Source organism: Hemicordylus capensis, chromosome 5 (assembly GCF_027244095.1).
Source record: "Hemicordylus capensis ecotype Gifberg chromosome 5, rHemCap1.1.pri, whole genome shotgun sequence".
NCBI lineage: Eukaryota > Metazoa > Chordata > Lepidosauria > Squamata > Cordylidae > Hemicordylus > Hemicordylus capensis.
The window spans coordinates 224,560,231-224,675,422 of NC_069661.1; the positions used below are offsets into that span (position 1 = coordinate 224,560,231).

The 115,192-nt window shown below is 43.1% G+C and overlaps 1 protein-coding gene across 2 annotated transcripts; it reads right to left on the bottom strand.

Moving 5' to 3' along the window:
• Positions 1-537: 537 nt before the first annotated feature.
• On the bottom strand, positions 538-108,117 carry POLR3B (RNA polymerase III subunit B). Of its 2 annotated transcripts, none has more exons than XM_053256143.1 (28): positions 107,790-108,117; positions 103,498-103,530; positions 100,209-100,265; positions 100,026-100,090; positions 98,755-98,830; positions 96,787-96,887; positions 93,225-93,316; positions 92,588-92,705; positions 90,550-90,658; positions 78,407-78,529; positions 76,953-77,069; positions 76,189-76,323; positions 69,887-70,048; positions 67,725-67,925; positions 66,302-66,464; positions 59,256-59,409; positions 56,621-56,695; positions 43,074-43,172; positions 41,966-42,093; positions 36,350-36,559; positions 31,948-32,106; positions 30,477-30,594; positions 29,052-29,194; positions 17,591-17,694; positions 16,284-16,450; positions 14,589-14,702; positions 11,352-11,525; positions 538-1,190 (listed from the first exon to the last, which is right to left on the bottom strand). In XM_053256143.1, exons 1-28 carry the CDS (start codon positions 107,859-107,861, stop codon positions 1,061-1,063), a joined length of 3,399 nt encoding a protein of 1,132 aa, XP_053112118.1. In that variant the 5' UTR covers positions 107,862-108,117; the 3' UTR covers positions 538-1,060. The 2 variants fall into 2 exon arrangements, with proteins under 2 accessions (XP_053112118.1, XP_053112119.1); XM_053256144.1 differs by lacking the exon at positions 107,790-108,117 and adding an exon at positions 107,546-107,595.
• Positions 108,118-115,192: the final 7,075 nt, after the last annotated feature.

Sequence of the window (115,192 nt, forward strand, 5' to 3'; positions counted from 1 at the left end):
ATGACTATATGGTAATAACATTTTAATGCTTCAAGAGCCCCAAACACTTATTATGAAAGTTGTTAGCAGATCTTGATTAAGCTTCCAGTAAAGTATAAAGTGATTTTAGCAAAATCCAAGTTGATGGTGACAAATATTAAAGCTGATATAAAAACTACAGTCTGTAACCTTTGCTTTCTGGAAAACTTTGCTGTTTTACACAGAAACCACCAAGCACTTCAGAAAATCTAGAGCACTGCCCTAGACGAAATACTTCCTGACTGAACAAAATGGCTACTATTAAAATGAACACCTATCCTGGATGTAATTGAGTGTTTTAGTTTATTAAAATACCATTTCAGATGAAATCTTAGTTATTTAAGATATATGGCAACAGCTATGTTTAAACTTTAATTTGAATGGTAAGAAACCTAGTATTGCCTTTTCATCCCTCTGTCTAGTCAGAGGGATTCAAATATTTTAAATTCAGAGATTTAAAAATGTTTAGGACTATATTGCTACACCACAGAGTCCTATATTAAAGACAAACTCTAGAAATGTGCTTGAAAAAATTATTTATTTTTCCATCCCTGTTCAATAACATTTAAAAACTGGAAGAACTGTGAGCAGAAACACTGTCATTTAGCTAAAAAGAGGTTCTTGTCAAACACATTAGTTAAGATCTCACAGTACTCTTCCTTGAAACCTCACTGATTTCAATATTCTTTACCAGTCCGAATATATGCACATATTAAAGTGCCTTGTTGATAAAGGAAGCAATCCTCCGAGCGTAGTTGATCTGCAGCGCTTCCCATGCATTTCAAGGAGAGATTGAGGCTACACAGTAGCAGTGCCTTGGCTGATAAGACGTCTGGCTTACTATCATAAACAAACACAGATCAAGTCTTCACATTTCACACTATCAATGTACTCTTGAAGACTGCCACCTCATCAAAGAGGGAAGGGGAAACCCAGAAGAAATTAGAGGTCTATTTGTCTTTAGTATTGCTGGTGCCTAAGTGAACATGATCCTTGCGATTATGCTCCTGCTTGTCATTTTGCCCCTTTCCTTCTCACTCGACTACTCGTTATACTTGGACAATTTCAATCTGGGTATAATGTTCATAGATTGAAGTTCCTGGAATAAAAGTTTACAGGCATATGGTATACGCAGGGATGATACATGACATGAAGACTTGCAGTAGTGGCACCTACAAGAAGAGAAAAGACAGAAGGTGAGAGTGTATGCTTCCACTGGAGAGGGGGGGAACTGCATCTGAGCTCATTACCATAAGAAACACAAAATAAATATCGATATGCATGTCTCAATGTTTGGATTTTTAAAAGTTTCAAAATGTGCATGTTTCACAAATGCATGTTTGGCCCCAAACTATTATCCTAAAACAATTCTAGACACCTTATGCAGCGATTGAAAGAAAGTAAAAAACAAAGCAAAACAAAACACAGGCCCTGTCTACAGATGGAAGGATTGCTGGTCTTGTAGTAGCAAGCATGAATTGTTCCCTTTGCTAAGCAAGGCCTGGCCTGGTTTGATTTTGAATAGGAGACTACATGAGAGCACTGGAAGAGAGTCCCCTCAGGGGATGGGGCCACTCTGGGAAGAGCAACTGCTTTTGCAGGCAGAAGGTTCCAAGTTCCCTCCCTGGCATCTCCAAGATAGGGCAGAGAGAGATTCCTGCCTGTAACCTTGGAGAAGCCGCTAACAGTCTGTGTAGACAATACTGAACTAGATGGACTAAGGGTCTGATTCAGTATAAGGCAGCTTCCTATGTACTTATGATTTAACAGATACAATACAAAAGGGAAGCGGAATGGGAAGGAATGGGGTCATTTTAACATAATGATCTGGAGCAGCGTTTCTCAACATTTTTGGAATCATGGACTGGTACATTCTTTGAGCGTAGTTTCCTGGACCAGCAGTTAGTAAAGGTGTCACCCCCCTCACCCCCACTCTCACTCCCAGGCATTCCCCAAAGCAATTTTGAGCCGGTCACTTCCTCGAAATGAATGTAATCCCAACTGAGGGCTGCCTGCCTAGAAATGAGCTCCAGGGAGCTCGCTTGGGCTCCGTGGATCTTGGTCCCTGCCCTCTTTGTGTGACATCACGGGTTAATTCCTCATGGACCAGCATGGACCGGCACTCAACTCCTCATGGACCGGCACCTGTTTGTGGCCCAGAAGTTGAGAAACACCGATCTGGAGGACTAGCGAATGAGATGACAGTTCTGGAATAGGTGGCTGGTCCCAATGGAGCCATCTTAGCTCTCCCTCTACTTCAGCCAAGTGGAATAGCTGCTGGTGGTAGGGGTGTGCACGGAACCGGTTCTGTGTACACCCAGGAGGCAGGCCGAGGCTTCTTTAAGGCATGGGGAGGGTGCTCTTGCCTCCACCGCCATGCTTCCCCCTCTGGCGCTGCTGTAAAAACTGTGGGCATGGGGTGGCTGTATTCCCTCTTTCCGCCCCAGTCACTGTAATACTGGAAGTGGCGGGCATGTGCCCGCCACTTCCAGTATTACACTGACTGGGGTGGTTACAGCAGCACTGGAGGGGGAAGTGTGGCAGGACTTCCCTGTCTTAAAGGAGCCCCCGCACCTGTGTTCGAACCGGTTCCAACGCGGGGGTTACAAACCTGTTTGGTGTTCTAGGAATAGAACAGTTAACAGGTTTGTGCAAACCCCTAGCTGGAGGAATTCTTATGTGTTCCCTAAATTTCATAGGAATCTGCCTTATTGAGTCAGTCCATCTAGTTCAGGATTGTCTGCAATGACTGGAAGTAGCTCTCCAGGTTTTTAGAGAGGAGTTATTCCTAGCCCTACTGTCATGACCTGGCCTGTCTCCATCACTATTCTCAGTTGTGACCAAACCCACCACAGAGCTGGCCTTTCTCACATGAGCATGACCCCAGCCCCCAATATCAACATGCCAACACTACCAACAAGCCCAGGGAGAACATGTAGAATGGTGAAAGAGTACCAGACTCTGAGATGCACTCCCTTTACTCCAGGCATGGAGGTGGAGCTCAGGAGAAGTAGTCTGGGCTGCAGAGTACTTAAGGGCTTGGTCTGCCTTCAGAGAGCGGTGGCTCAACTTGTTCCCTATGACCTCAAGGCTCCTGCAGCTTCAGTCATACGTGCAGATAGGACAAGACGCCAACTTGGAGATGCCAAGGACTGGACATGGGACACCTCACATGCAAAGCAGATGTTCTACCACTGAGTTACGGCCCCTTCCCCATCTTTACTATTTAGCCTCCCAAGAAAAGTCAACCAAGCAACCAAATGTATTTACACACCCAGCTTTTAACAGCCTTAAACCAATAAGAATACACCAAAGTGTTCCCACCTACTTAAGTAGAATGGAACAGGCAGACACCCAGTAGCTAAAAGTGGCCATATTGGGGATTTGGGACCCAATTGGGTCATCAATGAGGCAGCTTGTGGTTTTGAGGAAGTAGCTCTTTCGGTCTAAAAGCTCACCCTGATCTTTGCAGGATTTATTTCTTTATCCGGGCTAAGTCTACAAGGATTGTTTTGTACGATGCACCCCCTTTTCCCCCACCCCACTTTTACTGCTGACCAGCCTGCTGTAAATACTTAATGCAACTGATCTTCCAACAAACTAGCGGCTGCCCTAAGCACCACCCAAGTCTCGAATGCAACCCTGTATTACCAAGGAAACCCTCAGTCAGTGGCACAGAAATGTTAATTGTGGCACTCCAATTTAGGGGTGAAGAATAAGATGCCCCCTCAATCTAATTTGTGAGCTGAATGAATGGCCAGACCTGTACTTGCTGGAGCTGAGAGAAAAGACAATAAGTTAAAACACACACACACACACACACACACACACACACACACACACACACACACACCAATCCTACAATTAATAGGTTTTCCTGTGAACGCCTGTCCAAAAGCAAGGAAGAAGAGTCCGCAAATTCAGCTGCTCATTGTTCCATTATGCCTGTGTCCGTTCTTCAGAACTTTTTTGTGTTAAATGTTAAATCAACTTATGTGAATTTAAAGTGTCTGATGCTTAGAGGTGGCAGAATGGATTGTGCAACTTCAGGTTGTAGGTTGAGGATGCCATTTACAATGTCCCCATATGTTTTTTTCTTTTTTTTTTTAAACCCTCCTGGAAATACAAAAAACACAAGCATATCAGGGAGAAAGGTTCTAGCCCAGTGCTGCTTGCTTGCTATGCTGCTCTCTATCTGCTCTCTTTCTTCTTTTAAAAACGTGGTTTCCCTCCCTGGCAATCATGGTTGGCATTCTGACCTACACAGTGTGCGTGTAAGTAGCACCTCCAAGTGGGACTGTCCCTGCAGCTCCGTGGGTTCCTTTACGTGCGCGTTTTGGCTCTAGTGATGTGTTTCTGCTGTGACAGGGCTTTGGGGGCACAGAACACTCCCCAAAGAAGTGCCCGCTGGCTCCAGTGTGCAAACGCACAAACATAAGGGAAACAAGGGCCCCACCACATGATCTGAGGCGCTGCTTATGCACACGCACATTATTAGTCAGGATGTCAGCCACTGATACCTTAGATAGCTACACTTCATTTGCTGCATGTGTAAACCAGGCCTCAGTCAGCCACTTACAAGTCAGAAAGCAAGCAGGCTAGGGGGCTGTTTGGACATTACTCCCCATCCTGTATGGTGAGATTGGGACGCTCCGATCTCAGTCCTCTGGCATAGTTGCAGGATCTCCACATTCTGCTGTCTACTTCTATGCAAAGCGGTAGACGCAGTTGAGGTGCACATGAGAGGAAGCACATGAGCTGAAGGCCTGTACCAATCTCACTGCAGGGATGAAAGTGTGGGATGCCTGCTTGAGAGGAGAATATGCGGTTTCCATCTCAGGCATCCAACTGTGCCTGCATCTATCCCGTCACATTTCCCAGGCACATACTGGTTATTCCTGGCAAGAGAAGCAGCAAGGGAGGAGGAAGCTAAGCATGATGGGCTGGACCCAGTGTTCAATCTACAGCTAAGATCATTTGACACTTCAGTTGTGAAGATGGGCTTGCAGCACTGCTGAAGAATGGAGTTCAGCCTTATAGGCTGCTATCACTGTGCTTTGGTAATAGGATTTAGTAATATGGTTTATATCACCTTAACTAACCTGGGATTAGTAGTAAACATACAAAACACTTCCTAGACAGTAGTTTTCTTAAATCTCCTGTTGCCCTAATCTGAGATCCGGACAGAAATATAGTTAAGCACAGCATTAAACCGGGCACGGTGCTACTGTTGAGATGCAAAGAAACAGCTTCCTGAGGCTAGCCAAATAAATAAAATCTTAGCGTCAGACTCAAAGACGGTCTGGCTGTAAGAACCTAGCGGAAGGCTTTGTATATGGATGGCAGAGTCAGGATGAGGAGGGCTGGCTTTGTGGTAGCAAGTGTGAATTGTCCCCTTTGCTAAGCAGGATCCACCCTGGTTTGCATTTGAATGGGAGAGTACATGTGTGAGAACTGTAAGATATTCCCCGCAGGGGATGGGGCCGCTCTGGGAAGAACACCTGCATGCTTGCATGCAGAAGGTCCCATGTTCCCTCCCTGACATCCCCAAGATAGGGCTGATAGAGACTCCTGCCTGCAACCTTGGAGAAGCCACTGCCAGTCTGTGTAGGCAATGCTGAGCTAGATGGACCAATGGTCTGACTCAGTATAAGGCAGCTTCCTATGTTGCTATGAAGATGCCTTTGGTTAACTGCGAAGAAACAAGGGTGGGTGGGGGTGCTCTCTCAGGCACCCACATTGTTTATCTGTATCTTACTCCATTATTATTTCTATATTGCCCTCTACATGCATTACATTTTACAAAGAATGAGGGGCAGATCGCTGCTCAGAGGTGCTTACAATCTGTAATTCAACGGAGGAGAGACAAAGAGAGGAAGGGAAGGAAAATAGAAGCACAGGTAATGTGTGTTTATTTCAGTTACGTATGCTTAGTTGCAATAGGGCAGGGGGACGAGGGTGCTGTGCTAAAGATACTTCCGGATCTGTGAAACAACAAGCTTACTTAATACACTTGAACACATTTGACTTTATTATTTAGTGCCATGAGATCTATATCCTCTTTTGACAGACAGGCTCTCTCCAGAGCTGACAATCTGAAGATTTCAGTGTGAGGTTCCAAAGGGCTACTGCATTTAGAATCTTTTGTTTAAAGACCTGTCTGTGGGTTACTCTAGTGTCCCAAAGTATTCCTTGGGAAAGGAGAATAACATGACAAGGAGAAAAGGTCCAGCCACTGGTGACAATTTTCCCAGAATGCTTGATATTTGGGAATAAGGCAACTCCTGACTGATGATCACAGGATGTCCAGGATGGCTTTTTCCTGCTGCTGCCCCTTTCCTGAAAAGGATCCCAATCCTACTGCCACCAAAGCCATCACTCGCTGTCAACTTGCACTGGAAATGCTATCTGGCACATGGTTCTTGACCATTTGTCCAACAAAGATGAACACCTTTCACATAGGCTTTAGAGCCATGTGCTGCAACAAGCTTGTCTATACAGCAGTTCTTCACTAAGCCTGGAATTACTGGCAAAGACCATTTCAGAGATTTGGAGCCGCTGTAATTGCCTAGTTTCTATTGTGTTACTCATTACAGGGCTGCTTGGCTCTCACTATTGACAGACAGAGCACATAATCGGCGAATAACGGGATAAGAAACCCAATTATGGGTTATGGTCCCCCATCAGGCACAGTAAGATCAGTATTAGATGGTTTAAAATGCCTTTTCATGTTTAATATAGGACAATTCATAAAGTTCTGTGAAAGTTTTACAAATTTAATTACAAGGTATCATTTTTAATAGCATTTCCCCCCTCTTGGAACAGCAATCTTTTCCTCTAGCAAATGATCATAGCTATAACTGGTATTATTCTGTATGTCTAGCATAAGGGATTTCTCACGGAACCTGATAATTGACAGTAAGGAGAATAAAAGTATTTTATTAAAAGAAATCAAGTTTCTAGGCCTTAAGGACTACATGCGTGCTTAAAACAGAGTGCCTAAAAACATGCAAGTAGTGCCTATACAAAGCTGTGGACTCAGATGTTCAGGGAATAGAGCTTGAGCACTCCTACATAACTACATGCATCTTCCTTAGAGTCTTCTATTACTGTTGTCTAACCCCAAATGCTTCTGTTACTATACTGCATGTGGCAAAAACAAAATAAAAATATGGTATACTCATGTGTGTAGGCAGGCAAATTAAGAACCTTACACCAATAAGCATGTATCAAATTGAATTTATTTTGGAATCAGAATTTTCTCTGCTTCGTTGCCATACCTGTGGTCTGTGTCCTCTGATAATAAATTTATAATGTACATAATGCCCCTCTTTATGGTCTTTATATCCATGTACAATTATTTACTTCAAATCTCAAGCAAAAATGAAATTCAAATGTTTTATATATTATTAACTATAAAACTGAAAAAGAGTCAAAGAATTTCAAAATGTTCACTGCTTGAAAAATGGCATGACATTTGCATGACTTAATCTTAATTTGCTTATATGGCACATTAGCATAATTTTTCTTGGTATGACGTGGGTTTCTCAGGGCTGGAGAGTGTGTGTGTTTTGAGGAGGGGGGTTGGTACAAGATGCCTGAAACTCTCAGCAATAGTTTCTTTGCCCCGTACAATTGCCCAAAGGCAGTTCCAGCCCTGGAAAATGCAAAGAGTGGCCAAAAATAATTGATTGGTTTCTTCAAAAACTGAAAAGGAATAGCCTAATACTAGCCACTTTACTGTTCGGCTCTATCCCAAAACTAATACTTTTGCTTCCGTCACCCAAGAGAATGTCTTGGGGACACATCTTTTCCCTCCATCCACCTTAAGTCCATCTCTGTAAGTCCATCTCAGTTACTTTGCAGATAACTATGAAGATATGGGCATTTCATAAGCAATATAAAGACATGTTTGTGGATGCAGCAGAAGTAAGAGGGGAGTTAAATAAACACTGTGCAGCAGGCAGACGTTAATCAGATGCATCTCTAGCAACTAACTGGATAAGCTGCACCAGCTAAATTCTGGACACATTCCTACCCAGCCCAATGTCAATCTGAAAGATCAAGGCAAAATGTGAGCAAATGGAGCCTAATTTGTAAAGCCAGTATAATACATAGGACTGTACAAAGCCTTTATTGCTAACAGGGCACAGAAGTTGGTAGCTGCCTTAAGTTGCAAAAATGGTAAGCACTTTAACTCTCTTCCTAAACTAAAAGGTTTGGGGGGGATGATTTTAATATGACATAAAACTGTAGCCAAAGAGCAGGCTGCTTATTTCAAGCCAATGTGAACTTCACGTTTCCTCATCTATGCACTCCATCTAGTCCAGCATCCTGCATCCCACAATGGTCAACATAAACATTCCCTGCTTCTGAGCTTCTTGGAAGTAAGCCATAGCCCTCCGCCACTGTTGCTCCCCACCAACTGGTATTCAGTGGCTACTGCCTCTGTCTGAACCTGTAGACTGCCATCATGATGATTAGTAGCTATTCATAGATATTTCCTTCATTAATCTGCCCAATTCCTTTTTAAAGTCATCTAAGCGAAAGGCCATCACCAAATCTAGTGGCAATGAATTCTATAAATTAATTAAGCATCATGTGAAGATGTCCTCCCTTGACAGTCATTTTTAAGCTATGTTACACAAGAGGTGTGGAACTGGATGGATTTTTTAGGGTTGTGAGAATTAGGGATGTGCAAAACGTTTTGACGATGAAACATTTTGAGTGTTTTGAGCTTGAAAAAGAACATTCTCTTGAAAAAGGGCCTGTTTCAAGCTCGGAGCAGAATAACTTCGTTTCAATCAAAATGTTTCAATGTGTCGGGTGCCATTTTGGAGGCCTGTTTTCCCCTTGCTTGTTGTTTTCCTAGCACTGGCTTTTGATTGGCTTGCAATCTCCTTGCTTCTTAGAATACAAAGCAAGTGTTGTCATGGGCAACTGTGCCCCCATTGGCTGGAAGAAGTGGGAGGGAGGAGAGAGGGGGGAACACAAAAGGAGGGAGTTTCAAAGGGACTGGGAGGCAGAAAGAGTCCTTATGCCTCTCTTGAAGAGGATACATCAGGAGAGGATGAAGGTAGGTTTGATTTTGTGGTTTTCTTTTCTAAGCACTGAGTATAATATGCTGTGCTATTGCTGCTATAACTGTTTGGATTTGCTGGATCTCAGAGTGACAAAGGCAGAACTTGGGTGTCTGCCTTCCTTGAGTTGTGGTATGTTTTGTTTGTGAGATAGTGCTTTGGTCAGTGTGTGTGTGTGTGTGTGTGTAAAATATTGATGTTATAAGCTCCATGTCTGGCCTTGAGACTAACTTGTGCTTCATTCACTGCTCTGCTCTGCAATCTGCATTGCAAGATGTACTCAGTCAAAATGTTTCTGAAGTTGCTCTAGTTGAGCTTATGGCTCTGCTTGCTGCGAAGGGTGCTGCTGTGGCAGCTGTTGCAATGCCAGGAAGTAAGGAGTCATATTTGTGTTTGAGAGAGCAACTTGTGCCAATGATGTTATCGCAGTTCAGGCACTGTGGCTGGCAGTGGATTCTAGGTCAGTGATTCTTTTTTAGCCATTTGGACTGTGTTTGAAATGTATGTTCTGTGTTGGGCGGGACAGATTCCCTTTTACTGTGTGCTTCTGCAGTGTTTTTTTCAAGGCAGGATTTCAAAATGCATTGCACTCTGTGTGCAACTTGTTCCAGCCATAGGGAACAATGGGGAAATGTGAAAAACTCCACTGTTCCTCATGGGTAGTTCCTAGGGATACCAAAGTGGGCTGTGTGGTAGCATGATGGTTGCTACCTACTACCCAACACAAAAGAAATAGGCAAGCAAACGATTCTAATTTTTTTAACCTTTTCCAAAAACCCATAAGATCCTATGTGGTTTTTGGGGAAAGGTTAAAATTTTGTTTAATATCACCCACTTGCCCATTACTTTTGTGGACTGGGTGGTAGGTAGCACCCATCATGCCCTACCACACAACTCACTTTGGTATCCCTAGGAGCTACCCACGGGGAACAATGGAGTTTTTCAAGTTTTCCCATTGTTCCCAATGGCTGAAACATTCGAACATTTCAAGTTTGTTCTGTCGAAACAGTTGGGGTGGCCACTGTTTTGATGAAACCTTTTGGCCATCTGCATTTCATTTCGAGCTTAAAACAGTGTGCAAAATCCGTTCTGAGCACATTCCTAGTGAAAACCTATATAGGCTAGGCCCTTCTACTGCACAAAGAATAGAACATGAGCCTTTTTTGAGTCTGTGTCCTAGGAAAGCAGAAGGGATGTAAGAATTCTGCAGCTCAGAAGGGAAAGCAACGCAAGCCAGTAAAGATGACTCGATTCCACAACCGCAAATTTGGAAAGAAAAGACTTCTTTGCTTTTTGAGCTGCAAGAGTCTGAGCAACTGAACAAAAGGTACAGTTCCATGAGGTTTTTTTGCCAGCTTTTTCAGTGTGGTCCAATTTGGATCTCAGATGAGAAAAGGACATTGACACAACTGTTCTCTTTTGAAAATGCTGTGGTAAGTCAGCCATTTGTAACACAGGTGAAACACGCCATCATATCTTTGTCTCAATTCCTACACTCAGCTGATGAACCCTTTTTGTTTGGCTTAATATAGATGGTGGATTTTACCCACCCTGCTACACTAAGGTTTGGAAGATCTCCAGAAAAGTAGATAATCTTCTGCCAAGCACACAGGGGAGAGTCCAGTTCCCTTTTAAATGATGTTTGTCCTGAAAAGACATAATCCAGCAGCTCTACAGGCACCACAAACACTTCACTAAAACACTGACTAGAAAGACTTTAATAATCTTTGAGCATTTGGTTTGTAACAAGAACACATACATCACATCAGTACTGAGAAGAAACTATTTTTTAAAAGACACAGTAATGAGTTCCCCTTCTTTCCACTCAGCATTAGAACATCTTCCAAAATGCAGATCAAAATTCAAGAACAAAATGCATGCCAAACAGTGGCCTGGTTCACACAACCATAATGACATTAGTTTGATTGTGTGAACTCATGCCAAAATGGGCATCTCAGATTCATCTTGGGCCATAAGCCATCTTGGTGTGGGTTCACACAAGCACGCTAATATTGGTAGCCCACATTAAACCTTGATTTGAACAACTGTGTCAACCAGGCCATTGTGTAATGGATGGCGATATATATTCAAAATCACAAAGACACCTACCCACCCCTTATAAAACTATATAATTTTGTTTGTCAACAGACATGTTTCTACTTACTTTGTTACCTACTTGCATAAAAGCAGGCTACAACCACACAAGATTGGGCATAAATCATAAAGAATATTAGAACTAAGCTGTCTGCTTACCAGCCAGAATAGCCTAGCAATCCACACTGGCCACACACGTCCACTTCAAAGGCATCGCTTGAAATCATAAGTCTCTCCAGCAAGAGCATACTGGCTCCATAACCTATCAAGCAATCCCGTTCCATTTCTCCCAGACGTAAGCCACCATCGCGGGATCGGCCTTCAGTGGGTTGCCTTTGAAACAAGACAACAGATAAAGTTGCTCAGGAATGCTGTTGCATTGAAACAGAGGATGGTTTCCCCTATGGAGCCGCATCAATAGGGTGCTGTGGTTCCCATTACTATGTGGGATGAATGAAACAACAGGGTAGCACCCTAATTTTTGCAAAGCTTTATCCTTATAGCACAGCACAGACTCCCAAGGATTTCCTTTTTCCATTTCAATTTGGCCCGCCTGGTCCTGGGGCCTGCACTAGAAGGAGGACTGACAACTGTGTAGCCTTTGTTTTGGCTAATATAGGCCTGATGTCAGTATGTGGCACCAGTGTTGTCTGTAACAGGGATTCCCAGATGTTGTTGGCTGCAACTCTCATAAGCCCAAGCACACTGCATGAGTGGGATGAAGGGATCCCATGCAGTCAACAACATCTGGGAATCCCTGTTACAGGGAAAGCTGCATGGCATCCTTAGGTAAATGCTGAAGGCCCACTGGCCCTGAAGACCACCCCTTTAAATTCACCGTGTGCCAGAAGGCAGGGGTGCTGGGAGCTGGTCTTGTAGTAGCAAGCATGACTTGTCCCTTTAGCTAAGCAGGGTCTGCCCTGGTTACATGTGAATGGGAGACTAGAAGTGTGAGCACTGTAAGATGGAGCCACTCTGGGAAGAGCAGAAGGTTCCAGGTTCTCTCCCTGGCATCTCCTCCAAGATAGGGCTGAGAGAGATTCCTGCCTGCAACCTTGGAAAAGCCTCTCTAACAGTCTGTGTACACAATACTGAGATAGATGGACCTATGGTCTGACTCAGTATATGGCAGCTTCCTATGTTCCTATGAGGTCAGAAGAGTGCCTGTGCCATTTTAGTTCCCCCAAAGCTTGACGTCACTTCAAAGTGATGATGTGTTGGGGCTACATGCTGGAGGAATTAAGAGGGCACAGGTACATGAATTAAGAAAGAGAAAGGAAGGAAGGGCACATGTACTCTGGCCTCCCAGTGTCACTGCCAATGTTGTCCTTGCCACCAATTTCCACCCTCCTCCTCCCCCGTTTCCTTCTCTTCTTGCTGTCACGGGTTTCATCCTGGACAACAAGGAGGAGGAGGAAAGGAAGCAACAAATATGCCAGGAGACTGGGATGTAGATCTCAGTGTTGCTGCCCCTCCCCTTCCTCTAAGTACCAGAGCAGGCAGTGAGAGGAGAAGAGGGGGACAGCAAAAGCACCGGGAAGCTGGAGTGAACATTCCATTTTATTTCCCCAGTGTCTGGTACTGATGTCTGTGCTAAACACTGGAGGAATTAAAACGGGGGGCATGCTACAGTCTCCTTGTGATTCGGCTGCTACTCCCGTCTCCTCTTGCTGTGTGCTGTGGAGGCTAGAAGAAGGAAAGATGACTGCAGCCTGGGAGCCTGGAGCAGGCCCCACATTTTAATTCCTCCCAAATCCAAGCTCAGATATAAGGGCCAGTCATCAGGGGAATTAAAATGGAGTCTGTACTCCAGCTTCCTGGTGCTTTTGCCACTGCTGCTGCTTTTGCTGCTCCCCTTGCCTTCTGATGCTGTTTGTCAGTAATCTGGCCACCCGGAAGGGAAGTTCAGGAAGATAGTCCACAATACAAACTGGGCTGCAGAAACGAAACACGGCTCAGAATAGTTCTCTATATCAGGCTTGGGCTGAAAGCTGTCGACACGAGGGTTGACAAATGTTGTCTTCCAGCGGCTAACAGAAAGCTGTTGACATGCTTTATAGTCCAAGCTGATAACTCTCAGCTGGCAGGGATTCAAGGCTTATCAGCCCTCTGCAAGAGGCGTTTACTCCTCCTGAAGTTTCCAGCTGTGCTCTTCGCCTTGTGACACGCCTTTGCTGTGGAGTCAGTGGGGGTTGCCTGCACAGCTCATCATCTAGTCTGTCCGTTGCTGTCTCTGCTGCCTCAGACTGCTGTGCCTGCTCTGAAACATCAGCCGGATCTTCCTCAGCCATCTCTTGGGAACCGACAGCCAGGCTCTGCCCCCAAGGCACCCCTGCATCGGCTGAAAGGTTGTCAGCTTCCCCTTCCTCCTCGCTATCTGAGATCGAGGGCGTGACACTGTTACTGTTTTGCTGCTTGCCCCTCCTAGTCATAAACCTTCCACTGCTGTAGTGCTGGTCTTGTGGTAGCAAGCATGAATTGCTCCCTTTGCTAAGCAGGGTCTGCCCTGGTTTGCATTTGAATGGGAGACCACATGTGTGAGCACTGTAAGACATTCCCCAGGGGGTGGGGCTGATCTGGGAGGAGCACCTGCATGCATAAAATATATTTCCCTCATAGCTCAATGGAACAACATCTACTTTGCATGCAAAAGTTCATGAGTTCACTCCCTAGCAGCATCTCCAGGTAGGGCTGAGAGAGACTCCTGCCTGAAACTTCGGAGAAGCCAGTGCCAGAGCTAATACTGAGCTAGATGGACCAATGGTCTGACTCTGCATAAGGCAGCTTCCTATGTTCCTTTACTATAGCTGCTGCTCTTGTTGCAACCCAGTAAGCTGGGGGGGGGGGGGAGATCCTACCTTACCCATTCTTTGATAGCATTATTGAAAAAATATACACTAGGGTTGCACTCATTAATCTGGAGGCAGCCCTGGATGAAGTCACATCTGGAGAGGCCCACAGCATTTTCTCTTTCACAGAGGAAGGCCCACTACAACAACTTCTGAGAAACTCCTCAGTAACCAGATGGAGCTCCATTTACATACTGGAGATTTCAAAAGTGGATGCAAAATCTCCACTATGTAGTAATCAGTTCTGTGAAAAGCTTTAGGAAACCTGAGAGGGACACCAAAAGTGGCCTCAAAATAATTGACTCCTCCTTTCAAGCCACAGTTAAATTGGAGCCTCTTAAGAATCAAGTGCTGTGCAAAATTTTGCAAAGGTACAACTGCTGAAAAGTGAAACAGCTTTAGTCATACGAGATGAAGGCCAACTTTAACTGGACTTCTAACCAACTCAGAGATTTTATATGGCGATACATAAATGCAAAACAAAACAAACAAACACCACAGCTGCCATTTTACATATTGTGCGTTTGTGTTCCTGTTCCTGCCATACCTGGTCAGGACTGCTCTAGGCCCCCGAGCTCTTGCGTGCATCTTATCCAAAACCATGTGCTTCAGCTTCTGATAGTACACAGGCCCAAAATAGATATAGGCTTCCAAGGGTTCCCTAAGAAGGAAGAGAGTCAGAGTGTTCTTTCAGGGGGAAAATCAGACATAAATGGTTGTGGGGTGTGAAGCAAGTGTCCCCTCCCCCATTTACTCTATAATCACAGACCCTTCCTCTTTTTTCATACAAACCAATGGAACAGTATGTGCTTCATTGATCTGGCTGGAGAAAGTGGATGTGCCTCCAACTGATGGAGGCAGAGAGAGACTGCAAACCCACACCCACCACTAAAGACCAGTTCCAGAACCAATGATCTGCACTAAATGCAGAAACTTCAAGAGAACAACTTCTGCGATTACAATTCCCAGTCAAATGGGAGTGTTCTGGCAAGTCCTCTCCACCACTAAGTAAAATCAATTTGTGAATTGGCATGCTGAGCTGCTCCTGAATTCTTGATGGACATAAATCCAATTCACATGTTATGTTCAAAACCTGTATAATGAGTTGTAGTACAGATCTGTACACAGGTACAGTTATTCATATGTTATGCTGAACATGGGCACAGAAGTATACTTCCTATCTGTACCATGCATTTGAAGGGCCTGGTCCCAGGTTCCGTTTTAAAATGAATGCAGGTACAGTCATTTACACAAAAACATATACAAATGTACAGACATCTGTACACTTGTACAATGATGTCTGAATAGGGCTATACCGATAAAGTCATTCTCATGTTACAGTTTCCATACAGGACTTAAATGAGCATTTCTGTAACTGAAAACTAAGTTTCAGGGGATGGGGAGAAATCTTTAGACTCCTTGGCAGATGGAGAAAATGATTTCTAAAATATGATGGTAGGCAAGGGAAAAAAATTCACATCCTGAAAGGTTTTCCCAGATAAGTCACACTGCCAAAGCTTTTCAGATAGCGCTTCCCTTCCCACCCCCCTCTAGCCTTAATCTGGATAGCAAACCAGATTTAGGTTTATAAGAACAAAAAAGCTTATGAAAGGCGATAAATCAACAGATGGAACAATTTAATGGACCAGAATATGTTGGTTTTTTGGGGTGGGGGGGAAGAATGGGTATGGTGGCTATGGTGAAAAGTAGAAAGGTAGGATTAAGACACATTTTTAAAATGCAGACATGTTGGGCCATATGGCTTGTCCTGTTCCTAAACGGTCTCATATTCCTTTGAACTCCACGTCTCTGAAGACAGTCCGATCAACACAGCAGGAAGTTAACAGATCAGCCAACTATACCAGACTGGCTCCACAATCGGCAAACGCTGTGCACAAAAACTCCCAATGGATGAGCACCTGCCTCCAATACTATATTTTACTGTATTCAATTTAAGGCCACTAATCTCAGTCCAAGAGCACATGAATGTCTGCCAAACCCCCTTAGAACATTAAAAAACATAAAAAAGCCCATCTCACTAAAAACACAAGTCAGTTTTTTCATTCTGGTTTGGTGGTTTAGGGGCAGATTTTTAAAAATCATGTATAGTAAATACACATTAAACAGACATTGCTTAACATGTAACAGACATGGCTTATTAGGTATTTAAGTCAAAACAAGAAGAAGCATTAAACACAAGATAATATACACTCCACTCCAATCATCTGCAGGAGGTTCTTACCCTGTGATGCCAGATGTTACATAGTCCTTCCCCAAGTAGTTATAGCCATGGCGAATGAGATCTTCACAGACATCCTTAACTTTACTGCCTCCAAATGCTGTTCCGTAGTGAAATCTGCCATCTAGGACACCAGCTTTTCCTGCCAGGAGTTCAATTAGTTTCCCCACCTGTGCAACAAAAAGACAGAAGAAGAATGAAGAGGGAGAGAATATACATATCTCACATCTGACAGACCTCTGTAAATACTTCTGTAACTCTGTAAATATTCCGTAAAGTCTTCTGAAGACTACTATTCTCTATGTCTATCCAAGATGCAAACAGAAGGAACAGGGAGAAAAACTGATGAAGATAAATAAAACTAGGTGGGCAAAAGCTGGGGTCCAAAGAACTAATCAACTAATTAGCTTCACATCTTCAAGGGAACTTAGTCCAAGCCCTTGAGTGCACCCTAAAGTAACTTTTGGATCCCCAGACAGAAATTCCAAGTTAACCCTGTATTCTGCCATTGCAGCTGCTGTATGTGGGTCAAGTTGGTCTATCCTTTAACTTGCTATTCTCATGCATCTTTACTGTCTGTCCCAAGTGAAATGGACAATCACATTTTCCAGGCAACCTCCTTTCCCAGCTGGTCCATGGTATTTGGGAGGATTTCTTTAGTTGTTCAGTTGTACCTGCTTGCAGCACAGGTTTCTGCAACTGCACTGATTCAGTATAATGGAAATGTGCAATTAGGCATAGATCTCCATGAGGATTTAACACACAAATGGACCAAAGCAAAACCATGAACAAGAGATTATCTAGAAAATGCAGAAAACTAGAACCCTGGGAATAGTGATTTTGATATAGGATAGCCTACTACTTTATAAACACAGGGCTTACTTCTCATCCACAGCAGGTAAAAGTGTCAACAGATACAAAGGCTATGCAAATCAGCCCCTAGTAAGTTCATCTGTGATCATGTTGACAGCCCCTATGGGAGGCACTCATTTACTGTCACCAGCTCTCTACTTCAGAAGAGTCATCTGTTGCATTAAGATGATGTGCATTACAGACCACTGTAAATGTCTAGGTCCCAAAGAAATGAGGCATAAAATAGGTTTAAGGTATATTATTGGATCATATTCTGTTGGCACAGGAGAGCACTTTTCCAGGTACAAAACTCTTCCTGTTCTATCTTATGTAGAATAATGCATAATGTGAAAAGGTTGCATTATTACTAAAACTGTATTTCTACAAAAAAAGAGAAGAATGTGGCCCTTTATTTTGCAAATGCATTAAATCTGAGGTGCTGTTATAATATTACGAACCGTCATACGCGATGGGAAGCCATGGGGATTCATAATAATATCGGGACAGATTCCAGAATCACAAAATGGCATGTCTTCTTGTGGCACAATCAGACCACAAACTCCTAGAATACAGAATATATTTCAAACAACAAGTAAACAATTCATATTGTGGCACTATTGTCAATTATTATACTCTTGTACAACTCCCCTCTCTAATGGAGCACTTCTGGGCAAGAGCCAAGTTCAAAGACTAACCTAATCAAATTGCTTCCCTCAAAACAGAACTGTATTACTACATGTGTACATGGAAACACTAGACTTGAAGAAAATGTTGGTATTCTACAGTCACCAATTTAATATCTCTTGCAACATCCTACCATTCTGGTTACTCTGTGCTAGGTAAGAGTCAAGTTATTTTGTAGGGTAGAGCTTGCTGGAGGCACTGCCCCAAGAAGCTTTGAATAAAACCTTTGAGGAAATCTAAAAAAATCCTCCAAAATTCCCCATCAACTAATTCTTCCAGTATTTACAAGCAATGTTAGATGACATGGGGATGCATACAGTCCAGAAGTCTAGCACCTGTTCTTTCCTTCCATGTCTATGCAAAATAATTTTCCCCCATTCCTTACAGTAGTTAATTATGGGTGGGCTAAGCAAGTGATGGTGTTCTTAAAGGGGCATAATTAAATGATGTAAAATGCTTTACAATTCCTGGAATAAATATATACCGCTTTTCAACAAAAGTTCCCAGATATAGAAATAAATAAGATATAAAAATACATAAATATCTAAATAAAATGGCTCCCTGTCCCCAAAAGGGTCACAATCTAAAAAAGAAGCATAAGATAGACATTAGCAACAGCCACTGGAGGATAGGAATGTGCACGAGCTGTTTGTGCACCTGCTGGCAGGGCGGGGAGCAGTCTCCTTAAAAAGCAGCTAAGGAGCTTTTATTTGGGCCCTCCCAGAAGATGCGCCAAACTGGGTCGTGCACAACCTTACTGGAGGGATGCTGTGCTGGGGATGGATAGGGCCAGTTGCTCTCCCCCTGCTAAACAAAGAGAATGATAAAAAGGTGCCTCTCTGCTCAGTTAGCAGGGGACTAATGGATATTTCGTTCAGCTGGAGTTTACAGCACACGGAATTAGAAATTGGGTTTGGCAGATCTTACTGTACTTTGAATTTTTATTGTAATTGTTTTAAATCAAATTTTATTGTAATTATTTAAAATAATTCAAATTATTTACAATATTTACTGTAATTATTTATTCTATATTTGTTTAATTAAATGACTGTGTTGCTTTACTGTGGATTTATTAAACTGGTCATTGAACGCTGAAAGGTGCTTCTAGCACTCTCTAAATAAGTATCTGCCCAACCAGCCAAGTTCTTGGTGCAGGGGGAGAGAAGAGATGAGGATTACCGATACCTACTTGCCCAGAAGAGAACAATTTATTAACCACCCAATCAAAAGACAAGGACTATGTACATGAGATAGTGGTTAATGAGAAAGGGGAGGGGAGCCATAGTGAATGAAGAAACAAAATGTAAGAACAGCCTTGCTGGATGAGACCAACGGCTGACCAAGTCCAGCATCCTGTTTCCCATTATGGTCACCCAGAAGGCAATAGTGGTCCCTTGTCTCTGGAATGCCCTCCCCGAAGGACTTCATCAGTCTCCCTCTGACTAGTGTAAAAAGAACCCTCCCCTTTAACAAGCTTTTAAACACTGGGTGTAATTGGGTCTCTGGTGTGTCTTAATCCTGCTTTACCTTGTGTATGGCTTATATGATCTGCTTCTGGTTTTTTTAAATTGTGTTTTACAATGTCTTTTATTGTGGACTTTATGCTTTTATTCTTTTATTGTAAGCTGCCTCGAGCAGCAGTGTGCTGGAGGGGTAGGACAGAAATATTTCAAATAAATAAACGGATAGATAGCTCTCCCTTGCCAGTCCAAAACTGGCCTGCACTTGAGGCAGGGGGTCTAGTGCCACTCCCCCTTGGTGGCACTCTGCTGTGCAAGTGCTGTCCCCTCTAACCCAGAGCTGTTGCCATGGCTGCACCTTCTCCTATGCTCTTTAGATGTAAACAGGGAGGAATGGCACAGAGAGCAAGTGACACTCTAGAGCGGGCTAGAGACATTCTAGCCCACACACTCCCCATACTTCCTCTTCTTCTCTGTTCTCCTCTTCCTTTTTAAATCCAGGGAGTGTGGTAGGAGGAGGAGCAATAACAGTGGAACACAGGAAGCTGCCATATACTGTGTCAGACCATTGGTCCATATAGCTCATTACTGTTTACACCAACTACAGTGGCTTCTCCACGGTTACAGGCAAGAGTCTCTCTCAGCCCTATCTTGGGGATGCCAGGGAGGGAACTTGGTACCTTCTGCATGCAAGCAGGCAGGTGCTCTTCCCAGAGTGGCCCCATCCCCTAAGGGGAATGTCTTACAGTGTCCATGTAGAGTCTCCCATTCAAATGCAAACCAGGGCAGACCCAGCTTAGCAAAGGGGGCAACTCATGCTTGCTACTACAAGACCAGCTCTTCTCCAGTGCTGGTGGAGGCAGGCAGCAGGCCTCACTAATACACCGCCTGGCTCAGTTTGCCTCCTGGATGGGCCAGCCCTGTCCCCTGTTGTTGCCACTTATGCAATTTGTATTCAGAGGTATACTGCCTCTGAATATGGAGGTTCCACATGCCATGCCTAATAGCTAAAGAGATACTTCTCCACTGTTTTGCAGAGTTCACTTTAATTTTAAAACACTGATTTTACCAGTACTACTAAATCAGTCCTTCTGTGATAACAGGTTTTCATACAAAAATGTATGAATTTCCTCATGTATTTATTGCATTTTTATACCACATATAAAAGAGATTCCCCATTACATCTACATTTAGGCACGCACATTGTGAGTTTGGTCAAATTTACGTTCTTCCCCCAGCATAAAAGTGTTTAGTTGTCTAAGGACGAAAGGGCACCTGTAAGCCAAAAATTAAATCTTTGCTAACTTAAAATTACTTTAGGCGCTGAAACCCTTTTATATGCCAGGACGGTTCCCATAGCAGACAGCCACTGTGTTGTTTGTTTTGTGTGAAACGGAATGATAAAAGATCCATGAAATCGACACAGAAAGGCAGAACAGCAGAAAGAACCGAGGCCTCTCCATCATAACAGCTTCTACCCTCTGCTGACTTGTATAACAATGGAATCGAGACGTCCAACTGCAGATCTAACACAGCTGTGCATTTCATTAGATGAAGAGCACTAGTGGCACAAGTAAATAATTAACTTATTCTGGTCCGCTGACTGTGCTTATGAGACCAGTCATAGCTGACAGATTTTAATACAAATTAAACACAAAGGGAGCATAATGAGATTAGACGTTAAAACAAAATATTTAGACAGAATCGGGGAAAAGCAGCCCCTCACCAGGCAATTTTAAAAGTTTCAAAATATGTTAAAATCCTTAATTCCAAGAAAAATCCTCAAAAAGGCTTAACTCTCAGTTTAAGAACTTAGACTGTGAGCCCTCTGGGGACAGGGATCCATCTTATTTATTTATTATTACTCTGTGTAAACCGCCCTGAGCCATTTTTGGAAGGGCGGTATAGAAATCGAATTAATAAATAATAAAAAGAAGTAGCAAGATCCCATACAGAACTGACAAAATATAGTTGTATGTTTGCGACATTCTTATCCATCAGGATGCTAAGATGATAAATTAGCTTCAGCCCATGTACTTAACCTGCAATAACTGATTTAGATTTTCTTTTTTAGTCTATATATTAACTTACATTTAATGCTAATGGATGTTTTTAAACAAACTTTCTTTTTCAAGTGCTTGAAAGAAAAACAGAAACTGTGGATATATTGAACAGGTTATTTTGCAGAGCTAAGTCTTAAAACTCATTCCATGAGCCAAAATATTAGGTAAAATAGTCTCTAGAGGTTAAGGAGCAAACATGATAAAGTGAGGTTTTGTCCATTTAAATTTACTTCCCATGTAATTTTGCAAAGCTCTAGGCAGTATAAATACGTCCGCTCCATATAGATATTACATTTCAACATACAAATGAATCCAAAATAAAAATCCAAAGAAGTTTCATAGCAACACAGCTAGACTGAACTTACTTATAAAAGATCACCAGATATAGATCTTAATAAAAATACGTTGCATTACTTTCTAAATCTTTTTAGATTTTGGGCTCAGGTATACTTTCCCTGCATAGCCACCTAATGGCACAGTGGGGAAGCAACCTGCCTAGAGAACAGGAGGCTGTTGGTTTGAATCCCCACTGGTGTGTTTCCCAGAATATGGGAAACTCCTATATCCAGCAGCGATATAGGAAGGTGCTGAAAGGCATCATTTCATACTGCGTGGGAGAAGGCAACGGTAAAGCACTCCTGTATTCTACCAAGAAAATCACACGGCTCTCTGGTCGCCAGGAGTCAACACTGACTCGACAGCATAATCTTTCCTTTATACTTTTCCCTAGGTAAACAATTCTGCAGGACAAAGTTGAGAAGACCCTGCTCTGAGGTCCCCTGGAGTTTTCCCAGAAAGCAGACTTTACCACAAGTTTACTGCGAGGCTTCACTGCAACTTCGAAGTTGCCAGGAAAAAACCAACAACATGCAAAAAGTGGATCCCCCTCCCTCCGGATATAAATGGGGCTATACTCTAACCTGCACTGAAAACACCAAATTGTGTGTGAAGTGCCCCCCAATAGCTTTCAGGACTTTGGGGTAAATTTGGCCGACAAGTGAACATGCACCCTCCATTCCGGAGGAGATGCGAGCTAAAAGCCAGGTGTGAAAAACTTCCTGCAGGGGGAGACAGCTTTCTGTGGTGCAACCCCCTTGTGGCGACAAGATGCATGTGCATGATGTTGTCATATCGGTGAGGCCAATCACATGGGTCTTCCCCACACAAATGGCACTCTGCCTCCTGTGTGGTACCTGCACTATAGGACAGTGGCTCCCGTGCCACTACAGTTACATGTGAAGGACAGCAGGGAGAAAAACACCCGAAGCAGGACATCTCTAGAATATCTGAAAGGATGGGTGAGTTTATTATGAAGGTGGAAAGAGCACTACGAGGCACAACCCCAAGAGGATGTCCTCCTGGGCAAGCCTTATTGAAACCTTAGTGAGAGATGAGCAAGAGCACAAATTAAAAATTTCCACGAGACACAGATGGAGGAGAGGCTGCCAACTCAAGGTGTCCAATGGCAGCCCCCAACATAGCTTTTTCAAAAAAAGAAATTCAGCTCCAAATCAAAGCTCAACAGGGCCAATTCATACATTAGCCCAGCAGCACAGCAAGAAGTCAAATCAGATGGATGCACAGATATATGCTTAGCTGTTCATATGGAAGTCTACCCAGCATTAGAACCCCTCATAACACTACATGTACCCCAAAGGATAAAAAGCCCCCCTCCAACCTGCACATTGCTGCTTTGTGCATCTTTCTACAGTAAGGGATTCAACTGTGCCATTTGCCCCCTTAAGGATGCCATTAAAAGGACAGTTGATCATTTAGATCACAATTAAAACGAATGAGAAGAAAATCCTGCCTATTAAAAGTACGTTTAGTTTGTTTTACAATGATCCTAAAAGCAGTCAACATTGCCACTATAATAGTAGTGTTGAGCTGATACAGCAATTAAGATTAGGATCACTTTACCTATTGGTATTATTTTTGCTTACGCCTCAAAAACATTCAAAGTCTACACAAGCAAAGTATCTCTAGGGCTTATGCTTTAAATTTACAATCATTGTGGGCCACAGATACCTTATCCTTTTTTTTTTTTAAGTTGTGACTGTGTATTTATATCATGCTCCCAATTTCTGATGGATGTAACCGTCCTGTTTTGCAACAAATCTTTTGGTAGGAGCACACAGTTGGGATTGTTTTCTACAAAAGCAACCTTTTAAAAGATATTGGACATTATCTGCTCATAATGATTTTGACCTATTCAAAATATTTTAGAAGTGGAGAATTGGTTGGGATACAGAGCATATGAGATACCAGCAAAATATCTAAAAGGTTTTTACCATATTTACCCAAATAGATGACCCTGAATTTAAGACAACCCCCTTAAAAATATAGGTTAAATACAGATTCCTGCATTTACCCAAAAGGAACAGCACTCTGAATTTAGGATAACCCCCCAATTTCTAGCATCAAAGAACTTGGGGGAAAAACTCTAGTCAGATTCAGGTAAATACAGTATTTCAGAATATATTGCCAGATATAACATTATGAATAGTGCTCCAGCTGAAGCCCTTTGTAGGTCAGAGATGTAGTGGCTTTGTATATTTATATGATTAGGTCTGGATCTATGCAGCACTTTAAATGTTACCCAAGACTTCTAGGGGCTGGCTGCTTTTCTTAAGTGGCTTCTGCATAGCTGGGAAAACATTTAATGATCCACTCATGTGGGGAGGGCCTATTACATGGTCCTGGACCACTGAAGTGGCACCTTACCATACCCAGAAGAGTAACTTCCATGTGGCTAAGGTAAGAGATAAAGGGCTTTATAAAGACATGCTCATTCAGAGTCCAATTACAGTATAAGGGATCATTATCCTTAATAATTATATTTATACTCTGCTTTTCTACAAAAGTTCACAGAGCAGTTTACATAGTAGGAGTGGGGGGAGATAAATAAATGAAAAAATGGGATGGTGGGCAGGAATAAGAAAAATTGGTATTAAGAGACCTGAGGCCACACTGGTATTAAGAGACCTGAATCATCTCTCCCGCCCACCCGCAATCCAAGTAGCAGAAAAGTATATGGAGGATCCAGTTTTTCACTTCAGCTGCATACATTATTTTTCCAAAGTATTGCAAATGCCATAAGCTATGAGGACTTCAAGTTATCAGACTTTAATTCTTTACTCCAAACATGCAAAGTAACAAAGAGGTTCACAATTTAAAAAGAAACACAAGGGAGAGAGCAAAAAAGGTCACTGTAGGGATGTATCTACATTCATTATTAGGGACATTTGCTACCACTTTTATAGCCAAATGTGTTGCATTTATCAAAAGCCACAGCATCAGCCAAAGGAGAAAAATCATATCCATAAGATGCTTTTCATAACTAGAAAATGCCTCAGATTCAGTTGAGACAAATAATTCTACTATGCTTAAATCCTGGTTAAGCTCTCTAGTGTGTACAGCACAAGCCAGTCCACAGCTAAAGAATCAGAAGAAGGATGAATCAGAAGCTGCAGTGCTACCAGTAACACAGTTTCTGTTGAAGGGATTAAAAATTGAACCTACCATTGTGGGAGAGAATCTTGTTCAGCACATTAACCATGTGATAAAAATGTGGCTTATCCAATCACCACCAGTTAGGACTTTCCCGTATGCAGAATATGCCCTATATCTTTCACTATTATGTTACTATGTCCTTATGTTTCCTCAAGTGCTTTTGATCTACATTAAAGGTCCACCTATTAGTCACAATTAGACCTTCCCGGCACTTGATTCATGCCACACTGATATTAAGGGACCTGAATCATCTCCCCCACACCCAATTCAAACAGCAAAAAAGTATTTGGAGGATCCTGTTTTTCACCACAGCTGCATACATTATTTTTTTGAAAGTACTGCAAACACCACAAGCTATGTGGACCAAGTTAGCAGACTTTAATTTTTTACCCCAAACAGGCAAAGTACCACCAATTCATTTTAGTTTTGTTCCATGACCGAATCATTTGCAGATCTCTCCAAACACTGCTACATTCCATTTGACTTAACAACAAACAGAACTAACATTAAATAATACATAAGCAAACTTGATTAGCTTCCTTATTAAAACCATTCTAAATTAGAGGAGGCGCCAGAAGACAATACGGCTTGTACACTGGTTTCCCATGAGCTGCTGAATGCTCTGATGTGATAAATTTGCATAGTCTGAAGCACACAAAGAGCTGATTAACTGAGACCCTTTACAATGCTCCTGGAAGCAGTTATTGTAAAACAACCACCATAGGAACTTTACAAAATACACATTTCTGGATGAGTAAAGAACTTCAGAAAAAATGTGTCTAGTATACATACTATTTGGAAACAGAATTAGGAGATTTTTATTCCATGCCATAAAATGCTAAACCACCGTAATTTGGGAGAAGGATGTGGGGGATGAGTTGGGAGAAGGATTTACTGAAAAGGGTCAGAAGGTTACCTGTTTGCTGTTTGAGTTAAAATGCTTACTTGACTCTTCTATAGCAAGTTAAGTAGCAGTTTAGTTTTAAAAAATAAGTTAGAAAGTTGGAGGCTTCAACTTTTTATTTGGCTTGCTTCAAGAGGCAAGAAATATACTCAGAGGGATAACAAATTTTATATTTCATTTTAACACAACATGGGTCTTTATGCTTTTCAGTTTTGAGATCTGACCCAAGTCCTTGAGATGGGATGGGCTAGAGATCCAACAAGTGAACTGAAAGGAACCCAGGCTTGCACTCTTACAGTAAAATTTTGCTATCTTGTCTCCCATCTTCCAGTGCTACTAAATATTGCTATTAAATATTAATCTTGTTCTCTTGAAATGATTTCTACTATTCCAAATAATTTTGAATTAAATTCAACTGCCATTTTCGCAAGAAAGCTTAAAATTTCTAAGCTACCGACAAGGTTAAAAGGCTACACGCATTAACAAATTTACATTAAGAGGAGTGGTGGGGGTTGCCACTTTATGCAGGGTCTTCTCAACAGTGGCACTCTCTCCCTGAAACTCCCTTCTGACAAAGAAATGCCTGACCAGCACAAGTTTTTATGGACTATTCACTTTAGAGCCTAATTTATGGTTTCAACCACCACTTACAATTTTAATTGCTTCAAATGCAATTATTTGTATTTGTCTTTTGTTTGATTGCCTTGACTGAAGTATTTAATGGTATTTTAATTGTGATTTTAATTGTATTTTAATTGATTATTTTATGTAAGCTGCTTTGGGAGGCTGTTGGCCCAAAGTGAGATAAAAACAGAAAAAAATATAAACAGATCATTAATAGGATCTTCAGATATAGCCAAACACAAGATGTGAAGGTCACCATATATTTTTTTAAAATGTTCCTACCACCCTGTGTTCCAAAATCAGTTTGTAAGAATTGTGGTTTTGTTGAGCACCCTTTTTAGTAAGCATTAATCAAGTCTAGTCTTTAACAGCTAATAGATATCACAAATAAAGTACAGTATCTTCTGTATCAAGCAATGCAGTGAACACTCTGTCCCAATACTAAAGACCATAGAACATTGTTTTCCTAATGATAGTGTTCATGAATGTAAAGTCATTTCCTTGCCTTTAGAGCCATTTTTAGTGTAGATACTTCAAGAAAGGTTTAAGCCCCTATCTGGGATCTTTAGCTATTAAAACAGCTTCTGTTTGCCATTTCAATCCTTCTTGCTTAAATACAGTTCTTCCACTTCAGGAATACTGTTCAGCATTGCTGCTTTAGTTCTGTGATCTGTAGGACCTTTGTTGGAGGTGTTAATCCTTTTTCACATGAGAGACTGAGAAACGTTCTTTCAGAGAAGTGATATATTGCTTTTTTCACATCAAAGGAGTCTAACTTTCCCCCTTCACTGGGACTTGTGGAGGAACAAGAGGAAATCTGGAAATATAATGATCTGGCATGGATAGAAGTCAGAACTTATTTAGTTTGGTGCTCTTTCAGCCATTTCTGGATCTAGAAATGATTTCATTTGACAAATTACAGAAAATGAGGAAGGTGCACAAGCTGTCTCCTTAGAAATTGACCCAAGTTATCTAATAGAAGTCAAGCCACTGACATTTTTCCAAATGGGTCTAAGATTTGCGGATTCTTACTTCAAAAGAGTACAAGGTATTTTTGCAAGGTTTCAAAGATCCCTGATTCTCCAAATAGTCTAATATCTAAGGGTAAAAATGGTGTGCCCTGACAAAGCTCCTCTTTATGGAATTATAACACATTTATGTCTTTGATACCTGTTCAAGTAATTTAAGTCTTTGCCTATTTATAGTCTTTTCTCCAATTCCCCAATTATAGAAGACATGGAACTTTCAGATATTTGAAATACATACTGCTTTTGCTTTACCAATATTCATCCTTCCAGAATTCAGCTTTCAGGACACATCAACTTGTCTGCCACAGCACTCAGGTGCTGGAAGACATTCTGAATCATGTTTCAAGATGCGGACTTCACATGGGACACTGATCAGGGCTGCTGGGCCTCAATGCCAACCCATTGGCACTGGAGCCAAAAGGATAGTCTAGAATGCAGCCAATACTCCCCTGTGGCTGTACACTGCAGGAGAAAACTGGTAGTGGTGGGCAAGCTCTCTTCCAGGGAAACTTGTACACCTACTGATCTACTCATTGAGAAATCCTTTGCTTCTGAGGAATCCTGGAGCTCTCCACAACACAGTTTGAAAACTACTAACTTAGAGCAAGGATTTAACCATATGGTATCTTTAGGTATGCTCTTCTATTTCGTAGGGGAAGAGCAACTGTCCCTATTCAGTACGTCATAACATGCCTTCCAGTGGCTGTGCTGATGTTTTCCTTGTGCCTTTTTCAATTATGAGCCCCTTTGACAAAGGACCACTTTCTCATTCATTTTACTATGTATACCACTTTGAGAACTTTTTCTGTTGAAAGGGAAAGGTAAAGTGTGCCGTCAAGTCGATTCCTGGCGCCCACAGAACCCTGTGGTTTTCTTTGGTAGAATACAGGAGGAGTTTACCATTTCCTCCTCTTGCGCAATATGAGAGGATGCCTTTCAGCATCTTCCTATATTTCTGCTGCCCAATATCGTACCAGCAGGGATTCAAACCAGCAACCTTCTGCTTGTTTGTCAAGCATTTCCCTGCTGCACCACTTAAGGTAGTATATACATATTCAACCACAAGAACATCATCATCATCCTCCACACAGAATAAATACTCACTGACATCGAACTTGATTTATGCAAGGAAGTCCTTTTGAAATTAAAAGGACAAATTAGGCATGCCCAACTTGTTCTTTTAATTCTGATGGTACTCCCTTGAGTAAATTTAGTCAGGGTACCAGTCACTAATTATTATTAACAGGGTTTTTCCAGCTCCCCATACCTCCGATTTATTTTAAGTGTTTAGTATCCAACTCTGTGGAGAAAGAGTTTAAGCACTTACGATGACTGGATGTGAAAGTGCTCACAACATTATCTCCTCCTTTCAAAGACTAGTGATCTCCACCTTTGTTAGCACTGTGCTAGATTTCTTCTTTCACTACAGCAGTAGTTGCTCAACTTTAACATCCACAAGTCAGCTGCAGTCATTGCTTGGACAACTAAAACTAAAACAACTAAAACTTAGGATTTGTTCTGCTTGCAGGCACAAGGTCAAATCCCCAGTCTATTTCACTCATTGGAACATTTCTATTACTAAAAGGAAATAAACAAACTGTAAAAACTTTAACTTGAAATGTAAAACATTTAATAAGTCACACCTTTTTGTCCATGCCGACTACTAAATTTGTCTCCAATTTCTGGACGTCTCGTTTGCCTTAGCAGTATTTTGATCAAAAATGCATCCTCTGCATTTGAAGATATCATAACCTTTTCTATATATGAGTCAGTTGCACCTTTGTATCTAATGAACAGGAGACAATACATATATATTGATTTTAGTTCATAGTAATACAGCCAAGTTCAGTCATGGTAACCTCTGTGGGGCATCCGTTTACGAATCTAAATATTGCTCTTTTGGGAGATATGTGTATTGTTAAAGCAAGTCAAGTTCAACAGGCTATATGTTAAAAGATACCAATAAAAAGGAGTGGGGATTAACTATGAGAATAAGAACAGTAGACTTAACAATTTTTTAAAAATACAGTACCTTTGTTCATCTGACTTAAGGATGACTAAAAAGGCAATTGGATCAGCAAGGAGCTTGCATATAATTAAAAGTATTAATATGATCAAAAGGATTGGCTGCAATCCAGCCCCTTTATTTAAAAAATGTGAATTTCCCCCATTGACTTCAGTGGGAGAGGAGATTATCTGGAGGACTAATGCATTTATTGTTAAATGAGTTTCGGGGGTTTCTCTCATAGTATTGAGTTTTCCAGCAATGCATGAAATGAACCTTTTTGTTGCAAGAGATCAACATGGTGGCTGACATCCTTACTAACAAAGTGCTTGCCCAATGAACAAAGCTGTGCATGATTGCATGGTTGCGCTAAAAAAATGCACAGTTGTGCAACAGTGTGGTTGAGCAAAAGTTCCTGTTGAAAACAAATCAGATATGCTGCAGTTGTGCACCGTTACACAAGCAGGCTCGTGGTAGTGCAACACTAGTTTGGAACGCAAGCAGCATACCTAGTGCAAGTAGCTCATGGGAGGAGGAGGAGAGCTGGTCTTGTGGTAGCAAGCATGACCTGTCCCCTTAAGGAAGCAGGGTCTGCCCTGGTTGCATCTGAATGGGAGACTTGATGTGTGAGCACTGTAAGATATTCCCCTCAGGGGATGGAGCCGCTCTGGGAAGAGCAAAAGGTTTCAAGTTCCCTTCCTGGCACCTCCAAGGTAGGGCTGAGAGAAATTCCTGCCTGAAACCTTGGATAAGCCACCTCCAGGCTGTGAAGACAATACTGAGCTAGGTGGACCAATGGCCTGACTCAGTATATGGCAGCTTCCTATGTTCCTAACATCCTTCCACAAGTGCTTCATTAGTCAGGATGTCAACCAGTTACTCTAAAATGCTTAACAAGGAGGTCCAGCCACACCGGTCATGAGCCAGAGAACTTCTTTATCCGGTCACCATGCTTTATTTTGCACACTCGCCTCTTCCGCCTTTCCAGAACTAAGTATTTCCTATCAACTTTTCCTTCTTCCTATAAGATTTTTAAAATAAAATATATGATGTGATGACCTACGTTACTGGGACATCTTTATATTGTGGTTGCTGTGGGACGCTGCTCCCTTCCAGAGGCGTCTGTGTCATAGTTGGCATCGATTTATTCACAAGCACCTGTTTGTTTTCTACCTTTTCACCTGCAAGAATGTAGGAAGAAGAGAAACATGGGAGGATAAGTGGGTGATTTTTTGGGGTATTTCTTTCGTAACCCAAGAGCTGCATTTTATACTAACTACAACCAGCTATAGGGAGCATATCTCACCAATGCTTAAACAGTTGCACTAGCTGTTGCCTATAAAGCCCTAAACAACTTGGTTATCTTAATGACCTCCAAGTCTGCTTGGACATTATCTTCATAGATGGAAGCCCTCCTACGAGTGCCCTTGTCAGCTAAAGTTTAACAGATGGTGAATGGAGAGGGAGAGTATTTGGGGTCATTGCACCCGATATTTGGAACGCTGAATACAGAAAAGCTCGACTGGTACCAACCTTGATGTCTTTTTAGTACCAGGCAAACACACACCAACACATACTTTATGTCAAAAATATACCAGCATATTATGAGCAGTGGTCCCTCTAATTTTTTTCCATCTCTGTGCGGAATGAGTTTTGTTCTGGGCAGCAGTATCAAGGCAGTGTGTGCGCACCTGCATTCAGAATGAGGCCTTCCTGATTCAACCTGAGCGGGATCTAAAACGAACTGAGCGGACATCTGAAAACTTGTGAGCGCGCATACCTGTGCACACCTTAGAGGGAACAGTGATTATGAGGTATTTCAAAATAGCCCTTAAACAGTGAAAAGATCAGCTGTGAGAAAAATAACTGTTTGTGTCTATCTTCAAGTGGAATATTTTGAAGAGTGTCAATCAATTAGGGAGTTGTTATGCAAGGTCTACAACAGAGGATTAGGAGATGGACTCGAGCTTCAACTGATGACAACTCATGTATCTAACCAAAGACCTCTTTCTGTACAATACATTTTACATTACATAATATGGCTTGCATCGGCCACCGAAAGCTCTCAACTATGCCCTTAAATGTGCAAGACTTTCATAGTTAGGAGGCATATTTCATACAACATGATGGAATCTCAAAAAATTCTAATTCTGCGTGCATGTGCGCACACACGCACGCGCACACACACACAAATGATTTAGAGGATATAAACAAATATGTGAAAATGGTTTAACTTTGTTTAGAGAACTGGAACCAACTTAGCTAGTCAAGATAACTTCCTTTTAAATGAACTTCAAAAGACTTTCCTGCATCCACCACTTCACTTTTACTGTGCTGCACTTGCACTCCACTATTCTCCCCAGTATAAATTCATTCTTCCGATTTGCTTTTATTTCGGCATAGTCCTGGATGCATGGTGTTCAATTATTTTGTGTGTTCTGTGCTGTACCCGGCACAATGGCACAAAATGCTTGTTAACTAGAGGGTTTGCTTATATCCATATCCATACACAAGTGCCAAATGTCATTGTATACCTGGAGAGCAAATACCATCAGCATCTAAAATTTCATGGCGCCAGATTGGCTTGTGTGTAGCAGCATCCAACATGGGCCCCATCACTTTGTCGAATGTCTGATTTGTGTAACGCTTCAGAGTGCATTTCGCATTCTTGTACACAAGACACCTTCCAAAGCCTTAAAGAGAACAAAGTGCTAATCAAACTTACTATTATAGTTATCCAGGAAGATATTCAATCACTGATAGCTATTTAAACGAAATCCTCTCATTCATGCATACTATGTCTACAATTCATAAAACAGGTTATTTCAAATGTTACCATGTATATTTTTACACTTCTTTTCACCAAAAATGTTTTCAAAGTGGCTTTCACAGAAAAAGTAATGAAAGGATTCCCTGGCCCAAAAGGGCTCACAATCTAAAAAGAAACACTGAATAGGGACTAGCCAAAATGGTAGTTTAAAGAAGGACAGCTGCTATCCTCCACTATATATTAAACACCACTTTAAAAGGTGCCTCTTTCCCCAGCTTAGCAGGGGTTGAACACCGGTCACCAAAAATCTTTCTTTTTTCTTTTTTTGGAGGGGAGATAGTGTGGGGCACCTTATAGAAGTGTTTGTAGGATTGGAGCTTAACATAAGCTTACAAGCTGCACCAATTTTACTGTGGCACAGGTTTTTGAATTCTAGAGGTCACTTCTGTCAAATGCATGAAAATGAAACTCTTCACCACCATTAGATGGTTAGTCTTTAAGGTGCCACAGGACTGACCATGTGTTTGCTACAATAGTCTAACACGTCAACTTTTCTTAAAATCATCAGTTCAAGGAGGTCAGAAACTTTCCATAGCTTAAAAATGGGTTTATGGATATCTACATTTTCAGAAATATAAAAGGGAGATGAATGGGGATAGCAGAAGCATGGCATTCTCCATCATGCTGGAGCAGTGTAACTAAAGCTCCTCAGGGTTAAATAGCTATACTGAGGATTAACAGCAATCCTAGCTATGTCTACTCAGAAGCAAGCATTATTGTGTTCAGTGGGGCTTACTCACTGGTAAGTGTTCAGGACTGCAGCCCTAAGCTGCAAACAGCTTCTTCTTCTATGATTTTCAGACAATCAAGATTTTAAGTAACCAAACAGTTCAACTAGATATTTTCATCAAATCTAGCTTCCTGAACTATTCTTGTAAACATATCAAACAAGAAATTATGATATCGACCACTCTTTGCATATAGAAGAAAGCTGAGTTAGAGCTGAATTAAAAATACACTAGCTTTTTTTCAACAGTCATAGTTGACTGAAGATTTTGCTGAGCCCATCTATGCTCCTACATATAGGAGAATCAAGAGCAATGCTTTTAAATAAACTTTAAATATTTTAAATAGAAAGACAGCTATAAGTTATGGTTCAGCATATCTATATCATTCAGTTATACCAAGTCATTCTGGCCAGTCTTTGATTTCCCCCTAATGTTACTAGTCTACCAGAAGGAAAACATTCTGCTTTAAATCATGTCTGCTATTGTTTTAGAAAAAAAGAATAAATTAAGTGTGCAGACATTAATGCCAAAGATGCATGTCTAGGAATACTAGTATTGCTGCCTGGCAACTAGCAGGAGGGGCGTTAAGGATGGGGAAAGTGTGCTAGAGTTTATCAGTACAAGCAAACAAAAGTTTTTTGACCAGAATGAGACTATGGAAAAATCGGGGGCAGCACCAAAAACTGAGCTGAAAAAGAATAGTGGATAGGTGCAGAAAAATATGTTTATTTTAATGGCTACAGGAGGAGACTAAAACTCAAGCTTGCTGCAATATTACACATTTTTTAGGGGAACCGGCATTTTAAAAATGATTCGTAGCACATCATTCTAAAAAAAGTAAATATAATAAATAAATATTGTCAACACAAGATTGACAAAAGTCAATACAAGGAAAATCCTTAATCACAGGCTGCATCCCCCATACCTAAAACAAAACATTTAATATAGGAGTCCCACTTTATTTGTGGGGGTTCCGTTCAAGCCAATTAGCATGAATATGGAAACCATGAGTAAAGAAACTTACCCCTATGGAATCCAGGGGTTAGGTTCGTTCCTCTTAAAGTAAAGTGTGCCATCAAGTCGAAAAAGCAGGAAGGGAGCAGAAATAAGGGCAGAAAAGCACAGTACCTTGTTCTCCAGGTATGGCCCCAAATCCTCTTATTTTTCGTTTAAAAAATTTTTTTTTAACAAAAAAGAGCCACAGAATGACTCTGTGATTCAAAATGGTGGCTGGAAATGACATCAGAAATCATTCCCAACTACTCAGTAACTGCGGAGAGGCAAAAATTGCCTATATTTCCTGGGTCTCTAAGACCCATCCACGGATACATGAAACTGTGACCCACGAAACCGCGGGTAAACAGCGTCTCCTGTATGTTTGTTTTGTTAGATGCTACCTCTGCTTGTTTTTAAGAAAGTTAGCTTTCTCAAGTCAGTATACAGGCATACTTGCAATGCCACAAATCCATAATAAATTAGGTTGCTAAAGATCTACATAGATTTGCAGAAAGTTTGATACTGCATTTTTGTCCATTTTATTTGCTATTACAATCCTTTTTCACCAATGATCAGATTCATAGCTGCATATATAAAACATATCTTACTTCTGCTGAAGACAGCAAGGATTCAACTGTCACTAAGTTTTAGTATTACAAAAACATGTTGTGCAGCACAACATGGGCGATGCCGGTCCACCTGCGCTGCTGTGGGCTTACAATGAAGCACTGGCCGTATTGTGAATTTGGCAAGAGTACAAATACTTTGAATAGCGTGCTTGCACCCTGGAAGAGCTAGTTAGATTGGAAACACATCACTTGACCATCAGTGATGTCTTTCTGCTCTAACTGGCGCTTCCAGAATGCAGGCGCACTACTTGAAATATTTGTGCTCTTGTGCAAAACCACAAGCCTTTCACTATAAGCCTGCAGCAGCATGGGTGGATTGGCACCGCCTGTGTTATGCTATGCAACAGGTGGGCCACTAAGTGGTGTAGTGGTTAGAGTGCTGGACTAGGACTGGGGAGACCCGAGTTCCAATCCCCATCCAGCCATGATACTAGCTGGGTGACTCTGGGCCAGTCACTTCTCTCTCAGCCTAACCTACTTCACAGGGTTGTTGTGAGGAGAATCATAAGTATGTAGTACACCGCTCTGGGCTCCTTGGAGGAAGAGTGGGACATAAAATGTAAATAATAATAATAATAATAATAATAATAATAATAATATGTAGCGGCTCACCTACTCATGGGTACCAGAAAATATGACAGGGTAACACCTCTCCTGCAGTCATTGCACTGGTTGCCTATTCGCTACCGAGTTCAATTTAAGGTCCTGGTTTTGACCCTCAAAGCCTTGCGGGGTTTGGCACCTGTCTACCTACAGACCCACCTCTCCTATCCAGTTACATCCCGTCCAGTCAGATCTTCTCAAATGGCCCTTTTGTCGGTCCCTGATTTCCGAGAGGTTCGGGGCATTAGGACCCCTGAAAGGGCCTTTTGGGTTGCTGCCCCACTTCTCTGGAACTCCCTTCCCCTTCAGATTCGTTTAGCTCCTTCCTTATTGAATTTTAAATCTCTATTGAAGACTTTTCTTTTCCGCCAGGCTTTTACCCTGTAGTTTACCTATTTGGTTTTTTTCTTTTTGTTAGTTACTTTAGTTTTTAATTTAGAATGTAATTTTAATGCTGTCTTGCTCTGTATGTTTTTGTACACCGCCCAGAGTCTTCAGAGTGGGCGGTATATTAAATGTTTCTAATAAATACTTTTAAGCCCAGTTAGTTAGTTTTAAGTCTGCTTTTAAGCCCATGCTTAAATCTCACTCAATGATATTAATCAGACTTAAAAGTATTTTGGCTGGATCATGACCCCATTTATTTCAGTCTAAATGGCAAATTCAGACCTTGAATTCAGATATGAGCCAGCAGCTGTTTTAACTTTTAAAAAAAATGTTAGTTAAAAAGGTAAGATTTTTCTAATTTATATTAATTGTTATAGAAGTTATATTTCAGTGGCTGAATTCAGACATCACAGCAAACTATGATTTCTGTTTCTGAACCGAAATCATGGTGTAAGATTCCAAATGTACATGCAAACCACCATTTAGTCACATGCCTGCTTTCATCTTCCAGCTGTTCAGACTCCCATTTCTACAGTGCAGAGGCTTCTAAAAGTGGAAAAGGGGCCATAAGTATGGTTTGTCAGTTGAGACAAACCACACTTCAAACCATGGCTTCTGTATCTACTTCACAGGTTGACTGAGACCATGGTTGTCAATTCAGTGTCCTTAACCATGGTCTGGTGTAATGTCTGAATTGAGCCAAAGCAAGAACCATGGCTGACCCTTCAATGAAAACGGCAGAACAGGATCAGGGGCTTCTTACCTCTGTCTAAAGAAGCCTTGTTTAAGACGAGAGCATCTTCAATATCATAACCACTGTAACTCATCACAGCAACAGTAGCATTCTGTCCAGCTGGCAGTTTCTCAAATTCTATTAGCTCTATGGTTTTTGTCTTAACCATTGGTCTTTGTGGATATGCTAACAGATACATAAGAGTATCTATTCTGTTTCTTTGATTGTATCCAATGGTACCTGCAAAAAAGCCAAACAAACAACAAAATTGGTTCTGATGTTTGATATTAATGCTATTTCCAAATGTTGTCAATTTGGTATGGAAAATATAATCAGAAGAACTGAGTACTATTGCTCTAGATTTTCCAAATAGACACGCCCCCACGCCCCCCAAAAGACTATATGGAGTACTCCTGTCTAGTCTCAACTATCCTAGGTTGACTACAGCTTCAGTGTTTCTTTCAGCCTAACTAATCCAAGGAAATTTCTCAAAATACATGATGTCTTCCTTTAAACACACACACACACACACACACACACCCCTTAAATTTTAGTAGGGAACTGTTGGATAACATGGTTATATCTCTGAGGGCCTCAGAACGCACACCCATTTTGGGCAACATTTGCCGCAAGAATGGCCGTAGTCAGCCCTTGTGCTACCTTGAGGTGGACTGAAATTTGCTTTTCTTCTAAGCACTATCTAGAATTAGGCACTAAGCACTAACTAGAATTAACAATGAAGTTACAAACACAACAGCTACCTTGGCAGAGCAACCTAGGGGATAGGGATGTGAACAAACCAGTTTGGAGGCCCTTTTACGGACCCCCCATCCGGTTCGAAAGTCCGGCGGTTCGACAGCGAGGAGTTACCTTTAAGGAGCAGGGAGGGTGCTCTAACAGCCACCCCCCCCCCGGGTTCCCCATGCTGGCACTGTCCTTAAAAACGGTTCCACAGAGTCTTGCTGCCCTGGTGTACCGGAAGTACTCGTTGAGTATGCACACTGAGTACTTCCAGTCTGACGTGCACCAGGGCGGCAAGGAGGTACGCTGCCGCCCCATGGGAACATTTTTAAGGACAGCGTCGATGGAGGAAACGTGGCGGGGGGGAGAGCACCATCTCTGCTCCTTAAAGGTGACCCCCCACCATCAAAATGGCCGTCGCCGTTTCTGTGCACATCCCTACTAGGGGCAAGATATAATAATCATGATCCAGAGTTATGCTTGCAAAGGTTTTCTTTTTCTTGAGCATGAACAAGAAGTGTACTCCTGGGGTGCCATTCATCTGATAGGTAGTAATCTCTGTGTGTACATACCTTGCAAGGCATGTTGTTCCACTATATTTGGAATTTAAGAAATGAACAAGGCACCTAGCCCCTCCTTCTTAAAAACAGACCAATTTATTACAGCTGATATATAAAAATGAGAGAAATCTTTTCTCAGCCTGAACAAATGTTAAAATACTATGCAGTTATTGACAGCAGATATGTGGTAATTTTTCAGCATATATACTAAATAAACCTTTAAAGCCCTGAACAGCTTGGGACCCCCCCAGTAGTTTTAGGATCTCTTCCCCCCTCCCGCCGAACCTGCCCAGCTTTTAAGATTCTCTTAAAGGCTCTTCTTCCAAATACCCCCACCTTTGGAAGCGAGGCAGACAGTGACCCAAGACAGGGCCTTTTTAGTTGTGGCACCTCAGCTTTGGAATATTCACCCTATGAGGTTTTTCTGGCATCAACCTTTTCAGTTTCAAATGCAGACTTCCATTTGTCCAGGTGTTTTAGATGTGAACTCTTTATTATATATTTATCTAGCTGATGCTTATTGCCTGCTACTACTGTTTTAGTTTTATATTGTCTTCATCTGTAGCTACTCTGGGAGGTGTTTTTAACCTGAAGAACAGGGCATACTGTATTTACCTGAATCCAGGACTAGTTTTCCCCCAAGTTTTTTGATATTAGAAATTGGGAGGTTGTCTTAAATTTAGTCCTGTTCCTTTTGAGTAAATGCAGGTATAAACTGTATACTTTTGGGGGTCATCAATATTTGGGGGGTCATCTTAAATTCAGAGTCATCTTTGATTTGGGTAAATATGGGTAAATTTCTTAAATAAACACATTTTAAAAATTAGCAAGCATCAAACCAGCAGCTCTATACATTTGAAAGCTACATGAGAAGCTAGGGAAAAGGTTAAACTATTGCCTTCAAGTTTTCATTCATCCTGCATACTACTGCCCCAGTATTATTATGACATACATCAAATAAACCAAGATTGGATTATAATCTTCAATATCTCCAAAGGAAGGGTTTAGTTTAAGGGAAGAGAGAATCCTCTAGGTTATTTCAAAATACCCTATATTTGATATCAATTGCCAATAAATCTCCTAGGAATTTTCCTTCATTTTTATGGCCAGGATCCAACTGCCCTGCCTGTTACAGCATTTCTAAGCACGCAAAGGGGCTTCTCCCAGTTCCACTCCTATTGCAATCCTGCATACAGCATTAGAGAATGCTCTGGGACACCCCAAGGATGATAGCAGCTTGCTCTGTAGTGCACTCCCTGCAAAGCTGTGCTGCACAGACAGAAATTAATGAAGTAATGATGTCATTCTGTGATTTGACACACACACACACAGAGAGAGAGAGAGAGAGAGAGAGAGAGAGAGAGAGAGAGAGAGAGATTTGTTTTTAAAAGACATGCAATTGATGATTCCAGAGGATGCACAAGGGCACATGATGCTACTGCATCACTGTTAAAGCTATACAAGGTCTCAGCCTCGTCAGAGCTTATATGGGGGAGCCCACCTGGGAACCTCAAGTAAGCTGCACTCAGAGCTTCTTGAAGGAAGTGCGGGATACAAGTTAATAATAATAATAATAATAATAATAATACATGTGAGAGCCCTTGCAATCACCATAAGCATAGCTAGCTATTACCTAAAATCATCTTTAGGTTACAACAATCCCACAAGACAGCTAGTGACAGCTTTGGCATCTTAATTCACCAGGTGTGTCTACTTATTGGAAGATTTACCCATTCCCTTCAGTCTAATTACTGCAGAGTCTAATGGTGGCATTTTCTGAGGCAGTGCAGGTATGTAAATGATCAGAATGAGGCAGTGCTGAGTAACAGGTCCTTTCTTCTCAGTAGGGAGCTAAAATGCTGTCTCAATAATCCCAAGCTCTTGACAGCCCAGGAAGTGACTAAATGGACTTGAACATGGATCTCCCAGAGGACAATGCAAAGACAGTTAGTGGCAGCAGGGGGTGGGCAGAGACAACGATTGGGAGGGCTTTCTTTTTTTAAGGGAAAAGCAAGTCATATTTGATGCAATGCATCACCACGCAGACAGATTCAAGGCAGCCAGTTCACAGGGCGTTTGCAAAATGTATATTATACAAATATTCCCAAGGTTAATCAGTAGCAAATCAAGGAGGAGATTAACTTTCCTACAACTACTGGTCATACAGGCTCAGCTGCAAGAAAACTCCAGCCATTTTTTTTTTTGCAAAAATTCAACAAACAAGTAGAAATCCTTTGTACATAAAATTTAAAGAGAGAGGGAGAAATAAAGAGAGATCATGTAATATGCCAACATTTAAAATGCACTTTTATCTCCCGGCTTATTCTTCAGAGTCAGGTGCTTTGTAATAGCACACAGAAACAAAGCCTTTTCTTTATTATTACCAAAGATATTCAGCAGCTTTTGTGTTCCCAGCGTCAGCAGTAACGTCAGAGGATTGTATCCAAGGAGCTAAATGTGCAAGACCCAGGGTCAAAGCAGCTGAATACACCAACCTCAGAAAACACAGACAATGAATTGCAAATGACACTGAAAACAAAACGAGAAAAAAAGACCTTCACACAGAAAACTACAAAAGAACTCTACAGATACTGAATTGGCTTTCTGTACACACTGATCCTGCTTAACTGTGTGTGGTAACTAACCAAACCTTCTGAGGCTAATAGTCATAAAATAGAGTCCCCTGAAGAAGGAGGAAAAAGCAAAGAAAGAAGTGTCCTTAAAATAAAAAGGGAAAATATATCCTGATTAAAGTTTCAAATATATTGTCTGTAACACACTGAACGGCAAAGAAGTTTGCCACACAGAAGTTTATTTTTAAATATTATTTCTGCCAGGAAATAACAAAAGAAGGAATATTATTCAGTTTTAGAAGGTATTCAGGATCCAGACAGAGGGAAGGGAGGGATCCTTTAAGGTCATACAATTTCCAGGATGGTACGCAAATGAGGTTTTGAGCCACAGTTAATATTTTAATACAATTCACTGGCAACTTTCCTGAGCAAGCTTCATGAAAATGAATGGAGATGGTAGGAACACAATCCACTTATATTTGTTGCAGCTGAAACTCCTCAGGGAAAATTGCTGCGATTGTGCCTCCCAGGGATAGGGAGGCATTTAATCATGATATAAAATAAAGATTTGCAGGGGGAAGTGAATGAGCTGCCTTAGCACTTAAAAAAACAACAACCACAATTTAAAGCTATACAATAAAGTCAATGTGGTAAAGCCAAGAAGGGATAATTAATTTTTTTGTTTTTTATTTTAAGTGAGTTGATTTAAAAACAACAACACAGGTACCTGATGATCTAAAGATTAACATGTGCGCATGATATACACAAGGATTGCCTCTATTCATTTCAACAGAAAGAGCAGATCTGTGTTCTGCTCAGGAGCTGGGCAAGGAAGTGGGCATTAAAGGGGGGAAAAATAAACACTGCTGGATTGAGACAAAAGGTCTTTTACAGAATGTCACAACTTATTCATATGTTGATTTATAGAGTGCACACTATGAGCTATTATGCTTTTTCATTGAAATTTAGATTGTGTTGGGAACCCAGAGCACTAATATAGGTGCATTAGCAGTAAGTACGTACATATTGGTGGAGGTTTAGTCAATCAGAACAAAAGGTGGCACACACACACATTTGCAACATGGGATAGAATCCTTAACTGACATTCAGTATAATATTAAAATTTGCTATACATTAGAAAATTATAATTCACTAGCAATTTGATTACTAGGCATCTTTACTTAGGAGCAAGACCCAGTGAGCTCCATCCAACTGGACTTATTTTCTAGTAAGTGTGATTAGCATTGCAGTCTTACTCCATTAAGAAAATACTAATCATTCATCAGTCTCAGAATTTCCAGTTTTTTCCAGGCAAGGGGGAAGGCATTATAACTATGTTTCTATACTAAGGGGGGGACACACACACACACACACACACACACCCTAGATCTTCTTGTCATGTAATTAGTAATTAATATTGAAAAATACAGCATTTTTACTGTATTCTCTTCTCCATGTTCTTCGTCAGACTTTGTGTTAATTTCCTCCCAACTTCTCTTTAAAAATAAAGAGATTGGAGAAAACTGCAGGTAAAATGACACGGCATTCAGTGCTAATTCTATAACAATTCTGAAAAAGTGGGAACTGTCAAACAAGCATCTAATTAGCACATTTACATCTTCTGCACCGTTGAATACAGAATCTAACTAAATTTTACATTCCAATGGGAAAAAGTGAGCCAATTCAATTCTGAAACATGGCTTAAACTAATATAACACTAAACAGTCCGAATGTTATGGCAATCACCCAGCTCTGAGGCACAGAAGTCTTACCCATGGCTTGCTTCCCCATAGCACACTGGTAAGTGTTTCTTGGAGACTGGTTATGGTGTGGGTATGGAATCAGACCAGCACATACGCCAAGAAGGGTGAAAGGTTCAATCTCCAAGTGCGTTGTCTCTCTTAAAAAGAAAAACATTAACACTATTTAGGTAGGGTAGCTGTATGTAATCAGATCTGTTAAAGCTCACTAGCCACATGTTTACACACTAGAAGGATCGCATACCTTAATAAAGGGGATAATGGAAAAGGAACACAGGTTGGATTCAGACATCATGTGAAACCATGATTGTTTTGTGGTTTGTTTGTATGACTGAACAAACGGTGCCAGTCAACAAACCATGGTTTATTTCAGGCAGTCAAAACATTATCTGAATCCAAGGTCTGAAGTTGGGTTTGTTTGTCCTAAACGGCAATCGTGGTTTAATTTTTGGTATGTTTCAATAGCTCCACCTGCATGGGGCTCTTGCATAGAGAGAAGCAAGCCTAGATCATGGTAGTCAAGGAGAAGCAGTAGGATTTGAACAAACCACTGCCATGGCAAAACAAATGAAGATTGGGTGATAATCGTAAACTGTGGTCCCAATCCATGAATCTTAAACCTGAGATTTAAATAAACCATACTTCCAAAAGATGTCTGAACCTGCCCATGAGTGTACAGTGTTCAAGAGACAAGTACTATGACAATTCAAAGACACGTATTATAAATTGCATTAGAAAGGGAATGGTAATTCACAGACAAGTATTATAAGTTTACTTCAATAGTGGAAACAAGCAAAGGAATGTGCTGATTGCACCAATGAAGTGAATGAGGAAGCACACGTTCAAAAGCTCCATGAGCGCATATGCATATATCTGGAATTTTGAAACTACACAGTTCCCATTAGACACATCAAAGAAAGATAAGATCAAAAAGGGCTCTTAAAAATCTCTAAGAAGAGTAAGTATAAAAAACCTTTATTATGTCCTAAAGTTATGCAAGGATATATGTATGCATGCATCATTCCCTATTTTCTTACTCATATAAGCTACTCCTATGGGAAATTTCTTCCTGTGCCAATACAAACATTACAGCACAAACTTCATGATGCAAAACACTTACTTGCTGATTGTATGTTCATACAGTGCAATGCTGCAATCATTTTCTTCATTCACATCCAAATATTCAACTAGACTTTCATGTAAAAAGTCTTCAAAAGTCCTTAAGACAAAATATGACTTTCAAAACAATGTATCAATCCACACTTAATGTGTTAAATATATGTATAAAGGGTAAACAACCAAATTGTGTAAACAATGAACTGCATCATTATTTATTTCAGGTAAATTATTCTGAAAACCATCTCCGGTACTAGTGCAGCACAAGAAAGGAATTTTGATTAGTCCTACACATATATAGTTTCCTTAGAATTACTTTTCTGTGGCTGTCATTGGCAAGTCTGCACAAAGGTACAGACTAACAACAGAAGGCAGATCTGGCCATGGTTACCATGTCTTAGTCACGACATGGCTGGATTACTGCAATGCACTTTACGTGGGGCTGCCCTTGAAAAATATTTGGAAACTTCAGTTGGTGCAGAATGCGACTGCCAGGGTTATCTCTGGAACTGCTTGCTCGGAGCATATTACACCTATTTTGAAAGCTATACTGGCTGCCAAGTTGTTTCCAGATCCAAGCTGGTTATTACCTGCACTGCAAGATATTCCCCTCAGGGGATGAAGCTGCTCTGGGAAGAGCAGAACGTTTCAAGTTCCCTCCCTGGCTTCTCCAAGATAGGGCTGAGAGAGATTCCTGCCTGCAACCTTGGAGAAGCCACTGCTGGTCTGTGAAGACAATACTGAGCTAGATAGACCAGTGGTCTGACTCAGTATATGGCAGTTTCCTATGTTCCTATGTACCTTTAAAACCCTAAACGGTTTGGGCCCTGAATACCTGAAGAACTTCCGCCTCCCAAGGGTTTCTGTCCATCCAAGGAGGACGTCAGAGGGGCCTTTGCTCCATGTGCCGACATTGAGAGAAGTGGAATTGTTGTTGCCCCCGGGCTCTGGAATGCTCTCCCAGTGAATGTCTGCTCTTTGGCATCTGTGGCTGCGTTTAAAAAACAACTAAATATATTTTTATTTGTTCAGGCTTTTACCCCTTAGGAGCTGCCAGGTCTCTCAGCTCTCCTGCTTCTGACTTTTTAATGGTGTTTTCTTTCCTTTTCTTGGTGTTTTATAGGGTTTTTACTGTTTAACTGATTTTAAGGTTTGAAATGTGATTTTTATGGACTTTTATTATATTTTAATGTTTGTAAACCACCTTGGGATGCCTTATGAAAGGCAATATAAAAATTGAACAATAAAAATAACAAATGATGAGATTTGAAGTAGCTGCCTAGTTTAAGATATACATCTCAGAATTTTAACAATGGTAATGCAGACCAAGTGTATTTCAATGATCCTTTACAAAACAGGTTTTGGGTCCCCAGATGATGCTGGACCACAACTCCCATCATCCCAGTTACAATGGCCTTTGAGATTATGAGAGTTGTCATCCAACAATATCTTGGGACCCAAGGCTGGGAACCCCAACTTTACAGAATGACATGAGTTCTCAGTGGAGAGTCATGAATCCCTGCTAACTTGAATCCCTGCTAACTTAAAACCCCTGCTAACTTGGCAAAGAGGCACCTCTTAACGTGGTGATTATCTTTATTTAGCAGGGGAAGAGTAACTGGCCCTATGTACCCCCAGCACAGTACCTCCAGTGACTGTTGCTGGTGTCTATCTTATGTTTCTTTTTAGACTGTGAGGCCTTAGGGGACAGGATTCCATCTTATTTGTTTGTTATTTCTATGTGTAAACTGCCCTGAGCCATTTTTGGAAGGGCGGAATAGAAATCAAATAAATAAAATAATAAATAATGAATAATGAATCGGAGAGAAGCTGTCAAGAATACATCATATCACTAGGGATGTGCATGGAACTGGCTGGACCGGTTCAGTTCAAGTCTGGACCAGATTCAAACCTGACCAGGCCAGTTTGGTTTGGCACCCCCTCGAACCCCACCTCCCGGCTCAGTTCGGGCTGGAGGGAGCATGTTTACAGACCATTTTTCTTTTAAAAACTTTTTTTTACCTTATTCCCCCTCAGGGGAGTTCCTGGAGGTGGAGGCGGCTGGGGTGGTCCGCGGAGGTTTCCTCTCCCCCCACAGGCCTCCATTATGCCCTCCTCTGGCCCATTCTTCCAGCTCTTTGGCCAGTTTTCGGCCTTCACCCGGCGGCCATTTTGGAGATCGTGTTCCTGCACACTTGGCCTCTGCGTGGCCCGGGGCATAATGGAGGCCGGCGGGGGGGAGGGGGGACCTCCGCGGATCCCCCCGCTGCCTCCAGGAACTCCTCCAAGGGGGAATACGGTGATTTTTTTTAAAAATAAGAATTGTCTGCGTACCCCCCGAACATTTGGGGGTGTTTGGTCCGGGGTTGGACCGAATAGAGGGTGGTAAGGTCCGACCCCAAACGGTCAAACTGAACAGGTTCGATGTCGAACCACACCAATGCAGCCTTTCCTTCCAAGTGTGTGGACATGGAACATATTGCTTGCAGTATCTGTTGTGGGGAGGGTTTTATGAATGTTACCAGATCATTACCAGATCATCTATTACAGATAAGCAACCTGTTTATCTGGTTCATGATCCTGTAACATCCATAAAAACTACTACTACTTCTACAATATTTATATACCACTTGTCAACCAAAGTTCTCAAAGCGGTTTACATAGAAAAATAAATAATACATCAAGAAGATGGTCCCCGTCTCCAAAGGGCTCACAATCTAAAAAGAAACATAAGGCAGATACGAGCAACAGCCACTGAACGGAAGCTGTGCTGGGGCTGTATAGGGCCAGTTGCTCTCACCCTGCTAAATATAAAGACAGTGTTTGAAAGATGCTTCTTTGCTTAGTTAGCAGGGGTTAAAAAATCGGTGACTCACGAGTTACATCACTTCTGGAGGTGAGAGCATACAGCTACTGCAAAACTCACTTGAGTACCCCCCCCCCAAAATTAGCTGCCACTACTGAGTGAGCAGAGGTCCACCACTGAGTGCTTTACAAATGTCTCTTCTGAAGCCTACGAAGCAGCCATGCAAATATCCTTGAACTTAATTCCTGACAAGTGTGCTGCCAAGGATGCATACGCCCTTGTAGAGTGGGCTTTTACTGCTTTAGGCGGATCTACCTTCTGTATCTTGTAGGCCAGGTAGATAGCCTCCACTAACCAATGAGAGATCCTTTACTTAGAGACTGGATTTCCTCCATCTTTCAGTTTATAAGTAACTAACAGCCGTTTGGTTAGGGGTGTGCACGGAACCGCGGAACTGCAGTCCGGGACTGGGGTGGGGGGGTCCCCTTAAGGGCGGGGAGGGTTTACTTACCCCTCCTGCCGCTTTCCTCCCTCCGGCGCCCGTATTTCTTTGAGTAATTGGGGCGGCAGGATACCTCCCTGCTGCCCCTTCTCTGGCGCTTTGGCAATTCTTTTAGTAATGGGGCGGCAGGATACCTCCCTGCCGCCCCTTCCCCCGCTTGGCGTGCAGTGCTGTGCAAAAGGCTTTAAGAAGCCTTTTGTACACCCGTGCGCACACGTATTTCCTTGAGTAAATGGAGCAGCCGGATATCTCCCTGCCGCCCCTTCTCCCGCTTTGCTGCAACAGCCTTTTGCAGCAAAGCGGGAGAAGGGGCGGCAGGGAGATATCCTGCCGTTCCGTTTACTCAAGGAAATACATGCGTGTGCGCGTGCACAAACACAAAAGGCTTCTTAAAGCCTTTTGCACAGCACTGCACGCCAAGCGGGGGAAGGGGCGGCAGGGAGGTATTCTGCTGCCCCAATTACTCAAAGAAATACGGGCGCCAGAGGGGGGAAAGTGGCGGGAGGGGTAAGTAAACCCTCCCCACCCTTAAGGGGACCCCCCACCCCGAACCACCCGAATCCGAACCGTGCATGTCCGGACCAGTCCGGAGGCCTGTAGAATGGCCTCCGGATCGGTCTGGGCACATCACTATGTTTGAACTTCCTAATTGCAGACGTCCTCCGCAAACAGAACAGAAGGGCATGTTGCATATCTAGGCTATGCATCACTCTGTCTAGTGGGGATTTAGGATTGCGGGAAAAGGCAGGTAGAACAATATCTTGATTCATGTGGAAGTCAGAAACGATCTTTGTCCTGAATTCGCATCACAATCGCATCACTACTTTGTCATCGTGAAACTTTGTGTACAGCTCATCAATACGCAAAGTGGTGAGCTCGCTTACTCTTTTCGCCATGGTAATGGTAATAAAGAACACTGTAACCATTTTAAGTTTACCCATTGCCATGGGTTCAAATGGCCCTTCTGTTAGAGCTGATAAGACCAGAGAGAGGCTCCATCTACCCATGGGCCTCCGAATTGGTAGGTACAGATTATTCACTCCCTTTAAGAACTTCTAATATTGGGAAGACTGAACACAGTTGTCCCATCACACCCTCCATGGAAGGAGGAAATGGCAGCCAAATGTACCCTCAGAGAGATATTTGCCAGGCCATTTGACTTTAAGGTCGTGAAGTAACATAAGATGATAAGAAGAAGATAATAACCCTATGGAGGTATCCTTGGCCTTAAAGCTGTGTGACTTAGCATAGACTCTGAAACGTTTCCATTTCATACTGTAGCTTTTTCTCGTGGACATCTTTTTATTGTTTAGCAAAATGTTGTCTAGAAGTTTATCTGCCGTGCCATTAGCCTTAGCGTTTGCAAATTTGGATGTAGCAGACATCCATGTTCCTGGGTGAGCAGATCCATTGTTTGCCTTAACCGTACATGTACCCCTGCTGATAGTCTGAGTACGTGATGAAACTAAGGTTGCCTTGGCCACCACAGGGTGATCAGTATGCCCTTTGATCGTCTTCCTAGACCTGCTCTTGAGCAGTATTGACTGTACTTGGCATTGCTTTTTGTCGCAAAAAAGGTCTAGTGTGGGTTGTCCCCAGAACAGGAACAGGCCTTTTAAGCAGCTTGTGTTTACCTCCCACTCATGTTGTAGAAGGAGTACTTGAGATCTGCTCAAGGCATCCACCAGGGTATTGTTTATCCCTTCCAAGTCTGACATTTGAGCCCCCCATCCTGTCAGAGAGGCATCTTCATTATGCAAACTTTTGGTATCGGAGTGTAGCATGTCCCAGCAGGCACAGGTTTAGGTGCTGCTTTCAGTGACAAGGCTTTTCCAGATTTAAAACCTTTGATACTTCTGATGAAGATGCTTGCGAAACGGACTATCACCTAGGAAGTCTGTCAAGGTTCCAGTTTCCACTTTCAAGATTCCTGTGCCAAGCCTCTCAGTTCAAGGTTTTTGTGCAGAGCGCAGCACCTTGCATTCATGAGGATTGATTTTCCGCACATCAGCACCATTAACATCACTGTTAATCACCAGCATTTCAGTGACTGTTGTCAGCATCATATTGTGGAGCTTGTTTCAGCCCTTATTATTGAATTTATTTGCTGTTGTAACATGGGTGCCTGTGGGAATTTGTCATTATATGTACAGTTTGGCTCTATCCTGCTTTGCGCCTCTGTATTTATTGCCTTTCTCATTGTTCACGGGTTCTGTAGATGAAGGTTCTGGCTGTCCATATTCGGGTGGAACGCCGCCAAGTACCACTGTTGTAATTTCCTCATGCATAATCTGGCATAACAGATCGTGGCTGTGCAAGAGGCCATCAGATGCATTAATACTTGAATTATCTTTGTACTGGACTTAACTGCATTGCTAGAACCAACTTCTGTATCCTTCGAAAACCGTCTTCTGGCAGGAAGGCTCTCTGCTGAACCATATCCAGAACTGCACCTATGTGATGTAGTCTTTTGACGGACACCAAATGCAACTTATTCCAATTGATTTGGATGCTCAACCTTTCCAGAAGAGCTGTCACACAATTTATCTGGGAAAGTAACTCTTATCTTGTTTTCGCTGTCAGAAGCCAGTCGTCTAGATAGGGATAAATTGTCACACTCTGTGTGTGTAAATGTGCCACCACCACAGCTATGCATTTGGTAAATACTCTGGTTGCTGTCACCAAACCAAATGGTAGCACATTGTACTGGAAAATGTTGATGCCCACTGTGAACGTCAGATACTTTGTGACTTTCCTGTATACCAATTTGAAAATATGTTTCCTTTAGGTCCAGTGCTGCAACCCATTCCTCCCCGTGTAGAAGAGGTAGGATAGCTTGCAACATAGCTTAGGCCCTGAGTATTTAAGAGAGCATCTTCTTCGTTATGAGCCCCACCGCCCTTTGAGGTCATCTGAAGAGGTCCGTCTCCAGTTGCCACCAACTTGTTTGATGGCTACACAGAGACGGGCCTTCTTGGTTGCTGCTCTGAGATTGTGGAATGCGCTCCCTGCTGGGATACGAACCTCCCCATCTCTGGCAATTTTAAAAAACCTTCTGAAAACACATCTTTTCAACCAAGCTTCTCAGCTTTTTAAAACTTGTTTTTAAATTGTTCTGATTATTTAATTGTTGTTTTATGATGTTTTTAATTGTTAATTGTTGTTTTATGCTGTTTTATAATTTTTGTTTTAATTATTAATTGATTTTAATGGTGTTTTAATGTAAGCTGCCCTGAGCCTTTTGAAAGTTTTAATGATAAACAAACAAACAAACAAACAATAACGTAAACATCCGGAATTTTCTCACACTGACATACAGATTCAGCCATCTCAGGTCCATTATAGGGCAAATGCCCCCATCCCGTTTGAGAATTTGAAAGTATCGGGAATAAAACCTCCCCATGTCTGCTTGCCCACTGTACTGGAGAGATTACACCTTTCTCTAGCAGTGACTCCACTTTCTTCATCAATGCCATTGCTGCTGGTGTGAACCTCACGCCCATATAGACTGGCAACGTCTTGAACTTGATGGCATAACCGGTTGGACTATACAAAGTATAGTCCATGCTTGAGCATGACTTGCCACTCTAATGTTGTAACCAACATTGATGTTTGATGTTATGGTTGGAGATATCACTAGTGTTATTTGACATCACTGCTGTCAGGGAAGAGGGTGTTGTCTCTCCCATTGGTTGTTGTACATGTGAACTAACTAGGCAATCAAAGATGTTGTTTAGACTGCTGGGGAGCCTTACTACAAGCCCCTTGGTTGCTCTTATTCTTTTATAAGTATGGCTTCTTATTGTACTTTTAGAAAGGTTTCCAGAATTCTCTCGTCATATTGGTGGTATCCACCTTGTTTATGACCATATAGTTGATACCTGGATGACGTAAAGGATGACGCCATGGACATAAAAGTCTTTGCTGTATATTTAGATTGTTTCCACTTTTCCATTGTCATATCAGTGTCGTTGCAGAACAGACCCTTGCCATCAAAAGGCAAAGCCTCTATCTTGTCTTTCATGTCTTGTTACAAGGTTGTAGAATGTAACCAGGCATGTCACCTTAGTAGGACTGCTGTTGCCAAAGAATGAGATTCAGTTTCCACTAAGTGCTTTACATTACTTAGTTGCTGTCTCGTCGCCAAAGTTGTCTTAGCAAATATGTTAGCAAACCTTTTCTGGAATTCCTCTGGTGTTAAATCATCCTTTTCCTGAAGGAGAGAGTCCCATAAGGAATGTGTGTATTTAGATAGGCAGGCCATATAGTTGGCGATCTTAATGCCTAGACATGCATTCGCATATGCCAACACATCCAACTTTCTCCCCTCCTTATCTTCTGGAGTGGTATGACATCGCAACCCTTTAGCAGTAAATGTGCAGTCAATAACTAAAGAGTTTGGATTTGGGTGCTTGAGCAAATAATCATTCTCCTCTTCCTGTATCCTGTACAGTTTTTCCAACCTTTTCAACACTGGTGTTGATGTGTGCAGCATGTGCCAAGCCAAGTAGCTTTTGTTATCACTGGAAGCATAGGTAAGTACAGTGGTCCCTCAACTTACGAAATACTCGACATCCGAAGATTTCGACTTACGAACGACAAAACATACCGGAAGTCGTTGCCGGTTTAGATGCGGCTTCCTCAACCTATGAATTTTTAGATGCAGTTTCCTCGACTTACGAATGTTTCCGGACCTCCGTGGATGCGCTTTTCGACTTACGAAAATTTCGACCTACGAACGTGCGTTCGGAACGGATTATCTTCGTAAGTCGAGGGACCACTGTATACTGGCTCAGCCACATTTAGCTTTTTCATAAAATTATATACAGGGTCACCCAGATCATTAACTTTTCACCTCCAATCCAAACCAAGCACCTCCGCCATCTCTACTATTTGGAGATGATAGGATTTCATCTCCTTTGTTGGGGTAATTGATGGTTCAGTTGAGAACTCATCCTTTGGGTGCGAATTGTGACCTGTTTATTTATTTTTATTTATTGTTGAATTTCTATACCGCCTTTCATTAAAAACAACCCCAAGGTGGTTTACAAAAGTTAAAAACATACAATAAAAATGACAATTAAAATATTAAGCTAAAAATAAGGCCTTGTCCCGAGTGCACAACAGACGAGCCTCCCTCATTGTCGGCACCCGGAGCAGAGCCCCCTCAGATGACCTTGTCAAGCGGGCAGCAACCCTTGGGAGCAGGTGGTCCCTCAAATACCCTGGGCCCAAACCGTTAAGGGCTTTAAAGGACAAAAACAGCACCTTGAATTGCACCCGGAAACGAACTGGCAGCCAGTGCAGCTCTTTCAGGATGGGTGTGATGTGCTCCCACCGGGCAGCTCTGGACAAAACCCTAGCTGCCGCGTTTTGCACTAGCTGCAGTTTCCGGATATTCTTCAAGGGCAGCCCCTGTAGAGTGCATTACAGTAATCCAGCCATCACGTGACTAAGGCATGGGTAACCGTGGCCAGATCTGCCTTCTCGAGAAAGGGACACAGCTGGCGCACTAGCTGAAGCCATGCAAAGGCACCCCTGGCCACCGCCTCCACCTGAGCTTCCAAAAGCAGAGCTGGGTCCAGTAGTACCCCCAAGCTGCGTAACTACTGATACGGATTCTGAAGAGTCAGAATCATAATCAACCCCTGAGGACACTGGCTCTGTAGGACAAGGCCCAGACTTGCTAGTGGAAGATTAATGGGAGCTGGAACCCACACTCTTTATCAGTTCCGGAACCCGCAGTGACTTGCATCGATGTTTTAACTGACATGTGTACTTCCAGTGCACATTTTCTTCCCTATATCTCATTCTAAACACATCTGTGTAGACACAGATCTATGTGCCGCTGGTTTGGGTACCAACAGCGGCAAGGATGCTTGCACACCAGCATCCTGACCCACTTAGATTGGTCTCGCATTTTGTGTAGTGACAGGAATGGTAACTTGAACAGTGGCATCCTGAATCAACACTCTTGGTGGAGTCATCTGAGTAGCAATTTGCTTCATAGGAGGCTCCACAACTCTAGGGGGAGTAATTTGTGTTACTGTCTAGACCTGTTCCATACATCTTCTAGCTACCTTCCACTTCCTAAATTCCACATAGTCAGCTGGGCAATTAAGGGGTGGAATGTGTAGATGTATCACCCCATCCACCAACAGGAATTAAGCCCATCACAGAAATCTCAGATTGCAAGGGGGTAAAAATAAGGTGTTTTTGGCACTTCCATTAACTCTTCCTCTTCCATATCGAGACCATGGCTCAAGAAGCCCTGAAAAGTCGATGCTGATGGAGTACTGTCATTCAATTCCAACATGGTGAGGTTGCTCTGTGAAGCCTAGGGGTAGGGATGTGCACAAAACCACCTGGCCCGGTTCAGTTCAAGTTCAAACTGAACTCGAACTGCAGTGGACCAGTTCAGTTTGGGCCCCCTTCGAACCCCCGCCCCCATTCTGTTCAGTCCGGGGGTGGGTTGACAAGCCTTAAAAAAAAAGAAGGGTTTTTTAAAACTTACTCCCTCTGAGGGTGATGGGGAGAGGGGTCCCGCGGAAGTTCCCCCTCCCCCCGCCAGCTTTCTAAATTTTAAAAATCAACTGGTTTGGGCGTCTTTGGCCCTTTTCGGGCCTATTCCCTGGCGTGGCGGCCATTCTGAATGGCCAGACCTGGGGGGAGGGGAGCGTTCCAGTTCGGGGTCGAGCCAAACCGGGGGGGGAGGGGGCGGCAGGTTTGGCTTGACCCCAATTCTTCAACCCAAACTGGTTCAACATTGAACTGGTTTGGTTTCAAGCCTGTTTGCACACCCCTACCTCGGGGCTGAAAAATGCCTCCATATTGTCAGCGGCATTGACGCTGACATCAAACACCACAGGCAAATGGTCTCTCCTCTCCGACATCGACACCAGGGTCCTCAGCAAGCGGTCCCTCCGCTCTGACATCAACGCCGAGACTGGGGTTCTCAAGCATCGATGGGGCTTGGTGTGGGAGTAGATGCAGGTGACAGAGAAGCCGCTCACCATCAACACTGTAGCATCTCTTCCCCTTTCTGGCATCGATTTTGATGGCGATGGACGTGCTAGGCATTGTAAACCTGAAGGAGAGGGAGCCGTAGTGCTGGGCACTGACAAACGCTTTCCCCTCTGTTCACTCTTCTCGCTGTGTTTTTTTGGGGGGGAGGATAACTCAAGTCATCTTCTTGCTTGCACTTCCTATCCTTGTCTTGATAGCGAGAAGTGCGCACTTCAGGAATTCTCAGTTCCTTAAAGGGAGAGTCCTTCAATGTCGACAGTCCTGGCATTGGGATTTAGACTGCATTTGGATTGCAGTTCCCAATACTAACTTCAAAGTGGCAATCACCTCCTCTGGAGATGTGGAAATACCCTTTGGAGTTAGGGCTTCCTCTAGTAACGCCACCCTTAAGTGCGCTGCTCTGTTTCAAAAAGTTTGCTTCGAGAATGAGCTGCAGACAAAGCATGCGGCTGCATTATGCCCTTCTCCCAAACATAGGAGACATTGGTCGTGACCATCCATAGAGGGGATCTTCCCCCTACATCGGGTACACTTTGCTGAAGTATCGATGTCCGTTACACGAAGAATAACTTTTTCAGTCTGAGTCATACACAAGAAGTCACAATAGATCCAAAGGGTACTCAGATAACGTCCAGTCACAGTCTGAGTCAAAACCTTTAAATTTAGTCACTAAAGTATGTTTGAGGAGCCAAGAACTAATGAAGAACTGAATGCATTGGCAGTCAGAAAGAAACTGAACTATAAGGTTCCAAACTGCCGATATGAACAGGTGCGGAGCACACACCGTGGCGGTTGGTCGGCGCCACAAGGAGCTAACAAATTTTGCCCAAAGTATTCCGCAGAGGCACAGAACCCACTTTTTATGGATGTTACTGGATCACGAACCAGATCAAATGGTTCCTAGCCAGGTCAGCAGAAAGCTCTGACCAATATTCAGCAAGATACACACAGGTTCAAGGCTCCAACTATTCTCAGCTTCCTCATCCATCTTGAACCCTGATTTTCTACTCAAAAAACATTTCACTCATGAGCAGAAAAGTTATTTTGATTGTTGTATGGTTCTTTTCACTTTGTCAACTATTAAGAATTCTAGAAACTAGGTCCCAGAGAGGAAAGGAATTTTTTATTTATTTTCTGTTTAATATGCTGATCCCATCTTACCCTGGAAGCATCTTTCAGTCTTTTCTCTCACACACATTTATTTAACATATTTGTATACCACTCAAAACCTGTGTCTCTGGGCAGTGTACAGTAAAATTAATACAAATTAAACAAAATTAAAATGATTAAACATTAAAATCATTTGTAAACAAACATTAAAAATATTAAAATTATAAATCTAATTAAAAGCCTGGGTGAACAAATATGTCTTCAGTGCCTTTTTAAAAGTTGCCAGAGATGGGGAGGCTCTTATTTCAACAGGAAGTGCGTTCCAAAGCCCAAGGGCAGCAAGGGAGAAGGCCTTTCTCCGGGTAGCCACCAGATGGGCCGATGGCAACCATAGACGAACCTCTCCAGATGATGTCAACTGGCAATGAGTCTCCTGGCGAAGAAGATGTTATTTTAAATACCTAGGGCCTAAGCTGCTTAGGGCTTTATAGGTAATAACCAGCACCTTGTGTTTTGCCTGGAAACTTAGCAGCAGCCAGTGTAGATCTTTCAACACAGGAGTAATATGGTCTCTCCGAGATGACCCAGAGACCAACCTAGCTGCCGCATTCTGTACCAACTATAGTTTCCGGACTACATACAAAGGCAGCCCCACATAGAGTGCATTGCAGTAGTCCAGTCTAGGTGTTACCAGCATATGTACCACCGTTCTGAGGTTGTTCGTCTCAAGATAGACATAGCTGACATATCAGCCAAAACTGATAGAAAGCACTTCTGACTATCACCTCAACCTGGGACACCAGGGAGAGGTGTAGATCCTGAAGCACTACCAGACTGTGTACCTTCCAGGGGAGCGTGATCCCATCCAGAACTGGCAGATCAAAATCGTTTCTTGAGTTCTGACCCCACACAATTAGTACCTCCATCTTATCTGAATTCAGCCTCAGTTTGTTATCCCTCATCCAGCCTATCACTGCCTTCAGGCAGGCATTTAGGGAGCTTAAGCCTTCGCCTGATGAGGTTGACATGGAAAAATAGATTTGGGTGTCGTCAACATATTGATAACACCCTGCACCAGATCTGCTGATGATCTCTCTCAGCGCCTTCATGTAGATGGTTAAACAACATATTTAGGGAGGAGAGCTGGTCTTGTGGAAGCAAGCATGACTTGTCCCCTTAGCTAAGCAGGGTTTGCCCTGGTTGCATATGAATGGGAGACTTGATGTGTGAGCACTGTAAGATATTCCCCTTAGGGGATGGAGCCACTCTGGGAAGAGCATCTAGGTTCCAAGTTCCCTCCCTGGCATCTCCAAGATAGGGCTGAGAGAGATTCCTGCCTGCAACCTTGGAGAAGCCACTGCCAGTCTGGGTAGACAATACTGAGCTAGATGGACCAATGGTCTGACTCAGTATATGGCAGATATACTATGTTCCTAACATCGGAGACAATATGGAGCCCTGAGGGACACCATACAAAAGTTCAGATTTTGAAGAACAACAGTCTCCAAGAGACACCATCTGGAATCTATCCATGAGGTAGGAGTGGAACCATGGCAAGGCGGTGCCTCCCACCCCCAAACCTTTCAGATGTTCCAGAAGGATATTATGATCAATACATAATATCAAAGGCCAGCGAGAGATCCAAAAGGACCAACAGAGTCACACTCCCTCTGTCAATTCCTAGTTGGAGACCATCCATCAGGCCGACCAAGGCTGTCTTCACTCTATAGCCCACACGAAAGCCAGTTTGAAATGGGTCTAGATAATCAGTTTCCTCCAAGACCGCCTCAAACACATCCCCCCACTGCTCTACATATACTGCTCGTAAAAAACTAGCATGCCAAGGAGAAGGTTAGACTGAGAACATCAACACACCAATTTTCAATGAGCATGCAGTTTCTGACATGAGGCAACATCAAGTGGCCCTGACAGGCTGTACTTTAAGAACTATTTGGTGGAGTGCTCTTGTTACACAAGTGTGCAAATGGCACAGAACAAGGGTTCTGGTTTTAATTGCAATGGGAGTACTTAATGTTGCTTGCCTTAACTTTGTGTTGACTGTAGCTAGACACAAAAACAAGCATGGGGAATTCTGCCAACTGCTTACCTGTAACCTTGTGCAAGTTCTTCCATATGCTTGTCTGTAACTGCAGGTTTTTGCTTCTTTACAATAATGTAGGGTCTAGTTTAGGAGAAAGGAACATTAACCAATGCATAGGGAGCATATTTACACCCTTGTTATCACAGAAGTTGTAGCCTAAAAACCATGACTGCAAGGAAGCTCACAGAAGGCAACTTCCCCACACTCTCCCCCCATTAGCCCCCTGCAACCCCCAAAACAAAAATCCCAGCCCTTTGAGCCCAATTCTTTCCCATCCCCTTCTGACTAGAACCCCAACATCAGAAAATACTTTCTGGAGCACATTGGGAAGATGCATTCCACAAACTTTCTTGAGCTCAAGATTCTTCAGACACAATCCAGAAAATGGAGACCACCACCTGGAGGAATGCGATAAGCAGCCTGAATAAAAGGGCAGCCTGAAGTAATAAGTAGAAAGGAAGGACTAGAGAATCTTAAGGATTTTTTAAAAGTAGAATGCATTTAGGAAAGACTAATAATATTAATGGTGAACCAACAAGAAATTATAGAGTCAAGGAAGAAGAATATAGAAAATATGAATGATCAAGAATATAATGGAAAGCTGTAACAGAGAGACTAGAACAAACAGCAAAGCACCAAAAACTCAGATGAACAGAAATCCAACAGACTTGGGTACACTCTTAAGGGGAAGCTACATAAATATCAATTATTAGTAAGCGAGGCCCATTGTTGACCAAGCAAAGACATTTTGCATAAAAACAGTTATTTACAGCTTTCCCCCAGCATGTTCTGGTGTAAAAGGTAGCGCATTCAGCTACTTTAAGTGGAAAGATTGTTTATGCAAAAATTTGGTATCTGTAGGTAATTGGAAAATGTAACTTTATTTTGCATAAACAAATCCATAAACTCTTCAAAATATATCATAGATACAATTTTTATATATACAAGGGAATTTTTAATTAATGTGCTTGCAAAAGGGAAGTAAGATCTGTTTAAAATTTTTAGGATTTTGACTTCAAATATTATTCTTGTTATTGAATAAGTACCATATATGGTAACTTTGAATAATAGTAAATTTGAATCTGAGAAAGATCTTCTGCTTCTCTTGAGCAAGATGTCATTTCAAAATTATTGATCTGATTATTGAGTGTTAAAAATCTGTGCAGAACAATAACAGTTAAAATTTGATATTTATATTCAGAATTTCTTCTTTTTGAAAAATTAAATCTTTTCCCCAGCATATTTTGGTGTACAAGGTAGCTCATTCAGCTAAATTTGATGGCAGGATTGTGTATGCAAAATTTGGTATCTGTAGCTAATAGGGGAGTATGACTTTATGTTGCATAAATACAACTACAATCAAACTGTTCAAAATATATAATAGATGCAACTATAACTGATTGTTTTTGTTTTTCAAATTTGAGGACTCACATAAGTGTAGTGTACACAACATTGATATGCTTTATATGGGAAATCTCACTAAAGTGTTAAATACTAGATATAAAAAGCAGCAGATTTGAGTGCACCTCTGACCAAACAAAGCCCAAGAAAAGGAAAATGTGTTTGTTTCATGCAAGATTTGTGCCCTGATCCAGAGTGCCTCTAGCATATACATGGAAGATTCCAATTCACATATAGAGCACAACCAGGAGGTACTCCAGTCACTCCAACGTTTGCCACAGATCTGAGTATATGTCCACTTTGTGCTTTTAGAGCACTTTCCCACTTTCAAACACACACCTAAAGGAAAAGCTACTCTTTGCCCGATTGATCCAAATTTTAATCTCATCTTAAGTTAATTATATCTATCAATCAAACTTACAGCCCTCCTGAGAACTAAATGACGTTACTGAACTTTGCTGAAGGCTATAAAGACATTTATTTAGCCAAATGATGATCCGAATCAAGGCAGTTATGCCATGCTGAATATCTACACATCAAAACAAAATACTGCTATTTTGATAACTAAAAACAGCTCTTTGGGAATACAAACTGTATAATAAATAGATGCAGTCAACCCTGTATATACTGAAAGCTCAGCTACAGAAGTCCAACTCTATGGTGGAGCAAAGTATAAAAACAATTAGCTAGCCGACAGCACGCTAACCTATAAGCTTTCAAGAAACAACGTGAAACCACCACCACCACACAGAAACACAGATACAAAGAATGGCATGTACAATTGAAAAGTCAAGGGCTGTTGCTATTTGTCCAAGATGCTTTTGCAGCATGTAGTAAATAACTACAATATACTTGGGCATTCCACTCAAAGGGTCCAAACTAATAGTTTAAAGGCCAATTAGCACTTTCAAAAGTTGAAGTGGAGATCCAAACAAGTGCAAAAAGATTAAAGGAAGTAAAAATCACAACCACAGGAAAACTGGCAAATTGGATGACCATTAAGCTTTCCCTACTGTCGGTTACATTGGTGTTTCCTTTTAATAGATGAAAAGGGTATTCCTCGTGACAGATCTCCAGTTCAGATGGCCAGTTTTCAGGCCAAACAGTGCCTTTTTGGCAGTCACTACATACCAAAGGTCTGTGTAAAGCTTGTGAATTAGTTAAATTAACATGATAATGTATTAGGAGAAGGGAGGTGCTAACTAGATAGCCCAGAAAGACTGTTTTACAAAATGCTTACCTACACAACCTTCCTCCATCAGAGGAGATATAGACACATCGGTCTGTAAGATTTGTGGAGATGGAAACAAATTCGTTGATATAACCTGCTCTGCGCATCAGCCGGAATGTGTGGACCAGTTTTTGATGGTCTCGAATGACACCAAGGATATTGCCTGTTCAAGAAAACAATTTTTTAATGCAATTCCTCCCCCCGCCCCACAAAACTCTATCATCTTTTGGACTGATGGAACCAGCCACAATCCCCACTGGTTACAAACATCTTCTACTGCTGTCTGCTTAGCAATGACATACTGGCACCAATTCTACTACAGGTTGGACCTAAAGGTACTATTCTCCATGTGGAAGTGTTGTTCGCTCACTGAAGGCCTGCTTTACGCTTTGTGCAAGAATGTTGTGCAAGAAAAGTGAAATCAAATCAAAAGATGCTCTTTCGCTTGCACAAGCAGAATCATGAAAACTGTTCCACATTATAGCACTGTGTGAACTCCTGCAAGCTCTTGGGCAAATGTTTGCAGAACAGCGCCAATAGCTTCTGCTTAGAGTTCTTTGTATCCAACTTTATGACTTTAAAATGCACAATTCAATAGAGAGCCAGTATATTTCTACAAATGAAAGTGTCCTTTTGCAAACGATATGCATTTTTAAGATCTAATATTGTTACTTGCAGAAACAAATGAAACAGATTTTTCGCACTCATAAGCAATAAAAACAGGTTGCTTACCTGTAACTGATGATCTGGTAGAGATCCGTTGACATCCATAAGAATGGGTTCTGCGCCAGCGCAGGAAACCCCGCGGTAGCCATGCCTCAGCTTGTCGAGGCGTCCATGCCCCACCCCCACGCAGAGCGTGCTATTTAAGAGCGGGCTCGGCGCCATGTTCCTCAGTTCTTTGGACGACTGCCGCGGAGGACGATCACCCTTGATGGACACATTGGATGGATCCCAAAGCAACAGTAAGTATAACATCACACACATAGTGGAACGTCACTACTGCAGAAGGGAAGGATGGAAGGGTCTTATGGATGTTGACGGATCTCTACCAGATCATCAGTTACAGGTAAGCAACCTGTTTATCTGGATCGAGATCCGTCAACAGCCATAAGAATGGGTGTTTAGCGAGCTCCCCAAGGAGGGGGGTGCAGTAGTGCTATTGTAACACCCTTTTAAGGACGCTTCTCCCGAAACTAGCCTCTGCAGCAGAACGCACATCTATGGCGTAATGCTTGACAAACGGGAGACTGGACGACCAGGTTGCTGCTTTGCATATGTCCAAGAAGCCAATTCCCGAGAGGTGTGCAGCCGATGAAGCATAAGCCCGTGTGGAATGGGCCTTGATGGCTTTTGGAGGCGTCTTGTGCTGCAGCTCATAAGTGAGTAGGATGAGGTTAACCAGCCACCTAGATAACCTTTGTCGAGAAATTGGTAGGCCTTTGGTAGGGCCGCTGTAGGCTATAAAAAGACGCGTAGAGGTTCTGAAGTCTCTTGTACGTGACAGATAGAATAGGAGGGCTCTACGGATGTCCAGAGAGTGCATGGACATCTCCAAGGCCGATTGCAGGTTCCTAAAGAAGGTAGGTAGAATAATATCTTGGTTCAAATGAAAATCTGAAACCACTTTTGGCAGAAAGGAGGGATCTAGTCGCATACGAACTTTGTCCTCGTGGAACTGAGTGTACGGAGAATCTATCCTCAGGGCCGTGAGTTCACTCACACGACATGCTGTCGTGATCGCGACTAGAAATGCGGCCTTTAAGGACACCAATTTTAAAGACATCGTGGCCATAGGCTCGAAGGGCTTTTGAGTCAGTGAAGAAAGTACTAATGACAGGCTCCAAGGCTCCACTGGTGATTTTACAGGAGGGTAGACATTGGAGAGACCCTTCAAGAAGGCTTTGCTGAGGGGATGAGAGAAGAGTGTGGTACCGTCACACCCCGGGTGCAGGGACGAGAGAGCGGCTAAATGGACCTTTATGGAAACATTAGCCAATCCTTGTGATTTCAGAGAGGATAGGTAAATGAGCACCTGACGGATGGAAGCCCACTTTGGCAAATAACCGTGGGACTTTGCGTGGGCTTTAAATCGAAGCCACTTTTTGTGATAATTACGTCTTGTGGACAACTTTCTTTGATTTAATAAAATGTCATCTAAAAGCCTATCCGCCAAGCGGTCAGGCGGAGAGTGAGAACATCCGGGTGAAGGACGAGGCCGTTGTCCTGTGACAGAACATCCAGTTCTGGCGGGAAACGATGGAAAAGATTTCCGGACAGTCTGCGTACCTGTGGAAACCACGGTTGTCTCGGCCACCATGGTGTCACAAGGATACACGGAACTGGGCACGCTAAGAGCCGAGCCACCACTCTGGAGATCAGGGGCTGAGGGGGAAACATGTATGGTGTTTCCAATGTCCAGTCCAGCTGAAAGTCATCCCCCAGTGACTGCGGGTCATGACCCTCCCTGGAGCAGAAGCGGGCATATTTTCTGTTCGTTGAAGTTGCAAAAAGGTCCACTGATGGACGGAGCCATTGGCGGAATAGTGGGTCGATATATCTCGGGTTGATTTCCCATTCGTGGTGAGTGTCTTGTAGAAAGACTCGACTGAGACTGTCTGCTAAGCTGTTGTCCAGGCCCTTGATGTGGGCTGCGAGAGGGTATATTCTGTGGCAGATGCACCAGTGCCACTTCTGGAGTGCCAGTGCACACAAACTTTGGGAGACTGTCCCGCCTTGATGGTTTATGTACGCCTGTGCCGTCGTGTTGTCCAATTGTATTTGGACGCAGTTGCCCTCCAGGATTGGTAGAAACGATCTTAGAGCAAGAAAGACTGCCAGTAATTCCAGAAAGTTTATGTGGAGTTGACTCTGGCTCAGGGACCACCTGCCTTGGGTCCGTCGACCCGCACAATGTGCACCCCATCCTATTAGGGAGGCATCTGTTGTAAGCCAGAGGGTTGCGGAAGGGAGCCGGAAGAGTACTCCCTCCAGGAGGTTCCTGCATTCTGTCCACCAAGAGAGGGATCGAAGAATCGGTGCAGGAATTGCTAGGCGTTTCCCTTGATTGTGTCATGCAAGGTGAAAAACGGAGAGAAACCACAGCTGAAGTTTCCTCATCTTCAGGCAGGCATAACGAATTACCACATTGCATGAGGCCATAAGGCCTAGTAAGCGCTGAATGGAGCGTGCAGGTTGGATGGGGTGATTTTGGAACAGAGTCACCAAGTCCTTGATTGAGTAGTATCGCCCTTCCGGTAAGTATGCCCTTTGGCGTACAGTATCCAATACCGCTCGCATGTAGTTCGCCACCCACATAGGTTCTAGATGTGATTTTTTCCAATTGACTTGGATTCCTAGGTTGCGGAGGACCGATAGAACATAGCGGATCTGCGAATGTAACTCGTTTCGATCTCTGGAGGCCAGGAGCCAATCGTCCAGGTATGAGTAGATAGTGACGCCCTGCGTTCTGAGGTAGGCAATCACTGGGGCCATACACTTCGTAAAGACCCTTGGGGCGGTGGACAGTCCGAAGGGTAATACATTGTACTGGTATACTTGGCAACCAACCATGAAACGTAGGAATTTCCGATGATGGGAACGAATGTTCACATGGAAATAGGCGTCCTTGAGATCCAGCGTTGCCAACCACTGCTCCCCTTGGAGAAGCGGGAGGATTTGTTGCAACGCCATCATTCTGAACTTCCTGACATGGACAAACTTGTTTAGATTGCATAGATCCATAATCGGACGGATGCCCCTGTCCCGTTTCGGAATTTGAAAATAATGGGAGTAGAATCCATCCCGTCTGTCAGCCCACCGCACCGGGGCAATCGCCCCCTTCTCCAACAGCTCCTTGACCTCTTCCCGTAGCGTAGAGGAAGGAAGGGTAAATCTTATTCCCGTGAACCGTGGGACTGACTTGAATTTGATGGCGTATCCTGAAGACACAATCTTCAAGACCCAACGGTCTGATGTTATATGTTGCCATGCGGGGGCATGGCTTGCCAGCTTGATGGAAGGCCGAGCAAGAGGAGGGTCGGTGTTGAGACTCGTTGGTCAAAATGTAATTTCCCCCGATGGCGGGAATGGGGAGTGGAGAAGTGACGGTGGCCGGACCCGCATCTCAAAGGCACTTCTGGGTGTCCGAGCCCTTGGGACGTTGAGATTGAGTCAGTTTGAATTTGTTCTGGTAAGTGTGCCGGTGATAAGGCTGGTAGGACTTACGGAAATCCCTGCGTCCCTGTTGTCTGAACGGAGGGCGTTGTTTGGCATACTTAGAGCGATACTTAGACGCGTACGTAGAAGTGGTTGGTTGCGATGTAAATGTTTTCCCGGTGAACTTTGACTTCTTTAGTTGTTCCACAGTGGCATCTGTGGTTTCACTAAACAGGCCGGTGCCATCAAAGGGGTGTCCTTCTATTTTGTCCCTCATATCCAGTTGCAACGTGGTAGACCTGAGCCAGGCATGTCTATGGAGAGTAACAGCGGCAGTCATAGCCCTCGACTCGCTCTCAGCAAGGTGTTTGGCGATACTGAGTTGTTGTCTCGTAAGGTCACCCGAGCACTCCAGAATTTTCCGAAATCTGTCTTTGAATTCCTCTGGTGACACGGGTGTCAAGTTCAGTCAGTAGGCCCTCCCAAAGACTGTGAGTGTATTTGGCGATGCATGCCACGTAATTAGCTACCTTGATTGAGAGGCACGCAGTCGAGTAGATCTTGCGGCCTAACAGGTCCAATTTTCTTCCTTCTTTTTCAGGCGGAAATACATGCCGTTTTCCAGACTTTGAAGCAAACGCACAGTCAGTTACTAGGGAATTGGGAGCCGGGTGCTTCAAGAGGTAAGTATTGTCCTTCTCCATTATGCGATAAAGGCTCTGCAGCCTTTTAGATGTAGGGGTGAAAGTGTGGAGAACTTCCCATGCACATTTTGCCACCCGCGTTATTACCGGGAGCATTGGAAGGGCCACGGGAGCCGTCGATTGTGACCTCAACATAAAATTGTAGACAGAATCGTCTATGGTCGCTAACTTGGAGCGTAGGTCAAGTCCTAAGGCATCTGCCATGGTACGCACGTGTCGGTGGTACGCCTTCATTTCCTCATTGGGTGACACATACACTGTCGGTGCCACATCAGTGGGAGGTTCTACAATGGTTTCATCTCCCTAGGGGTCCGATTCAAAATCGGATGAACCATAGTGTTCAGAGGGCGAGGCCGTCGGGGAGTTAGGCGCCGTCGCTTGAGATTGTACTGAAGGAGTGGGCGGCGATGCTAGAGAAGACGTTTGGGTTGCTACAGAGTGGGTCACTGCTGGCCCTGTCTGCACAGATCTGTCAGAGGTAGTAATCGCCGTGGTTTGCATCGCAGTTTGTCTGGTTGTTGCCAGGACCGTGGCAGCAGCTGCGGGCACCGTGTGCAGCGACATAGCGGAGGGAAGTGACGTCAGGGGCTCCCAAGGTCTGGTTGGTGTCGAGGACGGTGCTCTGGAACCGGATGAAACTGCAGGTCCCGAACCAGGTACGTGCACTGGAGGTGTATGGGTGAACCCACAGGTGTGCCAAGGAAAAGGACTTTGCAAATGGGCTGCAGAGAGTGAAGGCACGGGGCGTACAGGAGGAGCCAAGGTTGCCTGAGAGTCCTCCTCTGATGCTGGGAAACCCCTAAATGTGGCTTGCGAAGGAGTGCTTGCGCTGGAGTCTAGAAGAGACAGGAGCGACTGAGTTGTGGAAGGATGGAGGCCCACTTCGGCATCCTGAGTACCGTCTTCGATATCGAACGCCGGAGGCGGCGATCGGTACAGAGGAGTGACTTGCTTCAATGCAGCAAGTAATGGTGTGTGCAAAGAAAACGGAGCGTCGGGATCTGGAGCTGTCGGTGTCGACGGCGGGGAAGAAGGGACCGGTGTCGGAGCCGGCGAGAGGGATCTCGCCCTCGGTATTGAGAAGCTTGGCGTCGACGTCCTCGGCGTCGAGGGGTGGGCCGGTGCTGAAGAAGGTTGATGTGATCCAGGTTGAGCAGACGGAGGGGAAGGCATGCGCTCTTTCGTCAGATCAATAAATTTTCAACGTTTCACCGTAGGTGATCCAGAATTTTCATCGACGTCGGAATTGCTGCCGGAGGTCGAGGGGACTCGGTGCTTGCGCCTGGTCGATGTCGAGGCTGCTTTCGCCGACACTGAGACCTCTTCCGATGCTGAAGGGCGGCTCGATGTCGAAGCCGACGTCGAAGGTCCAGAGATTTTCGAGGACCTAGACTTCGAATGTGGAGAACTGGATCGTGTCGAAGCTGTGTTTTTCGACTTCGAGTGAGGATTAGACACAGACGAAGCTTTCGATGTCGAAGGGCGAGGTGTGCCCGGTGTCGAGGGACTTAACACCTCATCATATATCGCCGCTCTGAGGCGAAGCGCCCGATTTTTGCGCGTCTGTTTAGAAAAAGACAGACAAATCTTGCATGAGGAGACATTGTGCTCCTCGCCCAGGCAAATTAGGCATAGATCATAGAGGTCTTTGGAGGGGAACTTAGCATCGCAACCCTCACACCTCTTGAAAGACTTTTTCTCTTCCGCCATAACGAGGCGAGAGGGGTAGTCAAGTCCGTTCCGTGTCAAAGCCAGTCGTTGGTCGTCAGCCGTTCCAAATCAGATATTAGAAGAGTTCGTCAGCCAGAAATAGGTCATACACGAGTGAGCAGTCCAGAAAGAGTAATTTAAAATTATTTCCGAAGAGAAAACTGAGGAACTTTCCGACGGAGAGGCAGCAGACCGAGGTCCACAAGCGAAGGCGGTCGGAAAAGAACTGAGGAACATGGCGCCCAGACCGCTCTTAAATAGCACGCTCTGCATGGGGGCGGCGCTTGGACGCCTCGACAAGCTGAGGCATGGCTACCGCGGGGTTTCCTGCGCTGGCGCAGAACCCATTCTTATGGCTGTCGACGGATCTCGATCCAGATCTGTTTGCTTCCTATTATATTTCAAGGTCCTAAATCTCATCCTACAAAGTATCACTGATTCAAGCCTAGATGATTAGAATGAGAAAAGCAGGAAGTACCGTACCATTAAGGAAAACAAGGAATACATTTGGATAGGAAAGTTCTTCTCCACATAGAAGGTTTACATCTTCTACTCCCAGGTTACCAGCTAATTTAATAATAGGGCCATCTTCCATATCAGTAGTAATATGAGTCATCAGAGCTAGATTTTTAACCAAACCGCAGGCCTGAAGAAAACAAAAAGTTTTTTATGTGTTTATATAAAAACTTCATTGCTTTATATAGTTCATATTTTTTTCAAAAGAATATACAAATACTGGCTGACACACCACACCAGGGACCACGAGTGGCTGCAGCATCACCTGCACCCCTGCATGTATGTAAGCATCGCCAATGGGGTTGTGCTGTGGGGTAGCAGTACTCCATCGTAAGAGCTCCATGAACACAACTGTGCGATGTGGTGCTCACTGGAAAGATTGGGTGTTGTATTGCACAACTGTGTTCATGGAGCACTTATGACGGAGTGCTGTTGCGCTGCAGTACAGCCCAATCTGTGGTGCTTACAAACATGCAGTTGCCTCTGTCCCCTTGTGCAGTGTGTCAGCCAGAGATATCCAAGTTGGACACATGCTTTTGCCTTAGAAAGGTAGCATCCCTTTCGCTTCATATCAGACACACCAGTGTAGTGTCATCTTGTCCAGTACCCACTAAGAACATCAAAACCTTAGCTTGTTTCCAGATCATCAAAGGAGTAAGACAAGGCTGTATACTTTTTCCATATAGATCTTAGGTGAAGGTTAATTGACCCTCTTTTACATAATCTGTCAGGTCGATCCGACAAATTCCACATCAGATATTTGCTAGTAGATGAGAATTCATCCATCACACACAAACAGTTGCGAAATTCTGTTGTTCTTCAATATGGGTTCGTTGCACTCTGCTCGCTAATGGTTAGATCCAGTGTACAGTTATGTTATTAATATGGCTATGTTTAAAATTAATAAGGACTGACTGAATGCAGCAAGGTTTCTGGTACATTCAGAAGACAATAAACATCAGACTGAACAGTATTACAAAACAGTTAAATGGTCAGATTCCCACAGATATGAGAAGGGAACTTGTGACACTGCAGAAAAGGACTGTCAGGGCTTGTTATTGCAAAATTGTGTTAACACAATATTGGAACATGACTGCCCAACAGTGTTCTCTCTAACTTTTTTCATCTGTTCTCTCTAATTTTTTTCATCTGTGTGCGGAATGAGTTTTGTTATGAGCGGCAGTTTCAAGGCAGTGTATGTGCACATGCATTCAGAATGGGGCCTTCCTGATTCTACCTGAGCGGGATCTAAAATTAACTAAGCAGACATTAAAAATTTGTGAGCACGCCCCCACATGCACCATTTAGAGGGAACACTGCTGCCCAAGTATAACAAATAGCTCAGCAAAACAGTTTTGGCAGAGGGAAGAATTCAACTTGTGTTGCTTACCTCTCCTTCAGGAGTGTCCGATGGGCACAGCATACCCCACTGAGATGGCTGCAGAGATCGAGGGCCGCTCACTTTTCTTGTCTTTTCAAACTGAGATGAAATCCTCGTCATCATCCCCAGAGCAGATATATAGGACAACCGGGACAATACTTGAGTCACACCCTGGCGATCCATCTTGAATCTTTTCAGTGACCAGTTCCCCTAAAAGAATGACATGAATCGCCCAAAATGCTGCATAAGCAAGCTTCCACGCGCTAATCAATATCCGTTTTGAAAAGCAGATTCTAAAATGGCTATAGTTTTTCAACTATCCTCAAGGTTTTATGGCAGAAAAAGCAGGTGAATGTTTTCACAGAAAGGTAAGACCACACTATCATCAGTGCTATTTTTCTTCTATTTGATGTCCCATGGGTTTCCCTCAAACTGTGGTTTTCTGTTACGTATCTAAAACGCCTAATAGTTGCAAGGGTCTTTTTATGCTCTGGTGAGGATACCAAAGCAAAATTATAGGCTGTGTTCACTCCATCATGGTGATCCTGGTTAAAGAGTTAAACAGGATTGTTGCACCTCGCTGAGCTGATTGTGAGAACCCAGAATTTCTGGGCAATCCTGGCCAAACCATTGTGGTTAAACCACGTTCAAGCAGGATAGATAACAAGGATGCAGTTTAACCACAGTGCCTTATTGCCCAGAAATTATGAGCTCTCCCAATCAACTCTATAGGGTTCAATGATCCTGGTTAACTCTTTAACCAGGATTGCTATGATTGTGTGACCGCAGCCATACTGAAACATCTTACCATTCATGAAGGGTGCATGTTTCTAAAAATACTCAGAAGCAGGAATGAGAAAATGATTGGGCTGTGTATTTACCGATTGGGTCCTGCACAGGCACATTACCCATTCTTATGGATCTCGGCAGATCTTGATCGAGATCACTAATTATCGATGGAGTTATACTCCCCCTGAAAGATCAGGTTTGTAGCTTGGGAGTGCTCCTGGATGCAAAACACTCTCGGGTTTCTCAGGTTGAGGCAGTGGCCAGGAGCCCTTTTTATTAGCTTCGGCCGATATGTCAGCTACGCCCATTTCTGGAGGCAAACAGCCTTAAAACAGTAGTACATATGCAGGTACCTCCAGGCTTGACTATTGTAATGCACTCTACATGGGACTGCCTTTGTACATAGTCAGGAAACTACAACATTTTACAGAATGCAGCAGCCAGATTGGTCTCTAGGACAACCTGAAGGGACCATATAACACTGATTCTGAAAGAATTGCACTGGCTGCCGATATGTTTCCGAACGAAATACAAAGGGCTGGTCATTATCTATAAAGCCCTGAGTGGCTTAGGTCCAGGGTACTTAAGAGACCGCTTTCTTTGTCATGAACCTTGCCACCTATTAAGATCACCTGGGGAGGTCCAGTTATGGGTGCCGCTGGCTCGTCTGGGAAAGCCTTCTCTGTGGCTGTCCCCAAGGCTTTGGAATGTACTCCCTGTCAAAATAAGAGCTTCTTCATCTCTGATTGTTTTTAAAAGACCCTTAAGACATACCTGTTTTCTCAGGCTTTTAATTAAAATTAATTTTAAACTGTTTACTTGTTTTATTCTGTGAAATTGTCTAATTGTCTTAATTGTTTTACTCTGTGAAAGTGTTTTGTTTTTATTTTTATATTGTAACTTGGATTGTGTACACTGCCTAGCGATGTATATATCAGGTGGCATACAAATATCATAAACCATATATAAGCAATTTAAGTGAAATCTTGATATTAATATGCTGAAAGTTCTTACTAAGACAGCAGAAGGAAGAAAAATTCTAGCCTATCTGCCTAAGACTTAAGGACAGAAACCAGCAAATTTAATAACTTGCATTGTTGGATTTGATAATGTTGAAAGCAGTCATGAAGCACACAACTCTGGCTTAAAAATCAGTTTTGAAACAGGGTTCAACCTGTATCATGCATATCAACATGTAACATGCATGTTATATTTTATTAACATTTTAAATAGAAGCCCCACTCAATATGAAGCATACTTGATTTCAGCAGTTTGCCTTCCATTCCATTCCCTTGCAAAATTTGAATCTTTAACCACAAGCGGCTATTAAGATGCACTACTGCTATACATGGCAGAGAACCCACATTTTCCAGAACACTTACAGTGGAGATGGCATTCACCATACCATTGGTGATCTGATCTTGTCGCATGTGCTTAACCACATCAAACTGGGCAGCTCTCTGCTTGGGAATGACTTGGTCAGCAATCTTCTTCAATTCAGAGTTAAATTTTTTGAACAAGTCTTCAAACAGAAGGGAAAGAAGCTGCAACAGACAGACAAAACATAGAGCCGTAGTGGGCAAACTCATTCAGCAACAGAAGGCACAATAGAAAGGTATGCAATTAGACGCCTTTTCTTACATGCTGCTCATCCTGGGAAAGTTAACGTTATCCACGTTTTGATTGGCTAACCATTAACCCAGTTTACAGTCAAAGGCAAGTGCTACAACCATTATCCTTGTTTGATTTAACCTATGGGACTGTAGCTCAGAGAAAGAGCATATGTTTTTGCATACAGAAGGTCCAGTTCTTGGCATCCCCATAAATAGCAATAGCAATAGCACTTACATTTATATACCGCTTTATAGCCGGAGCTCTCTAAGCGGTTTACAATGATTTAGCATATTGCCCCCAACATTCTGGGTACTCATTTTACCGACCTCAGAAGGATGGAAGGCTGAGTCAACCTTGAGCCCCTGGTCAGGATCAAACTTGTAACCTTCTGGTTACAGGGCGGCAGTTTTACCACTGTGCCACCAGGGGCTCTTACAATAAAGAGCCTTAAATAACTCTTAAATAACTGGAGAAGACCCCTTTCTGAAGCCCTGAACCATCACTGACAATCAGCATAGATAAAACTGAGCTAAGTGGACCAGTGTCTAGGTAAAATGTAGCGATGTTCACACATGACAAAGTCAGGCTCCTTCTTTTTCTGAGGGGCGTAACAAGGTTGGAGTGGGCCCAGAGACAAGATTTTAAAATGCACCCACCCCCCATCACTGCCTTCCTCTAAAAATTTAAAAAATATATTCAAGGAAGCTCGAGCGGGCGTTGGGTGGGGGAGACATGTCTCTGCCCCCCCCCCGAGGCAGGGGCCCCTGAGACAACAGTCTCCTCTTGCCCTATTATAGTTATGCCCCTGCTTGAAAGAAATGACTGAACATGTTAATACCTGAATCGGTTCATCTAGATTCCAGCTCCCAGCCCTTCTAATGTAAAACAATAAACCCAACTGGTTTTTGCTTATTGACGCGCAAATGGGGAGGAATTTTTGCTTTTGAATGAAGAGCTTTTAAAATAGGTAGATCACACCACAATTCAAAAACTATCCTGATCCATTTTGATCTTGGGAATTCTTTTCTGCACATATAAGCTATAACTGTCTCAGCGATAAGTGTATGTTATCAACGGTGGACCACTCCTAAAAAGTCTTCTCAAAGAGCCACAATATGGGTATCCAGTATCTGGGAAAGGGGATAATGATGTCCTGTTCCAATTTCATAGGTCTTCATTTCTGTCTATTTCCAAACTTTTATTATTTATTTATTTGTTTACACAGTCAGACAGGTGTTATTGACTGGTTCGAGTCCTTCCCAAGGACCTGGGATGGCTGAATTTTATTATCAATGTTGTTGCTGTTATTATAGATATCGTCACAGAATATAGGCTGTTCCCAGTAAAGTTGCTTTTTGTAATTGGCTGATGGTTATTATTAATTATCATCATCATCATCATCATCATCATTTTAGTAGCACACCTGTTTTATTTGCTCACCAATTAGCCTGTTCAGTTTTCACCCAACTTTTACTGACAAATTTCAGCGGTATCCTAACCAACTTAAAACTGGCAGTACAAAAGTACACATGGATTGGATTTCTGGCCCCCCTCCCTTCTACCCCACACCCCTCAAATAAACTCTAGAATCTGGCAATTCTCTCCTGGTTTTACAGCAACTCTAAGTGTCGAGAAGACTAAAAAATACAGCCACTACTGAATGCCAAAAATGCAAGTTCCCAGTATACAAAGCATTGTTAAGTGCTAAACAAGTTAGGTATTCAAGCAGGCCCTGCTAAGACATTCTGGAGTCTGTTGCATAATTTAATTCCTGCATGGAATGAGACTGATTTAAAACTGTCTCCACTTCCTTAGAAGTATTAGCAGTGCTCCGCCCATGAAAGTCGAGGGCCAGTCACCCACTTCATTTTCCAAATGAGCATTTCTATTGCCTTTCATTTGTTACCTTTCCATCATCATGCTGTCCCTGCTAGTTTGCACAACGCATAAGCCACTGAAGCTCCCCTCGACTTTCATTTTATTAATAAAAGATAAACCTACAATATATGAGGTTTGCAAAGTGGAAATATTTTGGAATTAAAACTGCAATTCAGTCAACTACAATGCCCCCTTTTGCGCTCCCAAAGAGCTCCAAGCACTGCTGTGGTCAAGAGAACCCAGCCTCTGTTTCAAGTATGTACACCAGTGACCACTTTTTCTCCCAGTGCAGGCTCTGAAGTTAGGAGGATTTCCCCCCTTAGCACAAACAGCTTTCCAGAGCCCAAATCAAGAAAGTCGATATGCTGCAATTAGACCAGAGATACCAGAGTTGAAAAGGGGGGTGAGACTATAGGTGGCTTCACACAACTGGGGAAAGTTTAACAGAAGGGAACCTGTGGTTCCTGGAGAGTGCACACTCCTGGCACACATGCCATTTGAACCCACAAACACGCCCAGCTACGGACGTCTGCCCAAGATTCTACGGAGAATCTCCATCCAACTTGACACAAAGATTTCAAGGTAGGTGAGGATTCTTGGTAACATCTTAGGTAGAAGTTTGTAACCAGATGTGGGCACCCTGTTCAGACAAGCACACAACCTAGAGTGTGTGCTTCTCAGGAACCTCTGGTTCTCTCCTACTTACTTTTGCACAATTGTGTGAAGCTGCCCTATGTTCAACACATGAAACCCTTGGAGTAAGGCTGCATGAAAAATACCAAGAAAGTGCTAACAAATTCTCGCTTGTCTAAATATTTGGCTCTATGTTGGACTCCGACGCAACACTGCGATGCAATATGATAATGACAGATATCATAACAACAATATGATGTGAATACAAAATGCAGTCTAGGATCATTTATTGCCATTAAGAACAAAACAGTCTGATAAAGCAATTATATAATTGAAACAGATGTCATCTATAAAAATAAACTGCAGATTAAGAAGAAGTTACATGAGTGATTTAAAAACTAGCAGCATAAAAACTACAGCATAGCAGTTTTTATTCCAACAAGGCCTGCTAGATTTGGGGAACCCTTCAAAAGAAGCTCACAGATCAAACTGGAAATTACTGTTTGAATAGTTAAAGCAACAAATGAAGCTGCTACTACTACTACTAACTATTTATATACCGCTTTTCGGCAAACGTTCTCAAAACGGATATATCCTCAAAGCAAATCAGACTTTACAAAGGAACACAGGAAGCTGCCTTATATCGAGTCAGACCATTGGTCCATCTGGTTCAGTATTGTCAACAATGACTGGCAGTGGCATTCCAAGGTTTCGGGCAACAATCTTTTCCAGCCCTACCCGGAGATGCCTTCTACACGCAAAGCAGATGCCCATCCACATTCTGGTGGGGAGGCTCAATAAGTAAAAAACAAAAAAAACCCAAAATTATTTCCTGGTATCAAACTAAGTTTGTCATGGATATCCACCACGGGACAGTCCCTAAAGTGTGGACTTGGGGCAAGTATGAATTAGCCCCATCAGTCACCATGCCAAATTCTAGCACAGAGCTGATGTCGTGAATACAATATTGGAGCTGGATGGGAATCCAAATCCCTCTCCTGCCATGGATTTCATGCCAATTGATACATTACAATTGCCAAAGATACAAAGAAGACATTTCCCATTGTTTCAAAACCTACATACACCCAAAACCATAACGCACAGTAAATACCTCCTATTTCACTAGCAATGGTACATGATCCAGATATCATGTCATATTCTAAACTACATTTTTAGGAGAGACCAACGGTGCATGCCTATTGGCCACACATTACTCTGGAGTCTCTGGTCATCTTCATATCTGAACACCTGAACATAGCCCTATTCACACATTATGCTCCACACATGCAGAATCTGTGTACAGTGTGTGCATGTACAGATCTGTATACACGTACAGGTCTTCATATATATACACAATAAAACACTTCCTATTTGTACCCTGCATTTGAGAGGGTCTGTAACCAGAATCCCCTTTAAAATGAGCATGTACAAATGTACAACTGAATGGACTTCTGTCTTCATTGGATGGCTTGTGGAGTTTCTTTATGCTTCAGTCCCCCATCTAACCCATATCAGCAAAAGGGTTGTTTCAAGGATAAACTTATAGATCACCAAGAAATGTGCATACACATGAAATGGGTTGTGTCCTAACCTTGCATTCCATGAAAAAAGGCTTCTTCCATTCATAGGAGGAGGGTTACAGTCATAAGACATACCCATTATAAATATCTCCACTAATTTCACAAAAGTCACCACTGCATTCCAATATTTTTCTTGGGCTTGGACTAATAAAGTTAAAAGTACACAAACTTCTTTGCATTTTTTAGCTTAAAGCATTCCTCTGCAATTCCTGTACATCCACAAGCCCTCTAAGAGCACAGAAAAGTTTCACAATAACCAGTTTTTTTTAGGTCAAGAATAAGTGATTAAAAAGAGAAAAGGGATGGAATGCCAATGATAATATTCATGCATTTCATAGCAAACCCAAGGTCTTTCAGACAGGAGCACTGAAGAGCAAATTAAATTTGAGGTGTGGGGGTAACATAAGGGAGAGGAAGTGACAGCTCATCAATTGATTTCCATTGAAAATCCTGAGGAAAAAAATTAATAAAGTAGTTAAGCCGCTGAAATACAGTTTCACCAATTAGCTTAATGTCAGAGAATTCTAATTAGGCGCCTTGAGATTGCCATTTAGTGTTTAAGGCTTTAGAGTGCCAAATTCTCCTTTTCACACAAACTGGTTGCAAAATTAAAGACATTAGGCAGCCTTAATTATATTATCAGAACAGCTGGGATTAGTCAATCTCTGAAGTCAAGGCGGTTTTCTTTTGTCACAGGGTAGAAATCCCTTCCTTTCCAGGGTGCCGGATTTTGGTGCTGTTCCATATCTCACCCATACAAAGCAAGCTGAATTAGAAAGAAAGAAAGAAATTTTAAAAAAGGCCAAACAAACCCCAAGGACAAAGACAAGGGAAATGCTCAGCAAATAATGAACACATTAAGGAAAGAGAAAAGGTAGGTGAAAAGATTAAGCCTGGAATCGGTAGGTTTCGCTAACACCTCTGCTGGCACCTGGCCTGCCAGGCCTCCAGTGGCAGAGAGACTAAGAGGCAGCTCTGTAAACCAACTTGGCGAGTGGAAACAACTGTTATCTAAAGCTAAAGCACATTTCGTACTCCCTTGTCCCATGGGGTGTGAAATTAGCTGCTATTGTTTTCACACATTTTTATAGACACAATGCCTTTTATGTCTTCACATTGTGTAGGCTGCTGTGTTTTCCTCCTCATACAGGAACAGCCTTTTTCATTCAAATTTTTAAGCAACAGGATTTTTAGCCCAGAAACACAATCAGCTTTAAAAAAAAAATCATACCCTTCTCACATGCCATTTAGACAGAAATTCTAGCTAATTGAAAACACTGAGCAACAGGCATAAAGTGAGATGTTTGATTAATCTGCAAAATACAATCAAGCATTTACGGTGAGAGTGTAAAAAGAAAAAGCAAGTCACACAAGGGATAGAAGTCTCTTCTCAGATGTATTTCTAGGAAGCCACAGAAACTAAAAATTAAAACTTACAAATTTCCAGGCATATATCAATGCTTATGAAACTCTACAACCTCCAAATTCTTCCACAGTCAACAGAATCTGTTGCAGCAAGTTTAAGGTTCATCTGCAAAAAGTAGTTTGATGAACATGGGTGCTAACCTAAGGCAGCTGGAGACACCATACACACTAGGATTAGTAGGTGCATACTTAATAGCTTACATGTCCCGCAGCATAACATGGGTAGTACCAGACATTTTGACTCTTGTGTGATCCCCTGTCATGTGCAATTTCCATTATGCTCAATGGAAGTCACACATGATGTGATTGTGCAAGAATCAGCAGTCCTGATAATGCTCTCTTGAGCAGCAGTGTTACTGCATGTTTTAGAATCCGCAGCAGTGCAGGCAGGAAATGCAAGCCACTATGCTTTAAATGGGAATTGGTGTAGGCACTTGGCTGTTACCACGGTGGAGAAAAGTACACATACACCTGAAGAGGAGAGAGCTACTCTGCATCAGAATATTGTCCAATGGAAGCAGAGATGGACCAGTTAAATCACTGGAGTGACCCACCTGTCCTGCCAACTCCAGTCGTTTGTTTCCATAATAATCTCTGTCATCAACTTTGTTGTCTCCCTGGGCTAGAATCACCCTACGGACCATCACAGCTGTATAGATGCACTTGGAACGGAAATTGAATTCTTTAACCTAAATTACAGAAAGAGAGAGGAAACATCACTAGTGAAGAACAATCAGTCCTTTCTCTGAAGTTCTAATTTTACCCAGTAAACATGGAACACGTTATCTACTTTGGCTTAGTTTTTCTGCTGCTGGGTTTTAGTGTTCTTACTGATACTGGCTTTAACTGTTTTTGTACACTACTTTGTGAGGTTTTACCAGAAAAGCAGAATACAAATATCTTCTGTCAAGATATGTTCTGTGAAATCTCTTCCACAGTGCGGAAATCCTTATGCATAGTTGCATGCAGTCTAATGCTACATGCATGAACCCGTAGATTAGGGTGAACTGGCACTAAAAGAATTATAGATACAGGAGTTACACAGCTCTGACCCTGTCCTAAAACTACACACAGAGGGACTATCATCAGAACAAAGCAACCAACGGTTCTGAGCTGCCTTCTTCATTTGGCAAACACTTAAGTTGTAGTAAGGACACAGCTACGCCTCACAACTCCAGGGCAGATCAGTGAGGGACTTCTTTCAGGGGCATTCAACCCACTCAAGTCCTGAATGCTGCTATCTCAGGGACATCAGGAACCCCCTCTCCCCACTGCTCCGCCAAGTATCTACTCCACCGTTTGAGAACCACCAACATACAGGAAGATGAGCAAGAATAGTTGTTGCCAGCAGCTCTCTCGCTTCTTCCATCTTAGTTTTCTTCGGTCCTCCCCACATTCTCTGCCTTCGTACCTTATTCCCCAAATATTTTAATGCCTGTGATATAAAAACAATATCAAAGTTAGTACGTTGCATGTTATCTGCAATTAGTATACTTTTCTGCCTCTAGTTTGCAAGTTTCTCTAGGCATTCCCCTTGCAAGTTTCCCTTTCATGACATTTAATGACACATTAAACGATTATTGCTTCCATAAAGCTAACTATCATGCCAGATCATAACCGTTTCAAATATAAAACAAAAGTGCAGGGCAAAATGCATCTTTGGGCAAGATGGCTGTTGAAAATCACAAGATGAGCCACCAAAATCATACAGTAACACTACAGCATATTAAATCAGCACCCCTTTATTATATAAATATTTACATACTACCCTATGTCCTGGGACCGTGGGGCAGTGAACAACAAACTTATAAAATAATAATACAATTCCATGAAAAATACACTAAAAATCAATGGCCCACATATTATACAATGTCCCACAGGCGGTCTCCACACCACTTGCGCTGCGGCAGGCATTTAAAGAGACGGCAGGGTTGCACAAGAGCACTGTGCTGCAAATGCCTAAAACAGCACAAACACAGTTGTGTTTAGTTGTTGGAATGAGATGGTAGAATGTATCATTTCAGACTGCAGTCAAGGAGAGTAATATCTTTGAATGCTCCCCACTAAAACAAAAAACCCTCCCTGCATATAGTAATCTGCTTGCTACGCTAAATCTCTTTCTCTGGTGTACTAGTTTATTACATGCAGGGGCCGACCTATTGAGCGGAGTCCTGCAGGCGTTTCTGGCAGCTCCCATGGAAGCTGCTGCTTGCTCATAACACAGCGCCCATCCAGTTGCTTAAGAGTGCTCTTACACAAATGCCAGAAATGGCACAAATGCAGTTACACAATGGTATGGCCACTGTAAATAATGGCCATAGCATTGCACAACAGTGTGCACACGATTTCTGGCACATGCACAAGAGCGCTCCTGTGCAATTGCACGGGTGCTGTGTTATGAGCAAGCGGCAGCTCACACAGTGCCAAAAACGCCTGCAGGACACTTTGCAGTATGTCAGCCAGGGAGTTTTTCATATGGGGGCACATATGACAATACACAATCACCCATTTGCAATCTGGCGATACAGTACAAAACTACCACATCAGTTTGAGTAATGTGTAGATCAGTTCAAGACAGTTTAGCTGAGATGGACTTTTCTAATCTGACAACAGCTTCTGACCAGTAATAAACATAAAGGCTTAATATGTAAAAACTGGAAAAGATTCACTGATGAATTTTTCCGTCACCCAGTTAACTGTAAAAAAGAAAAAAGAAAAAAGCTCTACTGCTTAGAAATGCACCACTGATGTATGCTTTAAAAAGACACACACCTGCATCTGTGTGAAAATCTGAGCTTTCTGGCACTCTTCCAAGCTGGGGGCAAATGCAGCCATCACATGTTCCTCTGTACCAATCATCTGCACAATCTCTTGGTCACTCTCGACACCCATGGCCTACAAGGGGGAAAGAAACATTTTAAAAGGTAGAAAAAGGAGAGAAAGAATGTTGGCTTTGTGTTAACTCGCTGACATTTGCTTATGCTAATTTGGTATTGTATGTCAGTATTACTTCTAAGCAAAAGCGAGTTCTCTCAGAAAGAGGGCCATCTGGCACTGGTAGCGGCAGCAGCAGCACATACTCAAACTATGGAATGGCAATCTTGATAAGCAGCAGCAGGGAAGACAAATGATGCTTTTGCCAGAATGCTATCAGCACCTCATCTGCACCAGAAACATCATATTGCTTCTTAATAAACACGAATGACCAGCTATATGTACCTGACAAGCGCAGCAAAGGAAGCCAGCTGAAGAGCCACAGGAAAGGAACAGTGCTTTTTCTCCATACACACCCATTCCAAAAAGCTAGGCAGACTTCAAGTCAAACTAAACACAACTGAGAGACACTGAATGTAGCTTCATCACTCTATAATCTCTGCAAATAGCAGCCACAGAGGATCCTCAATGTGGAATGGGAATGCAGGGAGGGGTGAGTCCTTTTCCCCAAGCCATTTTTCCAGGGGAACACACTCCTTCAAGTAAGAAAAACACATTGCACACTATAGCCAACATGGGCACAGCAGAACACAGGCATTAACAACCCATTGGAGTTTCTGTGCAACTTGAAAGGCAGCCTCAAGGGTGTAGTGCAATGGGGCAGCTGTGGAACAACTTAAAACCACTTCTGGGCAGTTGTGCAATGCTGTTCCGCAGCTGCCCCATTGTGCTACACCCTCAGGGCTGCCTGTCAAAATGTGCAACAGCCCCGGAGGGACCCTAATGCTGACATTCTGGCTGTGTGTAATACCAGTCTCTGGTTTTCTTAAAAAGGAGCATTGGTTACTCACTGTGAAGGCTTCTTCTTGCTGGTCGATTTGAGGACATCTCATGTGGGTTTCCTTCCCATGCGATCCAGTAGGTAGGACTATGCTAATTAGACAAAAAAGAGCTTAAATATCCTGGAAAGGAGAACCCTTTCCAGTTAGGAATAGCCAAGTCCAAGGTACAGAAGAAAGCGAGAGATAAAGACAAAGGAAAAAGACCCGTCCAGTAGACGCAGATGGGTGGGATGAGATGTCCTCAAATCCAGCGGCAAGAAGCCTTCACAGTGAGTTACCAATGCTCCTTTCTCTGACGCTAAATGAGGACATCTCATGCGGGACATGCCACAGCTAAGAACCCCAGGTTGGAGCATTTGCATCTACTGGGGTGGAAGAACGTGTTGGAGGACTCATCTGCCAAAGGCTGCTTGAGAAGAGCAATGGAAGTCAAGCTTTTAGTGTGAATGTGGATGGAGAAGTCCAAGTGGCAACTTTGGAGGTTTCTGCCAGCAGAACATTTGTTGAGAAGGCCACCGACATTGCCGCTGACCTGGTAGAGTGTGCCGTGACGTTAAGTGGTATCCGCAAGTTTTGTACTTCGTATGCCAGGGATATACACACCTTGATCCATCTGGCAACAGTAACTGAGGAGATTTTCTGTCCCATTGAAGCAGGTAGACAAACAACAAATCATCAGTGGAGCAGAAGGTAGCCATGAGGGAGAGATAAACCTTGGGTCTCCCCGGTCCTAGTCCAGCATTCTAATCACTACTCCACACTGTTGGAGTAGAGAGGCGCCCTTGAGAAATAGTTTGAGATGTGGATGTGAGTGTAGCCCTTCTGAAGAGGAGACAGACAGGAGATTAGCCAACGAAGCTGCCTGCTGCTTGAATATGTGCACCCCAAGATGCTTCTCAAGGCTCTCTTGAAGAAAATGGAGGAGTTATGGCAGACCACAGTTGTCCCCTGAGAGGGTATTACATCTGTACTACCAAATTAAAACCCACCATGTGGATTGATAAATGTGGTTAGTAGACGCCCACCTAGAAACTAGAATAATGTCCAAAATGTTGGGAGTCTATGTCGGCTCAGGATGTTCCATTCAGTCTCCAGGCGGAAAGCTTGAACCACACAGGATCATGGTGAAGGACAGAGCAATGTTGAAAAGGTCCTGCATCACTGCAAAGAACCACAGGCCCTCCACAGCAAGGTGCAGAATTTCTGCAAACCACGGCCTTCGAGGCCAGTGTGGTGCCACTAGCAATACGTGAGCCTGGAAGATTCGAATCCTGCAGAGCAGTTGGCTGAGGACTGGTACAGGTGAAAATGCATACAGGAGAACTGGAGGCCATGGAGCCAATGGTACGTCCACCGCTTCTGCACCCTCACACAGACAGCAGGAGAAGAACTGGGGAATCTTTGCATTGACTGGCAAGGTAAAGAGGTCCACCTATGGAATGCCCAGGACTTGAGTCATCAGGGCAAAGGTGTGAGAGCTGATGCTCCATTCTGCCAGTTGGATCTCCTTGCTGTTGAGCCAATCTCCAGTGTTGAGTACCCCGCTGACATTCCCCTGCTAACTTGGCAAAGAGGCACCTTTTAATGTGGCGATTCTCTTTATTTAGCAGGGGGAGAGTAACTGGCACTATCCACCCCCAGCACAGTACCTCCAGTGACTGTTGCTGGTGTCTATCTTATGTTTCTTTTTAGATTGTGAGCCCTTTGGGGACCGGGAGCCATCTTATTTATTTATTATTTCTCTGTGTAAACTGCCCTGAGCCATTTTTGAATGGGCGGTATAGAAATCAGATAGATAGATAGATAGATAGATAGATAGATAGATAGATAGATAGATAATGAGCTGTTAGCAAGGCTAGGTGAGATTCCTCCCAGTGAAGTAAGAGTGAGGCTTCCTGATGCAGTGATATGGACCTGGTGCCCCCTTGCCGGTTTACATGTGTTTTCATGGTTATGTTGTCCATCCAGACCAGACCATGCCTATTCTATAGTATTTGTTGAAACAATTGCAGGGCTAGGACTGCAGTTCCAAGCAATTTATACTATGGGCTTGCTCTTGTGGAGTCCACTTCCCTGCATTGAATGTGATAGACATTCAGCTGGATAGATTTGCATCTGTCATGAATATCACCCTGGGGTGGTCCAAGAAAGTCTGACCAGAGGAGAGACATGATGGTTGAGTCCATCAGCTGAAAAAGTGGACCACATGTGGTGGAAGCTTGACCCTAGTGGGTCTCCAACCTGCATTATTGTTCTGATATGGTAGACGAAACCACTGAAGTGTGCGCAGGTGAAAACAGGCCCACTGAACTGCTGCCAGGGATGCCACCATCAGGCCCAGAAGTCTGGCCAGAGTGAGGACCAGCACTGGCCAGAGTGAGGACCAGTAAGGCAGTCGCAGATCAGATGGACAATGTCCTGGATACAGTCCAGAGCAAGAATAAGAAAGTCCCGAGAAGTATCCATTATTATGGCAAATCTGAGTGGAGGGACTGGTTGACTCTTCGTCTGGTTGACCAGGAATCCATGGTCAGATAGCATCTGAAGAATGTTTTTCATATCTAAGCTCCTGGCTGGACTGGATGGGGACCAAATCAGGAGGTCGTCCAAAAAGGTAAAGGCCCGAATGCCTTTCAGCGAAGGTGGGCCACCAGGGGGACCAGGATCTTCATGAAGATTCTGGGCGCTGAGGATAGGCCAAACGGCAGTGCATTGTACTGGTAATGAAGGCCGTCGTATTTGAAATGTAGAAAAGTGCAGCTTGCTGGATGGATTGGGACATTAGGTATGCTTCCATCAAGTCCACAGAGACCAGGAAGTTAAAGTGGTATAATGCCTCTGCAATGGATCTCAGGGTCTCCATCTGGAACTGTCTGTGCTGTCCAAATTTTTTGAGGAATTTCAAGTCCAGTACTGCCTGAAGGGTTCCATCCCTTTTCGTCATGGTGAACGAAAGTGAGTAAACCCCCTTGCCCCTTTGATGAAGAGGTGATTCGTGCTCCTGGCAGAACGGTCTGAGGCTGCAGTGGTGGTGGTGAAGGCCCCAATAATGGCAGTGCTGCTGGCACAGCGGTGGTGGTGGTGGTCCAAAGCCCCCGAGGGACCTTCCAGCAGATCCATGCCTCCTCCCTCGTAGTCGGGCACCGGTAAGGACCAAGTGGTCGCTGGGCCTGCAGCAGAAGAGCGGGTCATGACCGATTGTTGCTGGGGGGAAACGCTGAAGTCCTCTTCTTTTATTATTTATTTATTATTATTATTATTTTCTTCCCCTTGGGGAGCAGCACGTGGCAAATCCTGCCTGTTCAGTGCTCCATAAGGAGGAGGGGGAGAAAGAAAGAAAGAAAGAAAGAAAGAAAGAAAGAAAGAAAGAAAGAAAGAAAGAAAGAAAGAAAGAAAGAAAGAAAGGAGAACAGAAAAAAGAGTAAAGGGTGGGGTCTTGTTTTTTTAGCAGGTGAAAAAAGGTAACTCTAAGAAGAGAGGCAAGGGAAAAGAAAAGAAAAAACAAAAATCAAAAGAGAAAGTAAAGCTTTCTGAAAGAAAAGATGCCTCTGGAGCTGGATACAGGACTATAGCTCTTTTTTGTGTAATTAGCATAGTCTTGCTTACTGGAGCACGTGGGAAGGATACCCATTTTGGTATCCTCATGAGATATCCTCATCCAGCAGCAGAGAAGGGCAGTGCATACATGTGAGGTCCACTGGGGAAATTGCAGGGGGTTGACCCTCCTTCACCCAGCCCTGACCGTGATAGCTCCCCTTCAGCCTCTAATTGCAAAAGGTTTAGATGCACAGAGATGCATTCAAGCATTACAGTATCATGTCTAGTTTGGCCCCAAAATGGTTTTCTGATGTTCTGGTCTGCCAAGAAACTCCCACCTTTCTGCTACAGAACTCCTGAACAGTTCAGAGGGTTCTCGGGACTGTTTTAGGAAACACACACTCCATTCAAAAACCATCTCTTCCTGTGTGGACCAAAAGCACATGCCAGAATACACCCGACATTTCCCTGCAGCGACACCTTGCAAGAAAATCAGTAGTAGTGGACAAACTATCTTTCAGGGAAGTTATCAACTCACAGCAGGGGGGGGGCACCCAATAAGCTTCCACTGAGTTCCATGGTTCACTGGCACACAGTTGAAAAACCACTTATCACGTTTACAGATAACACTATAAACATTTACCTAGTTTATAGCATAGCCCGCCCATGCCAGCTCACCACCGGCATCTCTAAGGTGTTTCACTGAAGGCTACCAGCATCTGTTATTGGCTGTCACTCAGGAGAAAGGGGATTTGGTGCCCTGACTGGAGGGTATGACACAGCACAGGTGCTAACTCTGCAGGCACGAAGCTACTGAGTGGCTAAAGAGGAGACAACTCAATTCATCGATATAATGTCCTCTGCAGGGTGCTGCCAGCAGTTCGACAGCAGTGTGCCTACCCAGGGCAAAGTTAACAACCTTTCCCCTCCCACCTTTTCTGGTAAGAATGCCAGTTCTCCCTCAGTGTTCTCTGCAACAGGGATTCCAAGATGTTGTTGACTACAGCTCCCATTATCCCCAGTTGCAATGACCTTTGGCTGGGGATGATGCAAGTTGTATGTATGTATGTATGTATGTATGTATGACATTTATAAACCACCCCATCCAGAGGCTCTGGGCAGTGTACAAGAAGAAGAAGTTCTAGTCAACAACTTCTGAGAACCCCTGTATTGGGAACACCAGTTCCCATCCACAATGCACTGCACTCAATGGTAGACACTGGTAGCCTCTCCAGTAAATTGTGTATAAGCTGCCACTCTCTTTTCAGTACATTAAAAAGAAAAGGCACAGAAGATGGTTTCACACAAAATCCCAAATTAAAAGCCATTTTATGGGGTTTCCCCCCACCTATTCTTAAGCACCTTGTTATACTTTACACTGTAAAAAACAGGCTTCCTTAAGAAAGGACTTAACAGATTTGGTGGGGGGATCTCTCTCTCTCCACACTGAAAGTAAAATGTTGCAACGTGCAAGCCAACAGGTTTTTGCGAATACCAGACAGTGCTAAAGCTCCTCCTTTCACACATTTGCTTGGAGTCCTGCCATATCAAGAAACAGGATATCCTCTTACTAAATCTCCTTTTGGCAAAGCAATATGCTTCTCAGAAGTTGGGAGGATGAAAACTTATGCTTGCATTCATGTTGCTCTTTAAGATGTGCATTTTTAAAATAAAAAATGAGACCCTGCTGAATAATTCCTTGGGGTATGCTATGTACTCTGGTTCACACTGTAAATGGGCAATGCACCCCACATAAAGAACATTTGCTTTAAAATGTATTAAATATCTTCCTTGACTGCATCTTACATATCACTTTTTAGGTGAATCTCCAAAAGTGGTTTTCATAAAAGCATGAAAACAAGAAGCACCAATAAAAACCTATACAACAAAGAGTAACAAAAAGACTCTAAGACCTTGATCTCCACAAGTTCCGCTCTTTAAACAGTTCATCTGATAGGCTGTGTCTATCTGCCCCCACCACCACTACCACAAGATGGCTCCAGGGAGCTCTGAGGGAGGGAGAGGCCACCTCAGCTCCAATACATATGCATGTATTTAGAATATTTAAATCCCACCTCTCAATCACACACCACCTTAAGTGGCGCAGTGGGAAAATGCTTGACTAACAAGCAGAAGGTTGCCGGTTTGAATCCCCACTGGTATGTTTCCCATACTATGTTTCCCATACTATGGGAAACACCTGTATCAGGCAGCAGCGATACAGGAAGATGTTGAAAGGCATCATCGCATACTGCGTGGGAGGAGGCAATGGTAAACCCCTCTTGTATTCTAACAAAAGAAACATACAGGGATCTGTGGGCGCCAGGAGTCTCAATAACACACATACAACCTATTAAAAATCAAAAACAGGAGAAAGAAAGTACCAGCAAAAGATTAAAGGGGGTGGGGGGAGACAATAACCAACAACAACACTCTTAACATGTCAAAGTGTTAACATGCCAGCAACAGAAAATACACACATGGGGGCTCCTAACCGCCATCAAACGTCAGCATAACACAACAACATTTTTAAACAGTGTCTGAAAACCATCTAGCAGGGTGCTCAGCCAATGGGCAGAGTGATCCATACACAGTGAATACATTCCCAGATGACAGACATACTGGCATGACACCTCTGGCAGCTATGGTACTTTAGGAAAAGGGAACCAAGGGCAAGGAAGCCTGTCTGCATGTATCTGCTAACTGTACAACTATAAGTCCTTGCTCCAGAGAGCCAAAATCTAAAGACTGTTTCACATTATGCTATACATATACACACTGGCCCGCATACCATGCAGTGTGCCAGAGGTGGTTTCTGCACGGCGCTGCTGCGCACATTAAAACAAAAACCACGCACACACGCAAGAGTGCTGTTCTGCAAATGCCTAACATGACTCAAATGCGCAACACTAAGACCATTCATTCCAAAGGCTGTAATGTTACACAACTGTGTTTGTGCAATTTTAGGCATATGCCAAACAGCGCTCTTGCATAACTCAGTCAATTTTTTTTGCCAGAAGTGCAGGCAGCGTGGAAACCATCTGCAGGACACTGTGCTGTATGTGAGTTGCTCAGTGTACTGTGTTGCATCTGAAACAGTTATACACCTGTGGCATTCCTTTCCACACACAAATGCAGTGGAACAGACACAAGGTGCCTCTTCCAGTGTATATACCATCACATTTGATGGTATGCAAACCATTTTACATATAGCATATAAACCATATGCTATATGTAAAATATACAGTAAAAAATGTAAAGTTGTGCCCTCAAGTCGGTGTTGACTCCTGGCGACCACAGGGCCCTGTGGTTGTCTTTGGCAGAATACAGGAGGGATTAACCATTGCCTCCTCCCACGCAGTGTGAGATGATGCCTTTCAGCACCTTCCTATATCCCTGCTGCCCGATACCAGCAGGGATTTGAACCAGCAACCTCTTGCTCGTTAGGCAAGTCATTTTCCCACTGCGCCATTAGGTGGCTTATATGTAAAATATAGCAACACATAAATAGCTCTATTTGTTTATATGTTATGAGCTACTTCAACTGGCTTACATTCAATAAGAATTATTCAAGGGAGGAGTATTCGGAATGACAAGTTGGAAGAGAGACAGGCACTGCACCTGATTAGCTTTCAAGCAGCTGATTTGCCAATGTGATAACCTACTAATAAAAAAAAATGGGGCTCCAGGCAAGACAGTGAATTCCAGAGCTCTTCATACTTAATCGTATCCAACCAGAAGCCCCACAAAGGAGCAGACATTTTCAGCAACCATCATAGCTTGCTCTAATTCACATAGCACAACTGCTAATAAATCCTTGATTTATTATCAATGTAATGTTAGGTGCCAAAATGTCTCTGGTGCTACTCGAGAAGTTATTTTACTGCCAATTTCATGCTCATTGCTTTTTAAAGCAGATGTACAGTTACACAGACAAACCCCAGAGATGGTTAAAGAGCTCGATCATCCGCCTCTGGCTTTATATCCTCAAGCACAGTGCCCCATTTAGGGATCTGTGAGTGAGACATGTTATCCATCTACTTTGGAAGGACCTCTGGTCTCATTTCCAGAACTTCGATGAATACCCCTCCATCTCAGAAATCACACATATTTATTTTATTACAACTCAAGACACTATGATTTTAAGGACTTCTAGAAACGGGTGAATCCTCAAGAATGCACTCAGGTCCTTCCAAAGTGATAGGAGAAATGGTCTGAGTGAGATATAGGAAGCCATGTTTTCCCGAGCTTATCTTGGGGAGACGAACGGACGAAGGGCTCAAGCATACAGAAACAACGCATCATCACCCAGGTTTATTCAGGACTCAAACTGGTCTTCAGCCAGCGATAATAATTTCTAAAAAGAAAATGCAGAAATGGCTTCCCTGAACTCCTCTCACACAGGTGGTTGGACAAAAGAGAGGGGTGGGGGTTGCAGCTCAGAGCACCTGCTTTGCACACAGAAGAGCCCAGGTTCAGGCCCCGGCAACTCCAAGCAAGGCTGCGAAATATCTGTATCTGAGGTGTAGCCAATACTGAGTCAGATGTCTGACTCAGTAAAGGCAGCTTCATACCTATTACAGGCCTTTGATTTACAGAAAAGACCCAGTTACAATCCCAGCAGGATTAAGACAGTAGTACTTAGAGGTTTACATGGCTGTGTAAAACCATACTATAATTTATTGCCTGTTAGGAAAGCATGTGGACCAACGGCGAGACAATGTACTGTACTCAGTTACATACAGTGCTGCTGGCTGAGTTAAGCGGAAGGTGGTGGTAACAGCCATTATGTAAACCATCACTTCCCAATACAGTATGCCTAGTATAAGGTCGTTTTGGAACACGGTAATGTGAATAGCTGCTTATTCTCAGTGAGGATTTGCACTTGAAACATGCAGTAATAATAACTAAGGCCTTATGTTGTTTTTAGAGTGCTATCTAATGGTGCAGAGGGGAAGTAACTTGCTTAAGGAGCAAAAGGTTGCTGGTTCGAATCCCCGCTGGTATGTTTCCCAGACTACGGGAAACACCTATATTGGGCAGCAGCGATATAGCAAGATGCTAAAAGGCATCATCTCATACTGTGCGGGAGATGGCAATGGTAAACCCCTCCTGTAGTCTACAAAAGAAAACCACGTGGCTCTGTGATCGCCTGGATTCAAGACCGACTTGATGACACAACTTTACTTTACTTAGAATGTTACTAGTGCAATACAAGTTTTTAAAAACCCACCGCATAAATGAATATGTTACTTCATGACATACTTTTGTGTTGCCACTGCCTTGATTTTGTAGTACAGCCCAGCTCTTTGCACTTTCAAGAAGTATAGAAAAGAACAGTTAAATTCTTTGTTAGGATATTTAAGATACAACATTCCTTGATCAGGAACAGCCAGAAACCATGGCTGACATTCTCACTAATGATGGACACATTCAGCCAGAAAAAGAAAGAACATATGAACCACTATTAGCCCCACTTCTGAAGTATGGTTGCTTGGGTGGAGGGGTCGGTGGGTTTCTGCCAATCCCTGTGCAACCTGGAATTAGGTCCCTGAGGGCTGCATGACCCTCAAAGACCTACGTATTTCCAAGTCACATGAAGTGCTTCCGGGGGAAGGGAGGTTTGGTGAAATTTGGCCCCTCCCACCACATGAGCATCAACACTTCAGAAGTCGGGCTATTAGCGCTGCATGTGTGTTTCTTCTGGATGCACTGGAGCACTGTTACAGAGGATATTAACCAATGACTTTTCTGTGCTGACATTAAAAACATATTAGTCAGACTATGACACAGCATCCCATGGCTTGGGGTTAGAAGCACAAGCTAGTGCAAACTTAGGCTTCCATGTTCCCCATTTTGCTTAATGCATGAAAGGAGGAAACTGAAATGTTCCTTTCCTGATTCATCCAAGTTCAGGAAACTGTGGTTTGTTTATAAGCCACTATCTGACCTGTTAACAAGCGAGGCAGTAGACCAGATGTGTCCCTTTGGTTAAAAACCCTGCCAACTTGGCAAAGAGGCACCTTTTAACGTGGTGATTCTCTTTATTTAGCAGGGGGAGAGTAACTGGCCCTATTCACTCCCAGCACAGTATCTCCAGTGACTGTTGCTGGTGTCTATCTTATGTTTCTTTTTAGATTGTGAGCCCTTTGGGGACAGGGAGCCATCTTATTTTATGTATTATTTCTCTGTGTAAACTGCCCTGAGCCATATTTGGAAGGGCGGTATAGAAATAGAATAAATAAATAAAAGAATAATAACAAAAAGCAGATGCAAGGGGCGGGGGCTAGCTCAGCTTAGGACCACTGCATGTGTGGTCTCCCTGCACCAATTTTCTGCTGAAAATCTCCTCCTGAAACAGCGACTTGTCCTCAAGTGGCTATGAGCAACCAGTACCCAGGTCACCAGGACAATTTTCTGCAGGAAAAGAGTGCGGGGGAGGGGGGTTGGGGAACTGTTAATGAACAAAATTAAGCTTCCCTTTATGCAGCAGTCCTGAGCCGTACTACTCCACCACCACGGCTGCTTTTTTGCACGCACGCACACAAATACACTTCTCATTTACCTCTGTTAAAGCTCATCTCTTAAATGAGGGGTTTGATGTACCATTAAACATAACATGTTGCTTGGTCCCGAGATAATGTCCCATTAATGTAAGATGTTGTTTAGTCCTAAGATATCCTGCATTAAATCCCTTAATGGCACAAAAGTAGAATTTAACTTTTACGAACACATGGGTGGAAATGTAGTCACAGGCCTAACACATAGCATTTAAAGCAGCTCAGGCATGTAGGGGTGGTTTAGAGGAAGGACCTGGCAAAACAAAGCTTGATTGTTGGTTATCAGGACGTAACTGGTGATTCAACTCTTACAAAACACACCCATAAAACCTTAATCTCTACAAATGTTTTATTGGAACAGAGATGTGGTAACAGCCAAAAAAGAGACCCCCAACGATTGTATTTCACAGCATACCATTCTGATGTCATGAGCAAGTGCTGCCCTCCTCTGGCAAAGCTTCTCCAATCTATTTAAGTTGTTATTTGGCCTGTGCTGCTCTACATTGTTCAGCTAAATATCAAACCAAAACCAGGGAACCAGCCACTGGACCAAGTTAATATTCTAGCCAAAAGCTACCTGTCTTGTTTGGGGAAGATTCCAATTCAATCTGAGAAGAAGATTCTTTTAAAAATAATAGTTTAATTTTAAAAACGGTTTTATGGTCACATGAAGCATTTGCAGTGTTTAACCTCTTCACCCCAGATATCAATTTTTTTAATGCTTTCTCTCCCCCACTCTTTCCCTTCCACAGCATTTCCCCCTCCATCAGCCTCTCGTCTATCTTTTTCTTGTTCTCTTAACATTTAGACAAAAAAGAAAACGGCAATTGTGCCAGTGGTGAGATCCAGGATAGGTTGAAGTATAACTCACCAATTCAAAGCCAATGAATAAAGGTTACAGATGCTACAATGTATAAACCACAACTAAGACAAAAGTGTGCATATGCAAGTACACACACATATAGACACACCCTGATAATACTGGTTTTCCTCTATAGGCTATTATAAGTGCTTATATGGAGATTGTTCTTTAAAATATTACCTTAAAAATGATTGCAATTGGAATATCTTCAGACAGGGTGTTATGTTTCAGGTAAAATCTTCCTTGCTTCACAGTTATATTAGTTCTGCTCTTCTTTTCATGAGTGGAGCTACACATTTGTAAGAATAGAGATTAGTCTGTCACAATTTTTATGAATCTTCAAACTTCAATCAGTAAGAGCAAAAAAACAACACAACCCCCCCCCCCCCGCAAAAAAAACACAAAAAACTGCAGAATAGGAATGTACAGAACATTTTGCTGGTGAAATGTTTCGACAAGGAACAGGCCGTTTTGAGCTCGAAAGAGAACACCCATTAACTAAAGGGCCTGTTTTGAGCTCAGAGCAGAACCACCTCCATTTTGAGCGAAACATTCTGAGTGCCATTTTGGAGGTCTGTTTTTCCTTGCTGATTGTTTTTGTGTCACTGGCTTCTAATTGGCTTTTGATCTCCTTGCTTCTTTGGCTTGTTAGCATAGAAATCAAGTGTTGTCATGGGCAACTGTGCCCCCATTGGCTGGGGGGAGGGAGGGGAAACACAAAAGGAGGGAGTTCCAAATTCAAAATGTATTCAAAGGGACTGGGAGGCAGAGAAAGAGCCGTTATACTGTGTCTCTTTTGAAGAAGAGGATATATCAGGACAGGAGGAAGGAAGAATGGTTTGATTCTGTGGTTTCTTTTCTTAGCACTGAGTACAATATGCTGTGCTATTGCTGCTATAACTATCTGGTTTTGCTGGATCTCAGATTGACAAAGAACTTGGACCTGCCTTGAACCATCCTTGAGTTGTGGTTTGTTTTGTTTGTGAGATAGTGTTGTGGGGAGAAATGGACAGTGGAAGCGCTCTCTCTCTCTATATATATAATATTTCTTGATGATTGCCATCTCTGGCCTTGAGATTAACTTGTGTGTCTGCTCTGCAATCTGCATTGCAAGGTGTAAGTCAAAATGTGGCTGAAGTTGCTCTAGTTGAGCTTATGGCTATGCTTGCTGCCAAGTAAGGGTGCTGCTGTGGCAGCAGTTGCAAAGCGTAAGGAGTCATAATTGTGTGTGAGAGAACAACTTGTGCCAGTTATGTTACTGCAACACAGGCATTGTAGCTGACAGTGGATTCTTTTTTTGGCCATTTTTGGACTGTGTTTGAAATGTGTGTTCTGTGTTGGGAGGGACAGATTCCCTTTTGCTGTGTGCTTCTACAGTGTTTTTCAAGGCAGGGTTGCAAAATGCATTACAGTCTGTGCGTGCAGCATGTTCTGGCCATAAGGAACAACTGGGAACTCAAAACACCCCACTGTTCCCCATGGGTAGCTTTAGGGACACCAAAGTGGGTTGGGTGGCAGGTCATGATGGATGCTACCTACCACCCAACCCACAAAAGAAATGGGGAAGTGGGCGATTTTAAACAAATGTTTAACTTTTCCCCCAAACCCCCATAGCATCCTATGGCCTTTGACAAGGTCTACACTGCTAGAGATGAAAAATAAGTGTCGACCTTGCAATGCTTTCAGTATATTATCATGTTTTTATTGTCCTGACCATCAGGTCTACAGCAGCCAAATTTGCAATGGTGTTTTAAAAGCAAAAACTACCATAAAATTTTATCAATGTTTTTAGAGGAATGGGAATGGAAATTGGCAGCATGTTCTCAAAGGTTACTCCATGAAGAGAATACAACAATTTGTTCATTGTTACCCTAACCTTACCCTAACCTGATACTCTGTGCAAAAAAGAAAAGAAAAAAAGAAATACATTCTGTGAAATTTTACCCTAATAGTTTGGGGATAGGGATAAAGAAGGGGTGATAACACACAGAAAGTTGTAAATACAACAATTGTTGTAATCCTGTTTTCCATCTTTAGCAGGGTAGATGCTGCCAAAAATCACTATGAGCATTTGTCCCCTGAGATGGTATCAATGGCCAGAATTTGTGGGCCTGGCTCATGGACTGATAGGGGAGTCTGCTCTTTAAAAGTGAAAGTGGAACCCCGCCAGGCTATCACAGAAAACCACACGTCTGTGGTTACTCAAAAATACTTTTACCTGGTAACAGATGCGCCAACTGTCCCCTTTCTGTCTGCTTCCACAATGATTCTGTTTTTTGATAATTGCTCTTGAATAAGGATTACCTTCTCTACACCTTTGACAATGAAGTAGCCACCTATCAATTGGAAAATGAAAAGTCTATTTTGACATCTGTTTTACTCAGTTCTAGAAATGTACCCACTGGATTCTACATGCCTTTGAAGGACATTTTTGTTGTTGTTAAACACAAATACAAACAGTATTAAGTGAGGGAGTCTTTTATTCCAATTGAAACTTTTACACCGTGAAGAGATCCCAATAAACCCAAGACAACATTTTACCACTTGCATCTCCTACCTCAGAAATACTTGGGAGCTGGACACCACAAGGACCATACAGTGTGCAGCTACCATTGGTGTCACTCTGTTCCTCAATGGGAGATTTTGTGACTGCTTTGAGCACTGCAGAAACTTCATTCATAAAGACCCTCTAATATGCTTTGAGACTTAAAAGTCCTCATTCCATAATCCATAGATTATAGTCCTCAATCTATAATCCAAGCCCAACCATTGTGAGATTCCACTGAATAACATACTAAAAAGATCACAACTCAACCCCAAAACGATCAAAGGCTTTCAGAAGTTAAGTGTGTTACCTGGATCTAAAGGGCATTCATTCAGCTTTCCAAATTCAGCTGGCGTTTTTCCAGTAAGAACACAGTTGGAACTGCGCAGCATTATTGGCATTCTGTAAGGAGCCAAAAATTAAGAATTAAACTGGTGGACCAGGCCCATCTGTGCTAGCACTTCGTCCTAAACAGTGGTCAAGCAGGTGTTGTTGAGAAGCTCACAAGAATGGTAATGACGGAGACAAATTATAATGCTTGAAAGGTATTTATATGTTGTCAGCCAGGGGAAAGATAGGAGCCAGTAAACGAGGGGCAAACCGCCCAGAGATGTTTTGGGCGGTAATAAAATTTTGGGCGGTATAAAAATATGTTAATTAAATACATACATACATACACACACACACACACATGGTCTCTACCTGGCTCTACACAGTAATGCATGAAAGGTGCACACCATATGGATATGAGTTCAGTGTGCCAGTGGAAGTGGATATGGCTCACTTGTGGCCATGGAGAGTTCCACAGTTGCATCATGGCTATGCTGTGCACAGAGATGGCATCATACAACGGGTTTGGCTGAAAGAAATCCCTAGCTTCCCTCACTTTCCCTTCTCAGTGATTTTAAGCATCTCATTATTTGTGCAGAGCAAGATTTATATTTTTTTTTGGTTAATTATTTTCATTTTCTTGTGCCCAAAAGCCTAGTTTGGAATAATTTTCTTTATTTTAAGAAATGCTATCTTCTCAATGCAGTCAGCTACTCAGCTGTCCTAATTCTTCTAACCAAGTCCCCTGAGATAGCATGCTTATTTCCTTGCTAGAGATAAGTAGCTTTGTGTGTCAATCATTTAAATCAGCAATATAATTAACCTAATTTCTCAGTTACTGATTTCAGAAGCCTCAGCCACTTTGCGTTGAGAAACCAGACAGTGTGTACAAATGCCGTACAGCTATCTCAGGGTCACAAAGTAGAGAATGCACCAGGTAACAGTCTTTATGAAAAACCTATCGTTACCCACCATGATACTGTATAGCTACCAAATTTAAATTACTTGAGCAGGAAGTTGGTTTTATGAAAGAAGAAGGGTGGGTGCACACTGCAAGTCAACACCTACCTTCCGGAGAACAGATAACCAACTGTACTGCTACATAATGGTATGTTCCTGAACCACCAATAACAGTTTAATCACACTCTCACACCTGACTATAAACTCATATCAGCCTCCCCTCTGCCTCCAATATAGCACTTACATTTATAGCAATAGCACTTACATTTATATACCGCTCTATAGCCGGAGCTCTCTAAGCGGTTTACAATGATTTAGCATATTGCCCCCAACATTCTGGGTACTCATTTTACCGACCTCGGAAGGATGGAAGGCTGAGTCAACCTTGAGCCCCTGGTCAGGATCAAACTTGTAACCTTTTGTTTACAGGGCGGCAGTTTTACCACTGCGCCACCAGGGGCTCCTTACACAGGTGCTCTCTGCTCACATGGAAATGAATAATGAGGAGATTCTCACGATCGGCAAAAAGCGGGCTAAGGGAGCCTAGCCTGCTTTTGGCCGACCGTCTGCTGCCATGGGAGCCGCACGGCTCCGGGCAGCAAACCTCCCAAAGTACCCCTCCCCTTAGCCGAGGTTAACAGAGCAAGCACTCAGTTAACCTCGTCTTTCTGATTGTGTACTGCTGCTGCGCAGCTCCGCACCGCAGCAACACACAAGGAGACCCCCGCCAGGAGGCTGAAACAAGCCCCCCGGCCCTGGGGGTCTCTCCAGGATGCCCCGCGTGCTCACGCAGGGCATCCTGGAACTTCTGGGGGCCGTGCGGCCCCCAATCCCCGCAGCCCCCACCGGCTCCGTGACAGAGCCAGCAGTCGTGTGGGTGGTCAATCCAGTCATCCAGGGCTGCCAACGGTGCCCGTCTGCAGGGAGAGTGGGCTAAGCCCGCTCTCCCCACAAACCCTCTTAAGGCGGGTCTCGCTGATCGCGAGACTCGCCTCAATATCTTACACCAGAACTGCAGACATTTTGCAAAACTTAGGCACCAGTTTGGAGGGGAGTAGGGTGAAGATGGAGACTTGAATGTGCCTAGTGAGAGGAGGGATTCTGTTCATGCTGATGTGGTTCTGATCTCTTCCCCCATCACCTCCCAGGCAGAAGTATGGAGAACAGCAATGCAGCAATGAAATGAGACAGTACAGTCATTGTCAGCGAGAATGGCTTTGTACTCACTCCAACCTCAACTTTCTCCCTATTTTGAGTAGTGGATTCTCACATCCATTACTTCTCCATCAAGACTTACAATACTGATTACACCCAGGGCTTTGCAGATCACTGAATATAAATGGACATTGCATCACAGCTGTGCCTGGTGGATCACACCCTTTGATTAAGAGCAATATAAGCCACTTTTGCAGAATCAGAAATTTCAGATGTGTCCAGATGTTATTAAATTAGGTGTGCTGTAGCCAGGAAGGGGGGGGGGGGGGCGGATCGAAGCACATTGGCTATTCCCTCAGTTTACACCAGGGGTGGGCAAACCCGGCCCTCCAGTTGCTGTTGAACTACAACTCCCAAAATCCCCAGCCACAATAAATTGTGTCTGGGGATGCTGGAAGTTGTAGTTCAACATCTGGAGAGCTGAGTTTGCCCACCCCTGGTCCTGGTCTACACTTTGTTTGCCAAGCTCCCCCCTCTCCTCAGGCTCAACACTTGTCTGAGGAGGGAAGCACTGAACTTGGGATGTTTCCCTCATGCATTTTATAGTGCTGGGTGCCCAGGGTTATAAATCACAGGGTATGGAAAGGGAGGCAACAGAGCATATCAGTGCTGGGGCCGGGGGCAGTGGCATGCCTTCGTTTCCCTTCTACCAAGGCCCACTGTACCCAGTTTATTTATTTATTTGGCACATTTCTATGCCACCCCATATGCAAATCTCTGGGAGGTATACAATCTAAAACACAACAATTAAAACCTTAACATACATACATACATATATACATACATAAATATATACACACACACACGCTAAGAACATACGTGGCAAGCCCCACCCACACAGTGCTTTACCAATTGGAGTTAACTGAGCAGAAGCATCATGGTGATTGGGCAGTGGAGATTCCATATGCAGATAGGGAAGAGGAACAGGTGGAGAGGGCCGAGTGAGAGTGGGTGGCTGACACTGAGTTATAAAACAGGGGGTGGCAGAGGGCAAGGAGAGCAACAAAGTCCTATTGCACAGATGCTCTGTGCAGGTTTAGCTAGTACATATTGAAATTCTAAAACTTTAAACTTTAAACCTGTAAATTAAAAACTTGATTAAACAGGTATGTTTTCAGATTTTTTAAAAAAACATCCAGAGCAGGGGAGTCTCTAATTTTATTAGGAAGCATGTTTCAAAGTACCAGGGCACAGTTTTGAGTTGCCACCAACCAAGCCAGTGGCAACTGCAGCTGGACCTCCCCTGATGATCTTAATGGGCTGCAGGGTTCATGAAAAAGAAGGTGTTCTCTTAAATTGCATAACGCATGAAGAGTACTAACGTAACATGAGAAATACATTATATATATTTTATATTGGCACCTTACCTGCCAACAGGTAATGCATTGCGAATAATCCTCTGGCTACCTCTGGTGTATTCAATATCCACTGTAATTGGGGCAGAATAGGTCATATCTCTCAAGCGACACTTAAAATAAAAGAGGCATAGAATGAAACACTTTTTCCAGGTGGAAAAATCCTCAGTGCTACTTCATAGCTCTCATATGTGCCCTGCCAGAGTAGTCCTTAGAAAGCCTTGGCAGGGTGTGGGGCAAATCAGCCAGTGCGGGGCCCCCTTCCAGTTAATTCTAATGGGGGTTAAAAGAGCGGGGTGGTCGCCCTGCTTGCCATGCCCTAAGGACAGCCCTGTGCCCTGCTTTTCACCTTCAGTTATTCAAAATATTAGAAACTACACAGTAGTTTTAAAAAATGTTTTTAATTCCTTGGATGCTGTCAGAGAAAACTATTGCAAAGACGTTTATAGCAACATGCATAACACATACAAGTTTTCCATTAGATGAAACACAGTCGCTATTCTCCAGGGATCTAAATATATACAGCAGGGCTGAACAACTGTGGCCCTCTAACTGCCGTTGGACTACAACTCCCATCATCCCTAGCCACAGTGGCCAACAGTCAGGGATGATGGGATCTGTAATCCATCAACAGCTGGAGGACTGAAGTTGTGCAGCCCTGATATACAGCGATGCAAAGCCAAATAAATCCAGCCCTAAAAATCAAGTTTGGTTTGCAACTTGCACTGTATAACTCGGCCCTATTCATATTCAATACGGGAGGGAAATACTAATAAAAATGTATGCTAACCTTGTATGTTAAGGTACTGCAGTTATATTTTTATTAGTATTTCCCTCCTGTATTGAATATGAATAGGGCCGAGTTGTACAGTGCAAGTTGCAAACCAAACTTGATTTTTAGGGCTGGATTTATTTGGCTTTGCATCGCTGTATATCAGGGCTGCACAACTTCTGTCCTCCAGCTGTTGACGGATTACAGATCCCAAGGTTTCCTCTAGCTTGTTAATATAGGGCCAACACAACAACAGTGAACTTGTATCAGAGATATATTTGCAAACAGGCTGGTATATTAAATGTTGCTCTTGATCTTAAATGCAAACATTTGATTCCATCTACTTCTAGAACAAAAAGGAGACTATGGCTTCACATATTTTTAGGCTTAACCTTAGCCTATTGATAAAATGATCCTGCAAAGAAAATATAACACCTCAGCTTGTTGTTGACTACGACTCCCAGAATCCCCAGCTGCAATGGCTTTTGCTTGGAGATTATGGAAATTGTAGTCAACAACATCTGAGAATCCTTCTTAGAGGGAACACTGGTGGTGTGGGGAATTATTTTTAATTCATATATTCTTGCAAAGTGATCTGGCCGATAACCTAAGCCAAAATACAGTAATAACAACCCCCTTTTCCCTTCCTCTGTTGTCTCCCTTGCGTCAAGATCCAGCCCTTTGGGGCAAGGGCCTGTCCTCTCTTTCTTTCTTTGAGAAGCAAAGATGTACAAAGATGAATAATAATAAAAACAACACATTTTGAAAAGCAGCATATTTCATGGGTGGAGTATAACCGTGGAAGTCCCTCCATTCACTCATTGCCCTGGTTCAGATGATCCAACAAACCATGGATATGAATCTGAGCTAAAAGGAACTCATGTGCTCCTTTCCTCCTCAGCTCAGACACAGAGCTAAACCTGGTTTCATATCCAAGTTTGTAAATCATACGTAAACCACAGCTCCGGAGTTTGGGTGACATGCAAAAACTGTTTTAACGAACTTAAGTTCTTTGTATGCAAGATAAGGAGGAAACAAGGGGACAGAGCAGGCAGCCTTGGTGCTCCTTTGATTCATCTTCATAACAACCCAACAAACCAGGGTTTGCTGGATCATCTGAACTGGGCCACAGTGATCTATTATAGCAAGATGCTCAAACCCCATTGGCCTGTTCAAACAAGACTTCAACGAAGAATAGAAGCAGGCACCTCATGCGGAGAAACAGGTCTTGTTACATTAAAGCTTTCTTCAACATCAGGAGTACCCACATATATATTGAGATATCTGCAACATAAGACACAGTAAGATCCAATTAAGAACAGGATACCAGTAGGTGGCCTCAAATATTAAGTTCAATATTATCTAGATCTCAGTTTTTAAAAATCATAAATTTAATGGCAGCAAATAAAAATATATCTTTTCCCCAGCTGTTCTAGTAGTCACCAGGTCCTGTGAGAAGAAGGGGACAATTCCTGGTGCCCAGTCTCTCCTTGAGGCCTCTTTTTCCTACTAAGACTGTCCAGAGTAGACAAAAGGGCACCACTCTATTTAACAGTAAAGCCAGGACTGCCGTTTAGGGAAGATGGGGAGTGAGAATGTGTGTGCAAGAGAGTGAGAATGAATGGATACTGGGATTTAAGAAGCCGAACGGTGAGCATGGTTGCAGCCTAAAAGTTGCACATCACCTAAAACTACTATCTTGCAGAATACTACACAATGGACTATACTATACCCCAGCTGAATCCTACTCAGCTAGAATATTAACATCACATACTATACTGTATACTTCACAGAAGACTTCATAGCGTCTACAAGGCTTTTATGAACCACATAGTCCATGAGCCTTAGCCACTGGGACCATCTCAGGGGACAAATGCTCATAGTAATTTCCAGCAACACCTACCCCTGCTAAAGATAGAAAATAGGTAAAGGCATTATTACACTTACAGCTTCCTGTGTGTTATCACCCCTTCTTCTCTTACTACCCCCAAATGATTAGGGTAAAATTGCAGTCATTTTTGCACAGAGAAAAGGATCAGAGCTAGGGTAACAATGAACAAATTGCTGTGCTCTCTCCATGGAGTAATCTCTAGAGGACATTCCTGCCAATTTTCATTTACATTTTTCTGACAACACCGATAAGTTTTTATAGGAGAATTTGTGTTTTAAAAACTTTTTAAACCCCATTGCACACTTGGTCACTGCAGGCCTGATGGTCAGGACAATAAAAGTATGACAACACACTGAGAGTTGAAAGTATTGCAACACTATCATCTATTTTCTATCTCTAGTGGTGTAGACCATGTTATAAATAACAATGAACATTTCCCCCACCCACCTCCTGATGGTATCGACCACCCCAGCTAGCTCAGAAACCCGATCAGGTTGTTCAAGCATTCTAATATTCACAGACTGGTAATTCAGTCACCCTTCTTCTTTATACAGAATGCCACCACCACCAAAATCAAATTAGACTTACTTTAAGTACCACATTGGGTCAGCATCACTTGTAATTTTCTCATTGGCTTTCATGATTTTCTTTATCTGGAGAGGAAGAAAAAAGAAGTTGAGCCTCTACCAGGCTCCAAGTGGCAGGATTTATTACAGGTTTTATTTTTCCTGCTAGTAAGATTAAAAACGAAGAAGAAGAAAAAAAGCTCACCTCTACATTGATGAAATAATTGAATGAATCTATGTGCTGCTTTACCAGTCCTTTCACCTGAAACCACAAAGCAAGATTATCTTTGAACACCACAGCATACCAGATCGATCAACATCCATTTTCATTTATTTAAAACATATGCAACAAGTGAATATACACAGATGAAGGCGGTTCTCACTTATTGATAACATCCTTAGTAGTGTGAAAATTGCAAAATAAAAACTATTTAAGAAGATCTGCCATTTCAAATGACAGTTGCCAGTTCTTCTCTGTCATCTGGGGTATCTATTTAGGCAACTTTACATAAACAGTACCTTCCATACTTTTTAGCAAGAAAACGGAATGCTTGCCCTGAAGTAAGGACTCCTGCAAGGACAACTATGGATGTGACCCAATGTGTTTTAAGTGCATAGCTAATGATAAAAATAATGGTTTACATACCGAACAGCAAGCCATGCATCCAAGACGGATACGGGCTCGCTGCTTCCATGGCACTCACCAGCCTGTCGGTGCTCCTAGTGAAAGCAGAGGAGGCTCTAGGAGGACAACACTGTGTGTCATCGCTGCTGTGGAAACGGAGAATGATGGGAATAGGTCACAGCAGTGATGACACACATTCATCAGGAACACCGATGGGCTGGTGAGTGTCACAGAAGCAGTAAGCCTGCATCCCTCTTGAATGTGCAGCTCAGTGCACAATATGTAAGCTACTAATAACCACAACAACAATTTATTATATTTATATTTTTTATTATTATTTCTTGTTCATGGAAGTTATTGATTGGTCATCGAGTATTTATTAATTATCATTATTAATGTTTACACAGTCAGACAGGTGTTATTAACTGGTTTGTTTTATCCAGACATCGAGTCCTTCCCAAGGACCTGGGATGGCTGCATTTTATTATCAGTGTTGTTGCTGTTATTATTATAGATATCATCACAGAATAGGCTGTTCCCAGTAATGTTGCTTTTTGTAATTGGCTGATGGTGATTTCTGTGGCCCCTATGGTGTTGAGGTGCTCTTCAAGGTCTTTTGGAACTGCACCTAGGGTGCCAATTACCACTGGGATTATTTGGGTTGTCTTCTGCCACAGCCTTTCAATTACAGTTTGTAGATCTTTGTATTTTGTGAATTTTTCTATTTCTTTTTCTTCTATTCTGCTATCCCTTGGTATTGCTATGTTGATTATTTTAACTTGTTTTTCTTTCTTTTCGACTACAGTTATATCTGGTATATTGTGTGGCAGATGTTTGTTTGTAGTCGGAAGTCCCATAATATTTTTGCATCTTCATTTTCTACAACTTTTTCAATGTTATGGTCCCACCAATCTTTGGCTACAGGTAGCTTGTATTTTTTGCAGATGTTCCAGTATATCATCCCTGCTACCTTGTCATGCCTTTGTTTGTGCGATCTTTTTACAGTCTGTGTGATCTTTTTACAACAGCTGATTAGGTGGTCCACGGTTTCATCTGCTTCTTTACAAAAGGCGGCACTTGCTGTTTGTGGTGGATTTTTCGACTTTTGCTCTTATTGCATTTGTTCTTAGTGCCTGTTCTTGTGCAGACAGTATTAAACCCTCAGTTTCTTTCTTCAAGTTGCCATTCTTAAGCCACTGCCAGGTCTTGGTGATGTCTGATTTTCCATTTATATTGTGCAAATATTGACCACACAGTGGCTTATTTTTCAAATTTTCTGCTCGGTTCTTGACTTGTAGGCCTGCTTTGTTTCATTGGTGTTGAATAGTTTCTCGTTCTTGACCATTTTAAGTGCATCTTCTTCACTGTCCTAGATATATTCTTCAAGGCCTTTTCTCCTCCTCTACTGTTTGATAGACTTGCAGCATTACTCTTCCACCTGAGCTGTGAGGGTGGTATAGCCTATCTACATCACTGTGGGGGTGCAGAGAATGATTGATGGTCATTATTATTATTATTTCTTGTTTACACAGTCAGAGAGGTGTTATTGACTGGTTTGTTTTATCCAGACATCGAGTCCTTCCCAAGGACCTGGGATGGCTGAATTTTATTATCAACATTGTTGTTATTATTATAGATATCGTCGCAGGATGTAGGCTGTTCCCAGTAAAGTTGTTTTTTGTAGTTGGCTGATGGTGGTTTCTGTGGCCCCCATGGTGCTGAGGTGCTCTTCAAGTTGTTTTGGAATTGCATCTAGGACACCAATTACTACTGGGATTATTTTGGTCTTCTTCTGCCACAGCCTTTCAATTTCATTTTGTAGATCTTTGTATTTTGTGATTTTTTTCTATTTCTTTTTCTTCTATTCTGCTAACACCTGGTATTGCTATGTTGATTATTTTAACTTGTTTTTCTTTCTTCTCGACTACAGTTATATCTGGTGTATTGTGTGGCAGATGTTTGTCTGTTTGTAGTCAGAAGTATTATTATTATTATTATTATTATTATTAAGAAAACAATAGTGGTGCCCTTGGTGCAGTACCAAAAGAATTTGAACACCATCTCAACACCTTGGGCATCAATAAAATTACAACACATCAACTACAGAAGGCCACACTACTCAGAACAGCACAAAAACTACAACGATTTTAATTCTTCTTTAGTTATCCTAGACCAGACCTCCTCAGCTTAGGTCCCCCAGCTGTTTTTGGACTACAACTCCCATAATCCCCAGTCACAGTGGCCAATAGCCAGGGATTATGGGAATTGTAGGCCAATATCTGCAGCAGAGCCAAAGCTGAGCAGCCCTGTCCTAGACCCTTGGAAAGGGCCCGATAATTAAAGTTCTAAATCCAGTCAATAACATCTGGTTGACTGTGTGTAAATAGCATAATATCTACAAATGCAAAGAGTGAAAGTTCTGCCTCAGACAAATGTATGAAATGGTCCATAGTTCAAACCAATGGATTAGAGTGGGATGTGACAAGGAAGAATGATGCAATATTACAGAAAGAACTAAGTGATTTAGTGGGTCTAGATCAGGGGTAGACAATATTGCTGAACAACTCCCATCCTCCCCAGCCAAAATTTATTGTGGCTGGGGAGGATGGGAGCTGTAGTTCAACAATAGCTGGAGAGCCAAAGTTGCCACCCCTGCTCTAGAAAGTGGGAGGTAACAGCTAAAAATAAATACATTATTTTTAGTTATATATAAAAATAAAGACATTATTTTTAGTTGTTACTTGACAGGAAGTACTGCTAATACTAAAGACAGTATTAGCAGTACTTCCCATCAAGAACACATATTATTTCAAATCATTAGTGTCTATTAAGTGTCCTTATTAGCAATTATACACAGGGACATACTAACCTTCAGGAATGCTGGAAGCAGTCTCCATTTTTCCTGAAAACAGAAGTACAGTGTAAAATAACTTTCAAGAAACTAAATAATACACTTTCAAGATGCTACATATGTAAATACTAGGGATGCGCATCCTTCCGAACCGGTCCGGATGGGCACGGGGAGGTTGTAGCTTTAAGGGCGGGGCGGTAGTACTTACCCCCCCTCCGCCGCTCTTCCCCCTCCGGCACTGTAGTTTTTGTAAAAGTTTCTGGGGCGGCAGCGTTCCTCCCTGCCGCCCCTGGCCCCGTCGTTAGCCCTCCAGAGCTCAAGTACGCTACACGCATGTGCCCGTTCTGGCGCGTGTGCGCACTCGCCGCCGCGTGCACTCCGTACATGTCAAACGTTGATGTGTGACATGTACGGAGCGCGCGCAGCGGTGGCGGCGAGTGTGCACGCGCGTCAGAACGGGCGCATGCGTGTAGCATACTTGAGCTCTGGAGGGCTAACGACGGGGCCAGGGGCCAGGGGCCAGGGGCGGCAGGGAGGAACGCTGCCGCCCCAGAAACTTTTACAAAAACTACAGCGCCGGAAGGGGAAGAGCGGCAGGGGGGTAAGTACTACCCCCCCTGCCCTTAAAGCTACAACCCCCCTCCGTGCCGAGCCGCTGGACCGGCTCGGAACCGGACCGGTTCGGAGGCCTCCAGCATGGCCTCCGAACCAGTCCGGGCACACTCCTAGTAAATACCCTTCTACAGTCATCCCTCGCCTATTGCAGTTTTCCCAACCGCGAATTTGAGTATCCGCGACTGAGAAATTATAACCACCCTCACCAACCGCGACCTGAGTATCCATGGTTTGGAAATTACAAAAATGGGGGGGGGAGCTGGGGGCAATTTTGCTGGTCAGGGGATCATTTCTGGGGTCAGAGGGTCATTTCTGGGGTCATTTCAGCCCTTGCGGTTGGCGAAGGACAATTGTACTCAAATCTTCTTTAATAAATATCAGAGATGGAAACATAGGAAGCTGCCTTATAAAGAGGCAGGCCATTGATCCATCTAGCTCAGTACTGCCTACACAGACTGGAAGCAGCTTCTCCAAGGCTGCAGGCAGGAGTCTCTCTTAGCCCTATCTTGGAGATGCCAGGGAGGAAACTTGGATTCATCTGCATACAAGTATGCAGGGGCTCTTCCCAGAGCGGCCCCATTCCCTAAGGCAGGCCTGCTCAACTTAGGCTTCCCAGCTGTTGTTTTTTTTACTACAACTCCCAAAATCCCCAGCCACAGTGGCCAATAGCCAGGGATTATGGGAGTTGTAGGTCAACATCTGCTGCAGGGCCAAAGCTGAGCAGCACTCTCATTCAAATGCAAAGCAGGGTGGACCCTGCTTAGCAAAGGGGACAATTCATGCTTGCTACCACACCTATATTGGGCAGCAGTGATACAGGAAGATGCTGAAAGGCATCATCTCATACTGCATTGCACGGGAGATGGCAGTGGTAAACCCATCCTGTATTCTACCAAAGACAACCACAGGGCTCTGTGGTTGCCAGGAGTCAACACCGACTCAATGGTACACTTTACCTTTACCACAAGAACAGCTCTCTTGCAGTTGCTGCTTCAGATGAGTTGGAAATGGGACCATAGCTCAGTGGTAGAGCATCTGCATTACACTTAGGTTCCATTCCCAACTCATCTGAAGCAGCCATCGAGTTGGTGTTTCACTGGCCCCTGTCTCTTGCTGCTGCTGCACCAGCATCTTGTTTTCTCTCTTCCTTCAAACACCAAGTTTGTCCACTTTTGGTGAAGGAGGAGGGAAAGAGCAGGAGTGAGCAAACTGTTGTCGGTACAGTGGCAGCAGCCCAAGTTGGCAGCATGCACCCAGCTTTGCCAGCCTCCTTTTCGCTGCAACCACTAGATAACACAAGCAACCAGCTTGCTTTCTCCTGCTGTGTTTCCCCTCCAGCACCAACAGTGGCCTAACTTGGTGCTGGAAGAGAGAGGGCAAGCCAGGGGCTGGTGAAACTGCACACATATGCACTGTCTGATACAGCAAATATTCCAGGACAGGGCACATGCCCAGAAAGTGAGGGGGAAGAATGGTGGCATCAGTGGAGTGGGGCTGGGAGGGGGGAACATAGCAAAGAACCAGAGCAACAGTGCATGTGAGGCAGTGGCAGCAGCAACAGGCAGGTGGGCAATGCCTGCAGTGGGAGAAGGGGGAGGGTACCCACACTCACCACCCCATAGTGCACTCGCTACCTGAGGCCATCCACCTCACATGGCCTGGTGGGGGAGTTACACCTCGAACGAACATTTTTGTAGAAAAGCACATTTTACATCAGGCCTCCTGCAGTTGCCTCTGCCAAAACACTTAGGCTGAGGTGTGGACTGACATCTCATCTCCACACTCCTTGCTGCCACTTGGAAAAGAGAGGTCAGCCAGGAGAGCTTCTATGCCTGTGACTCAATGAAGCAGAAACCCTGCCCCTGCTGTTGCCATCTGCCACCAGATTCTTGGGGTTTATTTACACTGGGCCCAATGTTCCCTCTAAGGCATGTGCACACACTCACACGTTTTTTGATGTCTGCTCAGTTCAATTTAGATCCCGCTCAGGTTGAATCAGGAAGGCCCCATTCTGAATGCATATGTGCACACACTGCCTTGATACTGCCACCCAGAACAAAATTCATTCCGCACACAGATGAAAAAAATTAGAGAGAACATTGACTGGGCTTACTGCAGCTTTAAGAACCACAAGCAGCCACAGTCTGAAGCCTGGTCATTTCCCCACTTTAACTGTACCACTATTATTATTTCTATTTTATTTTTTGACAAAAAGTTCACAGAGTGATTTGCATAGGATAATAATAATAAGAAAATGGTTCCTTGTCCCCATAGGGCTTACAATCTGCAAAGAAACACAAGGCAGACACCAGCAAGAGCCACTAGAGAGATGTTGTGTTGGGGTTGAGTAGGGGCAGTTGCTCTCTCTGCCTGTTAAATATAGAGAGAAGCACCACTTTGAAAGGTGCCTCTTTGACCAGTTAGCAGGGGTGACTGTACATAAACTGCTTTGAGAAGCCTCGGTCCAAAAGGCAATATACAAACAAATCAAATAAATAATATTTATATATTCATCAAGTGACCTCTTAACTAGGGGCTTCGTTCCAAACACTTAAGTGTTAAGATACAGGCCTAATGTGTGCATGAAGCATCCCACCACCATACATACAGAACAGCTCCTCAATACTGCATTTTAAACTTCTGAAGCTTTGGTGTGCAGTTATAATACAGAGATAATGCAGCTTCTAATGTAGTGCAGGGGAGATGCTGTTTTCCTTGACTGCTCCCAACACAGTTGGCCAGGAAAATACATCATTTTCCTCTGCACTGAAACATATTTAAGTTTTAGTCTTAGAACAGCACAGTCCCTGGATTTAATATACTATACAGAAATTTCTTCCTTGTTCCATGAATGGCTTCAAGTTGCGGCCAGCGCTAAATAGAATAATTCTTAAAATACAGTGGGAGCTGCAGGAAAGGCTTTTCCACACCTTATTTATCATGATGGGGATTCTTGACTTGCAAATGGTACTGTTCAAATGTTTCTTTTCTTTTGGGTTAGGCTTACTGCTATGCAATGGAACCACAAGCACGGGGTACATGAAGTTACTGGCCTAGCCGAGGTTATAATTCCTCCATAGCAGAAAACAGCTATTCCAGCCCAGCGGGGCATAACAATCTAAACTGGGGTGCCAGCAACTGTGGATGCATAGCTCCCCAAGGCCCATCAAGGGTTAGGACTATCAAATATCTAGAGCCTCCAGTCCTGAGACACGGGGAAGGAGACTGGGAGAGAAGAGTGGTGCCTAACAGATAGGGTGTGGGTGGGCAGGTATGTGAGAGAGAGCACATGCATGCAGGACAGGACCTGGTGCAGTAGGGAGTAATACCCACATGGCATTTAAGAGGGCAAAGTCGGCTGTGCCTGACCTCTCAGGTTTGATGAACATTAAGACTCCCCTTCCTTACCCCCACATTCTTATCATTCAGGCCAAAAGCAGTCCTTATATACCTGAAAGAGAGGCAACAGGAGGCACCCTAGAACAGGCAAAGAGAAATCAAGCTCTACGCATGCGCAACAGAGGCAGCCTTTGTATACAAATCCCTAAAGGAATAAAGCGAAGCGCGTGCGCATCAGAAGCCACACTTAGGAACGCACTGTTGATTTCCCCAGCGGGCACTGCAAAGGTCCAAAACGGCGCCTCCACGTTTTTTGTTTTTTATTGTCCCCACCGGCTTCATTCACCTCTACTCACCTCTACTGTGTTTATAGGAGCCGCTGCTTGCTCCGGAGTTGACGCTCCCAGCTCCATACCTAGCACGTCCATAGCTGAAATACAGCCAGCCTCAAAACCAGCGACAGTATGCAGTGTACACAGGGAGAACGCAAGACGTCGTGTGCGGCGGTGAAACCTGCCCCCGGCTGCAACTGGCGGGGCTGCACAAAGGTTCCGCCATATGTTGTAACTTGTATCCGTTCTGAGCGTTCCGATACCAAAGGCGGCACCAGAAAAGAAAAGAAAAAGGTTGAGGGGGCACAGAAGGGGTAAAGTGCGTTTATGGGTGAGAGAGCTGTGCCCCACATATTAGATTTCTGAAACAGAAATGGGGTGGTGACGGGCAAGCCGCATTTCGGGCGCGTGGGGGTAGCAACCAATGGGTAGCATCCATTCCGCACTCTCTGGCGCCGCCCTTGCTCAGAATTAAACTTTACAGTTGTATCTGAAGTGAACAATACAATTATTAGGTGCCACTCGGCTATTTGATGCTTGCTTTGTAGCAACACAGTAACACATCTCTCTAGAACTGTTTGCAGTTTAGCAAAACCCATCCTTCTCAGGAGGCTTCATGACAACTCTTCCTTAATTTCGTCACACAAGATCTGTGGAAGGACTTCATATGCTTAACTGGCCCTATCCACCCACAGCACAATACCTCCAGTGACTGTTGCTGGTGTCTACCATATGACTGTGAGCCCTTCGGGGACAGGGATCCATCTTATTTATTTATTTCTCTGTGTAAACTGCTTTGGAAACTTTAGTTGAAAAGTGGTATGTATGTATGATTTTATATATATAGATATAGATATATATAGATATATATAGATATATATATAGTTGTTAAGTATTTTTTTAAAATCGTTTAGATGAATGAATTAGAAACATAACCCAAGGTCCAGCCCAAAATGCATCTGGCAACACACCTTGGCTCCAAGCAGCACGGCATCATGGCCCTGTGGCTGATGCTGCCCTTTGTAGTTGATTTTGCAGAAGCCATCATCCCCCACAAGCCCCCAAGCCTTTAAGGTTGGCACTGCCTCAGCATCTGCTTCACATGCAGAAGATCCCAGTTCAATCCTGGGCAGCATCTCCAGGTAGGTCTGGGAAAGTCTCTTACCTGAAACCCTAGAGAGCTTCTGCCAGTCAGTGTAGAGAATACTGAGCTAGATGGACCCATGGAGTCTGACTGGGAACAAGGCAGTTTCCTATGTACCTTCTTTAGTTTTAGCCCCACATTAATCACAAAGGAACCTAGAAAGCAATCTCTGAAGCAATCCTGACACAAAGAATAGTAGGAGATTGAAGAAGTGGATTTAAGTAGGAGAGGTGAGGAGGAGAGCTGGGTAGCAAGCATGAATTGTCTCCTTGCAAGCAGAATCCACCCTGGTTTGCATTTGAATGGAAGACTTACATGTGAGCACTAAGATATTAAGATACATTGATGGGGCTGCTCTGGGAAGAGCCCCTGCATGCTTGCACGCAGAAGGTCCTGAATTCCCTCCTTGGCATCTCCAAGATAGGGCTGAGAGAGAGAGAGCAGCTACAAATGGAAGTACTTTTTCACACAACACATGATCCACTTGTGGAACTCTCTGCCACAGGATGTGGTGACAGCCAACAACCTGGATGGCTTTAAGAGGGGTTTGGATGACTTCATGGAGGAGAGGTCTATCAATGGCTACTAGTCGGAGGGCTGTGGGCCACCTCCAGCCTCAAAGGCAGGATGCCTCTGAGTACCAGTTGCAGGGAAGTAATGGCAGGTGAGAGGGCACGCCCTCAACTCCTGTCTGTGGCTTCCAGCGGCATCTGGTGGGCCACTATGCGAAACAGGATGCTGGACTAGATGGGCCTTGGGCCTGATCCAGCAGGGCTGTTCTTATGTTCTGTACATGACCCAGGTTATTAATAGACATAATGGTATGGTGGTTATTGTTGGGCCTTGTCCTAAACTGCATGTGACAGGATGCTTAAAAGGCTTAATATTTCTTTAGTCAATAACAGCTGGGTTGGGGGTCCCTGGCCATGGTCCTGATCTTCAGTGCCTCTGATAACAGGGGCTGCTATTGACTAAAGAAAAACTAAGCCCGTCAGTCACATGTTGTTTGGAGACACCAGATTTCAAATTCCCATTCATTCATGAAGCTCAATGGGTTTGATCCAGTCACCATCTCTCAGTTTAACTTACCTCAGTTGTCATACAGATAAAACAGGGGTGAAGAACTCAGGCTCCCCTGAGCTCCTTGGAGGGAGTGTGGGATGCATCTTTATTACATCTGTATCAGCGTGCCACACATTGTTTGTCCAGATGAGGGTGCTAAGCTATTTGGAGACTACTCATTAGAGCCTTTACAGCAAACAAGGACACACTAGTGGTCTTCATAGAGTCCGCTTTCATCGCTCCTCTTAGAAGCGGTCCTTGGTTAGGGTAGCCGGAACAGATGGTTATGCTACCATGCCTAACCAGTTTTGCTTTTACATTAGGTCCAAAATCCTAATCCTGCTAAGGTTATGGATCTGGTTTCCCAAATACCAGTATCATTTGCTTTTCTTTATTTGTGGCATTCTTAAATTCATTGTGTTTTTATATCTGTTTAACCAGTTGGTGCCCACACAGTCTCAGGAATAATTTCTTGAACAGCTGACTGTGCATTAATAAATAAAATAACTTGTTTTCCTCTGTGCAGCATGATAATACTAGATTTAATTGTTTAAAGACAGTATGGTATAGTGGTTGAACTAGAACTAGGGAGACCATATTAATGTCCCCACTGAACCCTGAAGCTCATTGAGTAACCTTGGACCTACACCTACCTCACAAGGTTGTTGTGAGGATAAAATGGCAGTGGGGGAGAATTATGCATACTAAGCTGAACTCCTTGAAGGAAGGGTGAGATAAATGTGTCCATAATAATAGCAGGGAACAGGGAGAACTGCCCTCCAGGTTAGCGCTGTTCCCTTTATTTGGTTTTGTTAGTCTTCCCTCAAATGAAGATAAATAGTAGTGTCAGCCACAAAACAGATAATGCCTGCCGTCAGTGGTGGCATTTATACTATAAACTTGGCTGGTTCAGGTGACATTCCCCCTGTATAACTGGTCCATGTGATTCATTGGGATGCACTGAATGCCGGTCCAGCCTGACATCCTCTCAGCATGTTCCTTTATCATATGGGTTTGTCTAAACCACTGCTCCACACAACCAGATAAAAGGACTAGTATGCTTAACCATTGAAAGCTCTAAATATGTCCATAGTGCTGTTCATTAATACTCTGTACGTTCGGAAACTACTGCTGTCTTTACCTGAATAGAAGACTACTCTTAATTTAAGACAGCCATCTGATTTCTAACATCAAAGAACTTGAAAAAACCTAGTCTTAGAAATAGGTAAATACAGTATAACAACAACAAAAACAACTACCACCAACTTTATTTGTTAGCTGCCGCATAACAAATTGTTCTCTGGGCAGCTCACAACAGAGGATTAAAACATACAGTAAAAACACATAACACATTAAATCATAACAAACAAACAAACAAACAGGTAAAAAAATACACAATACAATACAAAGCAGCTTTTTAAAAAATCATTTTAAAATTAGTTAAAAATCAGAACAAATCTGAAAGTCTGAATTTGAAAAGCCAAATTCAAAAGGCCTGTGTGAACAAAATGGTCTTTACCTGGCATCTAAAAGAACAGAGTGATGAAGCCAAGTGAACCTCATTGGGGAGGCTATTCCATAAACAGGGTGCAACCACCAAAAAGGCCCTCTTCCCAATAGCCACCCGCCTGACCTGGTTTGGCAGTGGCACCCAGAGGGTGGCCTCTGAAGAAGATCTTAAGTTATGGGTAGGGACATTGGGGCAAGGCGTTCTCTCAGGTAACCCGGTCCCAAGTCATTTAGGGCTTGAAAGGTTAAAAACAGCACTTTGAATTAGGCCCAGAAACAGACTGGGAGCTAGTGCAGCTGACGAAGCACTGGCATAATATGATCAAAATGTCCAGTCTCAGTTAATTATCTTGCAGCCCTGTTTTGTACCAACTGCAGTTTCCAGACTGTTTTCAAAGGCAGCCTGACATCCAACGCATTGCAGTAATCTAAGCGAGAAGTTACCAGAACGTAACTGCGGCCAAGCTATATCTGTCCAGGTAAGGTCACAGTTGGTGTATCAGCTGAAGCTGATAAAAGGCACTCCAAGCCACAGAGGCTGCTTGAGCCTCTGGTGACATTGCTGGATCAATGAGCACCTCTAGACTACGAACCTGGTCCTTCAAGAGGAGTGCAACCCCATCTAGTATATATGTGTGGTCAGGGATGTGTGTAAAACCAGTGTGGTGTGATGGTTAGAAAGCTGGACTATGACCCAGGAGACCTGAGTTCAAATCCCCATTCAACTGTGAAACTCACTGGGTGACTCTGGGCCAGTCACGTTTCTCTCAGCCTAACCTACCTCACAGGGTTGTTGTGAGGAGAAACATAACCATGTACACCACTCTGGGTCCTTGGAGGAAGAGCGGGATATAAATGTAAACAATGAAAAAGTAAATAAAAATGAAGTTTATTTTCAGTTGTTTTTCACCTTAGATGTTACATTGGCTTGAATAAGTGTACTTCTATTTGTGCTGCCACCAATTATACAATGAAGCCTCTGTAACTCTGATGGTTTCTTTACCCTGATAACATGGCTTTGCAGATGTAAGGAAGGTTTGCTACAGAAATCACTGTCAGATGTACTTCAAAACAAGAAGAATATTTATTTTAAGATGTTATCTGAGGTTTGTTTGTTTCACTACTGATTAGAAGAGCTGAAATCTTGCTTGGTTACAAAGTTGATGATTTGAACTTCTCATAACACTTAGTTACTTTGCACATTTTCTATATGTGCACATAATCTATACTGGCTTTTCATCTTAAAACCCAGTATATACTTCACAATATACTTCACAACCCAGTTTTTATTACAGACTGTCCTAATAACACAATGCTTTATTTTTAAAGACTGTCTTATCCTCAAAACTACTCCTCTTTGAGACTGTTCCTACCCAGACCAAAAAACCCACTCTCACTCTGACTCTTATGATTCCCAGCTCTCCGGGGTTCTAAGTCCATTTGCATAAAAGTGCAAGAGCATTTCATTGCAATATGTTACATTAAATTTCTGAAATTTGTTTCACCACTGGCATCAACAATATATGAAAAGGCCAAGGACACTTATCAGTAAATGTCATAGTGAAGTGCCTTCACTATGTTACCCTCAATTACCAACATCTTCAATAAAAGGACATTTACAGGTGCAAATGTTGGCAACCGGATTTCAAATCTCTCTTGCTGGGCCACATATTTAATCCACTTCCAGATTCAGAGCTAGTCTGACATTTTGCCACCCGTAGTGGAGGATCAAAATGGTGCTCCCTCCCTTTTCTTTTTGACATCACACCCAAAATTCATTTGAAATCTCTACCCTCTCCTCCCACTTCCTTTTCCATCAGGAAAGGAAAAGGAAGAGTGGCATAGTTTCATTTCACCTTCCTTCCTGCAGGCTATCCATGGGGGCAGAGATGCTGGGTAGGCTGCTGTGCTGTCCCTGAGAACTAGGCCTCAGTCTGTCACCTAGGAAGCTGTCTGCCAGACCATTGGTCCATTGAGCTCAGTATTGGCTACACCAGGGATTCTCAATGTTGGGTCCCCAGATGTTATTGGACGCCATCTCCCATAATCATAGGAACATAGGAAGCTGCCATATACTGAGTCAGACCATTGGTCTATCTAGCTCAGTATTGTCTACCCAGACTGGCAGTGGCTTCTCCAAGGTTGCAGGCAGGAATCTCTCTCAGCCCTGTTGGTTCAATAAAAAAAATCTTGTCCTATCTTGGAGATGCCAGGGAGGGAACTTGGAACCTAGATGCTCTTCCCAGTACAGCTCCATCCCCTGAGGGGAATATCTTACAGTGCTCATATGTGATCTCTCATTCAGATGCAACTAGGATGGACCCTGCTTAGCTAGGGGGACAAGTCAAGCTTGCTTCCACAAGACCAGCCAACCAAAGGCCACTGGGGCAGGGGATTATGGGAGTTGAAGTCCAATAACATCTGGAGACCAAACGCTGAGAACCCCTGGGCTACACCAGGGCTGTCAAACTCAATTGTTGGGGGTGGGGGGCAGATTTGATTCCCACACACCTCCTAGAGGGCTACATATAACATAGTCACCAAAACCAACCATATTTATTTATGAATTTATTTAGCATATTTATATTAATCTATATTAAACTAGTAATAAAATAATGTCAAATAATTCAAATAATAAAATAGTAATACAAGAATTGTCAAAACATACAACCTCAGAAATAACTTCAATAAGATAACAGAATAACAAACAGAAGTAACTTTAATAAAAATAAAGATTTGCCACACATAAAACAACAAAAATAACTTAAATATAAAATAAAGGAGTGAGTCCCAGAGTTCACTGGTGATACGGGGTGCTTTCCAGATTAGACCCTGCAATGGCGTCGCATCGTATCTCAGAAGTGTGCTTCCACAGTTCCGGCATTGTGACACTACAATCCCAGCGTTGACAGCAGGGTGCCATTCACATTTCCAATGCCTTGTTTTGAATTTAATCACTGCGATATAAAGCTAGGACATATATCCAGTGTAAAAAGGTTGCTGTTTTTTCAGGTAGTTAGTTTCCACAAGACTCCTCCTCCTGCTGTTTACATTTCAAGTGCAACTTGCCTGAATGGAAGCCATTTTGCTGCTGTTGAGCAGCTAGCCTGGTAAGTGCCCAGGACAACACTGTAAAAGATATCTGCAAAGGGCAGGGAGATACACAGATTCCAGTCCCCATCAAGGTTCAGGCTTTGATATATGCAAAGGGCAAGATGTGGGGGGAGGGAGGAACCCCTCAAACTAAAGATTCCATCATTACAATAGTGGGTCCCAGAATCTAGCCCCAAGGCTTACCCTTCTAGAAATCTGGCAAGCAGCAAGTGTCTCTGCTGCGCTTAAGCTTTGTGCTTAAGAGCCAGGATGACAGAGAGGAGAGGAGTGTGGCAGTGATAGGAGGGAAGCAAGCCCTTCTTCTGCTTCTGAGTGCAGCTTGAAGGAGTGAGAAGGATCCAGTCAGTGGGGCAGGGGAGAAGATGGGGATGCAGCGGTGGACAGGGGCTTATCAACCTTATCTGCAGCAGTGACAGTTTTTCCAAGCTGCTGATTGGCTTCCTGCCCACTGCTCAGTGGCCAGACAGTGGAGCTCCACGGGCCAGATTCAGCCTGTAGGCTAGGAGTTTACAGCAGGCAGAAGTCTCTCTCAGCCCTATTTTGGAGATGCCACGGAGGGAAATTGGATCTTCCTGCAAGCAAGCGTGGAGATGCTCTT

What these genes read in the sequence shown, in the direction of transcription:
- POLR3B (XM_053256143.1), bottom strand. Translation starts at nt 107,861, where the DNA reads ATGGACGTGCTAGGTATGGAGCTGGGAGCGTCAACTCCGGAGCAAGCA. An exon ending in GACCCAATGTGGTACTTAAA is followed by an intron (nt 98,831 to 100,025) that starts GTAAGTCTAATT and finishes CTTATGTTGCAG; the next exon opens with ATATCTCAATATATATGTGG. An exon ending in GATGGAGGAAGGTTGTGTAG is followed by an intron (nt 56,696 to 59,255) that starts GTAAGCATTTTG and finishes CTCCTAAACTAG; the next exon opens with ACCCTACATTATTGTAAAGA.